This window comes from Cebidichthys violaceus, unplaced genomic scaffold (assembly GCF_023349555.1).
Source record: "Cebidichthys violaceus isolate CVI_PGR_0920_01 unplaced genomic scaffold, fCebVio1.0.p SCAF_92, whole genome shotgun sequence".
NCBI lineage: Eukaryota > Metazoa > Chordata > Actinopteri > Perciformes > Stichaeidae > Cebidichthys > Cebidichthys violaceus.
Window position 1 is genome coordinate 536,928 of NW_027176978.1, and position 144,179 is coordinate 681,106.

The 144,179-nt window shown below is 40.0% G+C and overlaps 6 protein-coding genes across 6 annotated transcripts; 5 read left to right on the plus strand and 1 right to left on the minus strand.

Moving 5' to 3' along the window:
• Positions 1–3,779: 3,779 nt before the first annotated feature.
• psmg3 (proteasome (prosome, macropain) assembly chaperone 3) lies at positions 3,780–7,208 on the plus strand. Its single transcript, XM_068704473.1, has 3 exons — positions 3,780–3,906; positions 5,271–5,499; positions 6,554–7,208. The coding sequence occupies exons 2-3, from the start codon at positions 5,281–5,283 to the stop codon at positions 6,704–6,706; spliced, it is 372 nt and encodes a 123-aa protein (XP_068560574.1). The 5' UTR covers positions 3,780–3,906; positions 5,271–5,280; the 3' UTR covers positions 6,707–7,208.
• Positions 7,209–8,128: 920 nt separating this feature from the next.
• tmem184a (transmembrane protein 184a) lies at positions 8,129–28,518 on the plus strand. Its single transcript, XM_068704433.1, has 9 exons — positions 8,129–8,529; positions 8,858–9,079; positions 14,343–14,508; positions 15,395–15,485; positions 18,288–18,363; positions 22,491–22,582; positions 24,001–24,170; positions 24,248–24,445; positions 26,789–28,518. Exons 2-9 carry the CDS (start codon positions 8,858–8,860, stop codon positions 27,016–27,018), a joined length of 1,245 nt encoding a protein of 414 aa, XP_068560534.1. The 5' UTR covers positions 8,129–8,529; the 3' UTR covers positions 27,019–28,518.
• mafk (v-maf avian musculoaponeurotic fibrosarcoma oncogene homolog K) lies at positions 28,358–39,694 on the minus strand. The gene is made up of 3 exons (XM_068704434.1): positions 39,478–39,694; positions 33,218–33,296; positions 28,358–33,132 (listed from the first exon to the last, which is right to left on the minus strand). The coding sequence occupies exons 2-3, from the start codon at positions 33,260–33,262 to the stop codon at positions 32,689–32,691; spliced, it is 489 nt and encodes a 162-aa protein (XP_068560535.1). The 5' UTR covers positions 33,263–33,296; positions 39,478–39,694; the 3' UTR covers positions 28,358–32,688.
• Positions 39,695–45,200: 5,506 nt separating this feature from the next.
• Positions 45,201–60,959, plus strand: ints1 (integrator complex subunit 1). The gene is given in 49 exon segments (XM_068704437.1): positions 45,201–45,305; positions 45,758–45,888; positions 45,976–46,260; positions 46,344–46,540; positions 46,629–46,766; positions 46,863–47,022; positions 47,124–47,229; positions 47,337–47,523; positions 47,827–47,972; positions 48,068–48,209; positions 48,311–48,487; positions 48,574–48,682; positions 48,774–48,894; positions 48,996–49,073; positions 49,161–49,318; positions 49,513–49,609; positions 49,697–49,788; positions 49,885–49,945; positions 50,036–50,233; positions 50,463–50,592; positions 51,014–51,193; positions 51,345–51,494; positions 51,585–51,764; positions 51,859–51,963; positions 52,078–52,245; positions 52,530–52,641; positions 52,728–52,886; positions 52,969–53,115; positions 53,204–53,302; positions 53,474–53,598; positions 53,733–53,783; positions 53,785–53,988; positions 54,074–54,233; positions 54,319–54,450; positions 55,011–55,179; positions 55,313–55,436; positions 55,545–55,660; positions 55,754–55,841; positions 55,969–56,219; positions 57,619–57,748; positions 58,029–58,162; positions 58,266–58,458; positions 58,557–58,681; positions 58,821–58,930; positions 59,059–59,172; positions 59,276–59,346; positions 59,441–59,532; positions 59,645–59,754; positions 59,934–60,959. Coding segments are annotated over 48 exon segments (6,552 nt in total). The 5' UTR covers positions 45,201–45,305; positions 45,758–45,833; the 3' UTR covers positions 60,050–60,959.
• Positions 60,960–67,697: 6,738 nt separating this feature from the next.
• si:dkey-43p13.5 (visual system homeobox 2) lies at positions 67,698–70,791 on the plus strand. The gene is made up of 3 exons (XM_068704453.1): positions 67,698–68,162; positions 68,454–68,611; positions 69,525–70,791. The coding sequence occupies exons 1-3, from the start codon at positions 67,922–67,924 to the stop codon at positions 69,942–69,944; spliced, it is 819 nt and encodes a 272-aa protein (XP_068560554.1). The 5' UTR covers positions 67,698–67,921; the 3' UTR covers positions 69,945–70,791.
• A 12,801-nt stretch (positions 70,792–83,592) lies between these two features.
• On the plus strand, positions 83,593–95,548 carry micall2a (mical-like 2a). The gene is made up of 17 exons (XM_068704442.1): positions 83,593–83,800; positions 84,232–84,280; positions 85,562–85,703; positions 85,823–85,989; positions 86,147–86,277; positions 86,576–87,085; positions 87,232–87,416; positions 88,265–88,319; positions 88,793–88,986; positions 89,698–89,805; positions 90,002–90,066; positions 90,248–90,371; positions 93,217–93,319; positions 93,665–93,738; positions 93,824–93,938; positions 94,080–94,126; positions 94,218–95,548. Exons 1-17 carry the CDS (start codon positions 83,658–83,660, stop codon positions 94,295–94,297), a joined length of 2,292 nt encoding a protein of 763 aa, XP_068560543.1. The 5' UTR covers positions 83,593–83,657; the 3' UTR covers positions 94,298–95,548.
• The last annotated feature ends 48,631 nt before the right edge of the window (positions 95,549–144,179 follow it).

Genomic DNA, 144,179 nt, shown 5'->3' on the forward strand with positions numbered 1-144,179 from the left:
TCACCGATGACCTAATATTGAGTTAGTTATTATTCAAAAGGTGCAAAGAGAGAACAATTAGTCCGCATGATACGTATTCAGTGCGTACCGAAGGGAGACCTGATGAGATAAACAAAAGCAGCACATTTGAATGTTAAGACTGAATGCAGGGCGGTGATGGGATCTGCCTCATCCAGCTAATATTTTCATCTGGGATGACATTTTACCACATAGTGTCTGTGTGTGAGACAGATAGAGAAAGAGAAAACGCTTGACTCGTCACACAGACGCTGGTAGGATGCTTGTAAAATTGAGAACCCTTAAGCACAATCAACTCTTTTTGAAATGTGTGACAGTCAACGTTTCTCTTTCTCTGTGTTAAGACAACACGTGACTTATAAGTGGATGAAGTTGGCGATTTTTAGCATGTTATAGCCCAAAGAAAGCTCATGACACATTATGTCTTACAAGACAGTTTAAAAGGGGCATCCGGTTGCTGAATTTGACTTGGCGAACTGTCCTCCACATCCACAGTACATGTTGATGAGTTCACACCATTTTACATAACGACAACTACAATGTAAATCTCGCCCTTCTTCGATGTGTAATCCAAAGATTCTGATTTCAAGGCACTTCAATGCATTCCCTGTATCTTCAAGGCTATGATTGTTACCATGGCAGATGAGTTGGGAAAGGTTGGAGTAGCAAGCAGAGGAGTGGAAAGAATAAAAAGCCTTTGTTTTGAAAATCATTCACTGATTATTCACAACCTGTATATCTTCATATGAATCAAATTATAAGGGCTTAGACTACTCCTTTTTCCTGGAAACAGCTCAAGGACTCTCGATACCCTGAAACAGCCACTGTAACCATTAGTCTACTATTCATTATGCAAAACAAGTCCTTACTCATTCACAAAGAAATATTACATGGAATGAGTAATTAGAAACTCATTACACATTTCCTATCATAGACATCTTCTCATGACCCACTGGATAAACCTGCCATGAGTATTTTCTCTCAGTTCCTGAACAGAAACTGACATTTGTGAATTTGGCAATGTTCAACCAAAAGCAATGATACGGAAAACGGTATATCTGTGTTTTCATTCCATAGCTGAGGGTAATAAATAGCAAGGGCCTCGTGGACATTTCATTCATCCTGATTTGAACAGAATTCATGAATGTGTCATGAAGCTTTTATGACACTGTTCTGCTGTGTGTTTTTTATTATGATGTATGACAAGCGTCAAGGGAATGTTGCTGTTTGTCTGTTTGTAGCAGGCGGCAACATGATTTTATGGTCTCAATTGCTAGTTTCAAGTCTTCTTCAATACAGCATGATGTTCATTTCGTAAATTATTGTTCCATTTGGAGTAAAATAGACCATAAAGCAGGGGATGCTTTTGGGCGGGGCTAACTTGTAGTTGACAGGTTGTTTCCACGGCGTTGTCTGGTCTGAGAGTTGTCCGTGTTCTCGTCTTCCAGCTTAACCCTTTCACAGTGTGCTTTCAGTTGTTGTGCTAGCTACACCCTCTCAGGTCACTTCTGGTTTAAAAAACAACAACAACAAGATGGCGACGGCCAAAATGCCAAACTCAAGGCTTGAAAACAGCAGTCGACAAACCAAACGGTGATGTCACCGTGACTACGTCTACTTCTTATATACAGTCTATGATTTGTATTTGGAGTTTTCTACTCTCAAGAATAAGTAACTTGCCTTTTGGCATAGTTATGCATATTCATTGCAAGTAATGCATATTCATTCCAAAATGTTTTATTAATGTCATCATTTATTAAACATCTTCATTACCTCACTGTGGCCTTTCGTGAACATTTTTGTGCATTGCTAGTTCACGTGAATATACTATGACAGATTCTGTGACAGTACATTACACAAATAATGCTAAAATGTTGCGCATTGATCTTTTTTTTTTTTTTTTGCATCAAAATGATCAGTCAAGGACACAGATGGTCAGCCAGGGAGTATAGGGAGCGGTCCAACCAATTTCATACCTACTGCTGCCTACTCAGGGTGCATAACAATTCCGCTGAGCCGGCTCTATTTGACATTGTGAGTGTGTCATGTTCATGAGGATGGCTCCTTTTGGATCAGTCAGCCTGATGCAGCACTTGCAGACTTCAGTGGAGCCTCACATCCACCTGAAAAAAAAAAAAAAAGGTCATGCAAGCACTTTTTCTAACAGTGAAAATTCCTGCACTGCTTGCCTCTCCTGTAGCTGTAAATGCAGATGTGACTTGCTGTAGTTGGCAAATGTAGCCAAAATGTAAAGGTCCTACTAAATTGTCCTTGCAGAGCCTACATATAACATTTGAATGCAGTTAAAATGTCAGGTCAATACCACTGCTGGGTTGAAAACACTTGTTCAGTTCACGGATGCGCTAAAAATGAAAAAAGATTCATTGATATTTATGCTTCCATTTAATTTCTATCATAAACGTATTAACCAGATTCAAGCGATCAAAAAACTTCCTCCAGTCCTCTCGCTCTCTCTGCCACTGTTTCATTTAAAAAAAAGTTAGAAATAAAAAAGAATTAAAATTTCTTTATCTGCTCCTAAAAGTAAAGCTCCATTGACAGTTAATTAGAAAACATCTTGCCTCTGTGGTTTCTTGCTGTGGAAGATTTGTTTCTATTACTTAATATTGATTGAAATGTACCAGGGCAGAGGATCGGCTTAATTTTTTAACTTTAAGACATTCACTCTTGATAATACTTAATTAGGTTCAGTTGAAGCATCCTTACTTCATCGCAGTCATTTCTAGAAAAATTACTATGCAGATTAAAGGAATACGTCACCCACAAAATAACCGTTTGTGTATCAATGACTTGTGCTGTATTACCTTGAATGCTTGAAGAAAACTTTGTTGAACAGAGAATAAAAAAAATGAAGAAAAGTCTTGATGAGTTGAACTAAATGGGGGCCACATTTAACAGTCACATGCATCCTCGCTAAAACCTTACAACTTAAAACACTATTAGTTATGTGCCTGCACAACAAGGAGATGGTTTGAAGTATTCCTTTATGTATAGATGTGCATTGTGAACAATGCTGGAACCTTGAATATGCTTTGTGAGAAAAACAAAGAGAAACAGTAATTTATTTATTTTTTACTGTAGTTCTGGTGAACCTGTAAGGAAGGTTCATTATGAGGGCAATGCCAATGACAGAAAATAATTATGAAAAAATACACTGTTTATTTTTTTTTAACCCAAACACAACATGATATCTTTTGTTGTGAGACACTAGTTACCCACTCGGCTGCAGGTTCCTCATGGATTTAAACATGCATGGTAACAGTTGTTCTTATGATCATGTATTTGCTTTATTAAAATATACAGACTTCTCTATTCTTAGTTTTTTATTTGATTTAATTCAATTAGATATTACCTGGGATGTTCTTACAAAATGTGCTATTAGTGTGATTTAATTACAATCACAAAGGTCTTTAATTGAATCGAGAAATAATTGCAAAATCTTTTGCCAAATTTGTAAAATTAATCAAATTTCAAAACGAGGCATTTAATTGGAGGCACATAGTTTATCAGACTCTGTCTTTACCACTGAAAAGCCTCATGGAAGCTGTAGTTGATGGATACTAATAATGTGAATCTGAAAGTTATTTGCCAATTATGCCCACACATAAAAGATCACATTTAGTTTCAGTTTTACATGATGAAGGACCTCAGAATTCCTCTAATTTGTTTCAAATCGAACAGAAACTATCCCGGAAGTAAGACGTGACTTCGGCTACGTCATCACGCATAGATACCTTACGCTCATCCCGGCGGTGCACGTTTGTTTCTGGTGAACCACAGAGCAGCACAGTCCGCTGCAGAAGTTGCAGAAAGTGAAGTGTTTAAGCGCAGAAGGAGCTTTCCGCTTTTCACAGAGGAAGAAACAGAGTGAGCGTTTGTATTTTACTTCACACACACGCTGAACAAAAAATCTGTTCATTGTAATGTCAGCTATGAAGATTACAACCGGAGCTAACAGTAAGGTTAGCTGTTTGGCTAACGTTAGCCTCTGCGTGTCAGTACTTCCTCAAAGCTGAGCAGCACCTCTGCGGAGCTTTTCTTTCCCTCAGTTCACGTTAGTCCGCTGGGAAGTACTAATATAGTCTCTGCAGACGATGGGGTGTAGACTCTAGTGAGGACACAACTCTCAAATAGTTCGGTACTCGGTGCTCAGCTGCTGCTTCTGCACTTAGCTGCTCACAATGTGCAACATGAGGCTGTAACCATTTGTTTGAATCTCATCTTTGAAGATTATTTCCACATGTTTTGCAAATAAGTGAAAGGTGTTATGCGCAAAAGTAATATACAATACATTACCGTAATGCACAATAGCCTTTTGTGGGTGATGTAACACAGAGAAGTGCTTTAAATATTAGAATAATAAATGTCTCACTGGAGAAGTAACGGTATTACCTTTGCACTCATGCAGTAAAGTTATTTATAGAAGTGACCGTAAGTTGTTATACAACTTCCAACTTTACTTTTGTGTGTGTTGTGTGTGTTGTGTGTTGTGTGTGTGTGTGTGTGTGTGTGTGTGTGTGTATTCTCACGTGACAATACACGATATAAAGTAGATGTACAGTACAGTTAAGGGAAGTGGGCCAGCAGAAAACTGGTGTCAGACTAACGTTTCCGCAGTCACAGCATCAATAACATCCAAAATATTCAAATCTACATAGAGCAAGTGAGGGCGGAATATGACCGTATGAATACTAATACACAGGAGGAGTCAAGTACATAGTGATAAGACGTGTTAAAATAGATGATAAACATCTCTGCGATCATAACACAGCTGTCATCGTCAGTGGTATCATTAACATAATTGACCTGAACCCGTTAAATGTAATAACTAATGAATGTCATTACTTCCACAGGAAACAAAAGTGTGTTGTTAATCTAGGACTGATTTTTGATAAGTCGTTTGACGTTTAATTATTTGGCAACTGCAATTTTATAAGCAGAAATTGCAAACATTTTCTGCACCACCTCGTCAAATGTGTGATGCTTTTCTTTGTCATATATGGTGGTGAACTGATGTGATTGTATATTTCTGGATTTTGGTTGTCGCCTTGGGCTCTAGGAAATTGTGATGACCATTTTTCACTATTTCCTGACATGTTATCACTCAAATTGATAATCAAGATAAGTTATGACACAAGAAAATAGAATAATCAGTAGTGAAAATCCACTTTCAGCTGCAGCCTTTCAAATAAGCTGTCATGTACCATTTCCTGTTTCTCTTTCTCCCCCAGGATCGACAAAATGTCGTCTACCGAGCCCGTCGTCAGATCGAGACAGACAGAGAAAGAAGTCAATGGAATTTCAACACAGGTCGTCTGTACGGAGTTCAGCAATTACATATTCATAGTTCTCACTCAGTACGGAAAAATGGGGACATTGATATCTGTCACACCTGACTCCAGATCTAATGATATCAGCACCTCGGCGTTCTCCACCAAAGTACTGCTGGGCAAAGACGAGGTACGCTGGATGAAATCCCTCTGATTAATATTGTGTCGCTGTGTTACAGACTTGTTCACAGGACATCAGACAGACTAGTTGCGACACCGAGTAACTCACTTCATGCTGTGAAAGGGCAGATAAGATTGGTTCTGAATTGCCGCGGTGGATGGGAGGGAGTTCAGTGGGGCTGTTAAAGTTTGCACAAGGCAGCCTATTTCAGCTCTGCATTCGCATGTCCTCTCTAACTGGCGTTCAGTGCTGGACATGGATCATCAATAGATAAATGGAGCATAATGATGTTTGCTTGTGGAATTGACAGTGCAGCTTCTTTTTTAAAGACGACGCTCTCTTGTAAGGTGTGAGGTTTTTTTGACTCGGGGAGTCACGCAGACTGTAAGAGTGATCGGGATTGAATGTTGTTATGTAATGTAATTAAGCTTTAAGTCAACAGCCGAGTCTTCGTCTCCTGTTATTGGAATTTCACAGCAGCCAGACAACCTGCGACAGCCGCATCAGGGGTTTTATTAAAATGTAATCATATTGTAAGTCATATTTAGAGTCGCGCTAACGCTGCTTACTTTGGGAGAACTTCACAGAAAGAAATTACTTTTCTCATGGTGTGTGTAGAATATAGCCCAATCGATAATGCTGCATGACAGTAAAGGCGAGTTCTAACTATTTACCACGTAGGCGATGGATGGCAGCAGCACAGAATGTAATTGGAATTTATTTTTTTTTCTTCTTTCTTTCATGTCAAACTTGGCGCAGTGGGAATGATTTGGAAAGTGAGCTGATATCTCTAAAACCTCAGTGTTTGAAGATATGTTAAATAGATAAGAAGATTATTGGTGCACATGATATCAAACATAGAGTAAATAGATAAGGTGTCCGTGCCGGTGAAGTGCTACAGGTGTAATTTTCCTCATTTTATCAGTGGAGTTTCACAGGCCAGGCTTTTTTGCACGTGCAACGATTGTAGAAGTCATTCATGTTCATCTGTTCATTTTCTTCTGACATCAAAACATGTATCCGTGTGGGAATCTAACACCTGATTTGTGTTTTCACTTTTCAGCCACTGACACACGTCTGTGCCAAAAACCTGGCAACTTTTGTGTCTCAAGAAGCTGGCAACAGGCCCGTCCTAATGGGTCTGGCACTCAAGGATTCCTCCATAGACGCAATAAAACAAATGAAAGAGATCATCAAAAGTTGTCAAGTCTGGTAGGGAGTCAACATAATGGACACACAGCCTGGAGGCTGGCTGAAATACAAGCCTCTGGATCCCCCAAATGTCACATTTGTCTGTGTTTTGTTTTTAATCGGAAAGACTTTACTGTGTACTAAATGCCGGTCTGTGATTTGAAGAAAGAAAGAAAAAATTGATGCTTGTGCTGCGAGACAGAAATGTATGATACCAATTTCATTGAGTCTGATATGTTTGATTTGTTGAGCCAGTAAAGTTTCCTTACAGTTTATCTGGTTGTAAAGAATGGTTTTCTGAAAGCCACTGTGCTCTCAGAAAACAGAAGAATGTCCGTTGACTAAGTTATAGTTTGCAAAGTGATAGCAAATAGCTCCAGTTCATCACTGTGTGAAATATGTATTGACCTTATTCCTTTTGTTTGTTTGTTTGTACTACTTCATACTGTTTGCTATCTTTGTAGAATTCAAATATTCAAAATTGCTTCATTTAGAGAATGTAGAAATAAAGCAACAAAAAAAAACCCCACTTAAAACTTGTCTTTTTTCTCTCTTCTCAGCCCCAGTGAAGGGTGTTTTAGGATTTGCACTGAATAAATATTTTAAGCATCACAAATATTCACATCTAACTGCAGAATTGGGCCATACCTCATCTAATCTTTGTAATTTGCTTTATTTGTCAATCACATCTGTGTTACACTGAGTTAAATGCAGTTAAACATTCATTTGGAATGATTTTCAACACATTTCAAAGGAATGCATTCTGTAGTTGCAGTGTTTTAATGCGCATCATGCCCAAAAGCACAGAGCAGTGAGAACCATACTGAGGCTCCATCTGCTGGGATGACTATTGATTTAGCATCAGTAGAAATGTGTACAATGTAATAGATGAAAGGAATCTGTAATATGAGTCATTTGGAATTGTATTTGTGTGATTGATTATAATAGGTTGTGATAAGGCCCTTGACTTTGTAAAGTTGTTTTTATGTCTCACTTATTCTTTTATTAAAACATGGATATACAGTATAACCTGCATACATACGCCAATTGTCAATCTTGTTTTCTGTTTAATTGCATCAGAGAGTTTATTCAACTTTTTGCTTGCTTTTCTATTATTTCTAAATTAGTGGTTGATTGTATTGAATTGCAATAACCCATATATGTAAGTAAACCAAGATCAAAATATTAGATATGGATTATTTTAATCACACTTTACCTTTGGCTTCAACGTAATCTTTTTTTTTGACAAAAGTATAACAAATAAAACAATAGCAACGCACACAGTTATAAGTTATAAATAAGTCAGGCAATACATATTCCATGATCTTCCAAAACGTTTTCGTTGTGAAGGCTGCCTATTACGTAGTGTCCCAGATAAAGGCAACGTGATGACGACACACGTGGAGCTGCGGTCACGTGACCCATTTACCTGTGCGCAACCTGTTGATCTCTGCTGCGCCTCCCGGCTCGCCGCTTTAAGGAAACATTCCAATCCTCGTCGTTTACCTTGAAAGTCCGTCTTTTTTTTTTTCTCAGAGTAAACGCTACAAGCTACGACACAATTGTCAACACGTTTTTTTTTGTTGGAGGTGTTTTTTGTTGCGAGATTTTATTCTCCGAGTTTGTGGACTTCGATCTTGGCCAGACACCTGTTTGAAACAAGGAAGTCCAGTCTGGTTGAACCCGTCGTTGATACAGTCGGTGGGGCGTCTGTAAATGGATGTGAACTAGGTCGGTTGTCTATTCTGAAAGGCGAGTTTATTCCCCATGTTGATCCCATAATTGCGTTTTGGACGCTAGCCTGCCATCTAAACGGGATAAAGCTGCTTCCACCCTCCCCGGGACAAGGTGAGCTGTTTGTTGACTGTAAAGAAGGTGCATATCAAGACAATGACCGTTTATACAGCATTGCAGTCTTCCACCTCCACCTACAGTAGTTTATTTGACTAATTAGTACATGTTTTTATTAACAACGGTAGAATCTCGGTTTTGTTGGGTTCACAGTAGGCGGTATGACACAATTGAGCAATATTCAGCCAAACCCGCACGGGAGGTATTACTACATGTTACCTGTAAGTCTTACACTGACTTTATGTGTATGTGTGTGTGTGTGTGTGTGTGTGTGTGTGTGTGTGTGTGTGTGTGTGTGTCTTTTTTCTCCCCTTCTCTGTTTCAGATGAACATTTCTTTGGAGTCCATGGATTCATCCGCCGAAAATAGTTCCATGATTCACCTGGATGCTCCAATCCTCCCCGATAATTCGGACATGTCCAATATGACCATCATCGAAACGAGCAACGGGACAATCATGGAAGACCACATCTTTCTGAACACGGTGGCTGCTCAGGCCCTCTCGGGGATCTTTGTCTGGGCCGCCTTGCTCATAACATGCCACCAGGTGAGTGAAAGAAAATCCCTGCACCACTTAACACAAGTGATTAAATAGCCTACAGCTTCAAAAGATTGCACTCTCAGTGGTGTAAATGTAATCACAGATGGGTGCAGAGTGACACGTTGCACCTCCCTTGCCAGAGGACAAAAACAAATTCTTATATCCACAAAGGATTATTACCTCACAGCGCAGTGTTGTGAGTTCAGTGTCTCGGCTCGCACCGCTTATTTTCATACTCGCCCCGGCACTGTGTCTTATCTAGTCCTGAAGTATTCCAGGCAGGCGCTGCTCTTTCTGCTCTGTGCTTGCGCTCCCTCGCTGCATTGTGTGAACGTTGTGCTTCTAGTTTATAGTTGACTGAGATTAAAAATGGATGAAAATCCTTGAGCTGATTAAAAAGGACAGTAAATACACAGTGAGCTCTCTGTATGTTGGGGGGGGGGAGTGAAATCAGGAAGAATAAATGGCTCTTGTGTGGGTGAGTTACCCGCTGTGCGCAGATGATAGCTTATCATTATGGTTTTATCATTGGTAGAGAGCGGTAGGGTGCAGTGTATTATCAGCAGGGAAATCAATTGATATCGAGATAACATTTCCAGCGTTCTAAAGGATGAGGCTCTTGTTTTCTTGTTCGCCGCGGTTTTAATGGTGTGCAGCTGTTATAGTTCCCAGCTTTAGTCGATGATTGTATAACCCTTGAATTGAGTATGCATCCATCCAAGTCATACGCCTGCGTCGTATTTATGTTAACGCGCACGCAGTCATAACTGTCTGTATTTTAAGCGTGATTAATAAAAGAGTTGTTGTTCTTTTTTTGGTACTTTTCTAAGCTTTGCAACATCTTCACACAGCATCAACATGTTGCTTCCCGTGAGTATGAAAACAATCCGCGTTTAGGGATTTGTGACTCAATATCCAGCAAATTGGTTTCTATCGTTTTTAATATAGTACTTGTTTGGACAAACCCTTGCCACAAGACATTTTAATTGAACAAATAAATAACGAGTGCGCCGCAGGGAGAATGAAGCCGTTTTACAACAGGCATCTCTTCGGACACACTGGGAGAATAAAATGATCTGCAGGACTAGTGTTGCAATGCTGGTGGTGTTTCATCTGTCTTGGCTCTAGAGGATTGCTATAGACTTCCTGAACTCACATTCTGAATACCAAACAAGGGAAGACAATGACCTCAGTTCCCCTTTGCTGTAAAGTCGCCATAGCTTTCTCGGCCCAGTAATCGCCTGAGTGTGGCTCATTTGTCTTGCTGGGCTTATTGGTCCCCTTGAAACTTGAAGCATTCGGGATCGAGAGCAGCAGACTCCTCTTATGGTGTGCTGTGTGGCTGCGTCATGTGCCTCACATTGAGTTACAATATGTACAATCACTTTAAGCTATACGTGTGTTCAAAAACGTGGCTCCTCTCGTCTCGGCTGTCGGGGCAGCCGATGCAGAAATACATCTGAGCTTGACTTGAAGCCATTATTCAGCATACAACTGTGCATTACTGTCAGGTCAGCTGTATGGAGTCACGAAGGACGGAGTTGGCTTTTCTGGCTTTCCAGGCAAATGGAGGACATCAGTCGACAGTCTGCTTCGCTTCACCCCCCCCTCACAGTAATCAGGCTGTAATGTGCTGCCTCTAATGGGCATTTAATCAAGCTGAATGTGTCGAGCAGAGTGAGACTCTGGATGTTGTTTAGTTTGCTTCTACAAATGGAGGTTTTTAGAATTCAAAATATTCACACCCACTGATGGTAGATTTTAAATCCAAACGGCACAACATATGTTCAAGGAAATATGAATCGGTAAGTGAGCTTAAGTGTGAGTGAAACTACTGTAGAGCTGCAACGGTTAGTCAATTTAATCTATTGAGGCCACTATTTTGATAAACAATTCATATTTGTACTCATTTTTCAAGCAAAAATGCTCTGCATAGGTGATAACTTGCTGCTTTTCTTTGTGATTGTAATCTGAATATTTGGGGTTTTTTGACTGTTGGCCGTATAATTTGCATTAAAGCCCAAGCTCTTCATATTTAGTTTTACTCAGCCAACGGTCCAGAACCTAAAAATATTCAGTGTAAAATCATAAAAGAGAAAGATAAGAAAAAAATAACTTGTATGATCAATCTATTATTAGAATAGCTATTTTTCTGTTACTATAGTAAACAGTTAACTGACTGATTGTTTCAGCAGTCTGTTGATTTTGTGATGAGGTTACACATGGATGTGGTAATGATGTGTTTGTTTTCTCTCCCTTTTTAGGGAGTTATGAGTTTGAGCTTGATGTTATTACTTGGATATCCTCCTCACACTCGATTAGTTAACTAATGGAGCGCAAGCATCTCGGTTTGATGAGAAACTTTTGGATGGTTGGTGATTTAAATTTATTTAATTTTTTTTTTTTTAATTTTATGAAGAATGAGTCATCAGTCATTATTAGAACGTGATTGCCAAGTCTGTGGCATCACAATAATATTCCCTAATTCGTTTTGGTCTGTAATAAGGGCTACATTCTAATCTGCAGAGGGACAGTGATGCTGGAGAAACAACTTAACAGGTTTTCCTATTAAATATGCTAATTGTTTGGTGGAAGAGGTCCTATGAGCATTAGTCAGATATGAGTTCAGTTATGCAAGGATAAATTAGATTTACTACATTATAGAGTATTAATGTATTTCTATTCCATATTGTCGTTGGGTCAGAGGTGTTGCCAGGTTATGGCAGTTTCCCCTCAGCTTTATGTTGCAACAGCTTTTGTTTTTGATTTGTTAATATTGGTGAGATTAGCCAACCAGCAGTCATCTGCCAGCATTACCTAAGAGGGGCAGTTAAACTCTACTTTAAAACCTATCGCTCTATACGGACACACAGATCGTTAAGTGCTGGATTTGCTTGAGATCAGAATGGACAAGCCAACACTTACCTCAGCTTTATCACAGTCGCAAGTTGGACATTTCAGTAGGGATTCGAAAATGTAATTCATCATTTGGATTTGGCTCATGTGTGTTTAAACTGTATGACAGGTGTTTGTTTTGCCATGACTAAAGAGGGACCTAACGGTACACACAGGTCACGGTTCGGTTCTTACCATGATTTAGGATTCTGAACAGGCAGAAAAAAAACAAATGCAAAAGGATGTGTTTCCTTTTCATTCATATAGTGTCAAAGATAGAAAAAAAAAAATCAGCTTGATGCAGTATCATTTTGCCCTCTTTGGTAAACTATTTGAAGTATAACCATATGGAATGTTTCAAACCCTTCTGTATCACACTGAACAAACACTTTCACAAAAGGCAACACGGCACAATTTCTCAAAACTGTAAAGCATCTCTTATGCCTAGAGATGTACCGATCCGATATCAATATCTGTATCGGTCCCGATATAGGAAAAAATTCTAGATCGGGTATCGGTGACAATGTGACCGATCCATAAAGGCAAATCTATTCAGTCCAATTATATGCGTTGTGCTCTGCGTAACGTCATGCGCTAGCGAACTGGCCGCATAGATTGTTTTCAAAATGGAGCGAGCGAAAGGATCAGCCATCTGGAACCGGGCAGCCGCTCTCAGTTGTCGGGGATAAGGGATTCCGGCTGCTAGTTAACCACCTGGAACCACGCTACGACATGGTAAGCCGAAAATATTTGTCGGAGACGGCGCTACCTGAACTGCACGGTAAAGTGTGCAAACACATATTGAAGGAGATAAAAGATGTCAAATCGATAAGTTTCACGACAGACATCTGGAGCTCCGACGTTTCCCCTGTGTCACTTTTAAGTTTAACAGCACACTGGCTGGATGAAACTTTTGTGCCACACAGTGCAATATTAAATGCAACAAACTTTCGTGGGTCGCACACCAGCGAAGCGATAGCAGCTAGCCTGAAGGAAATGTTTGACAAGTGGCAAATTCCGTTGAGCAAAATCCACGTGATTCTGAGGGACAACGCCAGCAACATGAGAAAAGCGATGGACAACCTGGGGGCGCGTAGTCGGCTGCGTTTTTTAAATCGATTCAGCACTGTTTTTTTCTATTAGATCGGTATCAGATCGGTATCGGCCGATACTAAACCTCAGATATCTGTATCGGTATCGGAAGTGAAAAACGTGGATCGGTGCATCCCTACTTATGCCATGACTTTCAAAGTACATAGAAAAATAAAACACGTGCAAGTGCAGTGTTTCAATTGGTTCCGCCTTGGCATATTTAAACATTCAAAGCATCAAAACAGTTCCCATCCCGGTGATCTGCATGTCTGGTTGCCGCCGAATGCGTTTCCATTCACATAACCCACAATGATGGAGCAACGCGCCGTCCTCGTCTTATACATTACATAACTCTCTGGAACCCGCAGGCAGGTCTTTCAGTGGCTGCGTTTAATTTGCGCTTACCGTAGTGTGACTTGCTCGCACGCCAATTAGCTTGGTGTGCTAACCTCTTCATATTATTCATGTTACCGACGGCATAAGGATAAAAGCTTTTTGACACAACGTTACGTGCATCAAGAGCCCCAGACTGTGACGGTTCGGTACCAACACGTGGATGGTTACAGCCCCGCTAAAAATGAGGCCTTGTGTATAAAACTAAAGGTCACTAGAAAGAATGATCAGTCGGATGGTCTGCCATATGCTGTGTGTATTCCAGTAAATGTTGTCAGCTGCACCATATCACCTTTATGGAGGCCGTACGGGGGCATGTAGGAGTTGTGTGTTTGTGTTTTAAAAGGTAAAGGTTAAGACCTTTTCATCAGCTCAGTGAACTTTACTGATCATATTGTCTGCTTCTGTATTTGAAGTTATAGCTGTACAATATGAGGTGTGGCCAAAGCTGAAATGTTTTGGACGTCATTAAAATGGGAGTCGGGTGATCTCTTTTTATTCTAGTCCGCCGTGTTTCACAGTGACAGATCTACACACACACACACACACACACACACACACACACACACACACACACACACACACACACACACAGAGCCAATGCAAGATCAGATGTAGCTATGAATAAAGTCATTGCGTTAAAGAGCCTATTTTATTGTTTTTCATAAGCTCCCTGGTTGTTGACATATCACGTTGTTCACAGCCATGTGCTGTATATTGCCTTAGAGTCATGGCTATAGGAAAACCTCGTTGGCTACAGTATGTCCTTTTTCTATTTTAATCTCCTACATCGTGTTCAGAATTTAAGTTTCCTTGTTGTTCAGTCTGATCGGGGAGTTAGCATTCTTCATGTTTATGCTTTTAATATTCTTTGTTTATGTATTTTCAGATCTATACACACCTTCGGTCCTACACTGTCCCCAACGAGCAGCGCTACATCATCCGCATCCTGTTCATCGTGCCAGTTTATGCCTTTGATTCTTGGCTCAGCCTGCTCTTTATCAGCAACGACCAGTACTACGTCTACTTTGATTCTGTGCGAGACTGCTACGAAGGTAAGGCTCACAGGCGCTTCCCTTCACGTCATCTGCGTGATAACGTCTTCATTTTTTACATTGCTGCCAGGAAAGAATAGACGAGGAACTGACCAAACTAGTTTTGCACACCAGTCATTGTTCTCACGTAGACGTCATTATTTGAGGTGTTACGTCTCTAGGAGGAGTCGTCTTAGGAACATTCTTCTTTGAGCTCTGGTTTTAGTGCATGCAGATGACAAAAAAAAAACACATTTAGGATATTTTTTCAAATGTATTTGTTATTCTGCAGTGATTTGCAATATTCAGATAGTCTATAAACACTGTTCTGTACATTGTAGTTCAATTGCCTTTGCACATTGCAACTGTCATTGTGTATTTGTTTTGTATGTTTTAAGACCAATGTACTTTACTAATGTCAAAGGTGAATGATATGCAAAATGGATTACAAGTAATTTGAGAAAGGGGGAAAAGTAGGAAATACATTATTCAGGAGATTAGTTTCCAGTTTTCGGGGCCAATTTTGTGGCTGATTGATAAGTGCAGCGCATCAGAAAGCAGTAAGGCTGGAATGCCACCAGCGGCTGCGGCTAAAACATAATGAACCTTCTCTTGACTGGACACCATCTGCATTAGCTTCATTTAATCCCTCTTTAAATAGCAACAAAGGATTAGGAAGGGATTTCCAAGACACAGAACCCTTGGAAGCTTCTTAATGTAAGGCCTGAAACATTTATTGTTCCAAAATGTAGGACTAATTATTTTTTATCATGTGGACGTTTTCTCCTCTGAAATGATTTGACCTTTCTTCAAATGAAGTTCTACTTGAAGGTGACGAGATATTCTGCAGTCGAAATCATGCCGTGGTTCATGAGTTTAAGAAGTAACTCTTTTCTTTCTGTCACAGCGTTTGTCATTTACAATTTCCTGAGCCTGTCCTTTGAGTATCTGGGAGGAGAGAGCGGGATCATGTCAGAGATCCGAGGGAAGACAATACAGTGAGTGATTTCCTTCCAGTTCATACATGTACATACCGGTTTGGTTTGGTACTGGCCCGGAAGATTTTTCAAATACTTTTCAAATGATAAGTTCACCGAAGTATAACCTTCACTTAAGCTCAACTTGGACAAATTACAATATGGTTTTGTCTTCATGTTTACAATCACAGAAGGTGCATCTTGCCGCCCTTGAATTAGCATTTGGTGCGAACAACCCAGTGAAAGAGCAACAAACAAGTATGTTGTTAATCTGTGAATCTTGTCCTTTTATCTCGGAGCTTCTGACCAGCCTCAGACAGGCTGTGTTTTATGGCCGACTCAGCCGCAGCGCAGCAGCTCTTTTGCAGGTTCTTAAGACAGTGGAGACACTAATGTTGAGTTCTGATAAATGGTGGCATCGCTCAGCGCTGTCCACTGGGGACGAGGCATAAATTCTACATCTTGTTTTAGATTAAAATCCCTGCGCTGCCTTGCTGTTACGCGCCCTTTAGGATTTCGAGAGACATAAAATATTGTGGATAATATTGTAGCGTGTTAATGCTCAAGTCAAGTATGTTTTAATCAGCAGCATGGCAGATTAATGAGATCACACATTTAATGTATGTACGCCATTACCGTTGTGTTAGCATGTTGGAAACATGGTCTCTGCCTTTTTAGCTGCACATTAAACCTACTCCGTTTCTAATAAATGTTGTACATCAATATAAGCTTCAGTTAAATTTGTGATGTTCCCATTAATCAACTTGATTAAGTGTGATATTGTTAAATAATACGCCTTAGATATACACAGGTTCTGTGGGAATTAACGAAGAGCAGGAAATACTTTCACTCTGCGGGCAAATCCAAATTTGTTTTTCAAATTCTATTTGAATGAATATACATGCTCTCATTTGCAAGTGATGACGATGCATTTGAGTGTTTGTCAGTAATCTACAATTCTGAAAAGAATTAAAATACGACGTGTAGACTATTCGATTATTTGTTTGTTGGGTAAGTATTCTGTTTTCAAATTTGGTATTTGGATATTTTTTTTGTTTGTTATGAACCCTTCTGGATTACAAACCTGCAAAAAACACAACAAACATTTTGGAAAATGCTTCTAATCACAAAAAAAATTACAAAAAAACAATACTTTACTATAAAAGAATCGTTATGAAACGAATGCCTTTTTAATTAAACTGAAAGACGCGCCTTACAGCGCTATGTGGTCCATCCCAGCCGAACAACTGAGTCCCTCCCAGGACATGTCGCGGATACAAGCCAAGCCAGAGCCCTCGATGTTATAACCTATGCGGGGCTCGGGCCTAAAGGGCTGAGCGGAATCCCACAGAGGCTTCATTATGCACAGGCTTGCAGACGGTCACTGCCAGAGAGGCGCTGATTAATGCCCAGAGACAGCAGCCTTTAAAACGCTGCATACTAACCGAGAGGTTAAAGCGCTCCTCCGGTCACGGCTGTCCTGCTCACGCAGCAGGTTGAGTCTTTCTCTCTTATTACCCCCCATTTCACTCCTTGTCTATCACTCGCTGAGGAGGATGAGGTGCGAGCTTGTGTTGTTGTCCAAGTGGAAACAGTAGACTTTTAGAGTCGTATAGTTTATATATATATATAATTTGTCATAAAATGGGCAAATTGCAACCCGGCGAGGAAACCGGGAGAGGGTAAATAAAAATCGGGAAGGTTGGCAAGTATGCTTTAGGGGGAATCTGAATTTAGACCTAATCCTCATGTCTGCTTCTTCCAGACTCCGTCAGCAGAGTCAGCCTTTCTCACCAGTGTATTTATTCCATCTGCCTCCCCACCCCCTAAACTGCCTCCTAAACACACCACTTACAGTAGTAATCCAATAAACAAAAGATAGGTATACAAATGTTATTACTTATGCTGGTTACAGAGCTTCTTCAGGGAAAAAAAAGTCTAACCTACCGCCCAGTTCCTCAGTATTGTCAGACCAGTTTGTTGTTTTAGCCCTAAACCATTAAGTTAATCTGCTAAAGACGCCGTAAGACCAAGCAGCCTTTAAATCCACTGTCTCACACAACGCCTTGAGCCACTACTGTTCATGGTACATGTATTGTTCTATGGACATGAAATAAAATGGCCGCGATATTTGTTTTTCAATAATGCTCCAAATGCTAGTATTACAAATGAATCAAAATGAAGATGATTGTGTGTGTGCGCAACTGCACACAATCTGGTGTAAGCAGCTTCTTTCACTTTACATTCATGGTTTTATATACTGTAGATCTAAATAACTCCCAATTGGTATTTTGTCACGTAAAACTATAGTCTCAATTTGTGGCATTTTTTTTTTTGTCAATTGTCAGTGCCAATTTTTGACTATTTTTAACCTAGTACATTTTATTAGTTTTGTGTTTTTTATATTTTTGATCCTACATGCGTAAAGTAAATGATGTGGTCAAACTATTTGGAACATCTTTCAATACATCGCAGTCAAATACAGCAGCACTCAGAAAATATACCGTAGAACTGAGTTAACAGAAAACCAGATAAAGCAGTAACAACAATTTTTATTATAGATTGATCTGTTGATCAAATGTCAGGCATTTTTGTTTGAAAAAAATTCTAAAACAATCCATTTTAATTTGATGAATTGACTAATCGGTGAAACAAAAAATAAAAACATTTAAGCAAGCTAAGTGTTTATTGTGTGTTATAGCTGTTGTAATACAAAGTACCTGTGTTTCTATTTTACGTGTCACTCAATACATTCTTTAACTAGCTTCTGTTATCTGGTGCTAAATGTTTCAGTGTTGACTTCATGTCCTCTTGTCTTCACAGGTCAAGTTGTCTGTACGGTACCTGCTGCCTCGGCGGAATGAGCTACTCCATCGGCTTCTTAAGATTCTGCAAACAGGTGAGCCTCATCCCCTTATCTCGGCACAAGAGATGCTCCTTTTGACCACTGAAGTTTATTTACACCCACTGAAAATAGGAATATGTCAAATTGTCTTGGGGAAAACAAAAAAAACAACAAAAGATAGAGCGCTGTAAATTACCATTCTGCCCAGATCTCCAGACTGCTTAAAAATGACAGGTGTTATAATTGGCTGTGTGCTTTTCAGAGGATAACATCCACTGGTTTAACAAAAAAAAAGAGAAAAGAATCAAAAGCAACTGAGGCCAGGTGAAAGCAGTATGATGATAAACACAGAGAGATGATGTGAGCTGTCAGCGCAGAGCTCCCTCCCGATGTCTTGGGATGCTGCACAATCTACTAGCCCAACGCTGATAAAAAAAAAAAAAATTGGAACTGAGAGTTATGTCTTCAAAACAAAATATATGGTGAAATGAAATTTTTTCTTTTTTCTTTAGAAGTGGCAAGTGATAAACAATCGATGTCGACTCCACAGGAGTGTTTTTAAAAGGAAAACACGGCAAGTTCTCTCCGGTGGCATATCTGAAAGAAATCGTAGTTAAAGGTTATCTCTTTGTGAGAGGACAATTAAAGATCCGCACACTTTTTAAAAGAGCATTATACATTGTAGCATAAAACCCCCATCAGCTCTGTTGGAGTCTGCTGGGTGTCAGTGCTGCGAAAGTGTTGGCCTCAAGCAAGAGCTTAGCACTGATTTATTCTGCCTTTTTAAAATAGGTCACCCACATTAACATTCATCAACAGAAAATTTCAGAAATCAATATATTGGACACTTCAGACTATTAATTGCTGTTTTGCAGGTCAACTCCCAGGAAGTGAGTGGATTCAAAGCAGTGATAATCTGCTATCTGACTTATTTATTTATTTATTATAACTGCAAAACTCAATAATATTGAGATCACATAGTGTTGTCACTTGGAGAAAACACCCGTGCGTTCGTCTTTAAAAGACAACTTCAAGGCGAAATATCTGCAGCAGCACATCAAAGTCGAATACTATAACTAGTGGACAGGACCATGGCAGAGCACAACATCTGAATGGCCTTGATCCACTTTGTGGGTGGTGCGGTCGGGGGAAAAAAACATTGAAATTCTTTGCACATCTTGGGGAAGCGTCACTATTTGATTAGATGAGTGGTTAACAAATGAATCACTGATATGGAAAAGCAGCCTGGATTAATTGTGGTTCTGAGGGGTAAGGTTAGAGGATAAGCTGCCGTTTCATCCAAAGCTTTCTTTTTTACATTTCAGTTTAAGTCCGTTATCACGTTTTTAGACACTTTAAGGTCTTATTTTCCTAAATGTTGGGCATGTGACTGCATTCGTACAGCACAAGACCCGTAATACTGTACTCTTTCACTACACAAATTGAATTATTTAGTCTTTCATTTTCTTCCCCTTAAAGTCAAGATAAAATGAAATATGCCTTTTTAACTCTTGTAGATCATGTCTCTGGTGATATTGTGCACCTATTTAACAATATCTGCAAAAAAAATTATTTGTTCGTATTTTTATGTCAAAATCTAATAATCTTTTTCTTACGTAAGCTAGTACCAACCAATTTCAACCAATAATATGACATCCGTCCATCAATCAATCTGCAACTTTTAGCGACAAGGTAGATGTTTTTGCCGTTCAATCAAATGCAAAGGATTTGATTTAAATCCCTCTTGTAGTTGTACACCGTTCAAATATTCCATTTCATTGTAAAATATAAACAGTGAAGAAGCTGAAGGCGTTCTAATTTCCGTTTCAATGGGTCTTTAAAGGGAAGAACAGCAGCCAGAATGCACAAGCAGTTGATGTAGAAAATTAAACTAATTTATTGATATCGGACAGAGATTTGATCAGAGAGAGTTACATAACATCTGTCCTGCTGTCCACTCTTGCCTCTTTAATTCCTGCTGAGTGTGAGGATGACAATAACAACATTGACCTTGTGTCTCAGATACATAAATGTGTTAATTAAACTGTTCAATCAGTTTTGAAGAATCAGCTTTGAGTGTCTGTATTGTAATACCCAATCTACAAAGTAGAGGGGTGTTGCTGTTTAATGGGACTCAGGAGAAATTTAAAAAGCAGTTCTGTCGATAGTTGCCAGCAGTGAACTTTTGCAGTGAACTCTGATGTGGTAAAAAGTATAACGGAGAAAAAAAAATGCTTCCGGTCGTTTCAAGCTGTGAATGCTCTGAGAAATTATTTAGTATTGTAATGGAAAACGCCGGCAGGCTGATGACAAAATAAAAGTCAAATGTGGTGAATATAACAGATGTGCATGTCATCCTCAATTCACGAAACCCTTTGATGCACCAGTTTGAAGTAGAGCTATTATTAAGTATGTATAGTCTAAGTATATATAGTTAATGAACGTATTCTGTTCTCTTACATTTGTGTTGTGCCGTTCACACTGACACACATGTAGCTCAGTATTAAACTATATCACTAGATGTGTATAGAGTCTGTGTGCGGTTATTAACTAAATTGATTTGAAGCAGAAACGGTGGTTTGACTTTTAATCTACTAGTATTATGAACATGCATTGTGTTTGGAATATTAAGCATGTCAGGAAGTATCGTGCAAAAATGATTTGCTTTGAAGCTTTTGGTTCTGACAGTTTTTGCTTTCCCTGTGTCTGTTCTAGTGCCAACCTGTCACTTAATATTCTCAAAGCAAATCAGTTATCTAAATGATTATTGATGTCATTTTGTCAAGCCCGCGTCCGACTTAGATGGCCGTTCAAAACAGCCTCCCTCTGGCTAATCAAGTCGAACGCTCCTGATCTGTTGCTTTTCAAGTGCCGCAACGGGGATGGGAGTTTGGAGCAACCTCTGTCAAATTGGTTGGTTCAGGCTTCAGTACACAACACAGAGGACACCTGTCCTCCAGTCTTCCCCTGCAAAACACCCTCCCTATCCACATCACCATGAAGACATCACTATCAGATTGTTTGCTTTCCAGAACGACAACTTTAACAACGGACGTATTAAATGCTTTTTATTGCCTTTTTAATTAATGTAATAGTTTGACATTTAAGGAAATGTGCTTATTTTCTTACTTGCTGGTAATTAGATGAGAATATTGATAGCACTCTAATATCCGTCCTTTAAGTATAAGGCTGCAGCCAGCAGCCAGTTATTATTATTATTTTGATTTAATCAGGCAGTCTCTTTGACATTCAAATCTATTTTCCAAGAGGGACATTCACAGAATCATTCACAAGAACACAATAAGCAAAACAGAAACAACACAACTACTTGATAAGCAAGGAAACTGTTAGAAGAATCATGTAAAACATCAGTTAATAAAGCTTTAAAATCTCCCAGGGGGAATGAGTTTAATAAGGGCAGTGTGCAGTTCATTAACAAGGGCTGAATACCTGAAACCATATGTGAGTGATCTCTAAGGTCAACAAGTTGCTTGATTTAAATGAGAAAAGAGATGTGATACAGAGAACAGCGAGTCTGAAATGTGTCATTTGCGATAAAACGTAATAAACGAATAACATAATGTTTGTGCTAAGTTAGCTTAGCACAAATGACTGGCCTGGAAATGTCCAAAATCCACCTCCAAGCACCTCTAAAGCTGTGGCTTTAGGGCGGATTGACCTTTTTAATTCTAAGGTTGGTAGTTTGATCCCCGGCTCTCCCCGTCCACATGATGTGTCCTTTAGCAAGACACTGAACCCCATGTTGCTTCCTGAGCGCTTTACAGCCGCCCAGGGCTCCTAAATCTTAGGATGGGTGAAATCCAGAGGTTGAATTGTATTACGTTGGGCTGTGTAAAAAAAAAAAATTGCTTTTTTTAACAGGTTATGTTATTTGAGTGATCTGTACTAAGATTTCAAGCTTAAAAATAAGACTTTTACTCAAGATAACCACCTATAAAACAGCAAATAGTATTTTTTACACTTGTACGGATTAAACAAACAAGATATAACCTTTTTAATTTGTGTGCTTGCTTGTTGTCAGTGAGCAGTTACAGATCTTTTTCAGGTCATAAGACGTGCAAACCGATTCTGACTTTCTTTTTCATCCTCCGTCTTCCTCCTCCTCCATGGTGTCCTTGCTTGTTTGGGTGTCTCTTTCTGAATCGTAATGTGTTCTCCAGGCGACTCTCCAGTTCTGCGTTGTCAAACCCATCATGGCAGTCATCACCATCATCCTGCAGGCCTTTGGCAAATATCACGATGGAGATTTTAAGTGAGCAGCACCTCTCTTTCCATTTCATTCGTTATGTATCTTACACATTCCATGTCATTGCCAGGAGGCTTGTGTGCGTTTTATGTGCACATGGAAATAATTTGCAAAATGGAGATAATTATATCACCTCTTCGCAGTTGGCACGATGAAGATGTTTAGAATTAAAGGGTTTCATTTCAGACAGAAAGCGCTGGGATCAAACTTTCCTGTGGGAGTCTGCAGGTACTTCACTGCAGGTTGCGTCGGCCATAATCGCATCCTTCTGGCTGTTGTTGGTATTGCAAAGAGTGATTCAAGGGTTTTCGATAGATGTGCTAAAGAAACTATATTTCTTCATAAGTTTTCCCCAGATGAAGTGGGTGTCTTGAAATGAAGACACTTAATTCTTATTGTATGTTGCACTCAGTAAAGCACAATATTAGAACGGAAGATCTATTGTTTCATTTCATGCTTTTGCTTTTGAATGTCGTACAAAGACGGAGGCAAATTGCAGACTGACAAACTTAATTTTAGTGTATTGGCAGTTGTACCATATGAGACTATAAAGGTCCCAAAAGAATATGGAGAGGGTAATACATCAATAAAATTGTCTTTAGTGTGTAATCAAAAGCTATAAAATCTGCAGCCCATAAACTGTCTGACTTATTTTCAGGTGCTCTTCTCCGCCTCTCGGCTCCGTGTCTCTTTCTGAAGATTCAGCTGTGGCGACACTTGTTTCTGAACTACTCAGAAGAAGCACAGAGTTCAAGAAGGGCTTGCGACAGACATTTCCAATCAGCTTGATATCATTACCCTCTTACTGTCGAGCTAAAAGATAGACATGATTACATTCTTCTTGCTTATTTCTCCATATACTTCAACAGCAAAATTAGCAGGCATAAGTAACTTGTCTTATTTCATATCTTTTTTTTTTTTTTTTCTTTTTTTTTTTTAAGCCCTCCAGCAAGACCATGATGATTCACTGATTGTTTACTTACACGCTTTCAGCCAACCATGCACTCTATGGATAGGAGTAATTAGTGTAGTCGCAGCTGAGGCCTCGGAGAAGCTCTCCGGAATGCAAAGAGGGTAGAAAGGCAGTCTGACAATGGAAGTCTGCCTGTTTATCAAATGCGTCCTGAAATAAGAAGGACGAGTACCAACAGGCTTTATTCACTGCTTCAAGTAAGATGCTGAAAGGGCTTTTACTTCCAGCTGCGCTAACAATATGGCTGAAAAAGGTCGTCAAATTTAAGCTGCCAGTCTTTTTAATTCAGCCTAAAGTAATAAATAGGTCAAAAACATGAATAAATTGTGGCCCTGAAAAAAATGTATGGAAGTTTCTCTATGCTGGCTTGTCATATGATCACAGATGGTATTTCGCCGGTCGTAAATTTACCAAATTTGTATTTATGTGACTTTCCCTACTTTCTGTGCAGCATCAATGGAGGATACCTATATATCACCATCATCTACAACTTGTCAGTCAGTCTGGCTCTCTACGCTCTCTTCCTCTTCTTCTTCGCAACAAGTGACCTGCTCAGGCCGTACGAACCAGTGCTGAAATTCCTCACGATCAAATCTGTCATCTTCTTATCGTTCTGGCAAGGTAAGTTTGCTCGTTCACTTTTTCTGTATCCGTACATAGAAGTATAAATCGCTGATTAAAATGTTGCTGCTTCGCAGGAATGGTCCTCGCCATCCTGGAGCGCTGGGGCGTCATACCCAAAGCGCTCGTCATCGATGGACAAATGGTCGGCGCCGGCACCGTGGCCGCAGGCTGGCAGAACTTCATCACCTGCATCGAAATGTTCTTTGCTGCTATTGCCCTCCGATACGCCTTCACCTGCACCGTCTACCAGGAGAAAAAAAATGATGTGCCAGGTAAGCGCTGTAGTCTGTACTTCATCACCTCTTGCCCCCCCCCCCCCCCCCTTCTCCCCCACAGAATATGGACTGACACTGGCTTGAAAGTGTTAGCAACAGTAATTGCATTCCTCTGCAGCCATTTAGTCCAGTCACACTGACTTCTAAAGTTAGATTTCACATTCAAGCACTTTATTTTGACTGAAGGAAGCAGCTGGAATGCCCATATGCTTACACATTTGTACTTGAATTAAATGTAGTGCTGTTGTTACATTACATGACAGTCATTTAGCAGACGCTTTTATCCAAAGCGACTTACAATTCGGTATCTATCTACACACCGTAGACGCAGCTACGGGAGCAATCTTGGGGTTAAGTGTCTTGCTCATCGAACCGCCGACCCTCTGATTGAAAGGCGGCCCTGCTCTCCACTTAGCCACGGTCACCCCTGTTGTGATCGGTGTGTCAGGCTGATGAAGCCCCTGCTGACTTCCAACCTGACCAAGGGCACACGTTGGGCCTCGTGCAGCAATATTCTCTTAAATATCTCTTCTATTTTCTATTAATTTTAAAAATAAGGGAAGTCATCTCCTGATTCACCAAACGTTCTTAATCATCCAAATCTGCCCTGAATGATGATCCAATGTGATCATAAATTAGGGGTGTGTGTGGCCGGTGTTTATTATAAGCGTAGGTAACGCTCCTTAAACACTCTATAAGTGCAGGTGTTGTGTGCAAATACTCCTCAAACTACAAGAATTAAGAGAGATGCCACCAAAGAAAAGGCTGGAAGAAGAACTTCAGCATCAGCTTGAGCGTCAGAACTGGTGTTACAGGAGATTCAAAAAGCATTGAGGAGCAGGATGTAAGGCATTCAGAAGCTTAATGTTAATTATATATAATATTCTTTTTTTTTTTTTTGTTCATCAAATTTCAAACCTGCTCTCGACCACTTGTAACATTTCCTCCTACCTAAAAGAAGAGCAAAACTAAGAAAACATTGGTGAATCTCAGAAATCAGTGAGTGCTAACTCAATCAAATTGTGGATACAAACAAAAATATTAAGACATTTGTTCTTATAGTGCTTCCTGCGTGAGGCCTGTTGTTACTCATGACTCGGAGGACAGTTGCCAGTTAAACAATGAAGAGGAAGATGAAAAGGGATTGAAACGCCACAGTACAGTAGCAGCACAGGGAGGGAGTGGCATCCCTTGACGTCAGTGCTGCTTGCGCAAAAGACAAATGGAAGCCATGGGAAAAGCCTTCCGCAGTGATATCAATCACTTTGCCTTTTTTCTCCTGCTATAGGAAACCCTGTGTTCCCTTGAGCTGCTTAACATGCAGAAGTACTGGAGGCAATGATGAAAAGTGAAACGTTTCTGTATCTACTTCTTTTTAAATCAAGATAGAAATCAATGGGGGTGATGGGATAAAATGATTGGTTAAAGTATAATGATGTGAAAGGGTTTGACAGCTGGTTATTTCATTATTATTTTTTTTGTTTAATTGTGTTGCGTCAGCCATCCCGTCCCCCTTTGCAACTGAACTTTTTGACGTTACCATTAACACTGTAGTCCAGCCGGTGCACACCCACCCTCAGGTGTTGATGTGTGTGACTGCAGATATTGCCACACCTCTGGTTTACTCTTCCTCTGCTTCAGCCCTTTCTCCTCACCGCCGGAGTTGACCGGCAGTGAGGAGAAACTCAGCAGACCATACCTAACGACCCTGGACACCCACCCACCCCACCTTGCCCTTCTCTTTGCCACCTCCATAAGCCGATCCAGACAGCACTGCCAGTGACCCTGAAACAGAAGGCTGTGGATGTCCGCCCACCCTTTTTTCGCCTTGAACACCCTTTTAGTTCTGGGCAAAATTCAACCTGGCTCCCCGCTGGGGGCTAAGGGACCATCAGTGAGGACAATGCCTGTGACTGAATTGTGTTCGGTCCATTTATATAAACTGCAGCCAGTGAAGTCATGATGAAAGAAAGACATCATGCCTACGCTTTTGTTTTATTTAACCGATCAAATATTACTGCTATAAAGGGTAGTTTATAGTACCGATTAAACAACAAGACAATTAATCGATAGACACAATTTATTTGACAAGCCATTAAGTCATTTATCCAGCAAAAGTGCAAAAACATTTGTTCTTGCTTCTGGAATATTAAATTATTTTGTATGATTTAAGGTTCATGATGTAAATTTTGTAGCGAGTAATATGAATGTCCCAGACAACCAAAGGAGACTCCAGGAAGTAACAGTCTAGCTATTCTTGTAACAGTTGTAACATCGCAGTCACATGCATGATTTTCAACCATCTTCCAACCTCCCCTTGTTCCTCTGTTGTTCCTACAGAAGACATCCCTCCTATGCACAGCATCTCCAGCGGTCTGAAGGAGACCATAAACCCGGGAGACATGGTCCAGGATGCGATCCACAACTTTTCGCCAGCCTACCAGCAGTACACCCAGCAGTCCACACAGGAGGTCGTCCAGCCCAGCACAAACGGAAAAGTGGCCGCAGGCAACAAGAGCTCCCGCAAGTCTGACAAAATCATGCTGATCACCTCAGATGATGAGTTATAGCCATATTTTTTTCCAGCAAGATCCAGGTGTTTGGGTTCTTGCCACCCATATCTCTGACCTCTGGGGAAACAGCTGTATCGCACATTGCACAGAGCTGGATTGAATCCAGGTGTTTTCATTTTTATTACCCCAGTATTTAAGATGGACTGCTTGCTTCTGTCCTGTTTTTAATGAATAATTTAAGCAGCAAGAGGAGGATGAAATTCACAGTAGTTTTTTTTTTTTAAATTGATAGCTCAATGACCAGAGAACTCATCTGTCTTCATCTCGGCAGGAATAATCTCAGGAAAATAACATGTCACCTTCGCGGTATCGGAGACATCTGGAGCTGTGCGTTTTCTTTAAGTCGAGCTGCAGCAGCGTCCCTGATTCTGTTTCATTCATTGTGTCACTGCTCGTTCTCTGGACGTCTGAAGAGCGTTCCCTCTGATTCATGTCAGTTTCAAAGAGGAAATGATTAATATGTGACTCCAGGAGGGAAGCAGGGAAGCCAGCGATGGCTGGGAATGACACTTTATGGACCGTCTCTCGCATCTGCTCGTTTGAAGTATTTGCTGAGCATTCCTCTGCATGGTTTCCTGACAAATGGAAAGATTTGTTCAGAGACACATTCGTTTTGGAGCAGGCACTTCAAACTGCAGACTGTAGCAGTTCGCAATCCTTTGTATTTACCGTCGCATGGACAAATTGGATAAACCTGTCTCCTCCAAAGTGGGAGTTGTATTCTTCTCATTAATTTTCCCAGCATGCTAAAGAGTTTAATTCAGTGCAACTAGACAGCCGTTCAACAGATGCCAGCAATTAGTCTTTTGTAGCTTCTGCACTATTGTAAAAGCGTTTGTCAGAACCTTTTTTTTGTTTGACGTGTTCACATCACTATTAGTGTTAAAATTCCGTGTTCCAGGGATTATGAAATATTCACAGAAATTGATTGGTGTAAATTGTGGTAATTCATATGTTCTGTTTATGTAAAAAGCCAGGGATAACCCTGTTTGGAATATTTTAATGTAATGTGTGTAATTTTGGTTTATTCAGACCAAACCTAATTCTGTGTGGGTTGAGAGACTTTGTAGTTTCTTCTCCCACTTTGTTTTGTAGAAATGCTATCTGTATTTATGTGACATGGGAGACGTATATCTTTCCTAGTACATTGCTGGAGACCCCTCCTGTTTATCAAGTCAGAGGTTGTTTAAATTTCCATACCTTCTTGTGCCAATTATAGCTGTCTTTCTGGGAAAGCAGAAATCAATTGAGTTGGGCACAAAGATGTAATTGACTTGTGTGTCTTAGTCCTATTTCTGTTTGTGTGACTTGAACTGAGAGAATCTGCACTTCTCAATGAGGAAAAAAAAGCTTTATTTAAAGGTACAAAAAGACACCGCAGACCTATTTATAGGAATAATTTACCATACTTTAAATCAGAGTAGAAACAAATACAGACTTTATTTGTACATGAGGGTAGTTCATTGAGAAAACATGTAAATAAATGAATGTAAAATAAAAATAATTTAGGTGTTTGTTTTTTTTAATAATATTACACAATTCAATTAAATAAATATAAAATATATATGAGCAGAGTAATGACTTTGTTATGGGTACATACTCAGTTTATGCTGCCTTGTTACTGTCCTTGTTTGGCCTCAACATGTTTTGAGACTAGAACAAGGGAAACCATTAACATCTGAAATACAAACAACATTGAAACCGCTAATGTTAAACTAACATTTGTTTTTCACCCACAACCCTATTATCCATATACCTGCTCCAGTCCTTCTATTATGGAGCTTCTTCTGAATTTATAGTAGAAACCTCTTCAATCTAAGAGTACTAAAACTGACTTTCTACATGTCTAAAGTTAAATACTGTAGCTTGTTGGACTGGCAAAGCTTGTGTGTGACATCTTATTTAATCAAAGTCATGTTTTCAGGACGGATTTTTAAATTAAAAACTCGAATACATAGTCAAGATACACGAGAAACCTAATTTCCATACATACATTTGCATTGTTATGGTTCATAAACGTGTAAAAATAACCACTGGTGTCTTTTGAACAGTTCCATTACAGCTCCTTTGTATTGTAGAACAAGCTGCAGTCGCTTCAACTGTGGGACAAAAGACTCATCCATGGTAGGTAATGCTTCTACCTCTTCTCACCCATATACTTTCTCTACATCTATGTATAACGCTCACTGACATTATTTACAGGTCTGCTTTTATTTCAGCAAAAAAAAAAAAGTGGCTTGTAGAAAATGTAATCATTAAAGTAATTGCTTGTGGTAAACTAGCCTAAGAGCAACAAGTATTTTAAGAGGCTGACCTGTGCTGGGTCACGCCGGATGAAGGATTAACAACAAAGAACTTAATTCACCTGGAGAGAGGTTTTGTCTTTTTACTATGGCACAGTACGGAAATGTGTACTCCTCACAGTTTTTGGTTTTACTTTTTAAGATGTGCTGCCTAATCAACCTTGGATCCAAATACAGTAATATGTGCTAAAATGAACAAATGCCTAATTTTCCAGCATTTTGTTTTGAAACTTTACCACAAGAGGTCACTGTAACGCTTGTCAGAAAACACTTCAAGCAGTATCGTCTTGTTAATTGACATTTAAACATGTAATATGTATCTATATAGATACATATTTTCTTCTGACTCAATTTTGACACACAAAGGTCTGGGTGGACAGTTTTTAGCAGCTTTGGAATTATTTTCCGGTAAAGTTTCTTAGGTTACAAAAGCATTATCATCATCATCATCATCATCATCATTGAAACAGTCAACTAAACCATTTTGCATTTTGAGAAAAGTATATTGTCCTTTATGTCCAGAACAACAGATGAGGCTTACATGCAGGTTCCAAAAATAATATAATTTTAACTTATTCTGTAGCTAATGGAGCCCATAAGGTCCAACTGAGAATTGAACATTTACTCAATATTTGGTACCAATTTGCTCTTGTGTTGAATTATGTACAATTAATTCCATTGTTTGAAGTCATTGATTTGCTTAAGTACTAATCTGCAGCTACATGATCCAGAAATTGTATAGAACTTGATGCCTTTGAATTAATTTTGCAGTTTGATTTCAAATCTCAAATGACTACAGTTATTTCGTATTGTTTATAACACTATTATAACAGATTTACAAGTTATGAAGTCAAATGACATGTTCTTTACTATCTATGAGAACTTGCAGTCAATGTAATTTCTTGTTTTTTAATAGTTAATTCTTAACTTACAGATAATTAGTTGCAGCTTGTATGTAACTCTAGTCACGGTCTGTACTTTGACAACGAGACAAATAACATTAAAGTTATGAAAATAGTTTTCTCATTGTAAATGTGAATACAACTTAGTCAGAAAAAGGTCAGCGTCAACATAGACTGATTTAAGAATGATTACATAATCACACCACTCCCAGGATAGTCGAAGACATAAATATAGTAAAAATCTGTAATATATATATATTTATACTGTATATGCATACAAAACTAAGTATCAGAAAAAGAACATGGGATGTATCAACGTAGAAACCAAGTGAAAATACAAAAAGTAAGAACACAGCATTGCCCCTGCCTTTAAAATCACAGCAGGTTGTACAGCAGCAAAGTTCCCCGAACTGTTCTTTGCAGCTATGGAACAGGGGGGAAAACTCATGTCCTCTTAGCCAAGAGAAAATCCTGACATGAACAATCTCTATTGACTTCACTCCAAATTAGGAATGGATCCTCAGTAAGAACGGCTTGATTTCAAGTGAATTTCATATTTAGATACCTCAAAACGTACAACAGGAGGAAGGCATTTACTGCATTTAGTTGTCATGACATCACCGTTTCTAGAGAGGGGTGTCAGGAGTTCTCTTGCAGAAGAGTGTGTCAAAAGCAAGGTTAACGGCTACCGTTTCAGAGTTACCAACACCAGCAGCAGCAGCACTTCTCGTGACCCAGCAGTAGGAATGATTTCTATTTGGACGGAGTTCTCAATGTAAAGTTACAAAGGAGGCAGTGGGAGTTTTAGCATTTCGGTAGTCTGTAATATACAGGAAGAAAGTTCGATTGCATTTCACTTGTAAGGACCTCTCTCATTATCACTATATCCAATATGGATTACCTGCCAAAGAGTTGCGTATAAAGGAAAGAGGCAAAACAGAACCCGGTAAGTGCTGTGGTATACGTATCGGAGAGGATGCCGTCCTCGGGTACATTAGGCTTGACGTTGCAGTCGGTGATCATACCACGTTTAATCACCGTCGTGCAATTAAGCCCAGCCAACTTCAGAAATGCAAGAATGGCTTCTGTCAGCGATCTCTAATTCTAGGAATCAGTTGCCCTGTGAAATGTTTTATTTTATACTGCATCCCAACAGTTGCTTTTAAGTGCTCTACAATGGTTCCTGAATCCGAACAAATGCTCACTAATCTTTTTCCTACGTCGTACTCTTCCCAAATCTGCCCGTTTAATCAAAAAGCATTTCCAATTTGTGGAAAACAAGTATTCGCCTCTTTTGCATTTGTGAATACTTTCTCTCGTTAACGGGCCACAAAGCTACCAACAGAATCACTTGCAGCGCCTGTCCAACCACCTCCGATGTCTTAAACCACATAGCTGACTGTACACAACACTTTTCAGCCCCTCTGACAAATCCGACAATTTCTCAAGCGTTGCATGAATGAGCTCTGACAGCAAATCTAAGGTAAAAAAAAAAAAAAAAAAGTTGCATACACATTTTGGCCTAACAATTGAGTTTTAAACTTTGCAAACGTTACTTCAAAACTCCTAAATTAGGCCGAGACAGACGACAGAAATATATAAACGAAAGCACATCACGAGTAGAGGCCTTCAGTTGAACGTTGGTCAGTCATCAAATTGCATAATGCAGTGCTCTCCATAATGGACCACAGAGAGCCATGTGTAGGCAGGTTTCAACTTCAAAATCAAAACACTGCAACAGGTGATGTTACTGCTTATCATCGTCCAACAGAGAAGAGGAGCTAATCGGTGAAACCATTCTGTTGTGTTTGGCTGGCTCTTGAAAGGCAACTGGTTGGAGACCACTGGCAACTGTAGTTCTAAAGAGGTGTCCACCTGACCCTCAAAGCTGGAACAATAAATCCTCTTTGTGTTAAACTACGTGCACGTATTCTATAAAAAATCTATATGGATCACTTGTAGATCCTTTTTAAGGCAACAGCTTCAAAGGCTCAATTTACATTGAGACCCTTGTACATAGAGACGATGTAATTTGGCATAGGCTTTACTGTCACATATGAACTACTAAACTTCTCAAGTGTTTTGCTTAGTAGCAGTCCCAGGCCAATGCTGCCACATTAAGGCATGTCGTATACGTTTTCACACTGGAGTAAAAACCAAATCTCGGCTAACAGTCATGTAGGACGGGGGTCACAGAGGCCCAGTACCCTGCCGGTGCTGGGGGGGGGGGGCAGGTTCAGGGAGGGGGCAGTTTGCACAGTGCACAGACAATGTAGATTGTGTAAGAGAGACAGAAGGAGAGGGACAGAGTTGTGAATGCAGCATAACTTCACACAGAGCTTGCCACCCCATTCCATCCCTCAGTCTAACTACCGAGCGTCCTCTCAGTACAGGATGAGTGGGTTCAGGCTGGGTCAGAACCAGGAAGGACCAGGCAGGAGAACAAGAGCCCAGTCCTGTCACTAGGAGAGAGAGAGAGCTGAGAAGGGGGTCGGGCTGGAGTTGTTGCGGTTGGAGGACTTGACGATGGTGATGACGCTGGTGGTGGCCACCTTGCCCGGCGAGAGGGGCCCGCGGGTCACGGACCGGGCAAAACACTGCAGGGCCTCATACTTGGCTCGCAGGGCATCCAGCTCCAACTTCATGCTGGCGTTCTCGCGGGCCAGCTTGTCCACCTCATGCTGCAGATCTATCTTTTGTCTCTCCAGCTCCTCCTTCTGGGTGACACGCTTGATGCGGCAGCTGGCGGCGTATCCCCGGTTTTTCAGGGTCCGTCGCCGCTGCTTCAGCTTCGCAACGTCATCCTTGGTCAGCCCACGCAGGTGCAGGTTGAGCTCCCGCACGGACATGGCCACCAACTCGTCGTCGCTGACCACTGGGGCATTCTCACCCACCTCCTTCTTGACCTGCAGGACATGAGCAGAGGGTGAAGAACACCACCAATGGCTGAATAGTGACAACATCCACATTTCTCAAACTTCTCTCACTTACCTTTAAAGCTTTGCTCGTCTTAAAATTAGTCGTCATTCCCTGCATGCAGACAACTGGCCAGAATCTCACAGAAGACACACTGAGAAGTGAAGAGGAAAAAATAAATCACTTGATGTAAGGTGATGGAAAGTCACAAAGTATTTATTTATATATATTATGCGCTGTAAATACAATTTAGAGATACTGGCATGTTACTTAAGTATTTCCATTATTCTACTCCACTACATGTAATAGGGAATTATTGTACTTTTCAATCCACTACATTTATTTGATATTTGGAATATTTACAGATTAGGATTTTAGAGACAAAAATATGATCAGTTTTTAAAATTTGATGTGCATAATGTTGTTTAAAGGATCTCCCTTTGGGCCAGTTACAACATTAAAATGCTGCTTACGTCTTTCTATCAGAAATAATAATTAAATAACATAATATGTAATTCTAGATCACTGTCGGGGTATTTTAGTTGTTAAATACTTCTGTACTTTTATTTGGATTTGAAGTAATTTTAAATTGTAGTATTTGATGATACTTTTACTTGTAACATCTCGATACTTTTTACTACTAATGCATATTTCTTTTTTTATATTGCAGATACTAACACTCCTCCCCACATATTCACTTTAAAGACACCTCAACAACATTCCAGGGTTACGTCATGTGTCAACATTTGTGCTTGCATGATAGAGCCACTGACGCCAGCAGAGGGCAGTATGACCACATTAAACACGAGCCCTGGAGAGCGCCTGTGTTTACTTGTTAGAGGAGGAGAGCCCAGGCAATGTAGTTCACTAGATCAAGCAAGCTTAGAACCAGACAACCTCTCTCTACACAACTTCGCATCAAAGCTCTCTGGGCCGGAGCCCTTTTCAGAAAAAGCTCTCTGTACTCGTTACAGTGAGGCACATGCTCTCCTGACTGCTGCCATGGCCAAAAAAAAAAAAAAAGCGAGAGCGCTGAGCTGTGATCCTGTGAGAGGCACACATCCCCCCCAAGGCTCCATTTCAGGACCTGCAGACCAGCCTGACTACGAGTGCACTGTTCCATGCTCGACTGCTGCCATGGAAACGCCCTGCAAATGGGCGTGGGAGTGTGAGTCACATGGTCACCAAAAGGGTAAACAAGTCTCATTCATAACCGCGCCACAGCCTATTCATAGTACAAATAAAAAGCACTAACTTGTGCTGATAACTGATAAACGTCCCGTATCCTCAGTCTGTCCCAAATCCAGTTTAATGAACATTGTTTATTCCTCTAATCAGATGTCTGGGTATCTACCACTCTGCCTCCTCATCACACATTAATAAAACAGACCATCAGCATAACATTTACAGTTATGCTGAACTTTACAGGGAAGTAGATACGCATGTGGAACATTCCTGGAGATAGAGTGTCACAGAGAAATACTTTCCTTTCTAGTCACTGGTGTATTTTTTGCTGTGAGACAATGTAGTCTGTGGATTTAGGCCTGTGTCTCGCTGGTTGGATCCTCTTACACTGGGCTTTCCTGAGCCGCTCTATGCCCTTATTTAACTCTGGCGGATATATTTAGCCCACAGTGCTGACACAAATTTCTGCCAACTAAACAATTTAAGTGAGCAAGCGATAAGTGATACCTCGGTAAGAGGGCAAATGGTCTCAGCAGTCCTGTTAGCCGCAGCTTTCATGAGAGAACATGCTCTCATGAAAGCTGCGGCTGCTCTTTTCGGGATGTTTATCACAATTGCACATCCTATGGCTATGTTGCAAATACAGGACTTTGCAACTGTTGATTTACAGTTCCTTATTGCAGGAAATAGTGCAGTCGATACAAAAAAAAACAACGTAGTCTTTGATTCGACCTGAACATTAGTCATTGTTCTTATGATACTGTATTAAATTCAACATTGCTGTCTACAGCATGAGGTCCATCTGCTTGTGACAAAAACAGTAAAAACAAAGACTTTTCCTGACTTAGAAAATAGACAGATGAGAAATACGTGTGCCAGTTAAACCCAGCGCCACATAAACTCATGTTTAGACATTCAGAGAACATCTGCTGCGCTCTCTGGTGTACTTCATTGATTTTGCAAAAAAAAATGTTAAAAAAAAAAACACGCAGCAAAGAATTGCATAATTGAGATTTCAGAAGCATTAAATAAAGATGAAGAACTGAAATGCGTTCCTCGACAACGAGTTGGCGCAAACAGCCTGATTTAAGTGGTGTTGCATCAGAGGTGTTGCATCAGAGGTGGTCCCTGGGTATATTCCTTGCAAAGATCATGGAAAAGTGGCGGTGGGGGGGCCTCCCTCTCTTCATACAAGGGGCCTCCAGCTTGAACCAAGAGGCCAGGTTGTTTCCCTGAAATTCTTTAAGCATGTGCAACTCGCAAAGAGACAATGTTTTCCTGATCAAGATGCCAAAGTTTCCTCAGAGGGAAAAACAGCAATTATGTCACGCAACCAAAGCCGCTCTTTACGGTTTTGCCCCTCAGACGAGGCTTATTTTACAACAAATCGTGGCTTCTCACTATAGTCAAAAACAACTGGTATTAGGTTTGTCATAACAGTACGAAAAGGAGTCTGGGAAAATACCTCAAAGAAAAGCCACAGATGGCGAGCAAAGAACAAAACCACATTCCTGAGTGAACACACATGTGCAAACCCTCACATGCACAACACAGTGTTCACTGAAGAAGGAACATTCTGTCTGAATATGTCCCGCGATGCACTCGGCTGTATGGGGGTGGAGTTCAGACAACCCCACTTGTAAAACAACGGCTGCAATATTCACAAAATGTCTGGAATTCAGAAGCGTCTCACATCTTTCACTTCGCCCAAACAAATCAAAAGGCAGCCTGTGTGCACATGCGTGGCAGTCAGGAGCGAGAGTCTCTCTTTCATTTTACTTTTTCATACAACAAAGAAACAATGTTCCATTCCTCTAGATGATACTCTGATGGCTAATAACCCCAAAAAAGCACTACAATTCAGCAGCAAAGTTATGACAAAGTTGCAAAAAGAAGTAGATTAGAGCCATGGGGTGACACTCCTTTAATTAACGGTCCATTACAAACGCCGTACCCACAATTCATGGCTACGGTTGTGTGTAAAGTCTTATTTGATGTGGAAAGCAGAATGTTTTCTGGTAAACCTGCTACTTTGTTCTTTGGGTGTACACATTGCTTTGAAGATGAACTGACCCTTTTAAGGCTATTTTTGAACAAACAAACTCAGAATGACTCATTTTTACATGTGCACAAATCCGCCCCAGCTCTTAATGAGCAAAATCATGACATAGTGTATGCACAAAGTCAGTTTAATAAACCTACGTATCATCTGTTCGCTGTTTATACTGTTTTTTTTTAAAGTCAGGCATCTGGTCAACTTCAAGGCTGCACTTCAGTAACAGCAGGTAACTGTGGGGTGCAGCCTCCTCCTAGAATAAACAGCATATCAAAGACTTATGCGCTCATGCTGCAGTGATAAATGCAGAGTTAGCTTGTCTGGACTCTTTGTTTATCCTCTCTTTTTTTGTTTTCATTTAGGAGTAGGTTCAGCAGAAAGCAGACGTGTTGCTGCTCTTGTCAGCCTGAGAAAGCTCTCGCTGCTCTTGCATTTTTCTCAGGCGGTGGTGGAGAGATTTGTCTGCAGACCGGAGCGCTCTTTCTCCAGCGCAGCACATTTGGTGGGATATTATGTGAAGGAAACGGAGAGCATAGCTGAGCAGTGAGTCATGCTGTTTACTGGTAAAAGCGACGACCAGCGGCAGGGAATCGCACCCTCCCAATCTGACATTTCCTGGAAAATCCCGTTGTTTCACGGGGAGGAAGGAAAATTACAGAGAACCGTGGAAATGTCTGGCGTTAACTCAAGAACTTGTGTGCGGAAAGGGAGGAGAACTCACAGAATATCTGAGCAAAGATATTGTCCCAATCAGGGACACTGGGATTCAAAGAAATGTCAAGAATGCAAGAAAATACTGTTAATAATTACCCAGATTTTAGTGCTTCTCCTTCAAAACAACTAGCTGAGAAACTTGCAGAAGGTCAGACAAGATGTGACGGCGAAGCATACGTTCTGAATGCTATGAAGTGCTTGTTTGTGTTGATGACAACATGCAAGTTGAGTCACTTGTGAAATCAGGAAGTTGCCAAAGAAAAAGATCAACAATTGAATCAGCAAGTCAGCCCCAGTGAGAGCAGACGAGGCATCCCCAGTAACGCAACATATCCCACCAAATAAAATAATATAATAAATAAATACATGAGTAATCTCGACACGTGCCACACCTCTGCGCATAATGAGGTGAAAGCAGCGGGTTGAGATCCGGCCACTGACAGAAAAGCAACAAAAAGGCAGGATGCAAATCACTGTGGGTGGCGGAGTGAGCGGTCTCAGACGCTGCGGAACTGTCAGGGAGTCACTTTGGACAGATGCACAGCAGGCCTGTTCACACATCCATCTGTTAATGCCTGTGTACACTCGGTTTGCCATGTTCAGCTGTGGATAAAAATCACTGGCTTCCAAAGTCAATAATCAAGACTTGACGTCTTTTTTTCCCCCCCAGTTAGAGGAGCAAAACACATCACGGTGAGCGTGTTCCCTGTGAGTCACAGCATCGCAAACCGCAGCTATTTCACTTTCACAACACTCGACCACAGAAACGTTACGCATTCTGTTCGCTTTCATCCAACACTACTGGCCAGCAGAAAAGAGAGATCCTATATGTCTGAGGACAGTGACACTATATCCTGTGTTTTCAGGGGGATTTCTCCCTGTGTCACTGCCACCGAGTATTGTGGTGGTAAAATAATGAGTCAGCGAAAGTTACCTCTCCATCCAAAGAAGACATCATCACTGTGGTGAATGGACCACATGTTAACCTCATGACAGGAGTGCACCCGCTCCCACTGCCTGCCTGAAAGCAGCAGACACTGTGCACCCACCAGAAACAACAGTGAATCACAAAAGGCCTCTGAGATATAGAAATCTGTGACCATCTAAGTGAAACAAGTTCCTCATAGACAAATATGTTCCAGAAATGAATCACAATGGCCCTAAAAGGCCAAAGTTATTCTAAATGACTTATTTCTGAGGGAAAGTTGTGTTATTATCAGATAATTATTCAAAACAACTTGGACTTTAAGGACATAGTTTCCTTATCTTTACTCCTGTCATAAATACCAGAGATGATAGCTGAACAGGGAGATAAGATGAATACCAGAGTGATTTGTTTGCGGGAGTATGTGCTCCTCCTGCTGTTTGGTGACTGCTTGTTTCTCCTTTGTAGGTCAGTCAGCCCCTGTGGTCTAACTTCTCATTGTGCCCTTTGTCCCACATGCCTAAAATGCTGACCACGTGTTGTTTCCAATGTCAAAGGTAGGCTGGTATTTTGCATCATAGAAGCCTAAATTAAGTCCCGAAATGAAATCAGCAAGAGCGGCAGAATTAAAGGGGATGTGAGAATGTTTTTTATGACATAGTTTAAACGGGGGCAGTCAGGAAGTTTATTTCACTTCCATTTCCCCCCAAAAAAAACAGCTCATTCGAGTGACAGAACGAAGGCTATAAATAACCAAAACCGCTTTTTTTCCCTTTTAAAAAAAATCTTGAAACGACTTATTATACTGGCTCTGTGGCGCTCAGTAATAACTGCGTTTTGTAACAGTAACCATAATCACATTTAGTAGGCTAACTTTGTAAACATCACATTAACATGAATCTACTGATTTAGACTTGTAGATTTAATATCATTTTTATAAAATACTTTCCTGAACGCTTTCACTCATTGAGACAATAAATCCACTTAAATTCGTTTTAAAACAATTCCAGGCTGATTCAATTTCCTAAAAATCGGCAACAAAATTAAGTAAAAACAAAACAAGCAGTTATTCAAATACTGTTATTTAAAAAAATACTTTTTGTCTATTTTCCCTACTTTTTTCACGCGACTACTCAGAACTCAGAGCGACTTTTTGGGCATTGTGTTCTGTTACTCTAACACAACACGTGTCCACGCGACTGAAACGTTCTACAAAGTCAACATCAACTTTCAGAACCGAGAATCAAAAACGTATCCTTACACGAGTGGCGCGTGTGGTCAACAATATCCTATCTGCATGCGCCAATATGTCACTGGGACAACTTGAGCAATTTAAAAAAGGGATGTCAAACCATCATCCCAGAAGAAGAAAAAAAAAAACACGCACACACATACACACACACACACACACACACACACACACACACACACACACACACAAGCACACAAGCTCACCTCTGTGGACGCGGATATTTGTGGACCGTGATGCGTAAAAACTGGCGGAGTAGGTTTCCGATACAGGCGGCGGAGTAACTTGACACAGTCGGTGTGAAGCGTCCAGCAGACGGGCAGCGGCGTATCCTCGTACTGAATTAACTACAAAACAACAACAATGTACCAACATTCCACGCTCTGCTTCCGCAAGCACTCACGTCACCGATTCCTCGTGACCGCCCCCTCCATTCATGAAAATAACTTTCTGCTGACGTCAGTCTGGGAAAGGGGGGGGGGGGGGTGAGGCCATAAATAGAAGGTAGAGAGCCTTCTGTTGGCGACTGCTTTTGCTTACTTTACAAAACTAATCTGTACAAAATCCAGTCATGTGGCTAATATTTGCCGAGAATACTTTAAGTTTTCAAAAAGAAAGTCTTAAACTCTCTCAGTCTGTCGCCCCCCCCCCCCCTATAATACTCCTTTACAGTACCAGGTATTCATAAGTGTGCATTAGCTGGGAGAGAACAGCGACCTCCTCCCTCTGTCTGCCTTGGGAGCAGCAGCAGCAGCAGCAGCAGCAGCAGCAGCAGCAGCAGCATTCCTGTCCTGAGGGAAGTATGTGGCGTAGTAGCTCAGCAGTCACAGGATTTCTCTCATTTGCTCCGCTGGCAGAAACGTCAGAGGTTATTCTGGGGTAAATACGTCCCGAATGTAAATATGTTAAGTCGGTCGCCTTTTCAGAGCAGCCTGCCCTCTCATGTGTTTCATTTATGGGATAAAAAAAGAGCTCAGCTTTGAGGTTGCTTCAGACTGTAGTGCCTGTTAAAAAACAGATGCCGTGTGTTTACTCTATAAACACTGTGGGCTGCTCAGTTCAAACAAGGATAGAAAAAAAAGAAGGAAAAAAAAAAAAGGAGGAAAATGCACTTTCACATGTTTTTCTGCTGACTGCACCAACATGACTTAGAGAAAAATTTCAAAGAATAACATCTTGTGAAATACCCACAAGCGTCTTTCAGGATGAACTGCCAGGTAAATAACTTAACATCATATCTTATATGAATACTAATATCGTCCATCCGTGGTTTATACATTTGAGTGTTTGTGGAATTTACAGAAACTTAAAACAAAGTTTAGATCTCAACGCATTCATGGGAAAAGTAAACATCTGGAGTCCGTGTGGCAGAAATGATTCAATTCTATGGAATCTGGTTAGTTTAGCAATGTAGCAGTTAAAGGAGCCTCTTTGCTGTCAAATGACTTCTGTAAGAAGCATAGATTGACACACATGAAGTAGACCTGTGAGGATGATGAAGAAGACTTTTTAATTGCTCATTTCAGGCCAAACGTAGCTTCACCGTTGTTCCACCATGATGGTTTTCTTTTAACGGTCCTGTGTTCAGCCCCTGGAGACACAAAAAGGTAAAACAGAGAGACACACAACTCAGAAGCATGAAGACATTTTGACCTTTAGACAAAATGTGACTAGCAGATGACTCTGAAATAATAATAAATAACAATTTTGGGAGGCTGCTGTACAGACGTCTCTCTTTACTTTTGCTGTTTTTCCAAAGCACTGACAAAAAAAACCCCCCATCTGAGTCACAATGCAAATGACACTAGCAGTGAACCTGACCACCACCTGACAGATCCTCTCTTTTGTGCCAAACACTCAGATTGGTGTGTTTTTCCTGCCGTAGTTCACCGTGACTCAGATCGAGCTCTTCCACTGAATCCCATGTGGAATCAATTACTTGCTGGAGATGGCGTTGACCTGTTTCTTTCATCTGCTCCGGAGCTGGTTTCCTGTTAAAAACAAAAAACAAAAAAAACGTTTTCAGATGAGGAACCATCTTTGTGTTTCGTGTCACCTTCTTGTTGACCACAAACCACACATCATTTCCTGTGTGCAGCTTTCCTGTCGTGAGTTAAACACCAGCATTGTTTGGTTCTCCTGCGCTTCTGTTCTCTCTAGATTAAAGATTAAACAGCTTGGTAATGCAGCAGGCAGAACTTTGAGATGTGACTGGATTTCATCAGATTAGAGATGAGATGTGATGAGCTCAACTATATTGGAAGACATGATATGAGATTATATCACATTTACATGAGACAACAAGTGATGAGATGAATGAAGAGATTAATAACGTTCCATTTGAAATGATGAGATTAGATTACAGATGAGAGGCGAGTACATGAGATGAGATAACGTTAGGATAAACTAAATGTGATGAGATGGGATTAAATGGGATTACACTCAATTAGGGGTACATTTGAGATGAAATCAGACTGTTTACATTACAATAGAGATGAGATAGAATTAAAACGAGATTCGATTAGAAGACGAAATGGGATTAGATGAGAATCAGATTAGATTGAATTAGATTAGATATTAAATTAGATATAATTACCTTAAATTTAAGACTGGATTACATTACTTTATATCTCATCTCATTTTTATCACAAATGAGATGAGATGAGATTAAATTACAGTTGATATTAGATTACATTACATTCATTTAGAGATGAGATTACGTTGAAGTAGATTAGAATGACATGAGATTAAATGATATTGGATTTTAATAGATTAGAGTTGATATTACATTAAATTACATATTATGTTGAAGTAGATTAGAATAACACAAGATTAAATGATATGATATTGGATTTTATTAGATTAGAATTGATATTACATTACATTGGAGATTATGTTGAAGTAGATTAGAATGAGATGAGATGGGAGAGAAGAGACGTGAAATAGTGGAGAAGATAGAGAATAGAAACAAACAAAATAGAAGCTGGACTAATGTTCTGGTTTATTGTGTGTATGTATCCAGCAGTCGACAACGAGAAATACAAATTGGTGATATTAAAGTCTCCGCTGATATTCTGGACAGACATCCAGCTGCTCAGTCAACAGCACACCGCCCAGTTACTGTCCATCTGGCAGCAGTGCACAGAGATGACCTGAGCTACACCCGTTGTGTCTCACAAAATAAAAACAGCGGAGCATGTGCGGCAGACTTGTCAGGTTTCTTCTCGTTGGACCAACACGCTGTGGGGTCTGAGTTCTTTCGGGCCGTTTTGGATTACAGGAAGTAACATTGAGTCACTAAACTCGCCTCTTAGTGACTCAGACTGCTGAACTCAGAAATGTGATCTGGCACAAAGAGGCCCTGTTGTGTGGAGATCCTTTTTTCTTTCTTTCTTTTCCAATTACTCTGAATGATCGGTGACTTAAAGGCTGACGTTTAGCATGCAGAATTGTTTAAAGTTGAAGTAATACAATTCTAAATCGCATTGGATACAAAACATTAAACTATGAATCACATTTTGTGTGTTGAGGAGAAGCTGACCGAGGATGCCTGACACAAGACGGCTGCCTCTGGCACAGTTTGGACCGAACGTAATTTCAGAAGTAAAAGGGTTGTTTTTGCAGATTTTCCCTTATGACACAAGATGTAATTTGGAACATCGACTGGACATTCCACTGACGTCACCCAAATGTGTTTCATATGAAAACACTTTACGTAACCCGGCTGGCAGGTTGGAGCTGCCTGGAAAGGAACATGGTGAAGTTACTGTAGTAGTGGAGGCAGCAGCTGGATCAGGCCTCTGCTGGACTGGTCAAATCCTACCAGTCCTGTAAGATTCTCTTGAAGCTGAAAACTAATGTGATCGTCAAAATAAAAGTACGGGATTGTGAGGAAAGCAGGCAGGAATGGAGCAGCTTGTACACATAGTAGTTAGGAGTGCGTCGTAATGTTTGAGGAATGAACAAAGCTCTGCCGCTGAGCGTGGCTGGGACTAAATATGGACATTATTATGGCTGGTGAAGCTTTGATGCTCAGACTCTGTTCACCTCGAGGCATTGACATTTAAAAAAAAAAAAAAAAAGCCGTCGGGATGAAAATGTACATTCTGTAATTTCTCAGGAAACCTTGCTTGTGACTCACCGTCACATAAACTCTCTCCATGACTGAAGACTGATAAACACATTCAGATGGTGTGCTAGATGGTGGCTGTTGTGTTGTTGAATGTCATGTGATATTTTGTGTATTCTTCTTCTCAGGTGTTTGGTCCTTGATTCACAAAATGCTGTGATTTTATCAATGCAGATTATTCTGCTTCAGTTGAAGTCTTGTTCTGTTTTAATTTATCTTTATGTATTCACACACACATCATATGAGTCTATTGTGGTAAGATAGAAACCATAGAAACCACCCACCTTACATTCACATGATTATTTCAGAGCACTAGAATGGAGACTGCTGCCACCCTGTGTTAAAATAGTGGTATTTAAAGAAAGCTTGAAAATATCAAGTTTGCTTTTCTAGACGAGAAAGTGAATCGAGTGTGTTCATGTGAAAAAGAAAGTGAATCGAGTGTGTTCATGTGAAAAAGAAAGTGAATCGAGTGTGTTCATGTGAAAAAGAAAGTGAATCTAATGTGTTCATGTGAAAAAGAAAGTGAATCGAATGTGTTCATATGAAAAAGAAAGTGAATATTGTGTATTCATATGTAACTAAAGATAAATATAAATAGGGCCAACAAAACCGTGGCGCTATATATAATCTTGTTTCTTTTTTTTGTGTGTTTTTATTTTGTCCAAACAGCTACTGATTCATCCTTTAATTATATGGAGATAGTCTATGCATAATGCCTCTGATATGAGGATTGTTATCAAAGGGAAGGATAGTAGAGATAAGGTAGACGTCCTATCAAAGTCTGTATAATGATCAGGTAATGTAAGTGTTCATGCAAAGAATATACAAAAAAAATAGGGATTAAGGGATGATGTTTGTAGGATTCTTGACCAATCTGAATCTGTAGTTAAGTGCAGAGATAATGGTGACTATGATGATGATTATGAGATATGAGACACCAGCAATTGGGAAAAAACTTTCCCAAAAACTGAAGCAGTTAAAATAGTCAGATTCTATCATTTTATTTAATTCTATCGTTATTTATTTTTTAAATACTTATAAAACTCTGACGTTATACCCCCGTTTTGTTGGTACATAGTAGTGTACAGTATAACAGTATAAGAAAAAAAGTAATGTGTCGTTAGTGCCCTCCAGTGGCACTAACGACTTTTAATATTTTTAAGTTTTACTTTGAAAGTGTTGACCGGAACTTTACTATGTAATTTTGTCTAACTTGATATTGCAGTTACCCACAGTGACCACCAGAAGGCATTCCATAGCTATGCTTTGTATCCATGCTCAATAGACATTATACACATTGCCCTCTAGTGGCCATTGCACATAATTACAGCTCCCTCTATTGTTAACTTATCACAGCATAGGAATACTTCTGGCAAACGTTTACAGTAGACAGTTTAATGTTGTGACAAAGAGATTAATAAGCTATTACGGCGCTATTGTGTCGGCCTTGATATTTCCTTCGCGCTGACACTATGCGAGACTAGCCTTGATGCTACTGTGGCTAACGTATGTATTTAATTCTGAGCTTTTTTGCCCTCTTGTGGCCACAGTGAGTAACTACAGCGGCACTCCTCGAGCATCAAGCTAGACATATATATTGTTGAGTAGTATTTCCGGTAATTAATTTCAAAGTAAAACCTAGATGCATGTCATGACCAACAGAATAACGATGTAACGCTCAAAATAGACGTAGCGAGTACTCTTGATTATGGTGTTTTGATGCAAAGCATACATAGTTATTCTACTTTAAAGTAGACTGCTTTCGGTGTACCGTTAACAACGACGCCAACTGACACTTCCTGGCGTTAGGCGGCGGCCTACACTTTCCCCTTTGATAGCAAGCAACATTGATTCAGAGAAGAAGAAGAAGAAACCGTCATGGCACCGACTGTGTGATAGCTTGTGAGTTGTCTCACGCTATTTTTTTGTCATAAGTGCATCGCTCAGGCTAACCACGATCCGTTTTATGAGACCGAATACATATGTGAGCCACTTTAAATTCAAATTCACACGTCAATTAACGCCGGTTCACTCTCAGTGCTGTGCTTGATACCTGCCAGCTACTAGCTACAATTGCTAACAGCCGCATATTCAACGCTAGCTTTAACCGTAATTGTTGTCGTATGTAGTAGAGATGTAATAAACAGCGTACAGGCGGTCAACTGAGCTGAACACAGCCTTTTTGGTACTTTTGGTCGCTAACGCTACTGTTGTTTTTCTTGCCAAGTGATTAACGTTAGTTAGGGTCTTCAATAGCTAACGGCACCAGTAGTTAAGTTATGGCAGTTAACGTTATTTAACTAGTGTGTTCTACGTTTGCTAACTTGTGTACCTCCATGTTTTCTCACACACAGACTAACCCAAGACGAGCAATGTCTCCTGCTTAACCTACTGTTCGTTGGGCTTTGACTTGTGTAACTGTTAGTCGAGATGAATCGTCCAAAGCCTACAACTCTGAGGCGCCCCAGTGCTGCAAAACCATCAGGTATGATTCCCAATGTTTGCCCCAGGGTCATCTTAGTGAGGTTTTGGTGATGTTGTAACAACGTATTGTGACGTCTGCTCCTCCCAGGTCACCCTCCACCGGGAGATTTCATTGCTCTGGGATTAAAGAGTGGGGAGCCCAAAGCCCCCGCAGTCCTGCTGAAGCCAGCATCCACAAGTTTACCAGCCGACCGCAAGAGAGAGACCTCCTCCGCTCTGCCCTCTTCATCGGGTCTGTCCGGCCTCACCAAGCGGCCCAAACTCTCCACCACCCCTCCGGTCAGTGCTTTGGGGCGACTCGCTGATGTCGCTGCCGTGGACAAGAGGGCAATATCGCCCTCAATAAAGGAGCCTTCGGTGGTGCCTATTGAAGGTAAATCACTGGCTTCATGTTGATTCATAAACTTAAAAAAAGCTAACATAGAAAGTTAAAACGCCTCTTCTTTTTTATTGTAGTGTCTCCTGGGATTCTTCTCGACGAGATTGAAGCTGCAGAGTCTGAAGGAAACGATGAGCGCATTGAGGGACTGCTGTGTGGAGCGGTGAAACAACTCAAGATGAACCGGGCGAAGCCGGACATCACACTGTACCTCAGTCTCATGTTCCTGGCCAAAATCAAACCTAACGTTTTTGCTACTGAGGGAATTATCGAGGTAAGATTTCTCATTGACGTCAACCCTACAGATGTTGACATTTGACTGGACTTTTGTAACCCTCCACCCGTCTCCCTTCTGTCACCAGGCCTTGTGCAGCCTCCTGCGTCGGGACGCTTCGATCAACTTTAAAGCCAAGGGGAACAGCCTTGTGTCTGTCCTTGCTTGCAATCTGCTGATGGCAGCCTACGAGGAGGATGAGAACTGGCCAGAGATCTTTGTCAAAGTGAGAATCTCCGAAAACACTCCAAACTGTTTCATGAATTCCCTTATTTTAGATGTGAGATGTCTTGCCGTACGTTGATCTAAAATGTGTTTCCAGGTGTACATTGAGGACTCTCTGGGGGAACGGATCTGGGTGGACAGTTCTCACTGTAAGAACTTTGTTGACAACATCCAGACTGCTTTTGGGACAAAGATGCCCCCTAAGAGTATGCTGCTGCAGGCCGATACTGGCCGCTCTGCTGGCGATCTCAGTGCAGGTACACTTCCATTGAGGAAACACTCTGGGCTGTTTGGTGGTAGGGTTGCTGATGCAGGGAAACAAGTGCTGAGTGTTTATGCTTCTTTTTTTTACCTTTAGGTAGCAGCCCGCATCCCTCAACCCCCGAGGAGGACGACAGCCAGACTGAACTGCTGATAGCTGAGGAGAAACTCAGCCCCGAGGATGAAGGGCAGATTATGCCGAGGTGTGGAAAATACCACTTGAAATCGCCCGATTTGCATTTTATTTCTTATTATTGCATTTTTGATATTTTATTATACTATCACAAGTCATTTATTCTGATTCTGGTAGGTATGAAGAACTGGCAGAGAGCGTGGAGGACTACGTGCTTGACGTCCTCAGGGATCAGTTGAACCGCAGGCAGCCGATGGACAACGTGTCGCGAAACCTGCTGCGTCTGCTCACAGCCACGTGTGGCTACAAAGAGGCCCGGCTCATGGCCGTGCAGAGGCTGGAGATGTGGCTCCAGAACCCAAAAGTGAGCGTGAAGTGTCCTGGAGTGAACCGCTTGTAAAGCTCAATTTTAACGTGTATCATCCGCCCTGTTTTCTGTCCACAACCTGAAGTAAAATGCTGCTTTTGGTGAGTCAATACATCGGTATCAATACCGTAGTGCGTTATATTACACTATTGGTGCCAGTGTATTGATTCCATGCAAGAGACACAACAATACACTGCTGAATTGCAGTATCTAATGGTTTTTTTTGTGAAGTCGTGACGATGGAGATGAATGTTGATAACTTAACTGATGAGTATTAACTCTCTTTGTTTGTGTGCACAGCTGACTCGACCGGCTCAGGACCTCCTCATGTCTCTATGTATGAACTGCACCACCCAGGGAGCAGATGACATGGAGGTGATCTCCAACCTGATCAAGATCCGACTCAAACCCAAAGTCCTCCTGAACCACTACATGCTGTGTGTCAGGTCTGTGGAGTCTCTCCCGTTGTCTCACTCCTAACTTTGTTGTTTCACGCTGCGACTTCCACTCACGGGGGTTTGCTTTGTCCGTGGTTCTCCAGGGAGCTGCTCAATGCTAACAGAGACAACCTGGGCACTATGGTGAAGCTGGTGATCTTCAACGAGCTGTCCAATGCCAGGAATCCCAACAACATGCAAGTCCTCCACACAGTGCTGCAGCACAGCCCGGATCAGGGCCCAAAGGTGAAGCTCTGCGCTTTTGAGTTGCGTGAACAACCAGTTTGGAAATAGTGTTAACATTTTTATCAGTCCTTAAATTCAACGTTCTTCCGTTGTGTCTGTAGTTCTTGGCGATGGTGTTCCAGGACCTGCTGACCAATAAGGACGACTACCTCCGGGCCTCCCGAGCTTTGCTGAGAGAGATCATCAAACAGACCAAGCATGAGATCAACTTCCAGTCCTTCTGCTTCGGTTTAATGCAGGAGAGAAAGGAGACCACCTACGTGGAGCTGGAGTTCAAAGTACGCGTTTGTGAATAGTCCCTCAGTAAGTTCAGCTCTAATCTTCCTGTTTTCACTCTGGACTCTTCTCTTTGATTCTCCCGCAGGAACGTTTCGTCATCCAGGTGACCGATCTACTGACCGTCTCCATGATGCTGGGCATCACCTCTCAGGTCAAAGAGGCGGGCATCGCGTGGGACAAAGGAGAGAAGAAGAGTCAGTGCTGTGCATCTGTTCTAATGGTGTCTCTATGAACCGTGATGTGCTTGATGGACTGTGTATTAATCACATGTCTGGTTTGTGTCAGATCTGGAGAGCCTGAGGTCCTTTCAGAATCAGATCGCTGCCATCCAGAGAGATGCTGTGTGGTGGCTTCACACCGTGGTTCCGACCATCAGCAAAACTGGCGCAAAAGACTATGTTCACTGGTCGGTGGCTGCGCGCATCGGATGTGTTTATCGTTAAAACTGCTCAAGCTAACCATGTTTTCAGCTGCTTTATATGTGGATTGTTTCCTTCGTGTCTGCAGCCTTCACAAAGTGCTGTTCACAGAGCAACCTGAGACGTATTACAAGTGGGACAACTGGCCTCCGGAGAGTGACAGGAAGTGAGTATTCCTCCGGTATTCAAAAGGAGCCGTGTTTTCTTCCGACTGTCACCGTACTGAGCTGCTTTAATACGACTTCCTCCTCAGTTTCTTCCTCCGCCTCTGCTCCGAGGTGCCTCTGTTGGAGGACACACTGATGCGCATTCTGGTGATCGGGCTGTCGCGGGATCTGCCCCTGGGCCCAGCCGACGCCATGGAGCTCGCAGATCACCTGGTGAAGAGGGCTGCCGGAGTTCAGTCTGATGGTGTGTGAAGATCCACTTATGCTGGAACTGTTCATGATCACGGTTAAAGCTGGTGTACGTTACTCTCCGGCAGAATATTTGGACATTTGGTAAACGCGCGTGCCTCAGCTAGGAAAGTATGGACAAAGGAAATACGCTTGTGATTGTTTGAATACGTCTCGGCCTGATCTGACAGATTGTTTCTTTCTAAATAGATCTGGAGGTCCTGAAAGTGGAGAGGATCCAGCTCATCGACGCGGTGCTGAATCTTTGTACATACCACCACCCGGAGAACATTCAGCTGCCTGCAGGGTACTTCAACCGTCTTTAAAAAAAAAAAAAAACATTCACGCCACACCGTTTACAGTCTGAAATAACAAATGAGCCTCCATGTTTAAGGTACCAGGTGCCAAATCTGGCAATATCTGCTCTGTATTGGAAGGCTTGGCTGCTGCTGCTCGTGGTGGCTGCGTTTAATCCTCAGAAAATAGGTACAGCACTTAACGATGTTAAATCAATAAGAGTAGCTACCACTACGCTATTAAACAACCGTGTTAATATGTTGTCTGATGATTTTTGTCCGTTAGGGTTGGCTGCCTGGGATGGCTATCCTACACTGAAAATGCTCATGGAGATGGTGATGACAAAGTAGGTGAAGGTTATCATCTGGAATAGAACAGTTCTCTGATAATAACGCCTATAATAACAGCTGACGCGCGTCTCCCTCTGCTTCCACAGTAACTATAGCTACCCTCCGTGCACCGTGGCCGACGAGGACACGAAGACGGAGATGATCAACAGGGAGCTGCAGATCTCCCAGAGAGAGAAGCAGGAGATCCTGGCCTTTGAGAGCCACTTGGCAGCGGCCTCCACCAAACAGACCATCACAGAGAGCAACAGCTTGCTGTTGTCTCAGCTCACCAGTCTGGATCCACAGTAAGAGACCCAGAGCATGAAGCTCACGACCCTCGTAACCGGTTCATTGTGTTCTCAAAGGAAATGGCTCAGTTCTGGATCTTGACACTTCTCCAACAACGTCCACTGTCTTTAGATTGGAGGGACAGTGAACTGACATTGTTTTACCTTTGATACAGCAGACGGTTCATTTTAAACTGTGTGACTGTAAGATGGATTCACAGTTGTTGTTGTTGTTGTTTGTGTTCAGGGGTCCTCCTCGTCGACCTCCTCCTCAGATCCAGGAGCAGGTGAAAACCCTCAACCAGTCTCTGCGTCTGGGACATCTCCTTTGCCGCAGTCGCAACCCGGACTTCCTCCTCAACATCATCCAGAGACAGGTAATGGCCATGGACCCGCTGCACAACCGCCCACAACCTACTGTCACACCTTTCTACTGCTAATAGAGCAACATCTGTCTCAAAATGTATGTCTGACTCACTACAATGAACAGATGCAGCTGTGTCGCCTTCACAATGAGGATATTGTGTCTCAACAAGCATATGATGTGTGTAAGATATTAGCTTGGTGCTATAATGTTCTTGTTTTGGATGAGGACCCAGGATCTTTGGTTTAGTAAACCTGTGATCAAAGCTCAGCTTCAAGTGGAGAAAACCTGTTCAGAGTGACTTATTGGCAGCAGAAACATTGATCAGGAACATGAATGAAAGCCGGACTCCAAGAGGGAGAAATAACATGATTCTAAGGCTGTAGTTGTCGCGGTGCATCCTGTAACTGTAATACGTTTTGAATCCTGCACAGGCTTCCTCTCAGTCCATGCCGTGGTTGGCTGACTTGGTCCAGTCCAGTGAGGGCTCCCTGGATGTGCTTCCAGTGCAGTGCCTGTGTGAATTCCTTCTGCACGACGCTGCGGACGACAGTCTGCCAATAGAGGATGACGAAGAGGGAGAGAGCAAAGAGCAAAAAGCCAAGAAGAGACAAGTATGTTGATCATAACGGTTTTGCTGTTTTTGAGTTTTTCTTCACGACTTGTCTTTAGTTGCTAAATGTATACCTGTGTTTGTTTCTACTTATGTTCATCTTATTACCGACTCTTGAATAAACGTGTATTATTATCCGTCTTCCTGTATAGAGACAGCAAAAGCAAAGGCAGCTGCTTGGACGGCTCCAGGATCTTCTGTTGGGTCCTAAGGCCGACGAACAGACCACATGTGAAGTGCTGGACTACTTTCTGCGTCGTCTCAGCTCTTCTCAGGTGGCATCGAGAGTCCTGGCCATGAAGGTACCGTATCGGAGGCGGGGCAAAAAAAAAGAAAAGCCATCTCTAGTTGCGTTGCGTTACTGTTTAAACACATCTTATGTTTGTGTGCAGGGTTTGTCATTGGTGCTGAGTGAAGGAGGCTTGAAAGATGGAGATGAGCGCGATCAGCCCATGGAAGAAGACTCTACGGATGCTGAGCTCTTGCCGGGGTACCAGTGGCTGCTACAAGACCTCCCAAAGCTCCCCTTGTTTGACAGCGTCAGAGGCATGACGTCCACTGCTCTGCAGCAGGTCGGTGTCGACTCGACAGTTAACTGTCAATAACTGGAAATACACCTTTTAGGGTGATTAACGACGAGGAGTTTGTCCGTTTGCTTTCTTACAGGCCATTCACATGGAGACAGATCCACAGACGATCAGTGCCTATCTTATCTACCTATCCCAGCATGCACCAGTAGAGGAGCAGGCTTCTCACAATGACCTGGCCCTGGTAATCACGGCGAGTTACTTACATTAATTACATTACATGCTTTTCTTTAATCTGTTTTTTTGGGTTTTTTTTCCGTCGAGCAAAGTGAATCTGACCCTCAATTGCTCTCCGCAGGACGTTGCCCGACTGATCGTCGAGCGCTCCACCATCATGAACAGCCTGTTCTCCAGACACTCCGGCAGACCTGAGTCTGACGCCGTGCTCAGTGCTTTCCTCACCATCTTCTCTGCGTACATCAAGAGGATGAGGAAGACCAAAGAGGGCGAGGATCTTTACAGCTGGGTGAGCATTAACAAGCCTTGTGTTACTAACTGAACTACATCGTCAGCTGTTTACTGATACTAGTTCAAAGTAAGAGAAATATCCAAGTTCCATATCTCCTAAAATCCTCTTGCAATCAAAGAAAAGTGCAAAGTTCTGGGCCTAGTGACCTGACAATTTCCCCGTGATTGAATGAACGTGCTTTGAGGCTGCAACTGAAACCTAATCTGCACTTGAAGATTAATCCCAGTTTGATGTCTGGAAGGTTGTAAAGCACACGTCTAATTCTCTTTTTATGCCTCCAGTCAGAGTCTCAGGACCAGGTGTTTCTGCGTTGGACCACAGGAGAGACGGCCACGATGCACATTCTTGTAGTTCACGCCATGGTTATCCTGCTGACTCTGGGGCCCCCCAAAGGTAGTCCTGCTAACTCTGCAGTTCAATGTTTGCAATGTTGAAGAAGTCATAAGATAACATAAGATTGCCATTGTGCATCTTTACAGGGGAGAGTGATTTCTACGCTCTTTTGGACATTTGGTTTCCCGACAAGAAGCCTCTACCAACTGCCTTCCTGGTTGACACCTCAGAAGAGGCCCTTCTGCTGCCTGATTGGTTGAAACTGAGGATGATCCGATCAGAGGTTTCTCGATTGGTTGACGCAGGTACAACTTGCCATAGTGCACATAATTATGTGCTGGTCTCCATGTAAATATATATTTACCTTTTAACGTTGTTTTCCCTCAGCTTTACAAGACCTGGAGTCTCAGCAGCTGCTGCTGTTTGTGCAGTCCTTTGGCATTCCTGTATCCAGCATGAGCAAACTGCTGCAGTACTTGGATCAGGCGGTCTCTCATGACACAGAGACGCTGGAACAGAACATCATGGACAAGCGTAAGAGTGCAGCAGATATCCTACTATAGAATATGTTGTCTTGAGTTATGTACGATTTTATCTAAGCTTGTATTTATCCTGCATTTAGACTACATGGCCCACCTGGTTGAAGTGCAGCACGAGCGAGGTGCCACTGGGGGGCACACTTTCCATTCATTACTGAGCTCCTCCCTTCCTCCAGATAGAGGTTGGTGACTTTAGTCTCTATGATTGTGTATGTGCTGTTTTAGCTTATATCATTCGACATTGAAGAATGTTTCTGTGTTTTTACATTGCTTACATTAAAAGGCTTTAATGTAAAGGGACAAAATGAATATAAATAATCTAAATTTGTCCATGTCCTGACAACGTCTGACAGATGCTGCTGAAACAAGTAAGGCCAAAGTGACGGTGGAAGCGCCCCACAGCTCTGTGAAGATGAGAGCAGCCAGTCAGCTTCCTGACGTTGGGCCTGATGACGACCTCCCTGGCATGTTGCTTCAGGTGGGATTTACCAGCTGTTTTATTCTCTGTTCTTTGTTGTATGATTTTTTTGGATAACTAGAGAACAAAACTTTGCTGCCGTTGAATCACTTCTTGGTCAAACTGACCGGTTTCTGTTTCCTTTGCTCTCACAGATCTTCCCGTTAAAGGTGGACCCTCGCTGGCACGGCCCCCCCCCCCAGCCAGCTCTCTCTGGCCTTGCAGCAGGCCCTTGCTAAGGAGCTGATGCGGGCCAAGCAGGGCCAAATTCAGCAGGGTGGGCTGGCTTTTCGCCTCCTGCAGGCCTTCGCAGCCCTGCTCACCTCTGCTCACGCAGGGCCTATTGTCATATCGATGCACCACAGCCATGCCCTGTCCTGTCCTCTCATGCGCCAACTTCACCTCTACCAGGTAAGGCTTGCTGACAATCAGTGCATTATTCCATGCCGAGTCACAGAACATTGTACAGAAGACGTTTTGTTCTTGTTCCTCCCAGCGCCTCGTGTCCCAGGACATGGCCTTCTGCTCACTATTCCTGAAGGTCATTGTTGAGATGCTAATCTGGTTGGACAACCCAACTGTGGAGGCAGGACCTCTGAAGACTCTGCTCAAATCCTTCGCCGGTCAGAACTCTACCAAACACCGGCACAATGATGGTGAGCACCTCGGCTCTTTATCTTCCCAGACGTCGATTCATTTGTTGCATACAGCCAGTGAGTGACGAGTGTCTCTGCCCTGCAGTGCGTTCAGGTTTCCTCCACCTGGCGGAGGCTTTGGCATATCGCAGGGAAATTGAAGTGCCACTGATGGCCGTCATTGCAATGCTGAAGTCCGGAGACAGATGTAATGCAGAACCAGAGCTCATTGGGAAAGGTATTAACAGAGCCGCTGTGTGGAGGATGTGAATGTGCGTTGGATTTGTTTGAAGTGAGAATCAGATTCAGTGTTAGTCAAATAATTAGCTAATTGACATAATTAATTTATCACAGTCTTAAAACATGATTTATTAATTTAGCTGGTTCATTTTTTTTTTTGATTTATCAAATACTCATGTACTGCATAATTGCAAAGGTTAATTATTATTAGAAGTTAGATATCTTCATGATTGTTGTTACACTGTTGGGAGTTTGGTACGTTTCCAGTACAACAAAAGTTCCATTTTTAAATTTAAAAAACAGTATTTTTTGAAGAAAAAAATAAAATCTATGGCTCTTTTTTGAAACATTTTAGATTTTTTTTCCACAGCAGCATATGTAACACAAGACAAAAAGAGCTTTCACAAAATGAAAGCTGATTTGAGGACCAAACCTCCAGTAAAATGTTTTTCCATGTGAACCGAATCAAAAGCCTTCGTAGTGACAGATGTAGTTCTGTTACATAAGAAAACATGGCAGCCCAAACTAAGCACGCTGTGTCTTTTTATTATATTCCAGTGTTACAAGGGCTGATGGAGGTGAGGTCGCCGTATCTGGAGGAGCTCCTCTCTCTGTTGATGACTGTCGGCACACAGAACGGGACAGCTGGCCCCGTTGCCACGGTGATTTCCTTGCTGCTTCAGGAAAGTGAGGAGCGATCTGTGAAAAAGGAAGTGGACTCTAACAAGTGAGAACCGCCTTTCTCTTTCCCCCTCAAGTCATGCAGGAAACATTCATATTTGACAGGACTAAATGACAAACACGGCTGCCTGCGACCAAAAAAACATAGCGTAACTTTTCAGCTTCAACTTTCCCAGCAGCACCGAGGTGACAAAGTCGGGGCTGAGCTCCGGGCTGCTGGTCGATTGGCTGGAGCATCTCGACCCTGAGGTCACTTCAGTGTGTCCGGACCTCCAGCAGAAACTGCTGTTTGCCCTCAACAAGGTGAGAGAAGCAGCTGATGATCTACTTCTCTTGTCTTTTTTTCACTCTGGAGGAAGTGTTTGCTTGGCGGTCCTGATGCATCCTTTTCCTACTATCTCTGTGTTTCAGTCAAGAGGAACTCCTGCCTACAGACCATATCTTTTGGCTTTGCTGACACATCAGTCGAACTGGTCCACCCTCCTGCAGTGTATCAGTGCTCTTTTCAGCAAGCGCAGAGACTACAAGTAAACACATTTCTTTTTTTAAAACATGTGTTTTGTGAAGCCGTCTGGATGGATGAGATTGTATTAAGCATGTGTCCGTATAACATTTTTCAGACTTGATCCATCATCAGCCCTTGATTTCCTGTGGGCCTGTAGCCACATCCCGCGTATCTGGCAGGGACGCGATCAGAAGATCCCTCAAGTAAGAGCAAAAGTCCAAACACAAGGTCCCTAGTGGCCACCTTTTTTTTTTTTTTTCTTCTGTCTCTTTGATGAGACCGAAACCAGAGAGTTCATTCTGCTGAATTCATTGTTCTTTTCCTGTGCAGAAGAAAACGGAGAAGTTCGTGCTCAGACTCAGTTCTGAGGAGCTGATCAGCCTGGTGGACCTGATCTTGTCCGAGTCGGAGCTCAACAGTCGCGACTCGCCACACGATGACAAAAGCAGCTTGGACCAGGCCTCCTGCTCGCTCATCCAGTCCAGGCTGCCCCTCCTCCACTCCTACTGCAGCGGAGAGCTGGAAAACATTAAGAAAGTCTCAGAGTACCTCATCAACTGCACAAAGAAATGGGAGGACAGGTAAGGTGTAGACGCTAATCTTCTCTTCACCAGTCTTTCCTCCATCTCACTCGTCTGCATCCGCTCATCGCCTTTTGTCGTGCGAGTCACCAAAGTGTTCGAGCGATCCGTTTTTGACACGTTGTATTGTTGTTTCTAATTAGCCCAGTCGTGGAAAGTCTTTTTTCGTCCCGTTGCAATGCGCTGATAAACTCGGGGGGGGGGGGGGGGGGGGGGGGGGGGGGGGGGGGGGGGGGGGGGGGGGGGGGGGGGGTAAATCGCACTAGATTTTCCTTCTCGGCGCAGATGAACTTTTCCGACTTCCTCTTGTCAGCCACAATGCCGTGGACCAGGGAGAACTCGATAATTAGGTCTATTGGTGTGAAATTAAAACCAGCAGAAGTCGTCTGTACTGTGATCTCTTTAAAAGCTCAGTGCATTATAATGAAGCCAAGAGGATTAAGGCTGAAGCTCTAAACTTGCCTGTGTTGTGAATTCCTGCTCTGACTTAGCTGTCAGAGATCAGGGTGCAACTCTTTGTGGAGGCAAACCCTCCTTTCATGAATATGTCTCCGCTTATTAAACCACTTTAATGAGGAAACTTTGGCCAAGGTCAAGCAAAATTAGCTTCCGAATTACAGTGTTTTAAGTACGGCTAAGCTGTCTGGTAAAAATTGTTGCTCGTGAAAATGTGGCGGGATAAAAACATGTTGAAAGTAAAAGGGTTTTTGGCCTTGTGTTGAATACACACTTCACTGTATGTTGAGCATTCTTCGCTGTCAGATAAGCTGGTGTTTATTCCGATTACACAACAACAAGCGGACTCTTTTACTCTCGGTCAAGGTTGCTCCGATTTGCTTAATTCGTAGCTGTAATAAATCTCCTCACTGAGTAGAGAGAACATCATCTGAGCCTGACAAGAGCCTTAAAGGATTTTGTGACTTCAAGGCATAGGCCTTAGAATTACATTACACTATTCATGGGCCTAGTTTGTATTCGTGTACGTTAATGATTGTCGCTGGTAGACAAACAATAGGTTTATCGTCCTCCATCTGTGATCTCACGTCAGCTCCGTTCGTAATCCGTTGAAAGAGATGGAGAAAGTGAATTTGAAAAAAAACCTGAGGTAATCTCTCCGTCAAACCGGGAACATTGTTTGCTTTGTAATTTTTAGTCCCGCTACAGAGTTTTAAAAGCGGTGACAAACTTTCTGTGGCCGCACAAAATTGGTCAACCAGTCACTGTCAATTAAACGGCTTCGAGCTGCACAACTCAATAACATTAGGGATTACAGCCGGTGTTACTTTGTTACTGAGCTTTAACATGAGCATCTGAACGGTCTCAGCCAATAATACAATGCGCTTCCCCTGAAGGTATACAGTACAGTATACATCCCGTTTTTGTTTATTCTGTCTCTCAGTGCGATGAGTAAGCGGTGCCAGAACCTGCTGCTGCAGATCTATTTACACTTCCCTGAGGTCATCCAGCACGTCACCCTGCCTGAAGGCACCTTCAGCAGCGGGGGGGCTGCAGACGGCAGCAGCTGCAAGGTAAAGAGGTCCTGCTTCATAGACGACACAGTTCCTAGTTCATTCTTTATGCTTATTGTGAACAGAGATGTCATACTGTACTTATTGTTATTATTAGATTTAATAGGAACTTCCTGAATAACATTTGGATATTACTGAGTAAAAACAGGAACAAGCAAGAGAAACGAAAACGCACAAAACAGGTCACAAGTCATAACCTACAGCCTTCACTGAGCTCCATAAGCTCACAGAGTCACAGTATGGTGTTTATACTTCTTTTATGCATTTTTTTTCCCCCCAGCTTGACGTCCTGGTGCATCGTCTGGTCACACTGCTTGCTGATATTGGAGACTCAAAGTCTGTTGAGGGCCGTGTGTCTGATGCCAACCTCGCATGCAGGAAGCTGGCTGTGTCGCACCCGGTCCTTCTGCTCAGGTGAAAAACTAGGCGGTGCTCTATGCTGCAGTATTTTAGGATTTATTCTACAAACACTGACTGTAACGCTGTTCTTCCTTTTTTCTTTTCTTTTCTTCCCCAGACACCTGCCTATGATTGCAGGTCTCCTTCACGGCCGCATTCACCTCAACATGCAGGAGTTTCGGCAGCAAAACCACATGACGTTCTTCAGCAATGTGCTCGCCATCCTGGAGCTGCTGCAGCCGCTTGTTTTCCACAGCGACCACCAGAGGGCGCTTCAAGACTGCCTCCTGTCGTTCATGAAGGTCCTCCGGGTAGGAGGCCCACACAGCGGCTTATCCTCGCCGTAGGATTTGATCTTGGGATCAGACGTACAATGTTCACGTGCGTTTGTGCATCTTTCCTCCCGTAGAACTTCCAGAGGACTCGTTCTCCGTTGGTCTTCATCAACAAGTTTTTGCAGTTCACACAGAAGTACATCACCCACGTTGCAGCCGCTGCCATTCCCTATTTACAGAAGCACTCTGACATCTTGCAGTAAGTATATCCTGGCAAACGTATACGGTTTAATGATAAAATTGTGACAGTTGAATTGCAAACGATATAAATGAGTTTACCGTATTTACAGCAAACAGTGGCTTTGTTAGAGATTTTGTGTTGCTCTTTCTCCTACCAGGGGTCTGTGTGCAGAAAACCCAGACCTGGTTCAACTGAAGTCTCTGCTGGCTGGACTCACGCTGCCGGTGAGAAGGTCTTCTTCAGAGGCTGCTCCAGAAGAGAGAGATGGTGAGCACAGGGTGATCGTTTGAGATCATGGAGTTGTTACAGATCTCTAAAGAGATTCACTATGCAAAATTGTAGTAACGAATTGTAAGCTACATTTTTGCTAAATAATTGCCTTTGCTCTCTACCAGATGACATGTCCACTGGTTCCCTACCCCTAGTCAACATATCTGCCTCGGTTTCCCTGAGTGCGGCTGACATGACAATGTACCTGAAAAAGATGTCGAGAGGAGAAGCAGTCGAGGGTAACGAACATACCGCTGCAGCAGTTTCACACGAGTGTAAACCTCGTATGTGTCAGGATGAGTAATAATGCTGTTTTGTTTTGTTTTTTCACATCTGCTTTAGATGTGTTGGAAGTGTTGACGGAGGTGGATGACAAGTCTAGGAGGAGCCCAGAAATCATCCAGTACTTCATTGTGAGTCATTAACAACATCAACAGGAAAAAAAAAAAAAAGGTCACGGGTTGTACCTGTCGGCGTGTCATCACCGCTCTGTGTCACTGTTTTTAGAATGATCTGCAGAGACTCATGATGTCCTCTGAGGAGTTGTGTCGGAACATGGCCTTCAGTCTCGCCCTGCGCTGCATACAGAATAATCCCTGGTAAGTGACGCCCAACCGTCTATCAATCAATCTTCAATCCGTCTGTCTGCATACTTTTATTTGTTACTATTTACTTTTCACTGTGTCATTTTCAATGTTTTCTCTGCTGCAGCCAAGCGACAGACTTCCTGCCAACGTTCATGTACTGCATGGGCAGCGGTAACTTCGACGTGGTACAAACGGCCCTCAGGAATCTCCCGGAGTACGTGCTTCTCTGTCAAGGTAAGAAGATACTCTTCAGTCAAATTCCTGTTTACCGTGAGCTTGTAAGAAGCAGCCCCTGTCTTGTCTTACAGTCACATGACCACGCAACATTTTTTTTTTTTTTTTTTGTGATTTAACAAAGCATGCACCCACAGTCCTAGTCAGTCACACATCCATGTGCTTTGTTTCCTTCACAGAACACGCAGACATCTTGCTCCACAAGGCATTTTTAGTGGGTATCTACGGACAAATTGACACCAGTTCAATGATCGCAGAGTCTATGAAGGTCCTTCACATGGAAGCAACAACATAGCAAAGCACACCGCTCCACATCCAACAGTGTCCGCCCTTTTCTGCATTCCACCGTTAGATTTGTTTTTATTGCCTTTAGTTCAAACATTGCTCTTATTTGATCGTCACTGATTAATAAACTCCGTGGCTCTTCAGTGCTGCATATCAAAGGATCCACCAGTGAGCTGGTAGCTACCAGTCATGTAATGACTTCTGGAGAATTTAGTGACTTCAAAGAATGCATTACGATTCCCCTCGAAATGAGTTGAAAATATAATAATTAAAACTGTAAAATTGCTGTTATCAATAATGGCACAATTAGTACATGTATTACTTCTAAAGGGATTTAAGTAAGTTTTAACTGATGATATAATGATACATTAACCAATAATTCAAAAGATAAGAAGAATGGGGATATAATTTGGTGTTTTTATATTATCAGTTAAAGGCAACACAGAATATCAAACTTATTATGAATATTATAATATAAAAAATAATAAGTAAATTGAAATCAAAACATCTGTTTTTATTGTATTTTCAGACATTTGCGTGGGAGTTTTTGCACTTCTGCAGTTATTAAATTACTAATATACATTCTTAAAAAGTGCAATAGCTTGAATATGAAATATCAACAGTATCGTACAATAAGAAGGTGATTATATGCCATCATATGTAGTTAATGAACAACTAAAAAAAGTGAAATATTTCTTCTCTCAGTCCCCAAAACCAGTGTATGGCAGCAACTTTGCTATCATTTTCCTCATTCCTTTCAAATTATTAAGAGTAAGATTAAGCTGATAAACTGTTATTGTTGATCGTGAATTATTTGAATCACTCAAAAGAGCAGGTCAACACAATGCTTCACTGTTACCGGAACATCACCTATGAGCCACCTTGATGTGAACTGAATAAAATAAACTTTTGGAATATGCCCTTTGCTGTTTTTTCATCACCTAATAGTGAATATTGTAACATATTTCCGCAATTAACCACCGAGTTCAGGGATACAATGGAGACATTTTATCACTATTTAATTGGAAAGCAGTTTAATGTTGAAACTGTAAAAACTCAAATATCACAAAAACCAATTATTACCTTTCAGAATATTATTTTAGCACCTCAAATAAGATGGAAGGGGGAAAAATAAATGGTGCAAGGTTTGTGGCCTTTCATTTCATTCCAATAATTTCTTGGATGGATCCTGATAAAACTGGAAACAGCTGTCATAAGTCCGCTTGCTCTTCTACAAATTAACGATGTGATGCACATGCTGCGATGGAAACCATTTTGCCGTGAATGTGTGAGTTGTTTTTGTTTTGCCCGGCGCCACGGACTTCATCATCAAAGAGATAAGTTAAACGACGTGCCGGTAAACCAGGGAAAGTGGACGTCCCTATTGATGGTAAATTAACCATGGCGGTAATTGTTCAATCACTCAAACCAAAGGGCGCTTTGAAGGCGTGATGTGGGTAAGGCCGTCTTATAGCACAGACTGCTGCTGGTGTTCAGTCACACAGGAGGACATGAGCACGAAGCCGCAGCCTGGTTAAGGATCCTCAGTGAGGGTGTGACATGCCCACACTGGTGGCTCAGTAAGATCTGTCATTCAGCATAACAGGCATTCAGTGAGATACCCAGGCTGGCTGAAAGCAGGTCCTCTCAGACTACATCAATCAGATTTTTTTTCTTTTCTAATATAACACGACTAAAGGTAAACCGTGTTTATTTTATCTATTTGGTCAACAAAAGAAATAAATTGTCTAGGTTGTGCAAACGGTCATGTAAAGAATTCAATCCAAGACGTTGTGAATACATTATATATGTGCCTTTGTCTCTTCGTGATGCCTCTAAATCCCCATTAATGAATATGTATTAACACATCTCATTCCCGTAATGAACTTGTTCATATGTAAACCCACACATGTCCTACCCATCATGCCTCATTCTGATCTCCCTCCGCTGCCTCCGTCCGATGCGTTAATTGCACCTGTATGGTGTCCTATAACTAGCCGAAAGCTCTGTTTATGGTTATCTATCAACTTACAACACAAGTCTTAGCAGCCTGGGCTCTTGGTCAGGCGCCAGCCTCTTATTGGCTGGGCAGCAGTGAGGCGGAACAGAGATGAATGACAGCTAACGAGGAAGTAGTAGGAGGGACGGTGGGGGGGACGGGGGGGTATTGCTGAATAGTCTGACGGACCACTGACAAGTTAACAACCGTTGCCTTTATTCATCATACCAGGCTGGATGCCCTGAAATGCAGCTGCAAAGAGTTAACCGCCCATTTGTCCATGCTAGACATTTAGCTTTGTGGTAATAAAATATTGAGTAAAAGTATTTTTCTTTATACTAATTAATCATTTTTATACTATTCCACTAATTTTCAGAAGGAAATATGTTTACTACTTTTTACTCTTTAGTTTGTAGTTCCTTTTCAGAATGAACATTCTACAAAGAAAAAGCAAATGTTGATCTTCTATAACATACATTAAGGATTAAACAAAAGGTTCCCAACCGCTTTGGCTTGTTAAAAACTTTCTCATAGGAGCCCCATGTCATGTTTCAGATATCTACCCGTTTCTTTTACCTCATATTTCCACTTCTCATATTGGTTTATTTAGATAGTTTGATAGTTTCAGAACTTGAGCTTTTCAAAACTAATCTAATATTTCACAAAAAAAGCAAAAAATAGTAAAAAGGTGTAAAATATGACCATCTTTCCTTACACACTGATCATCTCATCTCATGACCCCCTTAGTTCAGCTTGTGATTGTCTGTAGAGGAACTAACCCCCTCGGTTGGGAACCACTGGGCCAAACTACCAAACTGTATATAAAGTAGGAGTTCAAATGAGCTCCTTTACCTGCTAAAAAGGTCAAATTCTTCTGAAACATTTTTGCATCAGAAAGGACCTGTTGTGCTTTGTATTTCCCCACTTTTACATAAAATGTGAAATGCTCGACTGAATGGGGTATCTTTAAATAGCTGTGTCAGTAGTACAATAACTTGCGTAAAGGATCTGAATACTTCTTCCAGCGCTGACCACGGGAATGTTAGATTGTGAAACACGGCTGTCAGCGGGTCTTCCTGCCCATGTGAAAGTGGACAGTGAATGAGCAGCGGGCAGGAATGCGACCAGCGGAGGCTTTCTGGTGTCTCTCTCAGCTACAGGAGGGGCCCCCGATGTGCCGCTACCTGCCCATGCACATCTGTCTGCTCTCCGTCTTCCTCTCAATGGCACCCTCGCCTTAGATCATCTCCTCTTCCTCCACGCTTGAGTTGCACTTGGCTTGCGTGGAAAAAATGTGGACCGTCTCTCGCCTCTCTTCTCTCTGGCACTTTGATGTCTCAAGTGTGATTGCTCTTGGATTGTGGCCGCTTTCCCTTGAAGGTTTTGACATGAAAAGCAGGCTGGGCTCTCAGGTTTATCCCATGGCCAGTGATCCAGGACTAAAACAATCAGCCTGCTCACTGTGGGATACTATTACCAGGGAGAGTGAGGCACCAAGCATAGGGGCTTCCTCAGCCATGAAATACACTTTTCTTCCAAGTTAAAAACACATTTTAGGTGTGTTGATTGAATTATACCAATCCACACTGCCATTAATAGATTTTAGTTTGAAGTTGTTGCAGGCGGTTGACACTAAAGAACATATGCAAGCAGTCAGAGAACACACTCTCAGTGTGTGTTTGCACAGAAGTGGACGACTGAAATGATTCAACATTTGTAATGAATTAAAAAGAAATGAGACCAGTAATTGCAGTTAAGATTGACCCGATCTGATAAGTCTGATAATGTGACATGTCATTAACAGCAGAGGCATAAGTGACAACCCTTAAGCTTCACTTACACTTTCATTAAATATTGATCTTATCTGTGCTCATTGCTGTTCCAGCCTGCAAATTACACCAGATAGATATATTCCCATGACAGTGGAGCTGACGATAATCATCCATCTTCGCGTGACATTTGGCAGAACTCTTGCTTTATGAGCTAAAGTGCCATTGTAGTGGATGAGAAAGAAGAATAATAATGTGCAGTGTTCACGATCTCCATTATGTTAGATTGTATCTCATCACAGTGAGCACAGAGTGGGATGGTTAATCCACTTTAGCCATGTCTTTAAAGAAAAGAAGGGAGTAAATAGCCCTCCTCATTTCATTCACATTTCAACTCATTTAAAGTGCTTTTCGGCAACAAAATTCCAGAAGATGGATGGATCGCACTTGTGTTTGTTGGTTATTGGACCGTGATTGGCTAGTTGAGATGTCACGTATCCTAACTTCAGATTTCAGCACAAAGAAACTTCAGCAGATGCATGTTAAAACAGCCTTCTATTGTCAAAATGCACATGCATCATTCCGCACAGCGAAGGCCAAACATCCGAATGATGCAACAATAAGCAAAACACACTCTTTATTGGACAGGGACTTAAAAGTATTTCAACATTTCAGAATCACTGCGATATCTGAGATCCAAAAACACACATTTGAGGGGGATTTCAGATGTCCCTTCCCCTCTACTTTGTAATGAATGAATGCAAGCTCAAACAAGTCCGTTTCAAACTAAAGCCATCTGAAGGGCATCCCATTGGTGGCTCGCTAAACCCACAGATAACGCACATTCTGTCCCTGCAGTTGAAGCTCTGCTAATGATACGATGATTGCCATTTTAGCTGTGGATCTCCAGTCTTGCCTTGTCATCCAGGGAGCTAGAGATACCTGAGAGACCAATAAGGCCTGGCATTAGCCATTACTATTGTTGTCTTAATGCCTCCTTCAATTATCCACAAGCAGCTCTTTTGAGTAACATCTGTCAGAACCTCCCCCACCGGTTTTCCCCCAATTTTGTCCCTGATTATCTGGATCAATGGGCATTAAAGGGCCCAGGCACAGACAAACACAGTAGTTTGGGGGGGGGGGGTTGGGAGAAGGGGGTCTACTTTCAGACAGAGCAGAAATCCCTGTAACTACCTGTGTGCCAGGGACAAACGGAGATGGCTATTCAGTCGTCAGTCCCACCACACACGGTGTTTATTTAGCCACAGCTCAAACAAGACACTTTTAATCTGTGTTGCTTTTCCCCGCAGAACTCACAAACCCAAGAAATGATTTCTTTTAATCTCCGTCTGTCTGTTCCCTGCGTCACACACACACACGCACACACACACACACACACACACACACACACGCGTTCACACAAACTGACTGAAGTGCTAAAAGCTTTTTGTAATCGGCTGGTTGTGTTGCCCACCACTGATGATGGTCCTCCCTATATACACCTATATTAAAGAAATGCAGAGCCTGGATTATTTACATTATTAATTCAATGCACCTTCTCAGTGATGTGTATTTTGAGGTCATTATTAAGACGGGATATGGCTAACTTATAAGTTGCTAAAAATGTTTTGTTAGTCAACTGGAGCCTTCAAGCGTCCCATGATGTTTCTCTTTTTAAAAAAAAAAAAAAAAAAAATCAATCATCAAATTATGGTTGAAATTTTAAATGTTTAAAATTCTTTTGACGTAAAAACATGTAAATTTAACCACATATCCAAATCCAAGTTGGTCAAACCCTAATCCTGACCTCTTTACTGCCTCAATAAGGCGTTAATGTAGTGTTTGAACAGGTGCAGATGAAAGGGCCACAGGTGAGGGAGTTGCAGTCCGCACTGCTTGCAGAGGAATGACCGTCCCGTGACTCACCTCGGCTCTGACCAGCTGCCTGCTGCAGAGGTGCCGGGCTGATCAAAGCCGCCTCAGCCTGCCAGTTTAGCGGTGACAACGCTGACGGCTGAATGTTTCCACCGCCGTCTGAGCTGATGAGCAGTTAGCGAGATGTGTTGTTGGGTGATATGTATCTTCGGATTAATTGACACACCTGTGTTTAACGCACGTAGACGGTGCTGGGCGATCATCTCATCAGAGATCCATCAACACTAAGCTACAGCTGCCTTGCTCATAGAAAAAAAAAAAAAAAAGAAGAGTGTTAATAAGCTTCCTGTCTTGGCTGATAATGTGTTGATGTGTACGCTTTGATCTGACATGGAAAAATCCTGTAAGTGTACGGTAACACTTAGACTACAGTAGTGTCTATATGCTACAGCGATGGTAAGAATATCAACTATTACTGCAGTATATCAGTTCACAAACACATATATATATATATATATATATAAAAAAAACAATACTAAGTACAAACATCCGTCAGTAAATGTTTTTATACACTGAGGCTCCATCTGGCAACCTTGTGCTACTTAGTATGTTAGAAAGTTTCAGAATTCGGTATTCCAGTTTGATACCAAAATATGCCACAAAACACATGTTCAATAAGTTTGAGTTGACTGTTTACATTTAACTTTATCTGTGCTGAAGTATACACTTGAGTAGACCAACATTAGTGGCTCTCATGTCTGAGTCTGAGTGTAAAAAATCAATTTCTCTGTAAATCGAAGGTCTGAAAAACCGAGAACAAAATTCCTGACTATATCAGACAATGTGGATAAATAATACAAATGATAATAGTTACTTAATTTTCTTAATCAAAGGTATAACTGCTACTATTATTGTTATTATTTATTTGTTTCTTTGAGATGTTGCCGGTGGCTACCTTTTCCATAAATCCATACAATAAGCACAATGTGTTGTTAAAGTTCCAAATTTAAAGACATAAATGCATAATCGTAAGTTCTATCAGGATTAAAAGTATGTCATGCAAAATGCACATTTGTATTACTGTAGTAGTAAAGCACAATCATTTAGTTGTTATTGTTGCAGGTGTCACATTTTCACTCCACCTGGCTTACCTCGTTTATTATTTCATCAGGGGATTTCTGCTCATGTAAAGAAGGGATTTGCATGTTGACGCTCCTACTACTCGTTAAGTTGACAGACGTGATCATTTTTACACAGCCTGTCCCATGACAATGTCCCATGAAATATAAATGGTTATATTTTCTACATAACCATTTATGTGGAAAATAGACATCACAGCTTCAGAAAAAACAAGAAAATGAAATCAGCAATAGAGTAAACACAAAGTTACTAGGAGGGATTAAACACATTCAGTAAATGAGCTTTCAGGTTTGTCTCATTGTCTGGAGGAATGTGTTTATCCTGGAACCTGCTGTTCAGGTCTGCTGCTTTTGTGCTCGTTTTCATCCCACAGGACTGAACAACTTGTGTTTTCATTACGTATCTTTTGCAGTAATTTCTTGTCATTATACTTGGCAACTGTTAAACCGATCAGATAAGAGTTGTGCAAATCTTTAGGGCGAACATGTCTCAATGAGCATTACTCATCTTCACAGCTGAGTTTCCACCCACTGAGCTCCTGTCCGTCTCACTGATTAAAAATTTCAGAAGCCAAAGATGTTGCAACTTGTCCCAGGTATAGGCAGAGAGAGGGAAACATGCAGGGGACACATACCCTATCACTAAAACGTAAGAAACGGTTTGTGGTTGAAAAAGTACTGACGAATACAGCCAACACTGATGGAATAATACTGATAATCCACTGAGAGATGAATCACAGGTTGGATGTTCACCGCCGTCCTATAAACCAAGCCCTGCTGTCTGTTTGGAGGTCATGTGACGGGGAGAGGCGGGGGGGGGGAGGATTTGGAGGAAAAGCAGAGAAAGCTAAGGTGAGACCACCTCCACTACTCAAGCGTTACCTTTACTCTTAAGGCAACACCTAATCCCTCCGCTGAGCCACATGCAGCACGTTTAACCACCAACTGGACAGATACATCTAGTGGACAATAGTAACTGTTTTCTATTCTTTTTTTTTTTATGGACATTGGGATGCATTTCACCATTACATCTGCATCCCTGTAGGAGTCAACCTGGCCCTTTTCAGTGGACTGACGCTTAATATTGGGCTTTTAACAGCATGGACATGTTTGGCCCGGGACAACTGGTATCTACTCTGCTGCCTGCAGTTTTCCATTCACCTGCAGCTCACTTTTTCCCTGCATTCCCAACCAGACTGGGCTCTCAACCTCAGATTCTGATCCCGGGGCCCTTTATCAGCTATGAAACCTTGAGGAATTATCTGCAGCCAGAGCCATGCAAGGAAGCGTTTCTCCTGGCCACACAGGCAGTCGGGTTGGGGCCACTCACAGAGGCCATAGGTGAGTTCAAACTACATCTGCTGTGGCAGAAAAGACCAATGATACAGGACCGCAGAGCCAAACTGGCACAGTTTGGCTCTGCGGCCTGTTTTTAAGACAGTCAGTGAGTACCATCTGATCGCAGTGTAAATGTTTACAAAAGATTGGCTAACAGCTCGTAACTAACAATCAATTATCAAGCAGTGTTAAAGTGGGCCTAATGATTGCTCTGCTAATTATCCAATCTAGAGCCATTAGTTCCTTGTCACCCGTTGGCGATTGTGTAATTGGTGCTTGCGCTGTGCTTTCCAGATGAACAGAGGCCAGTGAAGCAGCGTCGTGCACGGGCCAACTACAGCAGCTGGCAGCTGGAGGAGCTGGAAAAGGCCTTCGAGACCACCCACTACCCAGACATCTTCATGAGGGAAGCCCTGGCCCTCAGACTGGACCTCATCGAGGCCAGAGTACAGGTAATTGGCTCACTGAACTCCTTCTGGAAATGTTCATTTCCTACTGAACATTTATTCAATTTATGAAATTTAATATAGTGTGTAAATGAAGCTCTTCAGCCCTACTGACTTTTTTGCAGGTCCATCAGTGCCGAGTTGTGTCAAGTGACAAACATTATTTCATTAAATCCACACACATTTCTAATTATATTCAAGATGTCAAAGTATTAAACAATACCAAGGGTTTCACACAGACTTCTAGGGAGATGTCTCATTTTACAGTACATGGTACAGCAAAGAAAAGGTGTCTGGAAAATGATTATTTCTGTCAGTATAAATGCAATATTGCCTTAACGGATAGGTTACATTTTTGTCTGTCCGAAAACAATACTTGCATCCCTTTCTGAATATTAAAACAGTCATTGGTTTTTGTACTTGTTCCGCTTGTCCATACTGTTCGCAAAGAGATTCCTTCTTAACACGGCTGCACTGTTAGAAATGGGGCTCAACATTTCTACCACTTGATCGGTGCAAAAGCGCATTCAAAATGTCAGTTGAAACTTCAGGCTTCAGCAGTCTGCGTATGTTTAATGAAGGCGATATCTTCCAAAGTTTGTCTTTTAAATATATTGGAATTGCGTTTTTTTTTCAACGGCCGTTATGGATGAAAGAAATTATTACAGCATAACTCCTTCAATATACATGTAGTCATGTCAGTTGATTTCAAATGTGAACACATCCTAAATTAAGTGCTGAATACCGTCAACCAGTGTGGAAAAGGTGATTGAACTTTGACCTTACATTAGAGCCAAATATCTTTTTTGTAATTTTGAAACTGCAACAAACCTTTACAAGTTGTTACTCTGTTACAAGTGTATTTATCTATTTATACGTCCCATTCATTTATATTTAGTGTTCCCTTATTTCTTTCCAGGTTTGGTTTCAAAACCGCCGTGCCAAGATGAGGCGGCAGCTGAAACTCCAGGGCCAGCTTGGAGGGCCTTATGTAAAAAGAGACAATGATGAAGCGCCCGAGAAAGCGAGCAGGAGTTTAAAACGGCAGACAGAACGTTCTAACGGCGAGCGCTGGGAGCGACGACAGGAAGGAGAAAACTATCCGTGGACAAAAACTGTGAGTGCTGCGCTGAGCGTGCGTATGCAGCCTGTGACCCAGAGGTCGGGGAAGTGGGAGAGGCCGGAGGGGCTGAGCTCAGACGAGCTCCGCTCCTGCAGCATTGCAAAGCTGAGGGCCAAAGCCAGAGAGCACGAGGCCGAGATCCACAGCACTGTAAACATGTCAGGAGGCGAAACGCAGTCACGAACACAGGAAGATGATGCCATGCACAACGATTGATTGTTTTCCTTCTTCCTGTTTGTACAGATAATAATAGAGACAGCGTAGACACTATTAATATGCCGTAACATACTTTTTAAACCGATTTGGGATGAGGAGCTTCATTATTTAGCTCAGTATAAAACGTAAAAGTAATATTTTACATGCTTTCCTTTCAAATTATAAACAAATATTTATCTTGCCGCACTATTTTCAATCTCGTCTTCATGGTACATTCCAACTTTAATTAGAACTTTTGAAGTTCTTTTGAAGTTAGGGTGGTAAACACATCAATGTTTTATCTTTTGGATACAAATGTAAAACTGTACATACTCTTTATTTTTCATTCCTTTAAGAAGTGATTGATTATCTCACATGGATTTGCCGTTTATGTCTCTGTATTTTCAACGGAGTTTTCAACTGAATGTGACTGAGGTCAACTCCGAATGAATGTATGAAGGTCAGTCTTGAACAGATATCAGTGATAAATGACAAATGATGCTTTTGGGGGCAGAGCTGAAATCGGACTAATGACAGGCTCATCCCTGACCTCTCAAGTTACCTTCACAGACATACAGGACGTCGGCATGCAGCCACACGTCCTCACAGGAAAGAATGGGAATAGCTGAAAAATGAAATCATGACGAGTGAGTGGGTATATATGACACATGTATGACACATTTGCATCAAAAACATAGTACACTCATTTTTTTTTTATGTTTTTGTTGGTAGTGACACAGATTCCATGAAGAGATGTACATCGAAAAAGATTTTAGGGCTTGTTGTAAGTGCTGAGATAAACAATCAATGTGCAAAATGATTACAATATCAGGATGAAAAATGTATTCATAGCAGCTGTGGTAAATAAATGACGAAGTAAAACAATGTGACATTAATCCTTGATCTGGTTTTGGCCCATAAAACAATGTTTTGCTTAATTCAAATTCAATCCAAATTTTTAAATTGCAGACTTTATTATTATGTGATAATTATTGGTGATTGTCACATGTTAAACTTTTTAAACAAAGACAGCAGTGAGTTTGGAAGCATTTCATAATCCCATGAGTTAGGTCTTCATCTACTTCACACAATATTTTACATCATACTTCACTGACTCAAAACTAAATACAGCATGATTTGTGCGCTGGCATAAAATCGAGTTGAAGTTCAACATAAAGTTTGCTACATGAAAACAATGCAAGCTCTCTCCGTTTTGCATGCATTGTTGTTTTGATCATGTGAGACAATCCTCTAACAGTGCAGTGTAACGCTGCCCCCTTCTGGGTATGACGATGTCCTCAGACAGGATACATGTGATTGATAGTTCAGACAGTAAGTGCTCTTAAAATCCAGCTAATTCATACACTTCTTTTTGCTGTGGCCACAAATCTCCTATTTGTTGTGTGGACCATAGTGAAACTTTAAATGGTGGATTGCTCTGCTTAATTCTTTGGAGATCCTGTTGTGTCAAATAAATAATGTATGTCTTGCAGTGAATGAGGCTAGTGTTGGTCGCCCACATTTCAAAGACTCGAGTTAAAGGTATTTGGGTCAAATTTTAAACTGCTTTTCAATATGGGTCAGAGAAGCACAATGAAATAATAGTTATTATGTTTCCTGATCAAGCGGAATTACTCTTTAAACCCTCCTTTTTCTAACAAACTTTAAGAGTTAAAGTCTTATACATTTGCAGAAAAATCAAGTTACAAGTTTTCCCTAAAATTTTGCGGGACACGGTAATATGGGCTAATTAGGGCACAATCCTTGCATGACAATAGTTGGCCTCAATTAGGCCCCAATTGGGCTCCACACAAAGATGACTGGGGGAAAAAATGTATGTCACAGTTCTGTTGTTGTTCTCATACTGCACACTCACCATGATGTGCTGGCTGAGATAGCAAGCCTGCAGTTTAATTACTTCAGAAATCCTACAGCATCGTCCTCTTTTACTGGGACCCCAAAAAGAGGAATTTAAGGAAGCTTTCAATTAAAAATAAATATTTATACTAAGATGAGACTCCGATATACCTTTTACATTTTAAATATTAAGCAGAACTACATCCTTTGTCATAAAATAATATGGACCACTAATCAAAATGTTGGTGATAAGCCTCCAAAAAAAGTTTTACGTCAAAATAGTGTTTTCAGTGAAATACTGATGTAACGTATAACAGGTAACACACATCATAGTATAATATATTCATTCTGTTATTATATATATATATGTGTATATATATATATATTATATATATATATATATATATTATATATATATGGCTGTATATGGATATATATATATATATATATATATAAATATATATATATAGCCATATGTAAAAGTCATGAAAAAAGTCATTGTATAGTATGTCAAAATAAGTCACAAAAAAATAATAATATAGTACATGCTATACTATGACTTTTTTCATGACTTTTTTTTTTTACATGCTCTACTGTGACTTTTTTCACGATCTTTTTCGTCACACTATACTATGACTTTTCTCATGACCTTTTTCAACATGCTATACTATGACTTTTTTCGTCATACTATATTTTTATTTTTTTGTGACTTTTTTCAACATGCTATACTATGACTTTTTTCGACATGCTATACTATGACTTTTTTCGACATGCTATACTATGACTTTTTTCGACATGCTATACTATGACTTTTTTCATGACTTTTTTCGTCATACTATATTATTACTTTTTTGTGACTTTTTTCATGATTTTTTTTGACATGCTATACTATGACTTTTTTTGTCATACTATATTTTTATTTTTTGTGACTTTTTTCGACATGCTATACTATGACTTTTTTTGACATGCTCTACTATGACTTTTTTTGACATGCTATACTATGACTTTTTTCGACATGCTATACTATGACTTTTTTTGACATACTATACTATGACTTTTTTTGACATACTATACTATGACTTTTTTCATGACTTTTCGTCATACTATATTATTACTTTTTTGTGACTTTTTTCAACACGCTATACTATGACTTTTTTCATGATTTTTTTCGACATGCTATACTATGACTTTTTTCACAACCTTTTTCGTCACACTATATTATTACTTTTTTGTGACTTTTTTCGACATGCTCTACTATGACTTTTTTCATGACTTTTTTCGACATGTTATGCTATGACTTTTTTTGATATACTTATACTATGACTTTTTTCAACATGCTATACTATGACTTTTTTTGACATGCTCTACTATGATTTTTTTCATGACTTTTTTTGACATGTTATACTACGACTTTTTTCATGACTTTTTTTTGACATACTATACTATGACTTTTTTCAACATGCTATACTATGACTTTTTTCATGACCTTTTTCGTCATACTCTACTGTGACTTTTTTTGACATGCTAAACTATGACTTTTTTCTTGACCTTTTTTGACATGCTATACTATGACTTTTTTCATCATACTATATTATTACTTTTTTGTGACTTTTTCGACATACATATACTATGACTTTTTTCATGACTTTTTTCGACATGCTATACTATGACTTTTTTCATGACTTTTTTCGACATGCTATACTATGACATACTTTTTTCGACATGCTATACTATGACTTTTTTCGTCATGCTATACTATGACTTTTTTCATGACTTTTTTCGTCATGCTATACTATGATTTTTTTCACGACCTTTTTCGTCATACTATATTATTACTTTTTTCATGACTTTTTTCGACATGTTATACTATGACTTTTTTCATGACTTTTTTAGTCATGCTATACTATGACTTTTTTTGTCATACTATATTATTACTTTTTTGTGACTTTTTCGACATGCATATACTATGACTTTTTTCATGACTTTTTTCGACATGCTATACTATGACATACTTTTTTCGACATGCTATACTATGACTTTTTTCATGACTTTTTTCGTCATGCTATACTATGACTTTTTTCATGACTTTTTTCGTCATGCTATACTATGACTTTTTTCATGACTTTTTTCGTCATGCTATACTATGACTTTTTTCATGACTTTTTTTGATATACTATACTATGACTTTTTTCAACATGCTATACTATGACTTTTTTTGACATGCTCTACTATGATTTCATGACTTTTTTCGACATGCTATACTATGACTTTTTTCATGACTTTTTTCGACATGCTATACTATGACTTTTTTCATGACTTTTTTCGACATGCTATACTATGACTTTTTTCATGACCTTTTTCGACATGCTATACTATAACTTTTTTCATGACCTTTTTCGTCACACTATATTATTACTTTTTTGTGACTTTTTTTGTCATGCTCTACTATGACTTATTTCGTCATACTATATTATGACTTTTTTCATGACTTTTTTCGACATGTTATACTATGACTTTTTTCATGACTTTTTTTTGACATACTATACTATGACTTTTTTCATGACTTTTTTTGATATACTATACTATGACTTTTTTCAACATGCTATACTATGACTTTTTTCGACATACTATACTATGACTTTTTTCAACATGCTATACCTTTTTCAAAATGCTATATTATTACTTTTTTGTGACTTTTTTCGACACGCTATACTATGACTTTTTTCATGACTTTTTTTTTGACATACTATACTATGACTTTTTTCAACATGCTCTACTATGACTTTTTTCATTAACTTTTTCATCATACCATATTATTACTTTTTTGTGACTTTTTTCGACACGCTATACTATGACTTTTTTCAACATGCTATACTATGACTTTTTTCGACATGCTCTCCTATGACTTTTTTCATGACCTTTTTCGACATACTCTACTATGAGTTTTTTCAGGACTTTTTCCGACATACTATACTATGACTTTTTTCATGACTTATTTCGTCATACTATATTATTACTTTTTTGTGACTTTTTTTCGACACGCTATACTATGACTTTTTTCATGACTTTTTTTGACATACTATACTATGACTTTTTTTGACATACTATACTATGACTTTTTTGTGACTTTTTTCGTCATGCTCTACTATGACTTATTTCATCATACCATATTATGACTTTTTCATGATTTTTTTCGACATACTCCCCATGGTGTCCAGGGTTAAGGAAATACATAAGCCGGTTTAATCAGGCATAAATGGCCATTTATCATTGACAAGCCACAGAGAATAACCACCAAAATAAACAAACAAACCAACATCACAAAAAACAACTAATTCTGGCACATTAAGACAATGGCTATGAATAGCACTGAACCAACAAATATACAAGACAGTTGCCCCTCCTTTATAACATACTTTCAAAGGTTTTTCATCTGGCAGAAAAAAACAAGCAAACAGATCACTATTACCTGTTTAAATTAATGGAGCAACAACAACTTTCGGTAAAAGAACACAAAAACTACAAACAATGAAAACAAACTAGACCCTGCCCAGTCCCAAAACCACATCACTAGTGCCTCTTATAGTGAACAGGCTGTAAATCATTACAAATATACACAAGGCTCAACTATACATATTTACAATCACTCTAAAGAAGCACAGTGGCGAGCTACTCGGGGGTAATCACAGCCATCTTGACTGTGAGTGTCGAACATCTCTTCCAACCTTCTAGCTCAGAAGAGACAGCTGTGGGATTATTGGACTGGACTGGTGATGTCAGGATTGAGAAGAGTACCAAGGCACAATTGGAGCACAATCGGAGTCTTGAACGCCAGACCAATCAGGAAATGAGAACCCCATCATGATGGACGAATCCTATGGCGTGCGACTGCAGCTTCTGTTAAAAATGAGAGCAGAAAGAACAGAACACCCCCAGCTAACGGCAGGGTCCGAAACCACATACTAACCTTTCTATGACATTCTATACCATGATTTTCTTAACATTTTATGACACAATATGCCATTTGTAATGTTATATGTTCTGTCGAAAACTGCTCTGTGTCGTGTTTTGCAGGTAACCTGGAACTGCACCCTCCATCCCCTGATTTCCTGGCACCTGTTGGCTGGCTTTTTAAAACACTGCAAAACCACGATATTTTCTCTCTTAACAACTGCAGCAACTTTAAGCAGTATTGTTATCAGCCACCACTGTCTGTTCCTTATGTTTTGGTTTACTTTACATGCAATAAACTTTGTTTTGCAAATCATAATTGTTTGTCCTATATTGTGCATAATATATATATATATATATATATTGTGCATAATATATATATATATATATTATGCAATATATATATTTTTATGACGTTTATGGCGTCATATGAAAACTAAATGACTGTTTATGTGTTACTATGATATGAAATTTTAAAGACTTGACATTCTACACTGACTTTTTTCAACATACTACACTATGCCTTTTACGTCATATTTTTTTTAAATTAAAGACTATTATTTTTTTACTTTTGGACTTTTTTGGACCTACTATATTATGACTTTTTTCGACATGCTATACTATTACTTTTTTCAACATGCTCTACTATGACTTTTTTCGTCATACTATATTATGACTTTTTTCATGACTTTTTCCGACATGCTATACTATGACCTATTTCGACATGCTATACTATGACTTTTATGTGACTTTTTTTGTCATGCTATACTATGACTTACTTCGACATGCTCTATTATGACTTTTTTCATGACTTATTTCGACATGCTATACTATGACCTTTTTCGACATGCTATAGTATGGTATGTCAAAAAAAAGTCATGAAAAAGGTCATAGTATAGCGTGTCGAAAAGTCACAAAAAAGTAATAGTATAGTATGTTGAAATAGGTCATAGTATAGCATGTTGGAAAAAGTCATAGTAGAGCATGTTAAAAAAAGTCATAATATAGTATGTAAAAAAAAGTCATGAAAAAAGTCATAGTATAGCGTGTCGAAAAGTAATAGTATAGTATGACAAAATAAGTCATGAAAAAAGTCATCGTATAGTATGTCGAAATAAGTCATAGTATAGTATGACGAAAAAAGTCATGAAAAAAGTCATAGTAGAGCATTTCAAAAAAAGTTATAGTATAGCATGTTGAAAAAGGTCATAGTATAGCATGTCGAAAAAAGTCATAATATAGTATGACGAAATAAGTCATAGTAGAGCATGTCGAAAAAAGTGACAAAAAAGTTATAATATAGTGTGACGAAAAAGGTCATGAAAAAAGTCATAGTAGAGCATGTCGAAAAAAGTCATAGTATAGCATGTCGAAAAAAATCATAATATAGTATGACGAAATAAGTCGTAGTAGAGCATGTCGAAAAAAGTGACAAAAAAGTTATAATATAGTGTGACGAAAAAGGTCATGAAAAAAGTCATAATAGAGCATGTCGAAAAAAGTCATAGTATAGCATGTCAAAAAAAGTCATGAAAAAAGTCATAATATAGTATGACGAAATAAGTCATAGTAGAACATGTCGAAAAAAGTCATGAAAAAAATCATAGTAGAGCATGTCAAAAACAGTCATAGTAGAGCATGTCGAAAACAGTCATAGTAGAGCATGTCGAAAACAGTCATAGTATATATAGCCTGTCGAAAACAGTCATAGTATAGCCTGTCGAAAACAGTCAAAGAACAGTTATAGTATAGCATGTCGAAAAAAGTAAAAAAACAGTCATAGTATAGCGTGTCAAAAAAAATGTTATACTAGAGCTGGGGACTGAACCTACGACCCTCTGACTGAAAGGCAGCCCTGCTCTCCACTTAGCCACGGACACCATTTGAGAACCACTGGCATAGTATATCTATAAAAAGTCATAGTATAGCATGTAGAAAACAGTCATAGTATAGTATGTCAAAAAAATGAAAAAACAGTCATTGTATAGCATGTCGAAAAATGGAAAAAACAGTCATAGTATAACCTGTCGAAAAAAGTCTAAAAAACAGTTATAATATAGCATGTCGAAAAAAGTCAAAAAACAGTCATAGTATAGCCTGTCAAAAACAGTCATAGTATAGCCTGTCGAAAAAAGTGAAAAACGGTCATAGTAGAGCATGTCAAAAAAGTCATAGTATAGTATGTCGAAAAAGGTCATGAAAAAAGTCATAGGAGAGTATGTCGAAAAAAGTCATGAAAAAAGTTATAGTATAGTATGTCAAAAAAAGTCACAAAAAAGTAATAATATAGTGTAACAAAAACGTCATGAAAAAAGTCATAGTAGAGCATGACGAAAAAAGTCATGAAAAAAGTCACAAAAAAGTAATAATATATAGCCGGGGACTGAACCTACGACCCTCTGATTGAAAGGCAGCCCTGCTCTCCACTTAGCCACGGACACCATTTGACAAGCAGTGGCATAGTATGTCTATAAAAAGTCGTAGTATAGCATGTAGAAAACAGTCATAGTATGGTATGTCGAAAAAATGAAAAACAGTCATAGTATAGCATGTCGAAAAATAGAAAAAACAGTCATAGTATAGCCTGTCATAAAAAGGAAAAAACAGGCATAGTATAGCATGTCGAAAGCAGTCATAGTAGTTGAACTGACGACCCGCTGATTGAAAGGCAGCGCTGCTCTCCACTTAGCCACGGACACCATTTGAGAACCACTGGCATAGTATGTCTATAAAAAGTCATAGTATAGCATGTAGAAAACAGTCATAGTATAGTATGTCAAAAAAATTTAAAAACAGTCATTGTATAGCATGTCGAAAAATGGAAAAAACAGTCATAGTATAACCTGTCGAAAAAAGTCTAAAAAACAGTTATAATATAGCATGTCGAAAAAAGTCAAAAAACAGTCATAGTATAGCCTGTCGAAAACAGTCATAGTATAGCCTGTCGAAAAAAGTGAAAAATGGTCATAGTATAGCATGTCAAAAGCAGTCATAGTATAGCCTGTCAAAAGCAGTCATAGTATAGCCTGTCGAAAAAAGTGAAAAACGGTCATAGTATAGCCTGTCGAAAAAAGTCAAAAACAGTCATAGTATAGCCTGTCGAAAAAAGTAAAAAACGGTCATAGTATAACATGTCGAAAAAAGTAAAAAAACAGTCATAGTATAGCATGTCAAAAAAGTCATAGTAGAGCATGTCAAAAAAGTCATAGTATAGTATGTCGAAAAAGGTCATGAAAAAAGTCATAGGAGAGTATGTCGAAAAAAGTCATGAAAAAAGTTATAGTATAGTATGTCAAAAAAAGTCACAAAAAAGTAATAATATAGTGTGACAAAAAGGTCATGAAAACAGTCATAGTATAGCCTGTCGAAAAAAGTCAAAGAACAGTTATAGTATAGCATGTCGAAAAAAGTAAAAAAACAGTCATAGTATAGCGTGTCAAAAAAAATGGTATACTAGAGCTGGGGACTGAACCTACGACTCTCTGACTGAAAGGCAGCCCTGCTCTCCACTTAGCCACGGACACCATTTGACAACCAGTGGCATAGTATGTCTATAAAAAGTCATAGTATAGCATGTAGAAAACAGTCATAGTATGGTATGTCGAAAAAATGAAAAACAGTCATAGTATAGCATGTCGAAAAATAGAAAAAACAGTCATAGTATAGCCTGTCGAAAAAAGTGAAAAACGGTCATAGTATAGCCTGTCGAAAAAAGTCAAAAACAGTCATAGTATAGCCTGTCGAAAAAAGTAAAAAATGGTCATAGTATAACATGTCGAAAAAAGTAAAAAAACAGTCATAGTATAGCATGTCAAAAAAGTCATAGTAGAGCATGTCAAAAAAGTCATAGTATAGTATGTCGAAAAAGGTCATGAAAAAAGTCATAGGAGAGTATGTCGAAAAAAGTCATGAAAAAAGTTATAGTATAGTATGTCAAAAAAAGTCACAAAAAAGTAATAATATAGTGTGACAAAAAGGTCATGAAAACAGTCATAGTATAGCCTGTCGAAAAAAGTCAAAGAACAGTTATAGTATAGCATGTCGAAAAAAGTAAAAAAACAGTCATAGTATAGCGTGTCAAAAAAAATGGTATACTAGAGCTGGGGACTGAACCTACGACCCTCTGACTGAAAGGCAGCCCTGCTCTCCACTTAGCCACGGACACCATTTGACAACCAGTGGCATAGTATGTCTATAAAAAGTCATAGTATAGCATGTAGAAAACAGTCATAGTATGGTATGTCGAAAAAATGAAAAACAGTCATAGTATAGCATGTCGAAAAATAGAAAAAACAGTCATAGTATAGCCTGTCGAAAAAAGTCAAAAAACAGTCATAGTATAGCTTGTCAAAAAAAGGAAAAAACAGGAATGTCGAAAGCAGTGATAGTAGTTGAACTGACGACCCGCTGATTGAAAGGCAGCCCTGCTCTCCACTTAGCCACGGACACCATTTGAGACCCACTGGCATAGTATATCTATAAAAAGTCATAGTATAGCATGTAGAAAACAGTCATAGTATAGTATGTCAAAAAAATGAAAAAACAGTCATTGTATAGCATGTCGAAAAATGGAAAAAACAGTCATAGTATAACCTGTTGAAAAAAGTCTAAAAAACAGTTATAATATAGCATGTCGAAAAAAGTCAAAAAACAGTCATAGTATAGCCTGTCGAAAACAGTCATAGTATAGCCTGTCGAAAAAAGTGAAAAATGGTCATAGTATAGCATGTCAAAAGCAGTCATAGTATAGCCTGTCAAAAACAGTCATAGTATAGCCTGTCGAAAAAAGTGAAAAACGGTCATAGTATAGCATGTCAAAAACAGTCATAGTATAGCCTGTCGAAAAAAGTGAAAAACGGTCATAGTATAGCCTGTCGAAAAAAGTCAAAAACAGTCATAGTATAGCCTGTCGAAAAAAGTAAAAAACGGTCATAGTATAACATGTCGAAAAAAGTAAAAAAACAGTCATAGTATAGCATGTCAAAAAAGTCATAGTAGAGCATGTCAAAAAAGTCATAGTATAGTATGTCGAAAAAGGTCATGAAAAAAGTCATAGGAGAGTATGTCGAAAAAAGTCATGAAAAAAGTTATAGTATAGTATGTCAAAAAAAGTCACAAAAAAGTAATAATATAGTGTGACAAAAAGGTCATGAAAACAGTCATAGTATAGCCTGTCGAAAAAAGTCAAAGAACAGTTATAGTATAGCATGTCGAAAAAAGTAAAAAAACAGTCATAGTATAGCGTGTCAAAAAAAATGGTATACTAGAGCTGGGGACTGAACCTACGACCCTCTGACTGAAAGGCAGCCCTGCTCTCCACTTAGCCACGGACACCATTTGAGAACCAGTGGCATAGTATGTCTATAAAAAGTCATAGTATAGCATGTAGAAAACAGTCATAGTATGGTATGTCGAAAAAATGAAAAACAGTCATAGTATAGCATGTCGAAAAATAGAAAAAACAGTCATAGTATAGCCTGTCGAAAAAAGTCAAAAAACAGTCATAGTATAGCTTGTCAAAAAAAGGAAAAAACAGGAATGTCGAAAGCAGTCATAGTAGTTGAACTGACGACCCGCTGATTGAAAGGCAGCCCTGCTCTCCACTTAGCCACGGACACCATTTGAGAACCAGTGGCATAGTATATCTATAAAAAGTCATAGTATAGCATGTAGAAAACAGTCATAGTATAGTATGTCAAAAAAATGAAAAAACAGTCATTGTATAGCATGTCGAAAAATGGAAAAAACAGTCATAGTATAACCTGTCGAAAAAAGTCTAAAAAACAGTTATAATATAGCATGTCGAAAAAAGTCAAAAAACAGTCATAGTATAGCCTGTCGAAAACAGTCATAGTATAGCCTGTCGAAAAAAGTGAAAAATGGTCATAGTATAGCATGTCAAAAGCAGTCATAGTATAGCCTGTCAAAAGCAGTCATAGTATAGCCTGTCGAAAAAAGTCAAAAACGGTCATAGTATAGCCTGTCGAAAAAAGTGAAAAACGGTCATAGTATAACATGTCGAAAAAAGTAAAAAAAACAGTCATAGTATAGCATGTCAAAAAAGTCATAGTAGAGCATGTCAAAAAAGTCATAGTATAGTATGTCGAAAAAGGTCATGAAAAAAGTCATAGGAGAGTATGTCGAAAAAAGTCATGAAAAAAGTTATAGTATAGTATGTCAAAAAAAGTCACAAAAAAGTAATAATATAGTGTGACAAAAAGGTCATGAAAAAAGTCATAGTAGAGCATGACAAAAAAAGTCATGAAAAAAGTCACAAAAAAATAACAATATAGTATGACGAAAAAAGTCATGAAAAAAGTCATAATATAGTATGACGAAATAAGTCATAGTAGAGCATGTCAAAAAAAGTCATGAAAAAAATCATAGTATAGCATGTCGAAAAAGGTCATAGTATAGTATGTCGAAAAAAGTCATAGTATAGCATGTCGAAAAAAGTCACAAAAAAGTAATAGTATAGTATGACGAATAGGTCATGAAAAAAGTCATAGTAGAGCATGTCAAAAAAAGTCATGAAAAAAGTCATAATATAGTATGACAAAAAAGTCATAGTAGAGCATGTTGGAAAAAGTCACAGTACAGTATGTTGAAAAGAGTCATAGTATAGTATTTCGAAAAAGTCTTTAAAAAAGGTCATGGAATAGTATGTCGAAATGACTAGCAAAAAAGTAATCGTTTAGTGTCTCAATTAAACACACTATACAGTATACTAAAACAACTGAAGTAATAAAAAAACAATAGTATACAATTTAGAAAAAAGTCCTTAAAGTCATTGAATAGGCTGTCAAAGTAGTAATAGCATTCTATGTATAAAAAGTCAGTCTGTCAAAAAAAGTAATTAAAAGGTCATAGTATAGTATGTTGTACAAAGTTATTAAATTTGTCATAGTATTGCATGTCAAAAAAAGTAAAACAAGTAATAAAAATGTTGTATAGAATGTTGAAAAATGTCATAGTATAGTATTTTGAAAAAAAGGCAATAAAAAAGTCATTGTATAGTATGCTGAAAAATTATCATTGTATAGTGTGTCGAAAAAAAAAGTATTAAAAAGGCACAGTATAGTATGTTGAAAAAAGAAAAAAAGTCACTACAAATTTATAAAATTCAACGTAAAGTATGTTGAAAAGGTCGTAAAAAGTCACAGTATAGTTTGACGAATATAGTCAGACATTGTATAGCGTGTCAAAAATAATGAAATAATATGCCATAAAATTATCATAGTATAGTACAGTATGTCATGGTTTAGTGTGCCATGAAAATGTTGTCATATAGTATGCCCCCCCCCCCAAAAAAATGGGACACCATAAAATGTCATATAATAGCAAGACATGAAACATGTGATAAAAATTGCAAAAAAAAACTATAACCTAATTTCACCCTCCTTATGGGTACTTGTTTGAAAATGTATAACCACAAGTGGATATAACGACAATACAATAATGATTTTAGACTAAACCGAATTGTGTTCCTTTGCCTGAAAAAGTAAGTTAGCTAATTGTCAAGTCCACTGATATTTTCTTTATGAATATATCAGCATTTATTCAGTTTGCAAGTTTGCAAAAAAAAAAAAGAAAAAAAAAGAGCATGAATTATGCACACCAGATAAACTATTTGCCTTTCAGTCGAGCTGTATCCAACTGCTGTTAATGACGATTCAGCAGTCGGTGTCAATTAGCGTAATGAGCGGAGAAACGCGCACCACCAGCTCGTCCCGCAGTCCCGGCTGTCATTCAGGTAAAAGAAGGAAACAGGACACAGCTGCAGCGCCGCAGTTCACGGCCAAACCCTGAACAGACGCACTTTGTTTTCACCTCTCTTTCCTCCGACTCCTCCACGCTGAAACCTCCGCCTGTTGCACACTTCGTCCGTACTGAGGGAACAGTGCCTCTGTCTGTCGCGCTGGGAGCATGGCTGCCATCAAGGCTTTGGAGCAGTGGTGTAAAATGCAGTGCGACGGCTACCGAGATGTGGCCATCACCAACATGACGACCTCATTCAAGAACGGATTGGCTTTCTGCGCGCTTATACACAAGTACAGACCGGACCTGATGTAAGTTGTAACCTTTGGAGATGTGATTAACATGGAGCTGATATTCTGCCGGTGTTTGGTTGCCTGTCGTTGTTGAATCCAGGGGCAACCTGGATAAACTGCAATACATTATTTTACAAGGGAGTATACATGTCTTTGGTACGCAGTATTGACCAAAAAAAAAAAATATTTTATTTTTATATTTTTGTAATGTTGAGACCTATTTAGTTAGGGCTGTTTGTTTTGCTGTTATGAATATCATTTGTAAGGAAACCTATCATGTGTCAGATCTGTAGATGATGCCTTGATAGTGTAACCTTCTTTATATTAGTTTTTAATATATCTTTAATATTTATTCTGAAATCCTCAAAGTCTTGTTAGTCATAGTGGTGAGAACATCTTCTAACTTTTTTTTCTCTCTCTCTCTGTTCATTGTGTTTCTGTTTTCCCAGAGACTATGACTCACTCAAAGAGGAGGATGTGTTTGAGAACAACACACTGGTGAGATGTCAAGTTGTTGAACTTTTTGCCGCATTGTGTAGAACAGAGATCACAGTGGAGCTTCAAAATCTGATGCAACATAAAACATCCACTTCATTAACCCGTTACACATGACGGCACACCCAGAGATACACACTGTGTTTGTTCTCCACTTGGCATTTACTGTTTGCAGCATATTATTATATTTAGCTGTTTCAACATTTTACCAGCAGAGCAATTTCAGCAGAAGCCGCTGGGTAGAAAGTACATTTCTCTAGTACTTTGAGACTCCTATCAAACTTAATGTTTTTGAATCTTTACTCTGCCTCTGTCCACTTGACCTCATTTATTTTGTTAAACCCAACTTGACCTGAGCAGCACAACTGGGACCTCTCCATTATTTAGTCTTCTTCCATTTTACCAGCTTCCTGCGGAGGGTTACAGGCCCTGCGCTCTGTACGACTTCCTTGTTGTCTTGGATGATCCTGGCAGTGTCGGCAACAAACCTGAGCTCAGGGGAGAGGCTCTCCAGGCTATTCATTTTGAATGAGGCTTGCGGATCCTCTGCCAATTGATCCTGATGATGATGATGATGATGATGATGATGATGATGATGACCGTTCACTCAAAGCCACTGTTGTTTAATTCTGAATGTTACAAAGAGGAACTTTAAACAAGATTTATGGCCACAGAATAACGTTTTATCAGGTTTTAGTTTTGATCAACTGTTGACGATGCTCCCTGTACCGAAACGTGAGAATGTGAACGTTACAGTAATTCACACCCTTCTATATTTCATGAAGTGTCATGTTTCTCACAGGTGGTAATTTTACGAGTTGTTAAATAAGAGATAGTCTGCGTGTGTGAAAACCAGCAAAACGGATCCACGCATTCTTTATCTTTTGTGCTCTTCTTTTTTATATAAACAGACTTGGTATTCAGTAGGGCTTTGCTTTAAATTTAATGAGCATGTCCAGGCTGATCCTAAACAATGCCCCGATATCCTGCTCCCTCCATTCCCTTTCTTATCCCTACAAGCTCACAGGAAGTGTGCTATTCATTATACAGCCCATTCCAGACCTCTCTGGGCCGAGCCACAGAATACTTCTGGTCTATTTAAAGTAGATTGTATTGTCTGACATTTTTACACATGCTGTAATTGTAGGAGCTGACATTACAGAGCCCAGTAAAAAAAAAAACATGTTTTTAATACGGCGTTGCGATGTGTTTACTTGGTGCATCATACACTAACAGTAAATGAGCCAAGGGCTGTTTATTAAACTGTGTCATTTTGTTCTTCAGGCTTTTCAGGTCGCAGAGGAGAAGTTGGGGATTCCAGCTTTGTTGGATGCAGAAGATATGGTGGCTTTAAGGATCCCAGACAGGCTGAGCATTCTTACCTACGTCTCCCAGTACTACAACTACTTCAAAGGACGGCCTCCCAGTGAGAATATGGCCGGTTCAAATATCCTTAGCAACTGTGTAGATATGTTTGAGTTGCCGGGGTTCTCTCTTGTGCTATAATGTGATGATTGACACTGATAGTGTTTTACTTTTCCTCAGTGGGAGGTGTAAAAAGGCCAGCAGAGGGCTCCAAGGAGGAGCCATCGGAGAAGAAAAATCTCCCAGTGGTTGCCAAAAGCTTTGTGTGTAAAAACGCCATTGAGAATCGTTTACCTTCCACTCTCAGTGCCCAGACCTCACCCAAGCTGGCCAGAGCTGCTGTTCAGGTCAGTGCTCATGTCAGAACGCATTTACAGTACATCTTTGTCTTACACCATTACTGTTTTCAATGTTATATATAAGAACAATTGATTTTTAGTTAATAAGTTAAATGAAATGCCTTTTTGGATAGAGCATTAGCTCAGTTTTAATTTTCTTTCACAGAAGGCAGTTTGTGCAGAAAACACCAACAAAAATGGGACTCTCAATAGCAAATGTGTTGCGTGCAAGAGCCATGTTCATCTGGTTCAGAGGCACTTTGTGGAAGGCAAGCTCTATCACAGAAGCTGTTTCAAGTAAGAATTGAATCAATATTTATTGATACTTTCCTGTCGTGTACTGTTTATTGCATTCATTATGTGGGTGACCGTGGTTAAGTGGAGAGCAGGGCCGCCTCTCAATCAGAGGGTCGGCGGTTCGATCCCCGGCTCCTGCTCCGCTAGTCTCATGTCAATGTGTCCTTGAGCAAGACACTTAGCCTCAAAATTGCTCCCGTAGTGTGTGTGTGTGTATAGATAGATACTGAATTGTTGGATAACAGTGTCTGCTAAATGACTGTAATGTAATTATTTCATGCTAATAAACTTCCACCAGATGCAGTGAATGCTCCAGCGTCCTTCATGCAGGAGGCTACAAACCTGGGAAGAATCCAGATACTTTTATCTGTAACGCCCACCAGAACAGTTGCAAACCATCCTCCTCCGAGGCGGGCATCAAGAACGGACCCGCCGGTTCAGCTGGGCGACTAAATGGTGCCAGCCGGACCCAGCCTGCGCCACGCCCCTCTTCTGTGCTGTCAGCCCCTCTGAATATTGTCCTGAAGCCAGTCAGTCCTACTCCACCTTCCCAGTCCTGGACGGCCTCAGCCCATAAGACGCAGACGGCCCGGCAGAGGTTTTTTCAGGCTGCAGCGCCAGTCACAGAGGCCTCGATAAGTAACGGGAAGCCTACAGAGCCCTCAAGTGTTTTAGGAAGGTCAAAGGTCCCATTGGGTCCTGATGATGAGAAGAGCAGAGCCAGGACGACCATTGGAAAGAAATTGGCCGAGGAAAACTGCAACAATAACAACAAACGCCCGTTCACCATCCGATCAGCAGAGAGACGGTGAGTATTGTACTGTATACTTTCTGTGGCCGTGAATGGATTCTCCTCTGCATTATTTGTATATTTCTAGTCTGTCCCACTGTCTGTATAGTTCTGTAATGACGTCTGTTATAAAGGCTGATGGTGAGGGTTTCCCCTCTCTGCAGGTTTGGAGATGAGCCAAGTTCAGCTGACAGCCCTGGTTTGAGAAAAGATAAATGCAGCCAAGTCCCAGCAGGAAACTGGGCAGGACAGCCCTCCACCAGCCAGACAAACAATAAGGAACCGCCATGTCTGAAGGCCATCAACAAAGACAACACAAGGCCAACAACTGTACACACAACTGCCAAAGGCAAGCGCTACTAAATTCATTTCAGTTGTTCTTGATCCATTATTTGACATCCAGCCAACATCCACCCCCACCCTCATTCTTCCTGTCTGTCTCGCAACGCATTCATTGAAAACAAAGTCCTTTTGTCATCTTTGCCCTATTTATACAGCCACGATGTGGCCACAATGCTGGATACTGACATTTTAATTTCTGTCTCACACTTTTAATGAACTTTCATAGTTGAACTGTCACAGTTGAACTGTCACTCCTCGGATGGATGTGTACGCATGGGTGCAGCATCCTGACAGTCGGGTACTTTTCAGACAGAAACACAATTACTGTTGGTTTTTAATAGAAATGGTCATCACATTTTTTTTTTTTTTTTTTTTTTTTTTTTACAGAACTTTTCCTATCATGTAAAGTAATTATGTCTCCTGTTAATATGGATCACATACTGACCGTTACTCCAACTTGTTTGGAAATAGAGATCACCTCAAATGTAACAGTTTGTGAATGTATCTGCTTGTCTCATGCACAGATTAGAGCCTAATTTGTGTCTTTAATACAGGTATGCAGGTGAGAATCGGTTACGTTTGGGCATTGTTGTGAGAGCCTAGATAATGAAACCAGTAGCTGCACTTATTATGAGCTGTTCATGCGAGTGTGACAAGGAGACGAGTAGAGGGAGTCTTTTGTTTACTGTGTTCAAGAAGTTGAACTATTTTGATTAATTGCTAAAGCAGATGTCAACGTGACAACTGGTTTTGAAATTTGGAATGATCTCAAATTCAAGTGACAGATGAAGTAGTGATAAGCTTTGCTTTTAAGTCATTCCCTCAACTTCTTCTGTCTAAATCATTTGTCTGCAGATCCAGTCTGGGGGCAATTGAAGCTCAAACCTGTGAAACTCGAGCTAGGTTTAAAGTAAGTATCCTCAATCATCTTCATTTTCACCATTGCCTCGTAACTCACTAGGCGGACGTGGGAATGTCACACAGGTGGACAAGATTTGTCTTGAGATAACGCTGACCATTCAGCTTATTCACCCTCCAGAATGCAGAATCGCCGAGCTTCTTCCGTCTCTGTTAATGTTGAGTGGCTGAGAGTGCAGCAGCTAGCTCTGTCCCCCATCCTAACAAGCCCAAGGGAGTGCCGGGCCTGAACCTTTGCCACTCTAACACTAGATTCTCTCATTTCTAATCCCTGCTGATGATTCCTCCAATCCCTCCCCGTTTTATCATTACAAAGTAAAAGGTGAGGCCTCTTCTTATAATTTCATTCTTTAAGCTCAGCCTTTACAGTAGGTGTATTAAATCCGTCAGATAAATGCTACTTTTAACGCTGTTTTAAAATGGTAACAGCACTTAAAGGGTCATTTCATTGTGTCTTTCTCACAGAGATGCTGAAGCCTTTACTGAGCAACATAAATCTGGATTCAAGTCCACGACGTCGTCTTATGTCCCCGATGGAACGACGAGGCCTCCCTCAGCGCCAACACCTGCAGGACCTCCAGTTACTTTTGCTCTGTTCGATCCTGAACACTTCAGGGAAATCTCTCCGCAGAAACCTCAGCTTGGTTCTGGAAACCTTGGTGAGTATCTTTTTCTACTAGAATTTACACTCTTTGTCGTCAGTGTTATTTTTCAATAAGGTGCATTGTGGCATAGAACATAGTACTTTTTTAAAACTTGTCTAGGCAGACTAATGTTACAATCTATCTATGTAGTATGTGTTAAATATACTATTTGCAAATGTCCAATATCCTTTTAAAGCTTTTTGGTCTTTACCAATTCCTGAGGGAAATATTTGGCTTCTTGTGTGATAATAATTCTCCACGATGTTCACCAGCTAGTCGCTAACTGTCAGCTTTTTCGCTAAAAACGGCTGCCTGCTGGTGCCATGAGTGCGGTGATGGTGAACCAAAACAGCTAAACATTGGGCCTCATTCACCAATATCTTTGTTCATCAATTTGTTCTTAAGAAAAGTCCGTCAGATTCATGACGTGCTGTTAAACCGCAGAAATGTTCGTACCTGTTTTCTTATGACTCCAATTGGCAGTTGATCCTAATTAGCATAGGTTAACAGCCAAAAGAAAAGTTGCCTATAAATGCTATATCAAGCAACTATAAAATACGTGTGTGCTCTGTGTGAGTGTGTACTATAGATTCTGTTGTTACTACACAATTCCCAAATATGACAACTTTGCGATCCCACCACTCCTCTAGCATGGCTAGAACAAACATTAGCAGCTTGAACTCTCTGCAGATCTACAGCATGTAAACCTTCTTGTCCTTATTTTAGGTTTCAAACATGGGAGTTACTCGCCTGTGAAATCCCCAAACAGACGGCCAGCTGTGGAATCTATTAGCTCTTCATCGACTGCTTCAGCCAATCACAGAAATCCGTCAGGTTGGTTCTCGGCTTTTTAAAAATGTCACAATCAAAGCCACACATACATGGCCGAAGCCATCTTGTTGATTTCATATAAGCAGTCATTTTTTTTTTTTTTTTACTGAAAATAAATCAGGTGAAGTCATATGTGACAATGCTTTTCTGAAAAGCTGCCATGAAAGGACTATCTAATCCTATTTTATCTACCTCTTAGGTGCTAAAAAGGGAAAGTATTTGTCACCCACCAACGCCTCCAGGACTGAAATGAGGTCACCCTCTGTAAGTTCCCTCCATTAAGTCTCTTAAGAGATTAATTAACAGCTCTACAAATATGCTTTCATTATATTCCCAGTAAAAAATGGACGACCTTCTTTACGTTTAAGTGTCCAAAGTTGGAATTTTCAAATTAAAGTTATCTATACTTATACTTTGACTCTTAAGTTCTTTTGTTTTGTATCAGGTGAAGTCTTATCACATTCCAGCGGAGCAGATTGAGAGGGACCTGAATGATATTGAGACAAACTTGGCTCATTTGGAGCAGGAGGGTGTGGAGCTGGAGAAGAAACTCCGCAGCTGTGAGGAAGGTACTTTATTCCTGTCACTCTTCCTCTGCAATAATTTAGTTTGCCTCTCGTGGCCAGAGGCATTATGTTTTTGGGTCGTCTGTCCGTCCGTACGTCCGGTTCAATCTTATGAACACAGTATCTCAGGAATGCTTTGAGTGATTTTTTTTTTTCTTATTTTATTTTATTTTTTTCAAATTTGGCAAAAACGTCCACCTGGACTCAAAGATGAACTGATTCGAATTTGGTGATTTAAGGTCAAGGCCATTCTGACCTCACAAGACACATTTTTGTCCATAACTCAAGAATTCTTATGCTAATAATTATGACAATGTCACACAAATGTCTTTGTGATACAATTATATGTAGTGATGACATTTCTGACAGACATGAATGTAAACTGCAACTTGACTGGGTGAGGCATACAACCACAAGGCGGTAATTCTAGTTTCCATTTTCTTCCTTTTCCTTGTTTAGACATGCCCACAGAATTGAATGTTGACGTGTCGGAAACAAGCTGTGCAATTTGAAAATACACACTCCCCCAATCTCACTTATTCTGAGGCAGAAGTTGTGGATTCAATGGTCAATTTTGCTCTCTTGCAGTGAACAAACATGACACAAACTTTGATATTTTATTGTATTTGTGCAAACTGCTGAATCCCACTGCTGCTTCAGTGAGAGCATCTCTGGTGCAGAGTTGTGTCCTGGTTGCCACACACACACACACATTAACTTGCCATCAGCTGGAGGTGTGTGTGTGTGTGTGTGTGTGTGTGTGTGTGTGTGTGTGTGTGTGTGTGTGTGTGTGTGTGTGTGTGTGTGTGTGTGTGTGTGTGTGTGTGTGTGTGTGTGTGTGTGTGTGTGTGTGTGTGTGTGTGTGTGTGTGTTTGGGGGATTTATCTGCCATTTCTATTACTGTTTCTGCAGCCAAATGAGGTGAGAGGAACAGACAGCCCACAGGGATGTTGCTTCTCTTTTGAGGTAGTGGGAGTAGGGGGCCTGATTGCTTTGCTCAAGGTCAACATGACTTGGGTATAGTAATATATATTCTGGTCGATTGCGTAGTTTGGTTTTTTTTCCTCTTCTCCTATTCGCCAACCAGGAAGTCTGAGCATGCAATCGCTTGGCCGGGATTTGACATCAATTGCACACTAGGAGATCGTCTACCTCTCAACTTATCGTCTTAAAAACTCAAGCCTGGCACTCAAGTTCAGTTCAGTTTGTTCTGGTGATGGCAGAATGTAGACTGTCTTGTCATCGGTCCCGGTCCTTATCTGTCCTTATTGTAAATGTGACTTTGATCTGTGTTTTAATGGATTAGTCACTAATTGGGTTTGGCAAATATTCACTCTAAAAATCTATTGATCCACCTACTCGGGTGTTCCAGGAAATGGAAGCTGTGTTGCAGTGCATATCGTAATAAAGTGGTGGACGGAAGGAATGCCTCAACCACGAATACTGCTTTAGGAAAATATTTAAACGGCCTATAACATTTTAGATTCACGTTTTGGGTTTAAATAAATTAAAGCTAATCCCTACTGGATTTTTGCTAAATCATTATTAAATAAGTGATGAAGACAAATCTGTGCTTCATCATGTATTCCCTCTGTGTTGCTCTACATCCCCTGCATGTTAAATTGCATATTTAGATCATGCTTGGATGAGGAATTATGTTATAGATGGGAATGCAGGGGCCTGTGTATTTACTGTAGGGCTGCAACTAATTATTATTTTAATTAAGATTAATCAATTCATGTTTTTTTTTTTTTACATAAAATGTCAGAAAATCATGAGAAATGTTCTTTATAATTTCCTATGGTGACATTTAAAATGCTTGTTTTGTACGACCAGCAGTCTGAAACCCAGAGATATTTATCTTTATCTTCATATTTGACAAAAAAACCCAGAGAATGTTTGGTGTTTATGTAAGCGATGACTCAATTATTGAAATAGTTGTCTTATTGACTTATCATTTTGGTGTTTTAGAAAATAAATAGAATCAAATAAAATATTTGCCCAAGCTTTTGGTGAGAAAAGGGAAGGAAGGTTATGTTGGGTTTACAAGTGGGGATGACTGATGTTAACGATACAGTAAATGAATTTGATTCTTAACCGTTGTACATATCTTCTACGGCACATGGCGGTAATGTTTACATTGAGATAAAGGTATCAGATGTAGGGTTGCCCACACCTAAGGTGCAGGGCTGTGTATTCCTGACTGCTACAGTCCTGTCAGTGAAGTGTTGAAATGGGAGGGGAGTCGCCCTCCATCTCAACAACCCAGCACCCTGCAGCCAGATAAACCCAACACCTCATTTATTATTGCACTCAATTGTATTATTGTGTGTCTAGTACAGTCGTATGAAAACTAGGAGTTGATCTAGTCGACATAAAATGTGCTATGATACTGGATGAGGGGAGGCTTCTTGATTGCTATATTAAATAAAATGATAAAAAAAAATAATTTAATCAACCAAAATATTAAATGGGAATGAAAACAATTATTCTTCAGCTTGCGCTATAACCTCAGTCACTGTATTATATGATATCAGGAGAGCACTGAGCCAACATTATATTTAAATATTGCCATCTGAACACTGAAATCTCTGAGCTTAATTTGTCCCTGCAGAATTTCCTTTACTCACAAGTAAGACACATTTAGTTGAACTCTGTTAAACTGGATAGTGGATAGTAAATGCACATTCTCCAGAAATGTCTGCAAAGTCGACAGGTGTTCTAATTGTTTATTATTTGTATGTATGTACACACACGTTAGTGCCTAGATAATAAAACTTCATAAAAGATCGTCACGGGTCACAAATTGTATCTTACTAACATTAATAAATGTTGCATTGTGTTCCAGAGGGGGAGGGAGATATATTAATGGACCCACTGATGGTCGACTGGTTCAACTTGATTCGAAAGAAGCAGATGTACATTCGGAAGGAGTCAGAGCTTGTATACATGTGAGTCTACAGCTTTAATCGTCTCATAGTATTGGGTTTAATTGATTCTATTAGGGAGCTTTTTACTGCAGTCTGTGGTTAACTTTGTGCCAAAGCTATTTTCTTTTTTTAATTATACAAAATAACTTATTGCCCTGAAATATTTCCCAGTGGTATTCATCCAAATGAAGCCTGTTGTTGTCACTTTTATTGTTCCTATGCACTTTTTCTACAACGCTAGAAATAATTCCAATTTATTAACTGTCAAACCAAATGTATTTTTCTAAATTGTTCAGCTGCATGTGTTCATAATTAATGAGGTTTACTTTTCTTTATATATATGTGATAACTCGATGCATATCTCAGAGCCAGGACTCAGGAGCTGGAGCAGCAGCAGCCAGGTGTGGAGGGGGAACTTCGCAGGCTGCTGGAGAAGCCAGGTAGAGATCAGACTCTGTTCTGCACACATCCCCTCTGTTGGATTTATTCATTCATATACTAAAAACTGTAAACGTGACGTTACAGATCATTTGAAGTCTAGAGAGGAGCAACAGCGGGAGAAGAAGTTGATGCAGAGACTGATGGAGATAGTGGACGGCAGAAATGCAATAGTGGAGGGTCTGGATGAAGACAGGCTGAGGTAACACGATCCATCTCAAAACACATTTTTACATTACATGAGTGATCAGTAATGCAGAGCGACACTCGTAATATTACACATTGATATGCAAATAAGACAAAATGCTAAACTAGAGTTTAATTTTTTTTTAATCAAATTCAGGGAAGTGGAGGAGGATCAGCAGTTGAATGAAATGATGCAAAATCTTGGTAAGTATTGCATGAAAGGCTTTTTCTTTCAGACATGATATTCCAGTTTGAATGCATCATTCTAATTTACACTCTGTTTTTGGGTAAATAGGAGTAAAGAAAGCCAAAAATAAGAGGAAATCCTCCATCTCAAAACTGTTCAGGCGAAGAAGTAAAAGACGAGTGGAATGAAGGCATTTTTTTTACTAAATTGACATTATTATCACCCCTTTTAAAATGTTTCAAGGTTTTTTTTACATTCAAGTACTGCAGTACATAGTGTGCTAATGAGAAGGCAAATGAAGAGATGTCAAACAAGGAAGAGTAATGGATGAAATCATGTGTGTTTCCAGTTGTTTCAGAATATTTCAAGCTAAAAGTAAAGTTTAAATTGTATTTATGTTCATTCACCTTCAGTTCTTTGCTGTTATTCAACTGAAGTTAGAATTTCTGAATGGTTCAATCTTTGCTTTCACAATGGGTGTCATGTTTTTTCAGAATTGTTTTTTTCAGAATTGTTTTTTTCTCCAAAATGCTGTTTAATTACGTGAAATGCGGCTGTGAGTATTTTCCTTTGTATCAATTTGACTTCAGTAGAGGACTGTCACAAAAAAATGTCTTTAGTCATGGATGTTATGGATATTGTCATGTAAAGATTCTGTATATTTATTGAATGATTGGATTGTAATTGTTAATTTTTAGCAAATCAACTTGTACTGGGTCAAACTAATTGGATGTCGGGAGTTAAAAACATAAGCTATCAGGGTTTTGAAATTACAGAGGGAACACTGGCTGTTCCACATGCAAATATGAGTTAGAATAAATGTGTAATCCTTCAACAGTCTTGATCCAAAATGAAATTATTTCAGTATTTATTTAATAATGGATTTTAACAAATTTCCTGTAAGGATATTAGCAGGAGGAAAAAGCCTTGACAATTTAGTTTTGAATGGCTGTGGAGTGTAAAATGGAGAGCCACACATGTTGCAGACTGTAGTTCCTCTCTCACGCTGTACTGTAGGTGGCAGCCTGGGTATGCTGTATCACAAGGCAAGAACTTGGAAATCCAATTTGCCACAGTACGGACAGTTAATTTCTTTGCTAATTTTATAAATGCTGCAAAAATGTTCAGCTGTGCTGATGCAATAATGTTATGTGAAAGAGGATTAGGTAGAGCAGTAGCTTATGGCCGGGGAAGGCTTATGAACTATATGTTGTATTGAGCTCTTTATCTTCAAACCGGGTTTAATTAAACATTACTCTTTACTAATATCTGCATCAGAAATGCTCCGTACCTGAGCTATTAAAATGTTCAAAGGTTGTGTGGAGTCATTCATGTGTGAAAATGGCATTCGCAGTGTTTGTGAGGAATGTACTGTAATTGTTGCATTTTAAGTGTTTCTGAATATACTTGTATTCCCATTTATAGTATTTTTAAACTTGAAATCTGTAGTCCAATAAATCCTTTGAAGATTAGTATGTATGAGAGGTTGATTTATTTACTTAACAGCTTCCTTTGGCACACATCTTTCTATTTAAACACATCCTTGAACTTTTTATCACACCACTTCCCGTATTTCAAGCTTCACCAATGATTCGACGACTGCCAAGATCAGACGTTGCTTTCGGTAAGAAACCAACAATGCTGCGACTCCTTTGCATTAAAGCTGTGCGGCAATCACAGAGCCGCATCAATGCATGCTTTTTAATAAGTTTTATTTTTTTAGAACGACATCAAGATAATTTACTGGCGTCAATATATTACTGCTACTTATAAACTACATATCCCTCATTTTGAGATGCATGAAATTGTGATCATGAACTTGGAACACAATCTTTCTAGCTGAGCAGAGTTGGGGATGATATTGGTACAAAATGCCATGCATGATGTGGGTGACAGTCGAGACTGAATGTGTGATATTAGAGTTAATTAAAGCTTTGCGCCCCATCTACTGCAAATGCTTGCACTACTGCAATTAAGAATCAAAGGCGAGGGCTTAGTGTCAGGGGGGTGTCTAATACATGGTTTTAACAGGAATGGGACCTGATTTGCCAAGCTCCTAGCGACAAGCATTAACAACAGCCTCAAATTAGAGGGACATTAATATTCATAAGTAAAACAATTCATCCTGTGAATGTGTGATGAAATGGAATCCTCTGAGGTGAGCTCTTGTGTCCAGGCTGCCATCGTTCATTAAAATATGCCATTACCCATGAAGTGCTTAGTCTTTATGAAACGGTGGTAAAATCTGTTTGAACTGACATAAAGGTGGATATTGTAATATTGTTCAGCACCTTACATTATGTTAATCCGGTACATTTAAAATATAAATGTGGTGATGTCGAACAACACTAGTTTCTATATGTCTCATTAGCTAAATTGTTTAGGCTCCCTGAATGAAAATGCACAATGTATAATCTTTGCATGTGCACATTGATATTAGTCTGTTATTCTATTAATAAGACGTGAGTGCTTTGTGATGCTTTAGGTTAGCTGTTGTACGCTGCCACTTCTAACACAATCTAAATTCTGCGTGTGTGTGTGTGTGTGTGTGTGTGTGTGTGTGTGTGTCGTCTTATTCCACTCCCTGCCAGAGCCTCTGCCACTAGCCTGTAATTATGATCCTCGAGGTAATTTTATCAGGCTCATTAGCTCTGATGAGTAAACGAGAAGCGCGCCTCTAATTTATTGGCCATCCAGGCTGCAGACTTAATTCTCATCAGAGAGATCATAATATTTGTATAGAGAGACTGATATACAGTATATATATACTCAGTTGCAAGGACCAACACTGAGGCCGAGACTTTTAAGACTTAAAACCAGTAATTACACTCAAAACGTGAATTCTTTATAGATAATTTTTAGGGCGTGTGCTAAAATGATTCCCATGTATGTTCATTCTGATGAGCAGGGCAACCAAACATTGTCTCTTTTTGATTCAGGCGTGATTTCAAATGAAAGCCATTGTTTGTATTCTACAGAGTCTTGTGACTTTATCTTCCTGCACAAAATTAGATTCTCACACCTCTGCAAACAAAATTGCATTGTTTTGGTCCCTGTTCAATAGAGATGATCCATTTTCTGTGTCAGAGAATGTGTTAAGGCAGCGGGGTAAATATGCTCACAATTTTCAGTGTGTAGAAATTTGCATTGAGGGGAAATTATGCATGCTGGCTAGTGGAAATGAAATGTATAAAGTGCATGACTGGTAGACTTGACAAGTGCAGCTTTCATCCATCTCAAATGAATAATTTTCACTTCCCTTAAACATCCTTAATCCAACCATGTTATCAGCGGGCATGCAGGATTCTGCCAGACTTTCTCCTTAACGGCACAGCAACTTTCAACTTGCTTGAGATTCTGCACTGCAGTTGCTTACCACATGGTCTTAGGGACTCACTCTTATCCTTTCCTGCTGGTTTTGTGGATCAGTAAAATTCCTTCAAAACACAATATATACATAACGCAAGTCTTAATAGATAGCAGAATGTCTCACTCTACCCTCCTCTGTGGTGCCTCAGAGGTCGACTTAATGCACTGTATTTTACCTCTGATTCACATTGGCAGAGAACTCGGAGGATGGTGTCTAAAAAAAACCTATTTGCTCGGTGGCCCTTTGTCCTCTATTTCAAATTTCAGTGACAGACCCATCCATGCTAGTAGCCTATAACGTGGTTTGGAAATTCATATGGCCGTAAAGGGATAGAGAAGGATATTCATGGTAAATTACTCATTTACAGCCTAGCATTCAGCAGTTTGACTTGTTATTTTGGGAATATTTCCTTGTCTTCGCCACTGAAATACATACTTATGATGATACCATATTGTGGCAAATTCCCCCCCCCCGCTCTATATCCCAATCCTTTTAATTTATGCACTGTGGCAGGCTTTCTAAATACAACTGACAATAAACAATTAAATGTGTAATTGGTGTTTATACTGCTAATCCTCGTGATAGCCTCTAATATGAAGGGTTACCTGGCTATTTTCAATATCCACTCTCACGGAAGCCTCGGTTTGCGATAAGAATATTAACCTCATCAATTTCAGGTAACTTTCAACGCTTTAACATCTTGTCTTAAAGACCTACGTGTTAGCAGGAGTCTCAGCCTTGGCATTTAGTGACATTTTAAGCCTTTTAACAGAATCCAGACAGGGATTTAGAGTTTCCACCAAAGGAAAATAATTTATATCCTCCTTTCTGAGAAACTGTGGGTAGAGGGATTAAATGCACCAGAGAGATTTGTATGTGGTGCAAGTAAAACAATATTGTGACTCAGTTAATACATTTCCTACCATCTACTTTCATGCTTTGAGGAAGTCGGGAGTTGTTACTCATCGGGCTGAAGTTGGCTTTGATGCTTTTCTTGTTTAATTTTCTCATTTTCGAGGTTTTAAGTAGTGATGACAGCGCTGTGTACCTGACCTCCTGTGCTATGAGACGCCATAAATAAGTGTCTGCAGGGTCTAAGGCAATGAAGAGGCTGACCCAGACCAATTATTTTACGTTCCATTCCCAATCAAACGCCCTTAAAACCTTTGGAACAAGCAAATGTTTTCACCCTACTTAGAATTAAATTTAAAACATAATGATGTCTTGAGCACACACGCACACACACGCACACACACACACACACACACACACACACACACACACACACACACACACAAAACCAGTTCTGAATGACAGTTTGGAACACAAAAGGTCTTTTCTGCACGTTGGATGGTTTGTGGACTGTGTATCTGCCAGTGTGTGTGATGGCTGCTGTGTAGTGGAGCCATGCAGGGCTCTGTTCTCTCTGTGGGCAGGCAGCTTTGATGCACTGCCTCTCTTATCTCATGCCTGGCAAGGTTAATGAAGTGGTGGCACTTTTGGAGGAAGTAGAAATGGGATGAGTAGCAAAGACCAGAGGAAGCTTGGAGATGAAACATCCTGCTCTTAGCGGCTGTAAGTGGCAATTTTGGTGAATTACATAGACAATAAGAAAGGGGGTTGTCATCCTCTTAAACACAACAGTGGTATGAATCAGGAATGGGTTGATTACATCTCTTTCAGCCTGGTTCATGTGAAATTACATTAGCATTTAGGCATCACTTGTAACTTGATCCGTCAAACGTCTCCTTACAGGGCCATGCTAATGTTTCGAGGCAATATTTAAGTCAGGTATTGTGCTATGTAATGTTATAAATTGTATTCTGATGCACACAACATTATAGCTCCTTGAAACCTGGAAATCGACTTGTGAAATGCTAAACAGTCTAAGTTGTTTTCCCTCTCTGAGGGTCAGATCATTCCTCATTTGAATCAGGAGAGCTCATATGGTTTTCAGTATAGTGTAGTCTGCTCTAGTCCTTTGAAGGACTTCTGAAAACCCACTGTGCCTTTGTCAGGGGCAACAAGTCTCAGTTAAGTGAAAGACTTGGCTTATTTTATTTGTAATAAGTGTCTTGGAAGCTGTTGTTTCAGCTTAAACAAAGGGCAGAAATGCCACCCTAATATAAATATAATAACAGGTGATGTACTGCTAATGCTCTGTATTCCTTAGCTTTTTGGTTTTAATATGCCAATTCCCTTTGCATCTATAAGAGCTAATAGGTAAACAGTCCTGAATGGAAGGAATGAAGCAGGTCTACATGCCAATGAATTAGCATATAGATGAGTTCATCTCATACAAATAGTGCTCTTTTGCCCAGAACTCCCTGTGCTGAGCAAAGATCATGTATGTAAAGTATGCATGCTGAAAATGTAAATTAATCCATTTCAATCATCATTCAATCTAATAAGATTTTTTTTTCTCCCTTCACTCATTTGTCCCTCGTTGCTCAAATGTCCAGGAATATTGAGAGGGCGGTCAAACCATTCCCCCAAAGCAGCTTAATTGTTTAACAGACAAAAAAACAAAAAAAACATACACACAAAAGCATAGCAGGATAGCAGACGATGTCAATGACAAATAAGCAGCAGGATCTTCTGCATGTGCATAAGACAAAGGCTGAATTGTGTTTTACATAAACAAAAAGCGCCTCAGTGTTGCTGAAATCAAATAATAAATAGATTTTCTAAAGCAGAGATTCCATAAAAGGAGCGCCATTGACCGTATGTTTTGTATTTGATCCTCATTATTGTAATTCCATAAACAAACACCACCTCTGTGAAACACAACTGTTTGTTACATAGCTCTTGTTAATATGCTAAAAGAAGCTTAAAGAATTGGGTCAACTAATTAAGTAATTAGCTTATTTCAGCTCTGTGGTCAGGCTGTTGCTAATCTATGGCATTGTGAGCCCAGATCTGCCAAAAAAGCGAGAGGCTTGTGTGTCTGTGTCGCCCATCCCGTCTGACAAAGGATCACGTTTGAAGCTTTCCCTCAGCAGAAAGGCAGAAGACTTGTCTCTGTTCACTAATGCTCACGTTTCTCATGCAAATCCTTGGAATTGAATGGGTTGTTTATTGTCTAGTAAATATATTGAGACATTTGTGTAGTGCTGTTGAAGTGTTTGATCTCTGCATTCGTAGCTGTGTTAACACACACGAAATCCCAGACAGATTAGAGTTTGATAGCATTAAAGCCATGATGCATGTTGGTGGCTTTTAGCAGAGCCCACCACGTGGCTTCTTGCAGGCGTCTCATGAGGGAAGAGTTAGGCAGCGCGACTGTGAAAAGCTTGACACATCAGACAGTGGTAGAACTTGATGAAACTTAGTTTTTACATAGCAAGTTAGATATACTAAAAATTGTCTATCCAGCGGAAACTGCTATTACTGTAGGCTCTCACTTCCTGGTACATCATGCTGCCTGCATAACTTAAATTTAAAGAGATTGTTTACCGTCCCCCCCCTTCAAATAAAAAATGTAATTTAATGTTTGTCTTTCCCGAGACGCAAGCAAAAGTTTGTTCTAAATACCAAACTATCCTATAATAATGATTGTGGTAAAACAACAACAAACCATGCTAATTTAGAGATGCTGTAATTAAACACTGTTAAGAAATTGAGATCATTTGTCGATTTGTCAAAACGATTATCAAATTGCATTCATGGTGCTTGGTAAATTCATGAGATGTTGCCTGCAGATAAACAACAGTGAGGAGAAACACCTGAATGTTACATGAGATGCTCCACCAGCTTTGCTGTAAAAGAAGTTCAAGATTGCAGCTTCGATGTAAGATTTACATCCACAGTTTAAAGGGAGTCATTGTCAATTCATTTCCAAGCGTGTACTTAAACCTGCAACAACTGATTTTATTTTGGCCACTTGGGGGCCGGTGACAACAAGGCGTGGCTTTTAAGTTGATATGGCGAGCATGTTAACGCTTGCCTTTTTACACATTGTGTTTCATAAGACATATTCAGATATTCTTTTTTTTAGCTCTGTTTTGGGTCGCCACCAACACCTGAAATATCAGAAATATCTGACTTTTAAGCTGCTAAATGCTACCTTATCAGAGAATGTTTATCTGTGCCTGAAAACAACACTTAATAGTTGTGAGATTGAACCAAGGAACACAGGAACTCTTGAGAACAACATATTATAGGAAGGCAATACTCTGCTCCTCCTGATCTTCATCTGCACTGTTGAACAAATGATAATTTTGTCATTTACAATAGTTAAAAGGTTGTGATGCTATAGGAGTCCAGCATATCTTTTTACTATAGTATGCTAATGCTATTTTGATGAGCGAAATCTGAGTGAGGAGTGTACCTAATTGAAGGAAAAGGCTTGAAATGCATTGTTAACGGGTCAGAGAGACACCACTTATGAGCATGATGATGATATGCAAGGTGTGGAAATGCATTTCCAATCTCCCTGGCTTGAGCCCATCAGTTTCCATTCAGAAGTGTGTGCACTTGTTCATTAAGCTTATGCATATCATCAACTGGTGCACTCATTCTATCAGGCAGATATGGCAGGGATAAAACGATGTGAAGGATGGAAATTCAAACAACCATTCTCATTTGCAAAGGTCATTAAAGCCTGGCATACATTAGAAAATCTGCTAATTATGAAATGGCTTAACTCCACATTCAGTGGGATTATGTCTACTCATTTAGAATATGTTGATCCCTTCCCTTACTCGCCACAAGACAGTTGATGTATGGGACTTGTGGCACAGAACTAATGTTCCCAGTGCTTGTCGGTCATCTTAACTGACTGTAAGAAGTCCATAAAAGTGGCCGTCTTGTTCTGAGTGAATATCTGCATCAACACCACGGGACAGAAACAAGTTTTAGAGCTGCTGGGAAAATCTGTTGTACGGATTATATTTGGCTTAGCCACTTCATCTTCTTTATTTTATTTTAGACTCATTAAGTAAATACACTGTGTACCAACAAATGATAATCACAGTTAAACTGATGATTGAAATCTGCATCTGGGATCAAGTTCCCTGCCTGCAACAGAAGCTGCGCACTGAGCTGTTCAAGGGTCTGAATGTAGAACAGCATTATTGTCTACTCTCACATTACATTTTTCACATGCAGTTATAACATGCTTTTTATATATCGTACAATACCGATCAAGTGATGGAACATATATGAGACTTTAAGAATGTAACTCATCGAATATCAGTGGAGCTTATCTTTAGTTACTGATTTGACAGCCCATTTGGTAAAGTGTTAAACATGCATGTTTCAATTCTGAAACCTTTCGGCTTCCTTTTCTTAAAGACGGGGTGATAACACCACTGAAAAATCATCTCTTCCATACGTACTATTGTTAAAATATGTACAATACATACAATACAATACCATTTAAAAAAAAAGAGGTAAACTAAGTTCTCAACAATAAGATGGAAGGTTTGATAGAACTCTGTTGTGTATGAAAATAAAATCAGACACAATCCAGCCACAAAATAATGTCCCATCAGAAGCTAAACACATGTAATTGATATCCCAATAAGATCAGAGACAATGCAGTCAATATGTAATTATGTCACTGAATTAGCTAACGATGCCTCAGTATACAGCAGACTACATATTAAATTCCATTCTAGATGAATTCTGAATTATTCTGAAAACCAAGTATGAATAAAAATGAGAAAATGACTTTGAAAAACACAACTCATTAGTTGTGACACTTATTGTCACACTGATTTTTAGCATCAAGAATATTAATCAAGCGAAATATTTTTTTTCAGTTTCATACATGGGAAATATGTTTGTTTAAAAGCCACAGTATACTGTTTGAAATTCACTTAATTTAGATTTGGTACATATGTATATATGTATAAACAATTTGGAATCTATTGATAAAAAGAAGGCAGTATAATTAGCAACATTTCCATCCATTATATAATCAAGCTGATTTGATTAAGTCGCTGTAATTGGTCTTAAATCTGGAAAAGATTGAACCATAAACAAGATGTGATGAATTCATTGTTGTTGCACTGCACTACAGATCCAGTTGTAAGTGGTCAACACAATTTCCATCATGACATAGACTTTTGCTCTGACTTATATGTCCTAGGAACCGATCCAAGCGCTTTACTATTGACAGTGTAATTCACAGTTAACCTAATGACTTACCTCAAATAACGCTTGTTGCAATCCTATAATTGACTGACAATTCTCCCAGAGAATTTGCTTTAGAAGATTGAACCTCTTACATGAATCGGACGCACACATTGTCACAGAACGGACCTTTCAAAATAGCCTCCGCATTGTAGACCTTGTTGGATCAAATCACTCTGAATTTGGTCAATTTAATAATCCAATTGCCAATTAATACAGGCGGCAGTGCTTAGATCTATAAAAGGTTAATAAGCCTCAGCTGCAGTGTGTTTCTCTTGGGTAAATGTCACTTAGACGTGGGCCACCATGGGTCAAGATCTCCCTCCAGATCTAAATTTAATCACATAGCATCGCCTGGCCCCGTCTTCACCCTCATTAGTCCTTGGCTTGTGCAGGAGTATGATCTGCCTTGTTTTAGCCAAGGCACTCTCCTTCCACCCCCTGACTCTGACCAAGACGTGCCATCAGCCAGCAGCATCCACAAAACCTAAAGCTGGAATCAAGTCCAACAACTCTATAAACTACAGTAGATTTGCATGACATGTGTGTCTTGCACCAGGGGATGCTTTGAGATTTGCCCATACCATCATATGGTGCGATCTGTTGGCTGAGCTGTCACCTGACGCAGGCCTGTGCCACCTGTCGGCCTGCCCCAGATAATGGCAGAATGACCGGAGTGATTCAAGCAGCCGTCTCATCTTAATTATCTCCTCAGAGTTTAATTAACTAGCTCATCTATTGGCCAAAAAAAAAAAAAGAAAAAAGAAAAAGGAAAAAAAAGCAGCCTTGACTCACATCAAATCACAGCCACCGAGACAGAATGGATCATCATAACATTATTGTTTTGTTTAAAGCTGTTCAAACGCATGAGGTGCATCATGATGAATAAATCCTGAGAGGCTGTGTATGATTAGAATGGATACATTTCCATAGTGTTTGTGGGAGTACCAGAGGGAAAGCGCTGTCATGCGCTGTGTCTTATGAATGTGTCACTTTTTTTTACTACTGTATGCTGAAAAGATGTCATGGTGTAAGGAGTCCGTATGGAACAGAATGCAGAATCATTTAGTTCTGAATGTTAATACGAATTACGTACAAAATGGGTAATAATTCTTCTGCCCTAAAGAAATGATTAACATAATTCTGATAAATAGGCAGATGGCAGAATGTGTGAATTGAGTTAGATTTATCTTAATTAATATCTTGAACCTACTTGGAGAAAGGTAAATGGCTCCACCGGGGCCAGAGATGTTCCTCTGTCTTGTGTGTGTATCTTTCTCATGGCCTGACATGTAGTAGTGGCCTGAGGATATTAAGTTGCTCTCCAGGTATGCATCAAACCCAGGCAGCCAGCTGATAATGAACATATACCCAGGCAAGCGAGCAAGCAAGCAAAGACACGCGCACACACACACACACACACGCGCACACACACACACACACACACAATCACAATCACTTCCCCCACCTTTACTCCAAAAAAAATAAATAATTTTAGCAGCTTTTCCTGCTCTCGGCTGCAATGGATGTGGCTAACATTCATCATCATTTTCCTGCGAACAAATTCCTGTGAGCTCAAATTTCGTGCTTTATTGCTGGTGTCAAATTAAGAGTGAATTTCTTTTACTCATCACAAATTAAGGCAATTAAAATGTTAATTATTACAAGTAGAAAAGGGACAAAGGAATTCAAATAAATTGATGTATTGACGTTTTTTTAATTAATTCATTCGGGTTCCTACTGTGTTGGATAATTATGCTTAAGTGTTTAATTACATATTTTGATGGGATCCTCAATTACTCTGGCTTAATAAAATATCATTAGCCTGTCTCCCAGGTTCTAAGCTGCGGAGACATACAGCATTAGTCGATGTATTTAAATAAAATATTAGATCACAGGCTGGTTGGGATATGTGGCGGGTCTGCAGCCCTCAATCTCCACTAAATCTCTGTTAACCTGGAAGCCGCTCCTCACATCAAAGTTTGACACGGCAGCAAACAAACAATGTTCAATTTACATATTAATTAGTGGCAGGCTATCGGCACGGGTGATGAATTCAAATGTGTGGCCCTTTGCTGTGGCTTTGCAGCGATCCACAGCCACAGTGCCGCCTTGCGGGAGGCTCAGCGCTCAACCCAGCAGAACAATGAGAAATTACCTAGACCCAAAGGCCAACGAGTCCCTCCCCATCACAGACACGATGGGTTTTATTACATGGCGAGTGTAAATATTCAATATCCTTCCACTGACTGGGTGTCTTACAAATCAATTTGCAGTGTCACGACATCAACTGCAAAATATGCAAAGCACAGATAAGTACCTAGTTGTCACCCATCCAGTGTTGCTCAGTCAACCTCCTCTGTCAAAATGCACATAAGGAGCGATAGCTGCCATCTGGTTGCTGTATGAAATTATCTTGTTTAAATCCTCTAAAGGTTATTGCAGCTATGCAAGTGATCCGTCAGTTTTTCAGCTCTGTGTTAGAGAACATGTTTCCACTCTGAATTCTGTAGGCTTTACCACTTCAACATGTATTTTTTTTTTTTTTTAATGTGTTTTACATCTTCTTGCTCGGAACAAGGATCCTTGGAAATGGCTCAGAGGCAGGATTCTATAATTAGAACACAGTTCAGTTGGTTAGCAGGTAATTTACCTTTAGGGGAAGAAGTCTAATTATTGTCTTTGAAAAGCTAATTTAACGTCAAACACTTCAGGTGTCTTTTCTCCTCTCTTCAGCAAAGGGAAAGGTATCCTGGAGCACTGTGGGATCTGAGCCATCTCTTGTGCCTGGTGCTTCTTACTGTTTTATGTTTACATGGCGGATTCCTAAAAAAAGAAATTATTAGCTATAAAAGAAGTGCAAAGCACCATCTCCCTTTGTTTTCTTCAGCAGGTGTGTGGGGCTCTTTTGAGAGGAAGGCACCACTCCTTGACCCGCCGATAAGTGCTCTAAACAGGCAGATCTGTTTTCAGGCAGATGGTGTTTGTGAGTGACACCGGTTCCCAGCAGAAGCAGGCCCAGGGAAACGATCACAGCGGAGTCTCTGTAGAGCAAACCAGCCTGGTTACCTGACGGCATATGCTCTTCTGTGGCCTACACCTGCTGAAGGATGGCGTTTACACCACGGTCCCTGGACTCCACCTCCGAGACGACTGTTAATCACAGCTCACCGCTCATTCAGGCACTTTTTAAAAAACAGAAAATAAGTGAGTAGCAGGGTGGTTTCCTTACTTGAACTTAACATAGTGCCTTTTGTTTGGCAGAAATGCAATTTTGTTTTCTGTTGGTGCAGTTTTTGCAACCTTTAGGAGGTTCTGAGAGCTGTTACTCTCCAGCGGAATAAAAAGATCCAAGAATTTAGACACCACCTATGTTTTTCTGACAACATCCATGTAAAACTACTGTTCCAGTGCTGAACCAAACATGAGCCCAATTCCATACAAGCAGGTTTAAGCTGCATACTACAATGTTCACACGGACAAAGTGACAAAATAAAGATTACACAAAAAAAAGTCAGTATTCATTATTAAAAATGCTATATAGTTGTTTTGATGGACGCTATTGTCCCACAATGCAATGCACAAGGGAAATTTGAGGCGGTGGGTCTGAAAAGTGAAGTCAAACTAGCATTCTCTCTAATGACCATCAGGGGGCGACTTCTCTAGTTGCAAAACGAAGTCTGATTGTAAAGACGTCTATGAGAAAATGACCCTACTTAGTACCTCAATGTATAGATATCTTAATTAAATGTAAATATAAAAGCTACAGACACTTTCTCCTTTGGCTCTGAGACTGTTTATCCCTCAGTGCTGGTAAATTCCAGCCACACCAGCAGGGACTGAAGGACAACAGTGTCCACAGCCACAGGGATCAGTAACAGGTCCACTGCTGAAATATGTGCAACGTGTCAATAGTCTGGAGCTCCTCTGTCCAACTGGAAGCCGTTGAGCTGATAAAACAGAGCTGGTGATTAGGACACAGTCACCCCAGTCGGTGCCAATTCAGATGTCTTAGCAACCCTGGGCACGGCAGTTTGATCTGCCTTCCTGTCATTGATTCACAAGGCTTCCAGCTGGAGCAGAGATCCTCATTGAAGCGTAAGATAGAAACCTCTCCATCTTGGCACGTCTTGGCTGGCTCAATCCCCTGCAGGCCATTAGGGATAGAATATGTTGTTTTCTATTTTTTTTCCTCCAGAAGAAAAATACAGTCTGTCTTCATGCTATAACAGCCATTACTTAATTGTGCCGGATTTTCCGAGCAGAGTGTTGCTTTAATTAAGCAGCTAATTGCAATGTAGCTCTTGATTAGCTTTGGGGGATGGGAATGTTCAGACAGGCTGATATGTTGTGCACACTTCAGAATCATTTACAGAAATTGAAGCTAATTTCGCTCTCTGTCTAGTGCTGTATTAATTTAATTTGGGTTGCTTTTAGCTCATTAACACTTCTAATTAATACGTTGACATCACTATTAAGATGTCTCTTTGAAATTGGTGTCTCCTGATAATCAGGATGGAAGAGGCTGACGGATGGAGTGAGAAGCTGACTGGGGAAAACGCAGAAACTCCTTCAGACTGAAGGGGAGGACGGCACCGTCCTCATTTATAAACCGCTAATATTGTATCACAGTGGACACTAATAGGAGCCTGTGGCAGGTGACTAAATTGGAAATGAAAGCAATGCTGATTGTTTTAAAATTTGATTGGGGTTACTCTGTGTGTGTGTGTGTGTGTGTGTGTGTGTGTGTGTGTGTGTGTGTGTGTGCTTGCATGTGCGTGTGTGTATTTGTGTGTGATGCTCTAGGGAGTTGGGGGCGGAGGTGCGTCAGGGCCAGATGCCATACACAGCTGAAGATCACGCATGAGTAACTTTGTGTTTGGGTTTGTCATTTTAATGAGCAGAATTTAGTGACTATGGGCTGGTAACGCTGCGTGAGAAGCCCCATTACATTACCATCACTTTAACCAACCTCCACTCACTAGTACACATTATGTGGTGTCATTATTTTTTTTTCTTGGGTAATTTTAGAAATTAAAAAAAAAGTTAAATTAGATGAATATGTGAATTGTGGTATGATCTACTGTATATGCTTTATATTGTGTCTGTGTAGCCCAATGTATTCCCTTTATTGTGAATTTCTAGATTTTTACCTCTTATCATATATATATATATATATATATATATATATATATATATATATATATATATATATATATATATATATATACATATATAAATTTAAAAAAAAAAATTTTAAGCCATTTTTAAAAGCCAAAATAATATGCAGCCTCTATATGATTTACCCATTAAGTTGTAGCTGAATTATTGGGACCATTACCATCAAGAGGTTAAAAACTGCCTTCTCCACATGACAACCACATGTGCCCTAAGCAACACAACACCTCTCTGATTGACTTTCTCTCACGTTGTCTTCTATTAGGTTCTATAAGTTGAGAAATAAGCATTGATTTGGAGAGGATTCAGTTATTTGGCATGCCGATCAATAGGGGACCTTGTTTTCCTGTGAAGTGCTTTCTTTGCTGAGTATTCCTGAGGACAGGCCACACTGTAGGAAAGCCTTCTGTTTAGCACTTCATTAAAACTGCCTCTAATAGGAGCCACCGGGGAGATGCTCCCTGCATCGTGTGTAAAAGCGATCAACATCTGCATCAATTAACCCCTTCGTCCCCACGGGGCCCATTAGAAAAGGAACACCCTTTCAAGCTGCATATGGTTCTGGCTCACAATGGAGAGTGGACAAATATAATTGCTTGTTTACTTTAACAATTATTTTTTTTTTTTTTTGTTTTTGTGTATTTTAAGAATGTGTCCATCTAAGGTTTCCTCTAAATTAGACAAAGGCTATAAAGATTTGGAGCACAATGAAGAGTCACAGGAGATACGGCTCTCTGTCTCAAGCGATGAACTAAATAAAGAACAATGGAAACGAGTTGAGTAAATAGAAATACACAACTTAAAGCAAAGCTCATTATTGTTGTAGACAGATATATTTAGCTTTTAGTTAAACTAATTATTCTTTATTATAATAAATCAGTCGCAGACATTAACTATTATCGGCCAGACTTACAGCTGTACTATAAGAGGCACGCTGTGTTTAGATACTCTTTTCTCCCCTCGATCAACAGACAGGTCCAATTAGAGAGACTACATGAGCAGCACCAACAGTGTGGACACCTGAAATCACTATTGGCAAGATGTAAGAGGAGCATTTAGTGGTAAGAGTTTAACAGACAAAACAATTGTGGAGTTGCTGTAACCTTAAATAACAGTACAGAAACAGCTCTATATCGCTTGATGAATTATCTTTTAATTTATGTTGCATTTTTTGTAGTTACATACTAATAATGTTTAGATATCTGTAGAATAAAATTATATTTTATCACTACATTTATGGCTTCAATTGCAGAAACTCATTTGTATTTTGAGCCATGATTATCTATGCAACAGATATTAGAAAAACACATTTTCCCTCTCAGGATAGGAAAGGATGTTATAACAGCGCAACATTTCAATGAGGACTTCATATGGCACTGGATAATTTGAGCGAGAACATTTGCTTAATTAGACACAACAGTTTACATTTCAGCGCGATGCAATATTATGTTTAAATTGAGAGTGATGCTTAGCAGTAGGATAAGTGTCACTATACTGGAGTCAGCCTTGCAGTGTCTCCGTGTGATTAAACTAAATGAAAATATCTTTTTAATAGAACGCATATTGGTAACTGCGCCACAAATGAGTGCTACGAAGAGCAAAAAGTTCATACTCTGAATTGTAATTTTTATGATTAATATCTAGATAATAATATATATATATAATATCATATTTCTTCATAATTAATCTGAAGAAAATAAGAATCAGCAAGCTTCTTTTCGTCACCTGTCCACAAGAGTTTATCCCCCAGTACACAACGACAGCTGAGCTCCGATACGTTTAACAAACCCCAAACCAAATCAAGAGTAATAAAATCACTCATTTTGGTTAATGAGCATATTAACAGCAGAGGTAGTGTTTAAGCACAAACAAGAACAACAACATTAATAATTGCAACTCTCTAGTGCCTGGCTGATGTAAGCTTTAATAATTAACAAGTCTTTGTCTTATCCCCTTGAGGCGGTGCTCCTATTATCCAACTAAGTTACAAACGAGTAATTACGCTGTCACTGAATGGTCACAACTGTTTACCTCAGAATATCCCCTGGTCCACATTTAATACCTACTTTCAATCTACACATATCCAGCTTACCTGACAGATGCCTCAGTTAAAGCCAAGGCATGGCATTTCAACTTATTTATTCACTTTTTTTCTCCTCTCATTAGAGGATTACTCCTCTTACCTCCTGTGTTTACATATTAGTGCTAATCCAATTGAGTCAACAAGGGCACTTAGTGCAGGCTATGAACTGAGTCTGAGGGACTTAAAACGGGAGGGGAGGGGATATTAATTTACTTCTTCAAATTTTAGGCTTCCAGGGAAAATAGTTTTGAACATCTGCTATGACAAATGAAGCATTGCGAGAGCGCATGTTGTCAGGAAGAGAGCGAGCTGCCTGCTGCTGCTGGAGTTAACAGTCGGCCTGTAGAGGGAGCCCCTGGTTATGAGTCTATGTCGTTCACAGGCGGACTCATAACCAGGAATAACCTGGCAATACTGTATAATGCAAACTGCAAAGTGTTTATTTTTGTGCATTTAATTTTTAATAGGCCTTGGGGAAACATGCGGTAAATTTATAGAATCTGATCTCTTTCTATTTTCTACCAAAACACACACCAAGGGACAAGCTGCTAGCACAATGCTCAGATTTGTATACAGGTGATTAGAATAGGAAATGTGTTGGGTTTAAGTTTAGTCTGGGATTTGATGTAAGAGCAACAATTTCTGGTTAATGAGGATTCAGATCCCTGGGCTCTCCCCTGCTTCTCCCTCTCTCCACCATCATCTCCATAACATCAGTCATGATCTTTGACCTGAGGGCCATCCCCGTGTCAGCTGAAACTAATTAGCCTTTGATCGCTGGTGACTACACACAACACGAGGCACACCAGAGAGGTGTTTTTATTTTTTTTATTTTTTTTTTTTACCATGGGATCTGGTTGCTACACTGGTGTAAAGCACACAAAATACTGGTGTGGAGATAATACATCTTTTTAACTGTAAACTAAATACATATATAAATGATTTTATCTTCCAGTTTTGTTCCAGCTTTAGGTATCTATCAGTCACATTAGTGCTTGTTGAACGCAAGGTCTAATATAGAAAAATAGCCTTGTATTATGCAGAAGTCAATTAATATATCTTGCACTGTATCGGCTCATTATGGAGCCTGTATTTGTTTAGTTGAACCATTTATCTTCCCCTAATTAGTTATAGATCAATAAAGCTATTGATTTTGCAGTATGCTCGGAGATTCAGTAGAGGAATTAAAGCGTGAAAAATGCAATACCTGACCATTACATACAGACAGAAACATGACTCTTCAGATTTCCCTGTAGACTTTGCACAGTCAGCCATTATGTGTGTCAAAAATACCTTATCAATTACTGATTGCGGGGGAATGGGGGGGGGAATTAAAAATGCAAACAGTGTCCTGAAATTCCATCTGTGTTTGGAAAAGCAGAAACAAATCTGAGCTTAATCAGGTTTGTGAGCATTAATAATCTCTGTTGGCTTCAAGGAGCACAGCAGTAGTTCACGTCTGCAGAGGACACAGGATGACATGTTGTGTTTTGTCAAAGGTTTTTTGTTTTTTTTTTCCAGGCATTTTTTATCATTAATCATTAGGCCGTCCCTCTTTCTCCGGGGCTCAGAGATGATGGCAGCTAATTAAGTAGTGGCTGGTGTCAAGTATGCTAAGAGACCATGTCAGGCAGTGGTTTGCTCTCTCAAACCACTGACTTAAAAGCCATTTGTTCCCCCCCCCCCCCCCCCCCCCCCCCCTATAAACTTCTCCTTTTTTTCACCTATTTCTTTGAAACGTAGCAATCTACATTTCCTCTTTCCAAATTCTCCTGCTGCAAAATAAAGAGCGTTAAATTATACAGCATGAAGGGGTTCAAACACGCAGGCATGCAAAATGGTTTGGCTTTGTTCACAGTAAGCTGGTGGAAGACAAAATTTGGCAGTATGAGTTGAGGCATTTCAAGTGTGGAGGGAAAAGAGTCAGAACATAGTGTCATAACCAAATGAATAGGCTTTTTTTTTTTTTTTTTCTTTAGAAGTTGAGCTGCTAATGTTTGTATTTTATTTTGGCATTATACTGAAATGGCTGCAAAGTGTAATTGCTTTTTTTTTATTTTTATTTTTTTCAAAATGTGCAGGAACATTGAGTGAGAGGGCTTTATGTGTGGTAGAAACCAAGCTAGTAAAGTAACACCCATTAAAACCTAATTTGCACCTTTAGGCAGTTCATTAATATAGTGAATGGTAGAATCACACCAATATAGTCTGTCCTCACCTTAGGGCACCATCTCTATTCATCAAAACACACACACACACACACACACACACACACACACACACACACACACAGTTCTCATTTTCACTAACATTAGTCACCATTGCTGAGCTAAGGAGCACATGGACACATGTGTGTAATGTCCTGGAGTCGCCGTCAGCCACCCTGAAGGCCTGTCCGATGTCATTATTTATAATTTGGATGCTAAACAAGGTTTGATGTGATCTGCGTCTTAAACGGCGACACATTCAACACTTTTTATAATATGAATTCCTGCCAGTGTTCACATCCGCCTGCCAAGAGATGACATAAAGAAAATAGAACAATTTAGGACGCAGCCACACCATTATTGTCATTTTATCAACATGCTTCAGGCATATCATAATTTTTTTGAATGGTTGACATTATCATTTGACTTAAATATCTATTTCAGGGTGGTTATCACTTGAGTAATTGCCAGAGGCTGCAGTGATCCAATCAATCAGCGTGACTGAACTTCATACACTTCAGTGTTCTTAACTCTCAAACACAGGCTTTCTCCACAATGAAGGCTTCACATAAACAAAGACGACTTGTACACACACACACACACACACACACACACACACACACACACACACAAACACACCCTGAGGCCAGACTACAATGGTTGCAGTTCTGCTCCCGACCAGCAGATGACCAATTCCCTGTCTTTTCCCCAGTGGACCGTTCTGTCTGGGTTCTCCATGAATTTCCCTTTCTTTTCATCACTCTCTGATGTCCAGCTGCTCCTGTCAACACCTTCTTACACCAAGCAATTCATTGCAACATACTGGCAGCTGAGACCCCTGTGATGAACTTCAATCTGCCGTTTGCAGAGGGGGCTTCACCCTGAGTCGGGCTAATCAAGGGAAACACCCCCTTCCAAGAGGGAGGGTGTCTACAGACAGATTGAGCCCAAGTTACCCCGTAATTACCCTGCCACTGCCCCTCTGCTGCAAGCTGCTGCATCTGAACCCAGTCAGCAGAGGAACAGACACTTTGGTGATTACTTTCCAATCTGTTTAACAGTGAACAACAACCAGTGTGCTTCCATTACGCTCATAAACCACAACTTTTTTTTTTTTTTTCTCCCTGAAAACATTTTTTAAGGGTTCAGAGCACCAGGCATTTTGTTATGCTTCCTACGGTAACACAGCGCAAATGTCTCTTGCCGCGGGTTTCGATTATTTCCAACTTGGTGGAGTCCCTGGGGGGAAGTTCTCGGGGCTTTCTGAATTTTATTAAAGCCTCTACAGCTGATTACTTGGAGTGAGGGGCACAGGTTGGTGCATTTTAGGAGTGGAGTGGAGGCCTGACAGGGTCATGTTTAACATGTCCACAGGCAATCAATTCACCTTAACCCCTCCTGGTACTCCAGCCCTCTCCACCTAAGCTGTCCTTAATAACCAGGCAATGGCGAATTACTGATAAGGCACTAGGGTCTCTGACCTATATATCCCTCCCTGTATGTATTGGAAAAATCCGCCCTGAAAGAAATGTACATTTATAATGCATAGAAATGGTGAAATTAAACAATCCCACGTTAAAAGGCTGTGAAATTCACTTTATTCTTCAGTTTGCTGGACATGGAGGATTTGTTTAGTGTTAACTGGGCGAGGCATTGGGCCAAATTGTCTAGATGGAAATATGTCAGGCACATGCAGCACATGAAGGGTTGAGTGAAAAAAAAAATCCCAACACAGAATGAAACATGATATGAAAACAGCAGTGTCCAGATTCTGTTATATGCTAGAATGCTGCAGGTAGTTTATGCTAAGTGTTTTGTAAATAATCTAAAATGCCTTATTATGAAGTGAACAAAGCGACATAATATTTCCATGCAGATAGATAGATGATGGTGTTTGGCTTGCGTTTTGGCCAGCAGCGTTACATGTGTCAGATATGAATAAAGGTGATCAGTATCAGTGAGAGCACCAATCGTGTCCTTGCACTACATTCACCAACTTTGCTTGTGGTCAATAAGACTCAGCTTGATCGTATTTAAAATAGCACAGATTTATTGTAATGGTGGAGTTTTGTCTGGCTCATTTTACTCTGGAAATCTTCTATAGCTCAGTGGTTACACTGCATTTCTCTCACATGTCAGTGACCTCTGTGTAAGTTTTTACTTAACAAGCATGCAAAGGGTTCTACATTTGCCCTCATATGACAGTGACTAATTGCCCTGAGGATGCGAGCTGCTTGTTAGGCAAAGGGAAGATTCTCTTGCTCTTCACCCGGCTAAATTAATTATTTCTCCTTTTCAATTCACTCTACCTCATCTTATAAAGGTTAGAAACCATATATGAAGAGTTTCTCTCTCTCTAATTGTATGTTGCTAATTTTCCATGTGGGTTTGTTCCCTGTTGTGTTGTTCAGCACGGATACCTCGCACACTGTGACTGTTAGAGACCAATTTAATGCATAGTTTGATCAACCATTCATTTGCATTTAACAGTTTGACAGTATGAGAATGTTTTATTGTTCTGTACATTTATTTAATCTATTTCATTTTATTTAATTTAGCCTTCTCCTATAGACACTTTTGGGTTTTATATCTGACTTTTTGCTCAAAATCGTAGAAACATCCGACGTGTAAAGTCTCATTTCAACTGTCTTACTGCTCTACTTGATGTTTTGTTGCCAGCTGTCTCGCTCCTTCCCGTCTCTCCGGTCTGAGGTTTGTCGTTCTGGTCTTTCAGTGAGCTACCTGTGCAGCTGTCAGGGTCGCGGCTGTTTAGGCAATTAAGAATGTTTGACGGAGGGGGTTAGTGAATCTCTAAGAACATCAATCTGGCTGGACATTGTGCTCTCACATTACCACCCTGCTGTTTTGGTATTTATGCCTACTGTTTACACAGAGCACACAGAGGGGGTCCTCCAATCAATGCCATTATCTTTGCTAATACTACTGGTGCAGGTCTACCAGACTCTCATCCCTTAATGGTCTAAATTAAGGTGTGCTGCATCACAGGATCGTTGCACAGGTACAGCAGTTAGCATTGATCTACAGCACCCTTTTACTTTGAGTTGTGTTACATAACAGTTGGTTTTCAGTATTTTATGCTTCTTCTTCTTCTGCTTCTTCTTCTTCAGGATCTCCTCCACTGTCTCAACCACCTTCCCTTGTGTTCAGCACCATTTCACCCCACCTTCCCCCAACCTTTACCGCCCCGTGCCTGTCCCTGGACAGGTTTCAGCATATAAATTTGAAAATGATTTGTCCTGCCCTCTTAATAATAGATGAGAGAGCAGAGTCAGGGTCCCTTCAATAAACTCCATCCTCGCTTTAATTAGTGAACAAAAAACACCAGGCCTGTTGAGGACTCTGGCTTTGGCTCTGTGTTAGTAATTAAAACTGAAACCACCAAAAGGAGAGGAGAGGAGAAGGCTCTATTTTTAACGGGCAGGCTGTTTGGTGCCGAGTGCCCGTATAAGGTTCTGCAATAAAGAGTGATAATGAAGGTGTGAGACCTCTGGGGGCTGACTGGGCGCTCGCTACAATGGCTGCTCTCACACCAGACTGAAATACAGGGAGCAATTAGAGGAGGCAGTGCATAGACTGGCCACCAGAGATTAGTTAACACCTCAGGAGCTCCGCTTCAGGACAGGCACATGCTTGTTTTCTTTCTCTCTCCTTTGCTTTCAAGATAACGCACTACGGCCTTAATGATGAGATTTATTTGATTCAATTGTCAACTCAGTCAGGTAACGTTTCAAGCGGTCTCATTGCAGGTTGTGTCGGTATAGAAAGGGTCATTGATCTTTTAACGATTTGTAGTTTTTCCTTTTAAATTATTCACACACATATAAAATCTCTTACTGTCACAAGCTTTTTCTCCACATATGGGTTTAAACACTATGACAAGCACTGCCTGAGTTGGAGGAGACCTTAAGCCCAAGAACCAATCAAGAGGACATTGTTAATGGAGGCCACATATAAGCCGTTAAGCCAGTATATGCATAATGTTATTTAATTGGAGTCATAAAAAGCCAATTAACCCCCCCTCCCTCTGTCTACTCTCTCATTCTGTCTTTTTCTCTCTGTCAAATCACTGTGCATGTGCATGCATGGGAAAACAGAATGTGATGCTGATGTACAAAATGTCTTTATTACATAAAACACTGACTAATACTCTACCATCTTTAAAGCATTTTTAAAAGCGAATTCTTGAGATGTGAAATAATTCCTGCAACATTCAGATGCGTATCAGTTTCTATAAATAGGCAAATAAAGAATGGGGTTTGGTCCTTTTGAAATATTTGTAAAAAGGGGAAAGCACAATGGCGAGGGGCTCCGTGTGATCACTCTTTTTTTTTTTGCCTTCTCGTTCTCCAAATATACGGATTTTGACAATATATTTGCTCCCAGGAAAATAGCAACAGTGGGCCGCAATATTGGATCTGTCAGGCTCAGGCCATTTAAATTTCAATGGCAGTAAAGTGGGGGAAGCAGACACTGTTAAATATGATGCTTGAATGAAAATCTAAACCCTCCAATACCTCTAAGCAATGTAACTCAATGAGATGAATTAACTGTAAATGCCTCATTCTCTGTGTGAGTGTCTTCCAATTTAAAATCTCATTATTCATATAAGATCCTGAACAAGGTGACTCTTAGGATAGATCGAATAAGTGAAGATAATCTTACCGGACAGTTTTATGCAAATAGGAAATGTATTGAATCAACTATGAGGAGAATGGGGAATGAAATAAGCTAATAAAGTGGAGTTAGGATGAAAAACACCATGAATAATGTTTCCTTCCTATCTCAGCTCAGTGCTTATGCCACTGCCTGTGAAGTTACAAAGTGTATTAATTCAAAGGATGCTGTCATTTAATGTGCATTCTCTTTAGTATTTTGTGAAAAGCATGAACGGTTCCCTTCAGTGATCCTTTCAATGTCGCTAAATCAGAGAACGGCTTAATCTCTGTTACCACAATCTTTAAATCACCACAATGTCTTAATATTTATTCTCAAATTACTCGCGATGAATTTTCTGTGACTAGAAGTGTAATTTATACCTCGACTGCAGGTAATTATAGCTCATATTATTGCACTGTAGCAGTTAGTCTAGTTATGATTGAGACAGAGTAACCACTAATAACTGTTTGTTGGAGAGGTCCATCAGACAAGGATTGATTACAAGCCATCCAATTCAGGGGCTGCTCAGGTCTGCACAAGTTCATCCATAATTCATAGTATAAATAATGTAACATTCATTACACAGAAAATATGAACTTTTGTTATGGTTTGTGTTGCAGACATTCTGCTTAGAAAGCTAACATACTCAGTGCTTTAATTTGTTCTTCACCCCAAGGGTGAAGGCAAATGACAAATGCAATGATATAATTATATAACAGCGTCACAGACAAAGCTTGTAGATAAAGGAACTCTGACAAGGCCATGCATGCTATTAAGAAGGGAATGCATTGTATTTATTAACCTGCGGGATTAACCTTGCCCAGTAACTATACGTTAGAAGTCACATTTGTTTATTTATTTACATTTTGGTCACACACATAATCTAAAAGAATTGCTCCGTGTTATTAGAACCGCAGTTGTAGCTCTGACTGCTTTTTCTCCCTTGGATTTAAATGATTTGCTCAATATTGGTGTACACAGGAAGATTCTTGCTACACTTACTTTCAGAGCAGAAGCAATTTACCACTCTTTCTTTGAGTGGATTTGCAAGATTTATTGCAAAGACAGCTGTGTGTCAACGGTTCTGAGGCTACTGTAGGCCCACCCATCACTCCACATTAGGACTCCTTTGAACATAAGTATATTTCACTCTGAGTTGGTGACATGCCGTGTGAATCTGTGGATGTGAAATTATACACAACAGTGGTTAGAGTAAGATAAGGGTGGAGGGGGAAGCTGGGAATTATAAAGGGGATCGCAAAAAAAAAATATGAGAAATGTATTTTATGGACTTGAACTAATTTCCTAGACAAAAAATGCACATGATTTCCCTCTGCTTTTACAGCTAATACGAGCACTTTGTCTGAAGAATAAGGCCTCTCCAAATGCGTTTGTGAACATGGCTCCATAGCCCATAATACTTCCTCAGCAGCCACTCAGAAATAAATCATTCATTCAACCGCAAAAGTCAGGCTGCAAAAGTAAACAATTTCACTCACGCTCAAAGCGATGTGACAAAGTTCGGGAATAGGGATGTGAAAGGAAGTGAAGAGAAACGCTGTAAACTCAGGCAGTGTGCGGGGCAGAACATGCTGTAAAGGTAGGGGAAAAAAAAGGAAAGATATAACAGATTGAGCGAGGCTGTAAATACGTCAAAATAAAGGGAAACCTGTGGTGAGAACAAGAAACCTCTCCTTCCGCTTCCCTAATCTGTCTCCACTACACTGACCAGGTCCATCTGGTCTGAAGCGGCTCATGCAGGTTCATCATCTGCAAATCCCTCCACACACATTAGCCCAACATCAGGCATCACTCCCAACAGGACATCTACAACAAATCTTCCCTGGCATAAATCTGCCACAATGCTTGGCAATGATTTACATGAAATGAATTCACAGAAACGTCAGCATCGGGAGTCCAATCATCGCAGTATAGGCTTTAGATGCAGTTTGAATAGAGGCTACTTTCCCTGCACAGAAGCGCCTCCTGGCTGACCATCCTGTTTGATTTGATGGGTTATTAAACACTTCTGTCAATAAAAAGCGTGGTGAATGCTAATTTCAGAACCGCCCATCGATAGATGACCATGAAACTAGCGCAAATTAACCTCCAAATGTCAGGGGAAAAGCCGCTGCCACAGTCATTACTGTGTGCTTCAGGTAGGAAACGCTCGGGGACTACGCTGAACACATACTGTATATAACACTGGCATTAAAGCATTATAGTAACTCTGCAGAGCTTTTATATATGTGAAATTGCGTCGCATGATTAAGATACAGTGTTATCAGGCGACAGCAAAGGCTTTGGCGGCAGACGAGATGTGCCGTCCGTCCACAGCTGCTGGTACAGACCTCGCTGCTACAATCACAAACACATCAATTAGTCTCTGGTCGTTGGTCCGGTGCACTTTATGGAAGGCTCAGTAGGCTGCTGAAGGCCAAACGTGACGTTGGTGTCACTGGAAGCGTATTGCACATTAAAGAGTCTGGTATTATTCCATATTGTTCTTATTGCTAACACAAGACAAGGAAAGACAAAAGCTAACAGTGAATTGATGTGGACCTCCATTGCTGTCCAAGAACTATATAAAAAAAAAACCCATCAGTGAGCCACGTTGTTTCAGTGGTTGACACGTTCCTTTATGTAATAAATCCTAATGAACATGTAGTTTGTTTCACATGCACAGTCCTGCTGCTGTAAATATTCACAAGCACAACCAATCTGAAGCTGAAAATAGATCCCAACTGTTGAACTGTGTACTCCTATGTGAGTAAACCAAAATGTCCAGCTGTACTGAGCGGACTTATCCTTTCATTGTAAACCTTAACGTATGATAACACTGGTAGGTACAGGAGTCTACATAACACAAATATCAATGTTTTATGAAGGGAGTCTTGAACAGCATTGACCAACAGGATATATTTGACGTATGTCTCAAATAAAATGCTTTTATTTATTTTTTTGTGAATGTTTATTTGCAATTTGTAACTTGTCCCTTTCTTTTACTGTGTTGACATGATGAACTAGAGATTTGTTTCAGAGTATAGCATAATACAGTAGATCGTCTATGCCGCCACACAAGAGTGAAACTCTTCATAATTGTGCATTTTTCATGTTAAGTTACAAAATTATGAATTCATAGTCTCCTAAATTGTGCTTTTAATATTGCTTTGTATTCATGAAAAATAGATTTGCTTTCACACAGAATTATGTATGCTTTCAGAGAATATTCAGTGAAATAAAATCCATTAAGGCAAAAAAAAAAAAAGAAGTACAAAACCTTTTTAATGCAACAAATCATTTGCCATTAACCTCACCTGTTATTTTATGGTAAGTAGGGTCTGTGTTATTCTAATAATAACTTTTAACAGAAACCAATCAGGTTAGGATCACACTGCAACATCAAAAAAAAAAGCAGCGACACTGTGACCTGCTATCCATTACACATACTACTTTTTGACATGCTGCTCTACAATGGGGCTTTTACATTTTGCATTTGTGATGTTTCAGCTGTTCCAGGTGTCAGGCCTGACACCACACTACTGTGATGACAGAGAGAAAACAGCCCTGATGTATGATCCCGGTCCGTCACGTCAGGTCAGTACCACAGCTCATTCAACTGCCGATGATACGCTACAACACAGGCGGACAAAGAGGGAAATACAACTGTGTGTAAGTCCTGTAAGCGTTGTAAGTCTCTGCCGCCGCTGTCCTTTTCACCGCCAATATCAACAGAAATGTCAACAGTGAGCGTCTGTCAGCATCTCGTGTCAGATAATCACAGGGAGTGGGGCTTGTTACGGCTGAGTTCATAATGCTCACCTTAATCCGTCACTGGGCATCGAGTAGGGAAGTAATATTCAGTGATAAGCAGATATATACTGTCTTCCCATAATACGATTATCAGTTATAATTTATTCCAACAACAAACATGACTTCAAGATGATCAAAGGCTCACATATACTGAGTGAAGCTCATGCTTGAGATACGTACACATGAAAAAAAAAGATTCAGTTGTTTATTAGACTTTGACATTTGAAAAACAACCAAGTGTATCTTTTTTTTTAATGTTAACGCCCGTGATTCAGGGATATGAATCGGCCCAATGTGGATCATCTATGATGCGCTCTTTAGAGTCACAACCGAGTGCAGAAGTAGCCATTTATTTGCAGAGCAGATGAGAGGCAGCAATATTAAATTTCTTTGCTTAAAATGCACATTAGCATTTATTCAATAGATCCAAAGTTTGTTTTCTCACAATTTATTACGGACTCTGAGTAGATACAGGTGCAGCGCAGCCTGAGATATTTCAGTGGGGAAGTTATTAATTTGATCGATATTGATATAATGGTTAAGTTGAGTCTGCGGGAAAATCAATCCAAAGGTGCATGCTGATTCTTTTGTTATGTTCTCTCAAGCCATACTGCTCTGTTGTAGCAAAGACATTCTCTATGGATATAAAGGCTTCTTATACTTTTGATCAAAGAACCCATGGTTGTTCTTCAGTAGATTGCTCAATGCAATATAGTGCTGACATTTGGCAGCACTGTTTGAAATGAAAAGGTTATTTTTCAGCCATGTGCTTATTTTCTATCTGGTTATCTTAGTTACTTTTGTTTCATTGTTGTCACCCAGTTACGGAAGTTTGTTGAGACTTTGCAGAGAGCGATGATCAGGGTTTATGAGTGCAGAACACCTCAGTGACGACTCCCAACAAGTTTGTTCATGGCTGTTGCAGCATCTATGATGTACCAAGGCGTGTCGCTGCATGTTTGGTTTCAACATCCAAAGAGATGCTGCAATAAGAACAACTGCAGAGCTCCAGTACGTTCATACAGAAACAAATGGCTAAATTAAGTACACATATAAATGCAAGTATGCATGATATTGCTCTACAATGCAAAGTTTCACTGAACTGAGTGTTTCTGATGGAAAAAATGACAAAGTACCTGAATATGCCAGCACACATAATAATGATATTTGATAGAGTCGAGTATAGAGAAGCTATACAAAGTTAAATAAAACCTCTTTTAAAAAGCAAAAAAAAAAGACTTTGTATGACTACTTTCGTGATTTGTTCAATAACAAAGAAACAAACCAATAAAAATGCTTATTTGTTTTTTCTTAAATTTGCTAAATTCAAAATTCAGAGTGTATCTGTGATTGAGGGATTGCCTCCGCACAGCTCTCAGCATGGTGAGGGTTGAGCCGGCGTCTAGCTGCTAACGGTGCTAACAGTGCTAACAGCACCAAAAGTGCAAACAGCAGCAACAGTGTTGACAGAGCTAAGAGTGTTGACCGGAAGGTGGACGTTACGTTTCCACGTTTCCACGTTGATGCCGTCGGTCGGGTCGGGTCGGGTCGGCGCTATCAGCAGTAACCGTCATATAAGTGCAGAGCAGAGCAGTGGTGATTGGCTAACCGTGAGGCACTCAAACAATGGCTCAAAAAATGGTGCACTGATATAAGAAATGAATTAAATCTTTTTATATGAATATCAGTTTATTGGTATGTGCTGTATAGCACTATGGATGTGGGACAGAATTAAAATCACCTCAGTGCTTCTGTGCCAGAGACTAGCAGACTCAGTAAATAAGAGTGAGTTTACCATGATTATTGTCTGCCCCAATCAGAAAGAATCCTCTGCACACACACACACAAACACGGCCATAGACAGGCTGATACTGCACAAATCAGCTCGCTAAAACACCCTTGTTAACATTTTAAACCTACAGAATCATAAAAGGTGATGCCGGGGAATTTTGGACTTCCGTTCCCCCTAAATCACACACTCTTGATTCGCAATTCCAAATCTAGAACATAAATAGGGCTTCACGGCAACAGCGTGAATCCAACTAAAAAAACCTTGAATAGATTTAGAATTTTAAAAGCGAGATCAAATGAAAATCACACAAAGGCACCAGCAAGTGGAATTGAAAGTGTGATACAGATGAGGGGGGTGTTGGGGGGGGGGTACGGATGAAAACAGGATTAGACTCCACAGGCCTGGTTCCCACAGATTGCCTGAAATGGGGAACAGATTTAAAGCAGGTACTGTGTGTTGACAGGTTTTTTTTTTTTTTTTGCACAGGCATTTCCCTTTCCTTTTTTTCCAGCATGTCTTACATATTTAACTAGACCCATGTCAAAACCTGTTTACATGTCTTGAAAAGAAGCGGAACATGTTCAAATCGGGTAAGCTATTGAAGAAGAAACTTGGATGATTTGACAGTTTGAGTCTCTTTAGTATTGCCCACTTTGAGCAGGCTGAAACAAATGATATGCACGTCAACGGCTTCGCTGTTAAACGATGTTGTAATTGACGTTGATTCAAATAATGCTGTTTCTGTGTTGATGCAAGTGTAAATTCTGCTCTTGTCTACATGTGTTACGCACACACGGACGCGCAAAGTAGTTCACGGGCCATGTTGTTGTACCTTGATTTTCCTCTACAAATCAAATACAGGCTGCACGCTTAAGCGTTTCCTCGTATGTCAGCAAGTTTTAGAGATTAAACTGTTTCATGTTTAATGGGATAAGGAGGAACATGAGCTTCTCTCCAATCCTGGCCCAATTGAGTGTTTTTAATGCAATTTGTCAACTCCCTCTGCTAGTGGGATTTGTTCCATACTGTTAGATGTGGAGTCAATTACATAGTATCTCTGAAGAGTATTTTGCTTGAGAGATTGCTCATCTGGCAATATTAAAGCTACTTAGTATATGTTTGACTGGAGCGAAGGAAATACAGTTAACAGGTTTTTAAATTCCACATCCACTTTTTTCTTCTTTTTTTTTTTTTTTAAACTCGATTTACTGGACGCAATTTGGAAATGTTTGATTTAAGTCTCGTTGTATCCGCACACATTAATACAGAAATATATGTGACAGTAATTATATGGATGCTCTTCTTGAAAATAGGGGAGCAAATAAAACATTCACTTAACTGCATATGACTCTGAAACGTCCAATATGATTAATCATAGACTCGAAGCATTACAAATGACTCACTGGTTAATGTTAACCAATATTCTCCCTTAAGGGCCTCTATTAATAATTTCATATTCTCTACAAATATTATTCTATCCACCTGCTGTGTGTGATCCTTTTTCCCCCCTTTTTTTTTTCCCGTTTTGTGATCATACATAATTTAGTCCCTGGCCACATCTAATAAATGATGTTGACATATGCTCTTGCAGAGAGCACTGCCTGGAAGTGTTGGTTGATAAGCTTCTTTGCATTCTCACTGGATCCAATTTTGCCCTATCAGTACATGAGTGTGTGGCTCTTCTCACATGGTCCACTAGGCCTCGAGATGTCCCGAGGCTTCCGATTAGTGAAAAACTGTTCGAGGGGGTGAAGAGATTGTGCAAAATTCAACTTTGTCACCAATAGTATGTTTTTTTTAAGGGTCCCGTATTTAGATTCTTGCCCCTGTGTGCGCAATAGGGCATTTATAAGGATCATGCTCACATGTGTTGCCGTGTTTTACTGACTAAACTCTTTTTTTTTTTATTATTGTTTTCAAATTATATTATAAAGACAGTTTTCATAGCATTTATGCGAAAAGGTTTGTAGTGTGAAATGGAGAATGACATAAAACTATTGTTTTTGGCTGTGTGTGTGTGTGTGTGTGTGTGTGTGGTGGGTCTGGGTGTGGGCAGGGGGGGGGGGGTCAAGAGCCAGACTCACACCCACAAGACTGTGAGCATGTGGCGTATAAACTGCGCCCACCGAGCCACCAGAATGTGGAGATGGATTAAAAATTGAAATTGCTTTAAGCGCTTATAACCAAATATTTGTCCGTTCTCAGTCTGAAATGAATTCCTACAGTTCCAACTCAGCACCCCCCCACCCCCCACCCCTCCTCCTCCTCCTCCTCCTCTTCATCTTCCTCTACCCCGAGCATTACGAGAGAGAATCAATTCGATCAATTCCCCTCCACCAATTGTTTGTTGTGTTGTGTTTTTTTTTCTGCTGACCACACCTCAAGGATTAATATTTGATTAGCCTTTAGGAGAGGTGGAAAGTACTTATTAACCTTATTTGTCAATCTGTCAGTGCCACTGTGCGGATTGTGCCTTGCGGCGGGGAGCGCGGGGCCGGAGGGGGAGGGGATCACTTCAGGGAATATCATGTCTTCCAATGACTGCACTCCTCTGGATGTTTCATCATAATTATCCATTTTAGGCTGCTGCCACAAGCATGACATTCATTTCTGCATTTTGAATACATTTGTTAATTGATAATATGATACGTTGTCCTAAAATAATGTAATGGTATTGATGTTTAGCTGCTGTTTCCGTCCACAATCTGGCCAATTATGTCAAATTCTTCTCAGAATGAATAACAAGATGGGTTTGCAGTTACTAATTTTATTCAGAACGATTGTTTGTAAACAAAAAAAATAGAATGTGTTGCCATTTAGGTCATTTTCATTACGGTCCATGAAGACAAAGCATTCACTTATTTTGAAATTGATGGATAAACTTCCACACTGTACGCGGCCCCTTTTTTCATTAGTAATTTTAATTAAGTCTTCTGCACAACACTGAAATTAACTTTATGTATAATTGTTCATTATACGTCTTGTTTTCTACAACGGGGAAATTAAGGGGCCTCAAATGGATGAATCTGAGACGTGATTAGTCTTGTTCATCCCAAATGTGTAATTTTTTTAATGCCTGGCGTGAGCTTTGCTGCAAAGTGAAATTGATACTCTGTATATGAAAACATTTAATGAATTGCCAATTCTGTTGTCAAAATCACGCTAACAGATATTCTTTGGGGAAATTTAAGGGAAGAATGCACATTTGAACATTCAAGCTTTGCAGCATTCATATTGAATTTTTTTTAAATTTTTTTATTGACAATAAAAACACTGTTTTCCAAAATGTAAAAGGATAAAAGCTGCTCGTATGTGTGTCAGCCAAAGACACACGTAGACACACACACAGTATTTAATAACCAGTGGCTTTATCCGGCTCTTGTTTGCAGAGTGCAACTCTTGCATCACAGCCAGTGTATGAAGGTCTGACTGTCTCTGCCTTTAAAGTGTTTGGGTCTGACTCTGGTTGTGTCTATATGATAACACCTCTCCATGCTCATTGGAGGCCTCCCAGATCCGTCTCCTCAACCTCGGTGTTATCTGTGATCATACGCCTCCACGCTATCGAGCTCAGTCAAAGACCATCCCATGGTTTGCAGTGTTAATTACAGATCCTTTGATGTGATAGAACACAGCCCTGTAGAGATTGATTACTCTTTGAGCTAAGTTGTCTTCCAATTACTTAGACAATTAGCCAACTAATTAAAATACTTACCCTGTGCATTGAAAAAGGAAGAGGAGTACTGCTGTGAGGATCTCCCTTGATATATGAGCTGCCAGGGATTCTCAGAGTGTCTCAGCTGACGAGAGGAGGGCCTGGTGTGCTGACTGCAGCTCAGGAAAGAAAGGCCCAAAATGAGTCACTGCAGCAGACTGTGGTACTAATGTGGATCAAGCAATGTGGAGATGTTTATCACTTCCTGTTGATTGAGGATAAGGATGTTGGATCAGCGGACGAAGTGACGTTCGACAATCCATCGTTTCAGTTTTCTGCACTGTCGGACGAATACCAACTTCTGAATGACAAGCTCAAATATTAAGCATTTCCAAATTGATGTTTTCTTTTTTGTCAAAATTTACTTTTTTATCTTCGCAGGCTCGCGAAGGAAAAAATGTAAAGGAGCAATGGTCAGTCTCGGAGCTTTCTACCGACAAATAATTAGACAGTTGACTTGAAGTCGCTGGAGCGTGAAAAAAAATCGACATCATTTATAGTTAGTCAGAAAATAGTCAGTTTGGGACTCTTTCTTTTAAGGGTCCGTGGAGGAATTTGGTCCTCTGATAAAAGACGAGAAAAATAATTCCTGAGAGTCTCGAGAGGCGGAAAAATAATTCTATTTAATAGCAAACAGTTACCGTTCCTTCTCCACCGTTATCAAAATATTGAATATAGTCTTCATTTATTTGCAAGCAGTAGCTGTGTTTGGCGTATTTCTGTCCCTGTCTTGCAAAATAACTGCAGTCCGTGTGAGTTGTGTCTTGGACGCTATAACAAACAGACTACAGATTGATGTTTGTGTTTGGCATGGTGAATAAGAGATGAGCCTGTCTGACTGACCTGTGGTGCTTCATGTGATCACAGGGAAGTTATTCTAACCACAGAATTAGACAACATTCCTAGAGAATCTACCGACAAACGTCTTTCCAAAGCTGTTGTAATCACATTGCAGACTGACTTCATCAATTAGTTCCCAGGATTAAACGCAGCAAAGACTAACTTTGACTGATGAGTAGATTTTTTTGGAAGAACGCTAACATCGCTAAAATTCCAAAAAGTCCTCCAAATGAAACAAAAAAATGACATTGTTTGTGATCGCCCTCTCAAAAAACATGTACAAACATGTTCTGATGTGACACCTCTATCGGCAGGACAACATAATGTACAAGTTACAAATCATAGTTGCAAATATTAAACCGTTTCTTTATCTGACACTATTATGTTTAAGGTTTGGTTTGAGGTAGATTAAGGCAAAAAAAAGAGTAATATCTGATTAGGGTGAGGGAAAGATTGACAATGTCATGTTCAATGGAAATATCTTTGGATCAAACTCCACATGAGCAGCAGGTTGGGTTAATGGGTCAAACATGGGACGTGGTGTTTGAGTCCCGCGTGAAACACAAAAGTCAGCGATGAATTATTGAATTTATTTTTTACATAAGTAGTTGTCTAAATTTAACATTTGTTTCTAACCTAGTACTTTAGTTTTATTGCCTGAACCCAACCTTGAATAGTTTCTGTGGTGGCGACACATATTTGTACACATTACATGCCATCAGCACCTAATGCGCTGTTAAAAAGGTGGAAGTCATTTTACGTATTTCTGTGAGATCGCGTTGATTAAAAATCTGTATTCTGTCGCAAACCGGAAATGGACGTATACATTGATGAATTGATCAAAGAGAAACGCGGAGTAGCCGATGATTTTACTGTTGCCTATTCATATTAACGCTTAAACATATTAGCCTACGGGCTCATTTTTATTGTTTATTTATTGGCCTTACAGCATTTGGCAGAGTCTTTTGTCCAAAGCAGTATACAGTACAATAATGCATTGCTGCCAGATAAACAACTAGAACAATAGTTTCTTTTACAGCTGCCTTAATGTAAAACCTGACGTTCTCTCTTAGGTACTGAGTATATTTATGTTGGCGTTAAGTTTGTGTTTAGCGTGACAGTTCATCCCTGAGGCCATGATGTCCGTGATTCATTTGACTCTACACGCCCACATTTGAATGGGATGAAAAGTTTTTTTGTGTTTTTTTGTGCCCAGCATCTGACTGAGGCTTGTCACACTTATTGTCATGTCCCTTTAACCCCAGCTGGGCAACTCCATTATTCCCCCTCCATTGTAATGTTAATGCTGTGTTATCTGTGCAAGGGACAAATATGCAAGGGACAATGGGGATGTAGACATGCATTCAATTTATGCATCCATAATTGCTTTTGATGATGTAGATAATTATGTTGCACTCTGGAGAGTTTTTGTATGGCACAAATTACAGAAAAACCATAAAACCTTTGGATTTCTTGATCAACTATTCAGTTATAAATATGATTTTACTATGTTTTGAGCTGAACATGCTATTTCACTTACACATCACATTTTCAGGTTTTAAAATCACTTAGTTGTTTACAAAGTGTGTATTTATCTCAGGTTATTATTCAGATTTTCTTTCTGACATTTAAGTGTAAACTCAACGACTGCGATTTGTAGTAGAAAGTGTCTTTGTCTAATATAAAAGAGTAATTGTTTATGTTCTAGGAATGTGTTATATGTGTTCATGGTATAGGAGTTTTTCAGCAAATCACAATCATATCACAAGAGGCTTGAGTCCTAACCCTCACATCATCACACATCACACATTAATGCAATTGTTCCTGTAAACCCTTTAAAAAACGGCTCTGAAAACAAATCGTCACACAGTCATTCAGACTTTGAATCAATTAGCTAAAAACTTGTAATGAAAATAGCATAATGCAGACCGTTGAAATACATACCTGTATATGTATTCCTATGATTATCTGATCTAAAAATTGTGAATCTTCTTCCCCCGCTCATGTTTCCTTTTCCCTGCTGCCAGTTTCAAACTCACAAGAGTGTGTCTGATTGAAGTTGTTGGGGCAGGTTGGATCGAAAGACCCCCGTGATTAGAGGGTCAACAAGTCTGGAAGATCAAACTCTCCTTCCTTATCCTCTAATCATAGACTATATAAAACAATCTTAGCACCACTTAACCTGCGCAGGGACCCTGATTTGGCTTGGCATGCTCTGTCTCTATTAATCAATCAGTTTCAGGCCTTCATGAGATGTGGGATGCAAATACGTGTTATAGCTGAAGGTCCCATTTCTCCTTTTCTTTATTTTGTATTAATCATTCAGGCTTCGGTTTCCTGTGAGCTTGCAGTACGGGACTAACAGCCAATTGAAGAGGAAAATCTCTTAATTTAAGAATTCACAATTCACTCCTATTACATCTGGGAAACACTAAACATGACCAAATATTTAAATGAGTTACCGTTTTCCAGCTGGCAAGGAATGAATTGACTTGTGGATACATACAACTGTGTGTTTGAGGATTTATAATCAAATACGCTTCTCTGTTTCGCTGATACCACAACATCTTCCACGAAATTCACTCTGGTGTCTCACTCTGTCAAATCTGTCCTTTTTTCCCCCCCAGTTTATTGTCACTGAAGAGGTGCAGTATGATGATACTGACAACACAATTTAGGGAGCAGAACAAACTCAGCTCTTTTGTTTTCTGGTGACAGCTGTGTGCGCTCACTAATACAGACTTAGATGGTGAGGGAAATGATGAATATGAGAGTGTTGAAATTCAATATGATTCACTTCTGTTGTCAGACCGGGAAGAAAAAAAAAGCTTTGATAGTGTCTCATAATCTTTGACAATATGATGTCTCTGGCAAGGTGATGATTAAAAGAAAAATTAAGTGTCATCCATCTCCAATAGTGGAATGTAACATTTCCCCAAGTGCTCCGTTTAAAGGAATAGTTCGCCATTTTAGCAAAATGAGCTTCTTCGTATTTTTGGCAGAGTTCCACACCACTTTCATGTCTTTCCATTTATTATAAGGCTGCAGCTAGCAGCACGTTAGCTTAGCTTAGCACAAAGACTGCGAACAGGGGGAAGCATCAAGCCCGGCTCTGTGAAGATTGGTTTACCAGAACCTCTTCAGCTCATTAATAAACAGGGATACACTGATCCGACTTCTTCAGTCCAAATATCGATATGGTCATCGGGTATCGGCCCGATACTAGTGTTTGATGATGAATACGCTGCATGCCTCACTGTGTGGAGGAGACCGGCATCATTCTGTTCTGTGTTAACAACATCATGCTTGACTTAAACATTGTTTTCCTAAGTTTGTGGAAGGGCGCTGGGCTAGGAGGGGAAGGGGCCACTGGCCCACGCACTTTATGCCCCTGGCCCGATGTGGCGTCACGGCTGGGGTAATCCTGTTGGAAGATGGTCTTGTTTCATCCGTTCCCCCAGTTTTAAGCTAAGCTAAGCTAACCAGCTGCTTCATAGCTACTTTTCTACTAAGTAATATGTGGTATGTGTGTTTACTTCTGTCTTTAGACTTTATGTCACTTCAAATGTCATTCAATTCTCTGCCATTCCTAAATTATCCGTCTGAAAGCTATAGTTGGTTGGTGTATTACCTCACAAGGGCCATTATTCTGCATTCTTTTACTTTTGGTATTTTCAGTACAATTTGTTAATAATAAGTCATAAATTATCTTTTCATTGCAATTGGAAACAAGTTGTGACAGAACATATATCGTCACCTTCAAACAGCTGCTTATTTACACATCGAGCAGTTCCGAATATCCGTTCTCTTTTAAATGTTAGCGCTGTTTTCGGTCTCTAGCAACTCATTTCTGGCTCTTTAAATGAATAGAACATTGCTTTTCTACATCGTCATTTCATACATTGTGGTTATAAATACATCAATTATAGCCGTTTTAAATAACATTTTGAATGCAGGACTTTTACGGTGTGGAATTGCTATTTTTACTTAGTAAAGTAAATGACCTGAGTACTGCGTCCGCCGCTATCCATGTCATGTGTGCTTGTGGCAATAGATCAAAAAGTAAAAACAACAATGTTTGGAATGGGGAGTGTAGCCTGCCTGACTTTAGCTGAAGTCTAATATTTTAACGCTTTTCGTGCCATTAAACCCAGCCGCTTTCTCATAGCTCGATTTCCGTTTTTCCCAACCACAAATGTGCATGTAATGATGCTATCGAGGGTCAGTTTCATTGTGAGAAACGACACGCGTTCCACTCTGCACTTTGAATCTGTAGGCCGCTTCACTGAGGAGGACCATGTAATGTCGCTCCCCGCTGCTGTATACAGTCAGGGAGCTGCATCGAATGGCTGCTCCATCGTCTGAGGCTGGCTGGTCTGCTTATGAGAGGAACATAAACTACCACGCAATATCCCATTGTCTCTGGCCACTTAGTTCCTCTCATTGTTAGAGGTTATTTTGCCCTTATGAGGGGCAGAAGGTTTTCAGTGTCAGTGGCGGGTGATTAATGACTCGCTGTGTCTCCCTCCTGCTGAAAAGTGCACACTCAGTCTAGACGAAGATTTCCCCAACCTACCACCTCCACCAAGGAGACATCCATGCACCAGTTAAGGAATTTAAAATTCCACAGAGACCCCTTGTCCCTCTGAACTTATTCAACACATTTGTCCCTCTGACTAAAAAAAAATGTTAATTGATTTTTAAGTGGAAAGTCACATTTACATCACTCCATTCCCTCACGGTTAATCAAGTCTAATTAGCAAGACATGTGAAGACGTAACGTGTTTGGAATCAGAAGGTGTATTGTAAATTGATTTTTTTTTTTTTCTGCACATATTTCTTGAAGCTGAGTGACAGTAAAGATATCAAGTAGTAGCATTTGTGAGGAGCAGAGCTTGGTGTTAGAAACATACAAAAAATGATAGACAGCGGTGTAGAAAATGAGACAGCCTTGTCTCCTGGTTGGTACCTTAGACAATCCCTCAAATCTCCCTGTATTTTGAGCAAAGACCAAATGAAACACGCCTGAATAATGGAGGCAGTATTCCTTTCATATGAGGCACATTGCAAAACAGGAAGAAAATAATGAATACATCTGGTGTTTGGGGTGTTTCCCAGGGACGCCGTGTATTCCTAGTATGGAAAGCATGCAGGGAGCCACCATTGTTTTCTGACCTTTACCATCAAACACTATTCTTGTTTCCAAATCCCTCCGAGTGCAAGAAACAGCCTCACTCTGCTGGGGCCTATATGACTCAAATTATATCATTTGTCCAATTTTGCTATTGTTTTATCCATGTCAGGATAATTTGCTTTGGGTTTCTCTGTAATGTCTTGGGTTTTGTCTCGCCCCCCCCTTGAGAGGCCTGCTTTGCAGTGTGTGCCCTAGATAGACTGTTTATCAAGTGCTCCGTGTTCTGTCAAGTTGACTTTCCAACCATGATGCACAGATAAAATGTACAGCTTCATTTCACTGGTAATCTCAGGAGGAAAAAGCCTGCGACCGCGGCACGAGCCTGTTTACCTGGGGTATTAATTGGGTCAGAGCTAAAAGCGTGGCGGAGACGGTCTCACCGAGGATAAAGACAAGGCAGTCATCATTACTCAACACCTACTGTATAATGACAGCTTCATCTCTCCCCCAGCAGCCATCCCACTCCTAATTAATCTCATCATCTCTCCTAACAGTTGGCCAGTCAGCAGCTAAACAGATTCAACATATGTTATCGCCACTACTACCACTCTGAAACCGCTTCTCCTGCAAAGTGAGCACTAGATCTGTCATTGTGCTTTCTCAAGGAGCCACATCAGCCTGTCAAGATCATCTGTTCACATCAGCCGATTCTGCAAAACCTCCTGATCTATTTGCGTTGGAGTCTAAGGCTGCACACGTCCCTTTAAATGTGTGTTCATGACCAGTCTGAATAAATCATAATTCATTTTCTGCACCAAATTGATTCATCAATAAAAAAAAGCTTGAAGCTCCATAATCAGTGTCAGATTTTGACAACTGGCGGCAGCGTACTCATTAATCAACTTGTGAACTCGGTCAGTTTCAGCCTCCTGGGTTCACTAAGCACAGACAGCAGTTACAGACAGCGGCCACCAAAACGCAGTGGACTCCCTGACAGCTCCGTCTGGCTCCTCCAAATCACACGGACAGCCTTTCCTGTGATGACTGCGGCCAATTCACAAGGAACGGGGAGAAATCAGTAGTCATCGCCATTAATAATCCTGAAGTGTTGAAACATCAGCTTCTGCCTCATCTTTTGCAGGCAGGGTGTCATGCTTGTCGAATTAATTGCTTGCTTGCCAAATGTATCTTTGCACATTATCTTGTTCTATCTTTTGATTGCATGTGCTTAATCCTTATCATAATTGGAGTTGCACACTGCCACTGGGCCAGTCATGTCTCATACCAAATTAGGCTTAAAATTGTTTACTGAAGTTTGGATGCTGCTCACTTTAACTATATGAATTTAATATCACAGAAACCAATTATGCTGTTGCATTAAAGATTAAGAATGAGAAAAATAATCTAGATACAGTGACATATAGTGTGGCAATATTGTTCTTTTTTTTTTTTATTATTCTGACAGGAGGATGATGTGCTTCCAGTCCATGCAGTCCATGCTCTTTGTGTGTTTTACTGGTTCTTGATAGCGCATGAACAATTCCTAGGGCAAACAAATCAGTCCACTCAACCATCAGAGCACCAGCGATTCAGTGAAGCTCTCCGGAAGTATTTTTGAGTCTGAGGCAGAGCACGAACAGTAATAATAATGATAACTATAAATGGGCTATGGGTAATAGAGCACCACCTCTAGAGCTGCTTGCCATGTAAAGGTGTTGCTTTTTTTTACACAAGTTGAGAGATGTTAGCACATTGGAAAGGCAGCGAAAGATCAAGACAGCTCGTATAATCATTAGCAAAGCTCAAAGGTGATGCATTAATTTAATCAAACATCCTTGTTCCATACAGTGTGTGTATACTGTACTACATATTATATATATATATACTACATATTATATATATATATATATATATGACTGTATATGTTCACTTGAAAATGGTATGTAAACGTGTCCGTTCAATTAGTCAGGGAGTAAGAAAATGCTATTTAAAAATCTATTTATTATCATCTTTGTTAAAGGCTTAATCCTTGCTTGTTTTTTTTATAGATTTGTGATAAATTCACATTCATAATTGAGGTTTGTGTTAAGCTAGGGTTGGGAATATTCTTAAAAAACATTTTTCTTCTTGCCAGCATTCAATAAATCAAATGCTCTGACCAAAAAAAAAAAAAACATTATCTGTGGCTGTTGCAGTACTGTAACAAGCTAACACATCGCTAATATTAGCTCACTAACGGCTACTTGTCACGTCCCATCATCAACTGCACCCCTGGAAGACATACGGTGCTAAAGCAATCCTTTGACATGGTGAAATGTAACGTTTTTAGCTAGCTACAGACATTTTGTTAGCGTTTCATCCTTGGTTGCAAACTGTGGCGTCGATCGTTTTCCCGTCCGGTGGGCGTGGTTTCAGAGCATGACGCGTTGCACTCTGCTACCCATACACTTTTGTGGTGATTGCACCTTTAAGAAACAGTCAAGCTGAAATACTGTTTACCTTTTCCTAAAAAAAATTTGAATCTCTTCAGTCCCCTGCCTGTACTGTATATTTGTGAAGTGTGAACATAGCTATCATTACAATGTGTATTTAAGCAGGTTTGGCCACGAGATGAACTATATTTGTATTAAAACAATACACACTTAGCTCCTCTGAGACTTTTCAGTTTATTTTGGCAAAACAAGAGCAGCAAAGAAGAACAGCGATGAAGTCAAGTGAGCAGTTTTACAAATTAAGACCAAAAAAAAAAAGAGGCTGTTAAGAGTTTTTACTCAGCACTGAAGCACAGAAGGACACTGCTGGCTCTTATTGTCCAAACTCCATAATGCAGCTTTTATGACCTCATGATCTTTTGTGCATTAGTGACGGTATGTGTAGTGCACCTTTTAATTGATCTCCATTAATGGTGTTTTAAAGCGGTGAATTAAAAGCCTCACAGAGGGTTAGTGCCATGTGTCCAACTGTTGGTCCAGTCTTAAGGCAGTATTGCAGGTTCTTGTGAAAGGTATTTCTTATCCTCTGCAGTCTCTACGGAGGCATATTGGCAGCCGCTGTTTGCTCTGTTAATTAAATTTCCTCTTTGCAGCAAATGAGGTTATATTCCACCACTGGTGTAATGTCTCTCTCATGTACAACAAAGGGAATGCAGAGAGTACAGGAATCTTTACTGAAACAATCAACTACATCACTGTTTGTCCGCGGATCTATATTTTTGAGGAGCATTGCCATGGCGAAATTTGATGCCACTGCTTGTGGTTTTTATTGCTTCAATTTTACAGACAGTTGGGATTAATGTCAGTCTCTATAGCTTCCAGGAAAAATGGGCAATAATGTAGGAGCCTTTTCCACTATTCTGAGGCTATACAGGATGAAATCATTTTTTCTTAACTCAGCTTGCAATATTGTTAAGATTGTAACGGTGTGCCATTTAAAATGCCGTTCATCATGATTCATGTCATATTGACTTACTTAGAGATGATCTCCAGGGTGGCTGTTGGTGCCAGAATAATTTTTCTGAGCTATAAATAAGTATACGTTTTATGTTATTGAACATGCTTTTTTTCCCACATAAGTGTGATTCTGAATGACATATGTGTCTTATAAACCTGGGGAAGTATTTTCAAAAGCACATTTGACAGACACAAGCAGGGTTAAGAGAGGACATTGCTGAGTGTCGTATTTGTTTACACTGGCACACGCCATCGTAACTAAAATACCACAGTAAAAGACGTGCTTTTGAACCGAGAAGAAATGGTTATTTTTCTCTAATTGGAAAAGCTCACTTCCAGTGAATGAGTTGGGCTGCAAAGATAAGTTAAGTAAAAGTGGCCATCCAATTAAACAGCCAGGGCAATTTCCATTTTGATATCCATTGTCTTTCTGTCTCTTTTGTTAAGAAACACTCAAGCTGAAATGAAATCAAAAGGTTTTATTTACCTGTTCTTAGCCGTTCATACAAATTCACTCCCCTGTATTATTCAGATATGACAATGTCATTTTGTTAAAAACCATTCTGTGTGTGTCTGACTGTTTTAATTACTTCAGAATTTAGCATGACCAAAACTATTTGAGAGTGCCTAAAAGCTAACAGATCAAGTGAGTATAAACAAAATGTCTGGACTGTTAAAACAAAACAATTTAGTGCATTTAATATTTGAGCTAATTAGAATAAACATTTTCATTTGGGTTTAACTGCTGTATCAAATTGTTTCTAGTAAAGTTTTTCAGTCTCAGTCATAAGTGAGCAGGACTGTGATATGTCTCGGAGCCTTAGTATCGGTGTTGAAGTCTTTTGTCCTCTCACTCACTTTGTTAAAGTAAAAGATATCTCTTCAGTTTGTACGTTTTACTCCTTTACTATCAATAGTAGCGTTTAAAGAAAGGAGCATAATGTCCTTCGCTGCCTTGCTAAAACACCAGTGCACTTGTTCAAAGGGAAGTTCATTAATATGCATTTACCTAACAATACTCCCACTGGAGACTACTGATGCATGTGTGACTGGTGTAGTGGCATTGTGGAGCTGCATTATGAAACAACAAAGGGCCTGACAGGGGCAAAGCAAATAATAAAGAGAGGGACTTGGCAAGACAATGTCTATTTGCTGTCTGTGAGCAACAGCACAGAATGTGCTTTCACTAAGTAGCAGCGCTGGTGTCTTCCACTTCAACTCCTCTTTCCTCAAGAACAGTTAAATGAGTAAATACAGGAACGACGGAGGACTAATTCATGAATGAAAATTGAAAGACTAACTGTAAACAAACAAACATGTCAACTGAAGTAGAAGCATTTTCCATTGTTTGCCTCATGTCTGTTGGCATTCATGGGAGCAGAGATGCGTTTGGGCTACAAGGCAAAAAAAACGGAAAAGAACCGTTTCTGTGACAGATCTCGTTCACACATTTAAGAGCTTCCACAAAGGCAACCGACCGCGGTTCACTTCACCTGTAGCCAAGTCGATCACATGTTCACTATCGTTGCAAGTTAGCTCTATAACAACTCTTTTACTGAAAGGACTCTTTGTCTGGAAGATATATTCTTTAAGTGACTGACTGAAATCTCAAATACGGTTCATATAAACTTTGGACTGCATTATTGCGAGAAATGTGGGTTTTTATCCCCCATCACTTACATTGAAAGCGCATTAAAAAGGCATCTTTTAAAGGTCAGTATGAACGGGGGAAATGATTAGATCAAGCAAAATATCGTTCAATGGTCACATGGGCACAGGATTAGGGTTTTAAGACAGACTTAGAATATTGTGAACTTATCCTTTAACGGTGCTGGATTCAAAATTCAGAGCATTTCTAAAATTGAAGGATTGCCTCCACACACACATTACTCCACTATATCTCTGCATAGCAAATAGTTAATGCACATCATTTTGAGTTTTACAAAGGGGCCTTCTCTAATCGACATTCGTCCTCCATTTGAAAGTATGTTGGAAGACTGACTGCTGATACAAAGCAATATTAGCACAGCGTACATAAATGAGCAAAGCTGGTGTTGTTTCCTGGTAACAGGTTATTATGTGATCAAAACTACTGCAAGCTTGTGGGAACAGTTTCCAGTAAACATTGCTCATAAAGTTGTTTACTGACTTTAAGTCAATAATATTTTAGTGTAAATACTATCTGCAATAGGGTTAAAATTTAAATCTTATGTCTCAAGCATTCCGGACACAACTTGTCAAGTATAACTATAAATGTTTTATAAAGTATACGGCAGAAAACATCCACCAAAGAAAAACACCATGCTGCGATACATCTTGGGACATTCAAGGAACTGAATACATAATTTCTGCAATAACGTGAAATAAGAGAGGATTTTCCACACCCTGTAATCTGTGATGTCACACTGATGTACCATCCACAGAGAGTGGAGTGCAAACATGTAAAAAGATCACAACAGACTACATATTATAGCTTTGAAAAACTAAAAAAGCTAAATGAACTAAAATTCATTTAGCCGCCCTCGAGCTGCAAGACAGTTCTTTGTTTTCTGTCCAAGAGATGTTCAAGTTCATGATGCTGGAATGCACTTTCCACCACTGGTGTTGGTTCTTCCATCCAAATGTTACGCAATTTCAAATTTCCAGAAATCCGGCACAATTTTCAGTGAATTGTCTGATGACAGCGCAACAAAACATGTCATGTTTAGTTTTTGTTGTATTTGCAGGTGAATGGACCAGAGGCACACACTGTTGGCTACCACAACTTGCCCACATGAGCCAAGTGTGACATTTGTTTCGCAGTGTTAGGCCTTTTATTTGTGACCATTTTTCAGCATAAGAAGTTTTGGCGTTTCCATTTAGTTTCCACTGATTTGTTTTCTAATATGCACACATTCAAAAATGCTCAATATCTCCCTAATTGAAATTAAAGATTGTATCTAGGGCCAATGCAAATATAGTAGGGTGAAAGGTGGGGATAATATTAGGGGCCCACAGCAGGAGGGGGACCATAAAAATCTTAGCAGGGTGTATGAATTAATTAAGCAGGGCCCAGAGCAATATCCTTTCAAGGATCCCAGAATCGCTAGCTATGGTCCTGCATGATATATTACACTTTAATGAATAGAGGGAATAGACACATATTTTAAACCCATCTAGATGTTACACAGCGGAGTTCCAGAGGAATTCTTGCGCTGGGTTCAGAATGCAATTATTAAAAACCTATAAAACACAATTCATTAAAAGGCAGATTTTTTTTTTTAATTGAATGAGACTATACTGACTAGAAATATCATTAATGTCAGTTGCTGAGCAGAGTCGTTAAATAACAAAACATTTGCTTTTCTGTTTGTTGTTAGTTGGACAGTAAAATTACAACCATGTCTTCTGCAAAATTACGCTGCAACTAAACTGCACTCTCAATTACGTTTAGAGAAATAACATGATTTCTCCCGGATTATGATCGCAGTTTGAACCTTTAACGCTGTAAATAGAGACAAAACAAAGGAAAAAGGCTACAAAAAAAATATAATTGGGTTCAAGGCAACAAAACTACTTGTTTATGTTTAGGCAAGAATAGCTTGGTTCACACCGGACACAAACAGATGTCTCCTTGGTGAAAGCCCCGTGCTTTTTGACCCATCGACCACTCCTACCTCCTCCCTACGTGGACTTCCCTGGATGATATCTATATCTATATCTATATATAGATATAGATAGAGATAGAGATATAGATAGAGAGAGAGAGATAAAGTACAACCAACGTTAGCTACACTGGACTACAATAACACTTTCTAGTTGTGTTAGTGCTGGATTCCCATCTGTACTGTGTATGTTGTTGATATCCAATACTCCGATCATGGTTGAAAACATGAAGCGTAAATGTGAAAGATGAAATAAGAAACATGGAGCTGCAGCGGCGGAATGTGTTGTCTGTAAGAGATGATGATGATGATGGTGATTTCCTGGTGGAGTGTAGGTTTTGGTTCAGGCTGACACCGAGAACACATGGAAGATCAAAGTGGCCGATAGGAAGTCTCTATTAAATTTGCATTAACACATTGTGTAAATCTGCTGATGATTGCCTCACAGAGACCCCGTGGTTCAGCCCTGCCATCCCCAGCCTCTGTACACTGGCCAGATGGCCACTTCAGAATGAGATTGACACAGTGTTTTAAACTGATTTCATGCTAACTCTCAGGAGAGGTAGACAGACCATCCGCTCTGTTGGGAACCGGGGATTACAAAATAGCCAATTAAAAAGGAAAGTGGTGAAATCTTGGCCTGATAAGGTGGAGATTAAATCGGTTATAGTTTATTAGGCAAAATTACTTATTAGAAACTATTCCTCTCCAAACAGATTTCCATTACCAGCCCAACTCCTTTTTATCTGCACTCCTTTATCTGATGGCTGCACTCTGTAATTTAAATCCTCCAAATAGCAATTATGACACCAATTGGACAGCATTTCCTCATACATTTCATTTATTCTACATTACGGCTTTGAAATACCGAACATCTTGAAAATTCTCCTCGGAAGAGAACAGCTGGGCCTGACCTCACTTCTCCATTCCAAACGTCATTTAAATTATGAAGAAAATGAATTAAAGAAAAGAATCGCACTTAATTTGTTGCCATTGAACCTTAAAGAAAAAAAAAAATCGTGTCAAGATGTCTGTCCTTGTTTCCCAGCATCCATCATGTGCCCACCCGGTGCCATGTGTAATTACTCCTAGAAAATGGCTGAGCAGATGCGAGGGCTGTGGGTGAGACCAAATAAGGAGACTCCAGCGGGTCCCAGGGTCCCTGGATGACTGGTGCCTGCTCTGCTTCGGAGGCATCTGTGCAGCACCTGTGGACAGAGCAGCACCCCACCTGCTACCAAACATCAGCTGTCTGTTTTTCCACCGGAGCCCCCAGGCCTCCCCTGCAGCCTCTCCCCTAGGTCAGCCAGGTTCATGAGAAAGCCCCATCTAAGCTTTTCTCACCTTCCACTCGTTCCTCAACATTAAAGAGCTCCTCGGCTAGTCTGAGGTTGATCTGCTACCTGGGACATCCTCTGACCCCGGCGCCGCTCGGACTGCCTCCTTAAACACTGTCAATCTCACACTATACCTGAGAGCTCAGCAGCTATTGGCGTTTTATTATACCTTCCCTTCTTCCTCTATCCAAACACCGAGCTCATATCTGAAGGCTGGCGCTGGATCCCTTCATTCTCTTCTAAGGGCCTGGAATAGTCTCTGAATCAGATTGATATAGATTGAATTCTTACCCTGCCTATTGTGAACAACCATTTGTATTCATGAAATCAAAGTATTTACCTCTGAGATGAGCATCTACTATGTATCAGAACATATACTGAAAAGCTGAAGTGTTGATAACATGAAGCAATAATACCCGATCTCACCTTTCATCTGAGAATCTTAAAGCCCTTTACTTTGTGTGGAGATAACCAATCCTCTGCCAATGCAACGCTCACCACGGTAATTGCAGCGGGAAGATGAGCATTCATTTAAATTACAGCAATGTGGTCCTGACAGTGAATTTAATACCTGTAAATGCTATGGCACATATTATTTTTTTTTTTTTTGATCATCTACTCAGCATGGCTTGCATTTTAGCTGCGTATAATCATTTCCTTCAGGACACTGGAGAGATTTTGTAATTATTGGGAATGAAAACGTTTGAATTCCCATTGGCTTTGGTGAAAGACCTTTTTTTTATGTGTTTATTTGCAGTAAAATGCAGGCATGAACGTCTTGATCTTGACATTTTCTGTGATCAAGGTTTTACTCAACAGAGTTGAACGATATCGCTCTCCCGTTTCTTTAAATGATGGATTTCCATATTTGTTAGAACTTGCTAATTCAGTGCAGAGATTCAGGAGTAATGGCTTTAAATCTTCTTTAATCTGCATTAAATCTTGAAATCACAATATCGTATGGCGTCAGAGCTTTGGAGCTCTGACTAGTATTTGCTGGTAGGCCTTACAAGTTACAGTGCTTGCAGTCCATCAGGCTGTCGGCCACACTGGTGTAATCTTTTGTTGCCATATCCAGAAGAAGAAAAAAAAAAAGCTTCAGCTGTTCTATCAATTCAACAAAATGGCTTAATGAAAATCTGGCATTGTTTCATTGTGCCATCTATGGCATAATAGCATATGTGATGCTGCTGCCTGTGGTAATTTTCATATGCATGTTCATATGTTACTCCATACAGCGAAAATAAAGAGGGGGGGGGGGGGGGGGCTTCAGCTGTTGGAGCTCCCAGTGCAGATATTGCACAAAGCATTGTGATAAGGGATACTGGGAAACCCTATTTGATTTCATTAGAAGGAAAAATTAGATGAAAGTCTTGATCTCAGAGGACACTTAGCCGTGCCTCTGGCAAATTGACAGACATAATGCTGTTTGATTTGCAACCAAAACTGAACAGCTGAGGGTTTGGTTAAACAAATGACATTCCATTTATTGATAAAGAAAACAAGAAGTGGAATGTCTATGACAGAAAACCATCATGGCATGATATTTCATGTGCATCTGTGGCCTTATGTTTTCCATTGTAACAGACATTTTACTCCATGTCTGAACCGGCATCATATTCTATCATTAAGGATATTTACAGTGTTACAATTTCCAACGACTTGGGAACTTTTTTAAAAACATCTTTAATGTGTTCGTCTGTCACAGTATTGCAAATCTATCTTAGATAATTTTGAAGGTCATCTATAACGAGTCTAACAGCTAACAATAATAATGACCATTTCTGGATGAATGCTACAAATTCAATAAGCATTTTTTTAGCTGCTTTTGCACCGAAACTATTGCTCCAGCTTTTTCTGTTCTCCATATCATTTTTGTTGTCGTACATTTTTAAACTAATGGCCCATCCTATGCATAGTGGCCTTTTGATGAAGACAATTGTACCTTTTTGCACAATTACAGATCACATTTGCCAGCCCCTGCCAGCTCCAGCACACAGATTTGTTTTCACATGGTGTTCTGGTCTGAGTGGCTGTCAGGGTCTTCTTTATTCATCCGTGGCTGACAATCATACTTTATTGAGAATGGAAAAGTGACGGCTAATTGATTTTACAGTGATACCGATGGAGAGACAATGAATGTGCCATCAATTCAATCCGCTATTTAATGGTTCCAATTTAGTCTGTAAATGCTCACTAAACTAATTTCACTGGGTGCAGCAATCTGAAAAGCTATCATATCTCTAATCTCCTCCTATATATTCATAAGGAAAAGGGAATTTAGTCAATTCCAAGGTGTGGAGATGATCTGTTAGTGCAGTGTAAATGTTTAGAACGCGGCAATTGAGTTCATTTATAAGGATATGAAAAGTTTTATTGGCAGGGTCAGTGGAGTGGAACTGTTGGATAATAGGCAGTTACCGAGAAGTGTTTGAAGGCTATGAAGCATAGAGATGTAGGGAATAAAATGCCGGGACATACCGTAATCGGAAGCTAAACTGAAATTCTGAAACGGCACGGCTGTTAGATTCCCACTGATAAAAGGTTCAGTGGCAGAGGCCATTGCTATTCAACCATCTATTTATTTTCCTCTGTGCAAGCTCTTCAATTTTGGCCAAAAGTGGGAAGCAGTGAGCCGCATATGCCAATGTGGTGTGAGATGGTGATGTGGATGCAATGGGCTCTATTTTTCC

What these genes read in the sequence shown, in the direction of transcription:
- psmg3 (XM_068704473.1), top strand. Translation starts at nt 5,281, where the DNA reads ATGTCGTCTACCGAGCCCGTCGTCAGATCGAGACAGACAGAGAAAGAA. An exon ending in TACTGCTGGGCAAAGACGAG is followed by an intron (nt 5,500 to 6,553) that starts GTACGCTGGATG and finishes TTCACTTTTCAG; the next exon opens with CCACTGACACACGTCTGTGC.
- si:dkey-43p13.5 (XM_068704453.1), top strand. Translation starts at nt 67,922, where the DNA reads ATGGACATGTTTGGCCCGGGACAACTGGTATCTACTCTGCTGCCTGCA. An exon ending in GCCACTCACAGAGGCCATAG is followed by an intron (nt 68,163 to 68,453) that starts GTGAGTTCAAAC and finishes TGTGCTTTCCAG; the next exon opens with ATGAACAGAGGCCAGTGAAG. An exon ending in TCATCGAGGCCAGAGTACAG is followed by an intron (nt 68,612 to 69,524) that starts GTAATTGGCTCA and finishes ATTTCTTTCCAG; the next exon opens with GTTTGGTTTCAAAACCGCCG.
- tmem184a (XM_068704433.1), top strand. Translation starts at nt 8,858, where the DNA reads ATGAACATTTCTTTGGAGTCCATGGATTCATCCGCCGAAAATAGTTCC. An exon ending in TGCTCATAACATGCCACCAG is followed by an intron (nt 9,080 to 14,342) that starts GTGAGTGAAAGA and finishes ATGTATTTTCAG; the next exon opens with ATCTATACACACCTTCGGTC. An exon ending in CTTCTTATCGTTCTGGCAAG is followed by an intron (nt 24,171 to 24,247) that starts GTAAGTTTGCTC and finishes GCTGCTTCGCAG; the next exon opens with GAATGGTCCTCGCCATCCTG.
- micall2a (XM_068704442.1), top strand. Translation starts at nt 83,658, where the DNA reads ATGGCTGCCATCAAGGCTTTGGAGCAGTGGTGTAAAATGCAGTGCGAC. An exon ending in TGTTTGAGAACAACACACTG is followed by an intron (nt 84,281 to 85,561) that starts GTGAGATGTCAA and finishes TTTGTTCTTCAG; the next exon opens with GCTTTTCAGGTCGCAGAGGA. An exon ending in TGAAATGATGCAAAATCTTG is followed by an intron (nt 94,127 to 94,217) that starts GTAAGTATTGCA and finishes TTGGGTAAATAG; the next exon opens with GAGTAAAGAAAGCCAAAAAT.
- mafk (XM_068704434.1), bottom strand. Translation starts at nt 33,262, where the DNA reads ATGCAGGGAATGACGACTAATTTTAAGACGAGCAAAGCTTTAAAG. An exon ending in AGACGAGCAAAGCTTTAAAG is followed by an intron (nt 33,133 to 33,217) that starts GTAAGTGAGAGA and finishes CATGTCCTGCAG; the next exon opens with GTCAAGAAGGAGGTGGGTGA.